General features: G+C 37.1%; 17 protein-coding genes, 1 non-coding gene and 6 pseudogenes across 29 annotated transcripts in view; 12 read left to right on the top strand and 12 right to left on the bottom strand.

Moving 5' to 3' along the window:
* LOC147569520 (uncharacterized) overlaps positions 1 to 7,287 on the bottom strand; it is a 16,413-nt gene extending 9,126 nt beyond the window's left edge. Inside the window, exons 1-8 of one of the 4 annotated variants that reach the window (XM_086656000.1) lie at positions 7,096 to 7,287; positions 5,936 to 6,562; positions 5,541 to 5,665; positions 5,326 to 5,423; positions 4,983 to 5,216; positions 4,392 to 4,482; positions 3,220 to 3,271; positions 1,215 to 1,280 (exon numbers count right to left, since the gene is read on the bottom strand). In XM_086656000.1, coding sequence (XP_086512126.1) covers positions 1,215 to 1,280; positions 3,220 to 3,271; positions 4,392 to 4,482; positions 4,983 to 5,216; positions 5,326 to 5,423; positions 5,541 to 5,665; positions 5,936 to 6,489 — 1,220 coding nt within the window. In that variant the 5' untranslated portion in view covers positions 6,490 to 6,562; positions 7,096 to 7,287. Of the gene's footprint in view, positions 1 to 1,214; positions 1,281 to 3,219; positions 3,272 to 4,391; positions 4,483 to 4,982; positions 5,217 to 5,325; positions 5,424 to 5,540; positions 5,666 to 5,935; positions 6,563 to 6,751 lie in introns of all 4 variants that reach the window. The other 3 variants (XM_086656001.1, XM_086656002.1, XM_086656003.1) reach the window with 3 other exon arrangements.
* Positions 7,288 to 9,526: 2,239 nt separating this feature from the next.
* Positions 9,527 to 14,508, top strand: LOC147569519 (dirigent protein 22 pseudogene; annotated as a pseudogene). Of its 2 annotated transcripts, none has more exons than XR_015231290.1 (4): positions 9,527 to 9,668; positions 9,788 to 10,373; positions 12,133 to 12,312; positions 14,097 to 14,508. The product of XR_015231290.1 is annotated as a dirigent protein 22 pseudogene, transcript variant X2 (transcript). The 2 variants fall into 2 exon arrangements; XR_015231289.1 differs by having other exon boundaries at positions 9,575 to 9,668; positions 10,772 to 12,312.
* A 7,258-nt stretch (positions 14,509 to 21,766) lies between these two features.
* Positions 21,767 to 22,631, top strand: LOC147569518 (dirigent protein 23 pseudogene; annotated as a pseudogene). Its single transcript, XR_015238753.1, has one exon. The product of XR_015238753.1 is annotated as a dirigent protein 23 pseudogene (transcript).
* A 3,516-nt stretch (positions 22,632 to 26,147) lies between these two features.
* LOC147569517 (dirigent protein 23 pseudogene) lies at positions 26,148 to 26,939 on the top strand (annotated as a pseudogene).
* A 3,725-nt stretch (positions 26,940 to 30,664) lies between these two features.
* LOC147569516 (uncharacterized) lies at positions 30,665 to 31,588 on the bottom strand. Its single transcript, XM_086662929.1, has one exon. It carries the CDS (start codon positions 31,586 to 31,588, stop codon positions 30,665 to 30,667), a length of 924 nt encoding a protein of 307 aa, XP_086519055.1.
* A 3,575-nt stretch (positions 31,589 to 35,163) lies between these two features.
* Positions 35,164 to 35,829, top strand: LOC147569515 (dirigent protein 23 pseudogene; annotated as a pseudogene).
* A 2,818-nt stretch (positions 35,830 to 38,647) lies between these two features.
* Positions 38,648 to 39,315, top strand: LOC147569514 (dirigent protein 21 pseudogene; annotated as a pseudogene).
* A 1,624-nt stretch (positions 39,316 to 40,939) lies between these two features.
* LOC147569513 (dirigent protein 23 pseudogene) lies at positions 40,940 to 41,651 on the top strand (annotated as a pseudogene).
* A 304-nt stretch (positions 41,652 to 41,955) lies between these two features.
* On the bottom strand, positions 41,956 to 43,457 carry LOC147569512 (thionin-like protein). 2 transcript variants are annotated; one of them, XM_086655998.1, is made up of 2 exons: positions 43,360 to 43,457; positions 41,956 to 42,515 (listed from the first exon to the last, which is right to left on the bottom strand). In XM_086655998.1, exon 2 carries the CDS (start codon positions 42,454 to 42,456, stop codon positions 42,076 to 42,078), a length of 381 nt encoding a protein of 126 aa, XP_086512124.1. In that variant the 5' UTR covers positions 42,457 to 42,515; positions 43,360 to 43,457; the 3' UTR covers positions 41,956 to 42,075. The 2 variants fall into 2 exon arrangements, with proteins under 2 accessions (XP_086512124.1, XP_086512125.1); XM_086655999.1 differs by having other exon boundaries at positions 41,956 to 42,458; positions 43,360 to 43,443.
* A 2,134-nt stretch (positions 43,458 to 45,591) lies between these two features.
* On the bottom strand, positions 45,592 to 49,208 carry CPB (Subunits of heterodimeric actin filament capping protein Capz superfamily). Its single transcript, XM_086655996.1, has 8 exons — positions 48,916 to 49,208; positions 48,166 to 48,236; positions 47,738 to 47,851; positions 47,532 to 47,614; positions 47,351 to 47,424; positions 47,073 to 47,192; positions 46,101 to 46,196; positions 45,592 to 45,938 (listed from the first exon to the last, which is right to left on the bottom strand). The coding sequence occupies exons 1-8, from the start codon at positions 49,042 to 49,044 to the stop codon at positions 45,852 to 45,854; spliced, it is 774 nt and encodes a 257-aa protein (XP_086512122.1). The 5' UTR covers positions 49,045 to 49,208; the 3' UTR covers positions 45,592 to 45,851.
* A 507-nt stretch (positions 49,209 to 49,715) lies between these two features.
* On the top strand, positions 49,716 to 52,035 carry LOC147569510 (WD repeat protein). Its single transcript, XM_086655981.1, has 2 exons — positions 49,716 to 50,188; positions 51,549 to 52,035. Exons 1-2 carry the CDS (start codon positions 49,811 to 49,813, stop codon positions 51,759 to 51,761), a joined length of 591 nt encoding a protein of 196 aa, XP_086512107.1. The 5' UTR covers positions 49,716 to 49,810; the 3' UTR covers positions 51,762 to 52,035.
* An 8,857-nt stretch (positions 52,036 to 60,892) lies between these two features.
* Positions 60,893 to 64,536, top strand: MGP1 (MALE GAMETOPHYTE DEFECTIVE 1). The gene is made up of 7 exons (XM_086655980.1): positions 60,893 to 61,077; positions 61,537 to 61,630; positions 62,005 to 62,149; positions 62,614 to 62,724; positions 62,988 to 63,134; positions 63,631 to 63,753; positions 64,270 to 64,536. The coding sequence occupies exons 1-7, from the start codon at positions 61,039 to 61,041 to the stop codon at positions 64,331 to 64,333; spliced, it is 723 nt and encodes a 240-aa protein (XP_086512106.1). The 5' UTR covers positions 60,893 to 61,038; the 3' UTR covers positions 64,334 to 64,536.
* Positions 64,537 to 72,011: 7,475 nt separating this feature from the next.
* Positions 72,012 to 76,917, bottom strand: LOC147569508 (polyadenylate-binding protein 3-like). Its single transcript, XM_086655979.1, has 7 exons — positions 76,273 to 76,917; positions 74,569 to 75,350; positions 74,370 to 74,447; positions 74,177 to 74,266; positions 73,501 to 73,815; positions 72,681 to 72,869; positions 72,012 to 72,514 (listed from the first exon to the last, which is right to left on the bottom strand). Exons 1-7 carry the CDS (start codon positions 76,517 to 76,519, stop codon positions 72,284 to 72,286), a joined length of 1,932 nt encoding a protein of 643 aa, XP_086512105.1. The 5' UTR covers positions 76,520 to 76,917; the 3' UTR covers positions 72,012 to 72,283.
* A 617-nt stretch (positions 76,918 to 77,534) lies between these two features.
* Positions 77,535 to 80,917, bottom strand: LOC147569507 (uncharacterized). 2 transcript variants are annotated; one of them, XM_086672096.1, is made up of 4 exons: positions 80,821 to 80,917; positions 80,426 to 80,741; positions 78,368 to 78,541; positions 77,535 to 78,008 (listed from the first exon to the last, which is right to left on the bottom strand). In XM_086672096.1, exons 1-4 carry the CDS (start codon positions 80,875 to 80,877, stop codon positions 77,746 to 77,748), a joined length of 810 nt encoding a protein of 269 aa, XP_086528222.1. In that variant the 5' UTR covers positions 80,878 to 80,917; the 3' UTR covers positions 77,535 to 77,745. The 2 variants fall into 2 exon arrangements, with proteins under 2 accessions (XP_086528222.1, XP_086528231.1); XM_086672105.1 differs by having other exon boundaries at positions 78,380 to 78,541; positions 80,821 to 80,915.
* Positions 80,918 to 81,507: 590 nt separating this feature from the next.
* Positions 81,508 to 86,129, bottom strand: LOC147569506 (uncharacterized). Its single transcript, XM_086655989.1, has 2 exons — positions 82,323 to 86,129; positions 81,508 to 82,004 (listed from the first exon to the last, which is right to left on the bottom strand). Exons 1-2 carry the CDS (start codon positions 85,201 to 85,203, stop codon positions 81,622 to 81,624), a joined length of 3,264 nt encoding a protein of 1,087 aa, XP_086512115.1. The 5' UTR covers positions 85,204 to 86,129; the 3' UTR covers positions 81,508 to 81,621.
* A 4,742-nt stretch (positions 86,130 to 90,871) lies between these two features.
* On the top strand, positions 90,872 to 95,331 carry LOC147569504 (uncharacterized). The gene is made up of 4 exons (XM_086655991.1): positions 90,872 to 91,903; positions 91,986 to 92,123; positions 93,386 to 93,625; positions 93,710 to 95,331. Exons 1-4 carry the CDS (start codon positions 91,013 to 91,015, stop codon positions 93,803 to 93,805), a joined length of 1,365 nt encoding a protein of 454 aa, XP_086512117.1. The 5' UTR covers positions 90,872 to 91,012; the 3' UTR covers positions 93,806 to 95,331.
* Positions 94,737 to 97,635, top strand: LOC147569503 (violaxanthin de-epoxidase-like protein). Its single transcript, XM_086655990.1, has 2 exons — positions 94,737 to 95,907; positions 96,007 to 97,635. The coding sequence occupies exons 1-2, from the start codon at positions 95,596 to 95,598 to the stop codon at positions 97,309 to 97,311; spliced, it is 1,617 nt and encodes a 538-aa protein (XP_086512116.1). The 5' UTR covers positions 94,737 to 95,595; the 3' UTR covers positions 97,312 to 97,635.
* Positions 94,780 to 95,331, top strand: NF-YC13 (nuclear factor Y, subunit C13). Its single transcript, XM_086655995.1, has one exon. It carries the CDS (start codon positions 94,780 to 94,782, stop codon positions 95,212 to 95,214), a length of 435 nt encoding a protein of 144 aa, XP_086512121.1. The 3' UTR covers positions 95,215 to 95,331.
* A 29-nt stretch (positions 97,636 to 97,664) lies between the features above and the next one.
* On the bottom strand, positions 97,665 to 102,024 carry CK1 (choline kinase 1). 4 transcript variants are annotated; one of them, XR_015231287.1, is made up of 8 exons: positions 101,618 to 101,813; positions 100,653 to 101,101; positions 99,861 to 99,982; positions 99,572 to 99,767; positions 99,349 to 99,466; positions 98,994 to 99,217; positions 97,995 to 98,309; positions 97,665 to 97,904 (listed from the first exon to the last, which is right to left on the bottom strand). XR_015231287.1 is itself a non-coding variant. In XM_086655992.1 (8 exons), exons 2-8 carry the CDS (start codon positions 100,998 to 101,000, stop codon positions 97,776 to 97,778), a joined length of 1,062 nt encoding a protein of 353 aa, XP_086512118.1. In that variant the 5' UTR covers positions 101,001 to 101,101; positions 101,618 to 102,024; the 3' UTR covers positions 97,665 to 97,775. The 4 variants fall into 4 exon arrangements, 2 of the variants coding, with proteins under 2 accessions (XP_086512118.1, XP_086512119.1); XR_015231288.1 differs by lacking the exon at positions 101,618 to 101,813 and adding an exon at positions 101,382 to 101,523; XM_086655992.1 differs by having other exon boundaries at positions 97,995 to 98,095; positions 99,170 to 99,217; positions 101,618 to 102,024.
* TRNAV-AAC (transfer RNA valine (anticodon AAC)) lies at positions 101,949 to 102,022 on the bottom strand. The gene has a single exon. It is a non-coding gene; the product is annotated as a tRNA-Val (tRNA).
* A 2,317-nt stretch (positions 102,025 to 104,341) lies between the features above and the next one.
* On the top strand, positions 104,342 to 106,576 carry LOC147569500 (small ribosomal subunit protein uS13z/uS13y/uS13x). The gene is made up of 4 exons (XM_086655994.1): positions 104,342 to 104,607; positions 104,712 to 104,872; positions 105,170 to 105,358; positions 106,241 to 106,576. Exons 1-4 carry the CDS (start codon positions 104,605 to 104,607, stop codon positions 106,344 to 106,346), a joined length of 459 nt encoding a protein of 152 aa, XP_086512120.1. The 5' UTR covers positions 104,342 to 104,604; the 3' UTR covers positions 106,347 to 106,576.
* An 11,505-nt stretch (positions 106,577 to 118,081) lies between these two features.
* Positions 118,082 to 122,202, bottom strand: LOC147569499 (systemin receptor SR160-like). The gene has a single exon (XM_086655988.1). The coding sequence runs from the start codon at positions 121,854 to 121,856 to the stop codon at positions 118,254 to 118,256; it is 3,603 nt and encodes a 1,200-aa protein (XP_086512114.1). The 5' UTR covers positions 121,857 to 122,202; the 3' UTR covers positions 118,082 to 118,253.
* Positions 122,203 to 128,604: 6,402 nt separating this feature from the next.
* LOC147569498 (replication protein A 14 kDa subunit B-like) lies at positions 128,605 to 130,249 on the bottom strand. Its single transcript, XM_086655978.1, has 3 exons — positions 130,157 to 130,249; positions 129,444 to 129,703; positions 128,605 to 128,964 (listed from the first exon to the last, which is right to left on the bottom strand). The coding sequence occupies exons 2-3, from the start codon at positions 129,700 to 129,702 to the stop codon at positions 128,900 to 128,902; spliced, it is 324 nt and encodes a 107-aa protein (XP_086512104.1). The 5' UTR covers position 129,703; positions 130,157 to 130,249; the 3' UTR covers positions 128,605 to 128,899.
* Positions 130,250 to 136,509: 6,260 nt separating this feature from the next.
* LOC147569497 (protein DOWN-REGULATED IN DIF1 11-like) lies at positions 136,510 to 136,920 on the bottom strand. The gene has a single exon (XM_086662896.1). The coding sequence runs from the start codon at positions 136,918 to 136,920 to the stop codon at positions 136,510 to 136,512; it is 411 nt and encodes a 136-aa protein (XP_086519022.1).
* Positions 136,921 to 139,965: the final 3,045 nt, after the last annotated feature.

Below are 139,965 nucleotides of genomic sequence, written 5' to 3'. Positions count from 1 at the left end.
CTAGAAACAACCCCAACATTAAATAACAGAACAGAAGCTGGGCCTGGCCAAACCTCTGATCCATCACTCTATATTTCTATTGGGAAAATAAAATTTATATTAGAATAAGAAAAGAGATAATGTCCGCGACCGAACTACAAAATGCAAAACATATTACGAAGGCGTGAATATTATATGCAGCAGAAAATCAATAACTACGTGAAGGGATAAATCTCTTTAATTTAATCCCCAGCTTCCCAACATCTTATCATGCATATACCCCATTGCTTATATTGAGAGGCTGCATTATGGTCTGAACTCTGAAGACTATTAGCCCGTAATGCTCTTATAATCCTGCAGCACAGACATTTTGATAGTACCAACTCACTGCAAATTCTAACTCCGACAAGAAATTCTGAGCTATTCTAACATGCAAACTCTTTTATTTTGTTTGGGGTCACTCAGTGAGCCTATAGCACAGATGTGCTGGTTCAATCAATCTTGTATGGTACATTATTTCATAATTATTGTCCCTACGCATTTACGCACTCTAATAGGAAGACTAGAAGAACGGAAGTCTGAAACTCACTGCAAGCAGAAAATTACAGATAGAATTCTGTCTCTGGTGGGACAATATACTTCTATTCTAAGTAGTACGACAGTTCTATTAAATGATCATACTATCATAAAGTGACTTGTGCATGACTATATGAGTATAAAGCACAGAGTTGACAAAGATGTGGCACAATTACTCTGAAGTATTCTGGTTAGCTATACAGCTGTAACAGCTCAATTTCAGAAACAATGTTCATACTAATGCTCTTAAAAAATTTTAAGATCTAGCCCAATAATATAATTTAGAACATAGAAGTTGACACTTTGCCGGAGAGGAAACTAACCAACCCGATGGGAATGAGAGTAGGTATACTACACATAACGCACAGTCAATGAGAAACCAAAACAACCAAGTGACCAACTTGAGAGCAGATGAAATTATGAAGTTGTTTATTTTAATGTTTTTATCCCTTTTGTAGATATACTGAAGACAAAACAGCTATCTAAGCCCTCCGAAGGTGAAAAACCTTAGTGGCTTGCACATAAAATAAACATTAATATTTAACACTATAATGCATTTCCAACTTCCAGGAATTGCCGAGAGTACAAATGACTCAATGAGTCAAACTCTGTAGCCAATAGTTACCATCTATATATATTGGGGAGACTTACCAACCCACCTGGAACGCATAATTGTATAAGCACTTGCTGGACCATCGGAAGTTGGAATTTTCCCAAAGACGATCCTGTGATGCAATATATGCCAACAATTAGGAGTCGGGTAAGTCAAAGTTGAAGGGAAGATGATTAATAGGGGTGTTGAAGAGAAAGAGACAACAGAAGGTATCCTAATTGAAGGCTGACACTTTTCATTTTCAGGAATGTGGTTTTAAGCGCAATCTCAGGGTAGAAACAAAAGAAATCTCCTACATGTTCAATATCTACGCATGAATGTTAAACCATTCTTAGCAATCAAAACGTCCACTTCATAGTTTCTGGTTTCTACGGATTTTTAAAATGGTTGAGCAGAAACCCAAACAACTAAATTCTAAAATAAATTTAAATATGATAAGTAAGAAAATAGATACATCAAAAGATTCAATACTAATCAGAAAGAAATGTCCTAAACAAATATTATCTGGGAATGTAAGTGTCTATGAGTAGCATTAAGGCATTATTTAAACATGATTTCAAAAAAATAAATGAATCTATTAGAATCTTAGAGTTTAAAAGTAAAGTTTCCGAGTACAGATATAGATTATAGAGGCACACGAATATTAGCAAGAGACGAGGTCTTGTTAGTCTTCGAACTCCTAAAGACCCTGAAGTAATGATTTTGTAACTGATTGTTTTGTTTAACTTTCATTTTGTAATGATTTTGTAAGTGTTCCAAAAGCTGCTTCTAGAGGACATTATTTCTTATCCTACATTATGCCTACTAGCAAGAAATACCTTCTATACACTAAATAACTGAACTCCAGAGAACTTCATACAAAATCTTTCGCAACAAAAAGACTGAAGTGATCATACATATAAACTATAAAACCATAATTTTATAATTTATGGAATAAACTTCAACACAAGAAGTGAGCTTCAAATACATCTGAATCTCAACATCTGTAGTTCATTAACTTGATCAGTTAGGTATGATTCATGTTTCCAGAGCCTAGAAAACCCCGACGAATTAGGACAGTGATATACTTAACACACTTATAGCTCTATATTTAGGAATTTTTCCACAATCTGCAGATGTGAACTGCTCATTAGTCATTATATTACGAAGCTCTACTTTAAGTGGAAATAAAATGGAGTAATCAAGTTGATGACACACACTCTCTAAAGAGTCTAAACTATGAGAAAGAATCAACGCCCACAGTATCTCCCAAACAAAAAAAAGTGAGGCAGTCAAATCGGCTATGCCAATCAGAACAACTCGTCAAAGTCGCAGTGATTTAGCCAATAATGTCTACATGGCAGTCTGGGTAGACGATAAAAAGAAAAATTAATATTCTACAAGGATTAGAGAGACTAATTTAATACTTAGTGAAGAAAAATTGTACCACGCAGCCAAACACCAATTATAGCTTGTTGCTATAATTATGTTGTGGGATGTCCTTCAGGGATCCTTTATAAACGTTCCACATGAAATTCCGGGAGTTATTTACGAGGTCCAGAACTAAAACTATGATTTGGGAGGTCTTAATTGCAGTTATCTTTGTATGCAAAATTGAGTAGTGTCAACCATTGTTACTCCGTTGTGCAATAATACGTCGACATTCATGACCTAAGAGAACCGTTAATTTAACCCTTTTAGAGTTAAGGATGGGTCGGGGACTGATAATTAGATACGTAAGAGGTCAGGCTTGGTTCTAATATTACCTTCAATGTATTTGAGTGTCTATTGAAAATGCGAATGGTTTCTATCATGGGGAATCGACGATTGATGGGTAACTGCTAATAGGACTATAGGAGAGCAATAGATCAGGATTGGTTGTAACCTTCCCTACTGTGTATCTCAAATCCTCTGTCCAAGTCTTTTGCAACTTAACATAAAAGTTGCCTATCTCCTTCCCACTTGACCAATCTAATTTTGGCATAACCAAATTGTATTTACGCTACGTTGCAATGTAAGTGTAAAAAAAGAGTGAAGTTGTGTATCAGCCTAAGAGGGAGAAGATGACAAACCTGTCCTCAGATTCAACGGATGCAGAAGGCCCGACGTATATCACACGATCCCCTGAAATAAAATCAGGATAGTAACCACAATTTATGAAGTATTAGTAAGACTGAAAATTATAAGCAAACCCTCAAAACAAATTACAAATGCAAAACACTATAAAAAAAAACTAAGAGGGTTTATGTGAGTTTTGGTAAAGTTTCAAAGATATTATATCAATGGAATTAATAATGTTGGCTAGATTTGTTCAAGAGCACATATCTAATTTATATACAATAGGAGATTATCCAAACATGCCTACAGGACAAAAAGTTTACCTTAAAAGTGCACTGCACAAGTTTATTACTTTGATGAAAACTCTAGCTTCTTATATATTTATTTTATTACTACTCTTTTGATCAGGATAATTCAAAAGAAAGAGAACTAAACAAGCATATCAAATATCAAATCAACAGTATATGTTTGGGCCTAGAGTAGTGTTTTCATCATATTAGGGGAGTTTTAAGCTCTTAGCTATCAGAAGTTGTCGGTATGATAGTTGGCTCAATCATCCATTTATTCTTTGCCCAGCCTTCTTTATAAAGATTGTCATTTCCAAAAACTATATATCCTACGTAGTTGGTCTCGGCTCGGTCTCGGCCCTCTCCCGGTACAGAGACAGCATCTTTTAATTATTTGGAACTTCTTTTTTGGAAGCTTATAAATCCTAATTGTATGCTACTACTTATTACCTTCTTAACTACTTTCATATTACCAATCAATCTAAGATGAGTAACAATAATATTATATAGATATTTTAGGTCTTTTGCCTTATACAAACTTCGAAAATACTATAGAAACATTGAAAATTCTAGTAGATTAGGAATACAATTTTTTTATTATGATAAGACTTTGTTCATTATGAATGTTTGAAGTAACTTCATGTTTAAAGTCAAGAGAATTATGAGGTAATGAAGAATCAGGTAATTAAGCTTATTACTTAGTACTTATTAGCTATACATGTTGTCGCGGTCGAGGTTCTCGGTCCGTCTCGGTCTCAGTCTCACCCTTTGACCGGACCGAGATTGAGACAGAGACCAACTACATATAATATATCCAAGCGGACAGGCTACCCTAAAAACCAAACCGGAATTTCTGATAAATAAAAGGGTACTTAAGAGATTAAGTTAGTAAGCAGTACCTTTCTTATATGGTCGTGCAGATTGATCTTGCGACTGAACTGTATGTGGCTGCGCAGACCCTGATGTACTTTCAGGTTCTCCAGAGACTCTCTACCGATGGTGTCGCCCAAAATGTAAATAAACATAAGAGATCGCATAAATTTAACAATCTATACAGGGTGTGACAACTTATGCAGAAATAGAGAAAGACCAATCGTGGTGTAACATCCAACACATAACATGGTCGAAGAGGTAATTTCAGATATTCCAATGAAAACAATGAACTGTGTCAATTGACAATTCTTCTTAAAAAGACCGTGTCAACTTCATGGCTCGTGTGGTATATATGACCAAATGAAGATGACATCGAAATACATAAATAAACCATCTAAAAGATGAAATCATGGTCACAAAAGTTATTCAGGCTAAAAACTAGAACCTTGCAAGTCACATAGGCATCACAATTGACTTGAATTTTACATATCTAACAATCTAATGTGAGGTTTGAATTTCTTTACATGTGGAAATCATTTTGTATTTTTGTCATATTTAAGCAAATACAGTTAGATAGATCACTATCTAATTTCATTATGGCCCTGCATTTTCCTTACCTTCTCAAATTCATCCATAGCTTCTGGAAGAAGCTTTTTAAGAGCTTCAGCAGATGCTTGTAGATCAACTGTATCATCTTCACTGCCTGATTTTATCTCACTGCTACTTTCGCATTCTTCCTCAATGCTTGCATCATTTTCATCATCGACCTCAGAATCAGTAATATCTTCATCCTCCGACTCTGCATTGTCGTCCTCTGATTCACTTTCTGATGTGCATTGATCACTAAATTCCTGTTTAAGATAATATAAAAAAGCTTGTAGTGTTACAATTTGAAGTATGAAAAACATAAAAGAATATTTTGATTCAAGCAAACCAAGTCAAAGAACATCAAAAACATACAGAGTAAGTCGCAAGAATACTACTATCAAGCACCAACAGAGGGACTTTCATATCACGTGCAAGTGCTCTGATTAATCTTTCACGATAAAGCTCGGTTCCTGCAGAAAGCAGATGTTGTCCAACAACTTATTCCGATGACGGGAAGAGAAAAAAAAAAAAAGTAGATGGAAAATTTACGTGTCCAATAAGAACAAAGACAATGATGAGTAAAGAACCTGGAATGCTCTGAAGTAGTATTCTCCCACTTGAGGAGGCCAATCTAGCACCATAAGATGCAGTAACTTTCCTATGCTTCAAATGTGAAGTAGCAGATTCCACTAATAAGTTTTTTGTAAGTTCACTGAAACAAGAGAAAAAATATTAAGCACTTGAACGATACTCATGTTACTTTATATATAACTTATCAAATAAATCTTTTACTTGAAATTGGAAATGGTATACCACGGATACTTATGTTTTTTAGCAACTACACTGAACACTGTCGAAGGCGATATATGATAACAGACAGATGGAGTTTGTCAAGAAAAAAAGCTATAAACTTTTTCTACGACCACCAGTAAACATGACAGCATAATATAGAGAAAACCCAGAAGGAAAGAAAAGTAATTACTCAATGTGGTATGGAAATGTTTCCCATGAAACAGTAATCTTCTCCCATGGAACCACCTTCCGCAGGAACTCCTTTTTGAACCTTTCCCGCCTAGAAAGAAACAGATACTCCCTCTGCTTACTCTCGATAAACAATTTCTCATTGATTAACCATTCCTTCTGATCTTGTTCCCCAAGCCGAGCATGAGCATCACAATTTTTAACATTTTCTATTACTTTCTCTGTCTTCACATTCCCTTTATCAAAACTAGTCACATCCTTTACTACATGTTTATCCTCACTTGTATTCCTTCCACCGCCTTTAGAACTATAAAACCTTAATCCGTTATCCTTCCAACGAGTATCAAGCCGTCCAAAATTATGACCACTAATTGGTCGTGAAAGAACTCTTCTAATCAAACTAACATTTGCCAAACTATCTTCTTGAAAAACTCTCCGACAACAACTTCGAGAATGCGAAGATGTTTCAAACTGATTTAACCTAATCAAACATCTGTATGGTTGAATGACAGAATGCCATTGTTTACTTTTGAAGTTCAATTTCCTCGTGTACATTGCAACTATAGACTTCTGATAGAAAAAAAAATTGAGAACCCTATAAGAGCTTTCACTGGTTCATCCTAATTACCTGAAAATGAATATAAGTGTATCTAAAATTATCACATTGTTTATAAAGTAAGTAATTAGGGCTAAAACACAAACTCCTCTAAGCATTCAATACGAAAAAGATAAGATTGACATCAAAACAATACGATATAACAATGCAAATAACAGAAAGTTCAAAACTTTATCATAAATCTAGTTCAATCTGAAATACCTGGAAAAGTTATCATAAAGTTCAAAACTTTATCATAAATCTAGTTCAATTTGAAACAAAAACACAATGTATTGTGGATTGAATAATTAATCTCAAAAACAGAAGAATCTTCAGATTGAAATCCACGAACTAATCAATCAAACAACAGGAAAAAAAAAGGTTAGAAATTTAAGAGATTTTTATAATGAAAACACCAAAGGAGGATTTGAGATGTAGATTTAGAACATCAAAAGAGGGAGAAGTTCATGGATTTGAATCTTAATAAAGTGAATAACCAAAAACAGTAACAAGAAAATAGCGAAAGAAATTGACGGATTCGAAGCTAGAGAGAGAAAGTAACCGACCTTCTAGGGTTTGGAGAGGAGAGGGACTGTTTCCGGAGGTTTCTTTCTTTCTCTTGGGTGATGTTTCTCTTCACGGTTCAAAGGCTCGAGCAATACTAGATTTCCCGCAATTTTGCACGGGTTTTTTTGGCCCGCAACTTGAGGTTAGCAATCTCCCTCGTCGTTAGATCTTTGTCGCGAGACCATATCCTGTGGTGATTATAAGCCGCGGGCCTTAACATCATATAGTAGATCATGGTTCGGATAGTACTAGGTTTGTGGTTAGAAGTATGGTAGCCTCTAGAGGCGCCCCTCTTTTTTCACTGTTCGTCTCTTCCCCTGCCCTTAGAGCATCTCCAAAGCAAAACTCAAAAAATCTCTATTTAGTCAAGTTCCAGTTGAGATTTCCACTCTTAGAGCATCTCCAATGCAAAATTCAAAAAAATCTCTATTCGTCCTATTTATCGAGTTCCAAGTGAGATTCTCAGTCATAGGTGGCGAAAATAGAGATCCTCAATTCTTGTATGTCTCTAATGCAACACTCTAAACTTGTTTTTTTTTTCTGCTTATGTGGCATGGTTATTTTTGCAAAAAAATAATTAGTTATTTTGGAAATATACGTAGACTTGATTTCTATTGGTTGAAATTCAAATATCGATGAATTAGACAATTAGAGATATCTCAAAAGGACACTCTATTTCTAGAGTGTCCTCTTCAGATATCTCTATTCCACTCTTGACACATCATCTTTGATATCTTAGTTGAGTTTTGCATTGGAGATGATTTTTTAAGAAAAACTCAAAAACTCCTATGTGGCACTCCGAGTTTCTAAGATTGAGTTTTGCATCGGAGATGCTCTTAGAGCATCTCAAATGCAAGACTCGAGAAAAACTCTAAAAATCCTATGTGTCAAGTGTGAAAAATGGATCTCTAAATGGTCCCTTTCCTATTTGACCATTTAGAGAGACTCTATTTCAAAACCATCTCCAATGCAACACTCAGGAGAAACTTGAATCTTGACACATCACTTTAGAGATTCATGTTGAGTTTTGCATTGGAGATGGATTTTAGAGAAAAACTCAAAAAAATCCTATATTGCACTCTAAGATTTAGAGTTTAAGTGTTGCATTGGAGATCTAATGCAAAACTCAAAAGAAACTCTAAAAACCATATGTGTCGAGTGTTGCATTGGAGATCTAAGAGCATCTCCAATGCAACACTCAATCTTAAAAACTCCGAGTGCCACTTAGGATTTTTAGAGTTTTTTCTTAAAAATCATCTCCAATGCAACACTCTATTTGGATCTCTGCGATGATGTGTCGAGAGTGGAATAGAGATATCTCAAGAGGACACTCTAAAAATAGAGTGTCCTCTTGAGATATCTCTAATTGTCCAACACATCAATATTTGATTTTCAACCAATAGTAATCGAGTATTCTATATTTTCTAAAATAACTAATTATTCATTTACAAAAATAACTATGCCACATAAGTAAATAAGATAAGTTTAGAGTTTTGCATTGGCGACACACAAAAATTGAGGATCTCTATTAACGCCACCTAGGAGTGAGAATCTCAATTAGAACTTGACACATAAGATGAATAGAGCTTTTTTTGAGTTTTGCATTGGAGATGCTCTAATGCAAAACTCAAAAGAAACTCTAAAAATCCTATGTGTCGAGATTCAAATATCAATCTCTAATTTTTTCCTTTCTTATTTGTCAAGATTGAGATCCTCTATTCGAAGGACTTCTCCAATGCAACACTCTAAAACTCCAAAAATTGCTAATGTGACATTTTTTTTCATTAAAATATATGAAAATATTGAGTTGGCACTAAGAGATATCTCAAGAGGACACTCTACAGATGAAGCGTCCTCTTGAGATATCTCCATTCCACCCTCGACACGTCATTTTAGAGATTTGAATTGAGTTTTGCAGTGGAGATGAATTTTAAGATAAAAACTTTAAAAGTCCTGCGTGGCACTCCGAGTTTCTAATATTGAGATTTGCATTGGAGATGCTCTTAGGTGGAGAAAATAGATATCTTCATTTTTTTTGTGTCTCCAATACAAAACTCTAAACTTATCTTATTTTTGTAAATAAAATAATGAATTATTCAGAAAATATAGAAGACTCGATTTTTAAAATAATTCACTTGATTGTTTTTGTGGTGGAGAGAGATGTGTGGTGGAGAGGGAAATGAGGTGGAATTAATATTTTATTTTTATTTTTAATTTTGAAAAAAGATTTAAAGGAAGGGTAGTTAGGACAATTACGTCAAAAAAGGGGGCCATATTTGAATTTACAGAATTTTGGGGGCCATATTTGAAGCTGGTCACAAAGTAGGGGGCCATATAGGAATTAACTTTTTTTTTTTTTTTTTTTTTTTTTCTGTTGAAACGAGGTAGCTGGTTACTTATAAACTAGAATGTATAAAAAATGGCGCCATTAGAGATCATGTTATTATCTCTTTGTATACCGAGAAAAGTAGAGAAAGAGAAGAACCTGGTTTCACTCCTCAGTGCTTAAGGGTGTTTTGTTGCAGCAAATGGCTCAACCTACTCTTGCCCTAGGGTTAAGTTATTCCTCCTGGTCAGTATCTCAATTTTCAACCTTGTAGTTTAATCAGGATATTCACTCTCTATGTTCCTTTTTTTTTCTCATTTTACTTCAATCTGAATTTTATTGCATACTAATTATTGCTTTTCTAGGGCATTTGGGGAGGGCATTTGCTCATTAGCTTATGAATTCCAAGGTCTTTATAAAGATGAATTCAACTTATCACATTCCGTCTGAAAGATCCAATTGTATATAGAAAATTTCTCATGGGACGAATGGCTCCTCTTTTCCTTAGCTGATCCTCAGCTTTCCTAAAAGTGCTGCTCAGATATTGAAGCTGATTCTGGATGGGATGCCCTTTCTCCACAAAAAGCTTGTATTTTCTCGAATTATCGTTTTCTCCTTTTGTATACTTGAGATAACATTGCTTGACTGAGAGAGGTTCTTCAATACTGTAATAGTCCCACATCGCTCGCAAGAGTGTCCAGAGACTGAGCTATAGGTGTACGCTCAAGCTTAGTAAGTACTAAGGCCGTTTGGGTGGGCTTGTGGTGCCTTCGCCAAGAACAAAACCCCTTACCTGTGTGAGGTGGTTAAAGCGGGGACAATATGGGCAATTGCTATGGCTTGGGGCATTACAAATACCCTCACTCCACTTGTAAACATCATCATCGTTAGATTTTGCTACCTGATACAACATATGAAGCAGACCCGTGATATCTTCCGACCTCTTCTAAGGTTTAGATTCTAGCTTATGCTTCCTAACTGTTGTTTTACTTTTTATATACAATTCGACCCACATAGACGTTTTGGTGCACACATAATGTCACACGTAGACTATCTTGGAACTAAGTTTCGTGACTGTTTTATTTATAAACTTCTTCGACAGACATAGTTTGTAAGCGTCAACTCTAATGCTAAGGGAATACACTTATTTTATAGGATGTGCTAATAATTTTATATGGATTTCAGTTTATTTATTTGATTTGATGCTTTTATGAAATAACAAAGCAACTCTAGGCAAGGCAGCATTATTGGTAGGGGGAAAGTGTTAATACCAAAGTCAAACCTCACCAAACAAGTAATTTAAGAATATCCTATCCTACAGATTTATTAATTAATTTATCCATGCTCAGATGACGACCTGGAATTGGTGTATTATTGTCTCGACATCTATAAGTACTATCTTCTCTCTCAATAACAAGCACTACCTATACCCGAAATCTTTTAGAGAGGGAGAAAGAGATTTAAAGAGCAAAAAGAAAGATGGGTATCACTAGAGTTACAGCTCATTTTGTGTTAGTGAAATTCTTGGTTGTTCTAATGGTACAAGCACAAGCCCATCCAGATTGGGCAAGTGAGACATTAACATATAAAAGGGCAGGCCACGAGAAGGAAACAAAGCTACACTTTTACCTCCATGATACTGTTAGTGGCAAGAATGCAACGTCTATTAGGGTGGCTGAAGCACCCAGCACAAACAAATCTCGAACTTTCTTCGGGGCAGTGGTTGTAATGGATGCCCCACTGACAGCAGGACCTGACCCGAACTCTGAACTTTTAGGTCGAGCGCAAGGTCTATATGGGTTCTCAGGACAGGAAGAAATATCCTTGATCATGGGAATCAGCCTTGTTTTCACTAGTGAATGCAGGTTGAATGGGAGCACTCTTAGTGTTCTGACCCGTAACCCGGTTAGCCACACAGTTCGGGAGTTTTCCATCGTTGGAGGAACTGGGTATTTCAAGTTAGCCCGTGGATTTATAAAGGCTAAGACCTATTTGCTCAACCTAACTACCGGAGGTACAATAGTGGAGTATACTTGTACCGTTATTCACTACTAGTTGAAAAGAACTTCGCCAGTGTGTGAGCATGTTATAAGTGTTTCTATATTCTTGTAGAGATGATTTTTTTGTAATCAGATCGATAATTGGATTGCTTGAATAAAATGTTTCCTCTTTTGGTCATGTGGAGTTGATTTGATCTGTTACTTATAACATTTAGGCTGATTTTGTTGTCCTGGTGAATTTGTTATGCATTTTGTCGTAACTAAGGTCATGGAGATGGATCGATGTGCTCTTTGGAGCTATTTAAACATTGATGCAGAGAGTCCACAAATCTCATTTTGAAACTCAGTTTTTTACATCTAGGAACAGTAGAATTTTCTTAAGATAGTTGCAGTTTTGTTTTCTGTTTTTTGGTTTGATTATGCAACTCTGAGAATGCTACACTTCGAATTCGATAGCTGTGGACCATACCTTCTTCATATACTCATATTGATCAATCCCTGCGTTTTAGTTTCATAAAGAAGTCCTTGATTTCATCTTGATTTCATCTTGATTTGCGTCTATACTAGGTTACAGATTTTGGGATTACAGAGAAAAATCTTAATTTTTTTTTTTATCTTCTTCTGTTATATTTTGATTTGTCAAAAATGTTATCTAATTGACTAATTACGAAGGTTACATGTGACTAAAGAAATGGGTACTTTTGCCTCAGTTGTAGAATACTGGTATAAGCTGGAATTTTATCAGATTTTGCCGCCATTAGCCCCCATTACCGTGTACAGTTTCCTTACCAGAAAAGGAAGAGAAGAACTTTATGTCACTCCTTAAGTGTGATTTGCTGCATCAAACTGGCTCAAGCTACTGTCACGGTGTCACCTGCAGGTTATTCTTGGTTAGTATCTCAACTTTTAGTTTAATCAAGCCGAGTTCCATTATTTAGACCCTCAAAACGATAGTTTTATGATTGTTAGATTTCGATAGTTTCATGTTATCTAGAGATTCTACAATTTCTTTTTGTTTAGACCCTTCTTTAGGATTAAGGAACCTCTGATACTATATAAGGGTTCTTCTAGGAATTATTCATTTAATTCAGGTAATAACATCATCAAATTCTCTAGATTTGAAAGTTTATCAGTGTTTGTAAGTTTAAGGTGTTATCAACTTTTTTGGAGTTCTCCGCTGCCTCAATATTATCCTGATTTGGCGTCCGACGAGCTAAAACTATTTATTTGACTTGATATTAATGAACTAATAATGCAATCGCCAACAGTATTGTTAGTGGGCATATATTTAATTACATTTTTACCTCCATGATATTATTAGTGGAAATAATCCAACGGCTATTATTGTTGCTGAACCACCCAGTTCAAGAAAATCTCCAACTCTTTTTGGGGCATTGGCCATAGAGGATGATCCATTAACTGCAGGACCCGACCCGAGCTCTGAACTTCTGGGTCGAGCCCAAGGTTTATATGGATCTTCAGGACAAAAAAAATGGGACCTTAATCATGGGAATCAGTCTTGTCTTCATAAGTGAATGCAGCTTCAAAGGAAGTACTCTTAATGTTCTGACCCATAACCCGGTTGCCCACCCGGTTCGTGAGTTCTCGATCGTTGGAGGAACCGGGTATTTCAAGTTAGCCCGTGGGTTTATAAATGCGAAGACCTATTGGCTCAATACTACCACCGGAGATGCCATAGTCGAGTACACTTGTACCGTTATTCACTATTAATCAAAAGATCCGTGCAGCTTATTAAGCACCAAAGTAAGGCTGTTATGTTAATCAGTGATTGGTCAACCCAATTACCCAAACTCCAAGTGCTTGAAAATATTGTGGATGAGCCATTTTTTAGTTACATCAATAACTGGATTGCTTGAAGGAATTGTTTTTTTTTTCTTTTTTAATTATTTAATAAGAGTGGATTGATATTTTATTTGTTCAACAATGGATGATTGAGATTTAGAATGGGATTTTCTTCTAAACTACCTAATACTACAATCTAGTTCGATTATGCAGTCAATGAAGCATTTAGAATTATGAATTATTTGCTCATTACACAGACCGTAGTTGACATTTCATGTTTAAAATTTAAAATATATCTAGTATATATAGGTATATATATATTCATATTTCGGACCCTGAGCCTATAAGTATGACTCGTTAACATGTATAACTCTCGTCTGCTTTTAGAGTTGGAAAGTATATAAATAGTTTCCAAAATTTCAGATTCTTAAATGTTTGTTGCAAAACTTAGTCATTTGGCCATAATTTAGTCATTCTTCGAGAAGAAACTTGTTTGTCATGTGATTTTGCTTGTTTAGTCTTGTGAAAACAGTGAGTGATAAGTCATGCTTTCGAACATAATCTTTGGCTTACATCGGAATTTCTCCTGTCCCGCTTCCATTGTTTCTGAACTGTGGTAGTACCGAATGGCGTTCATGCTATCACTGAGCCACTAACTCTCTTTAAAATCTTCATATATTTGATTGTGGAAGGACTAGAAAAAATTAAGTTGCCCTTGTAAAAAAGTAGCATTCGGTGACACTTCTTTGTTTCGTGACCATTTTTCTGAATGAGCTCCACTTTTCCTTCATCTATTTGAATTGAAACTTTTATTATATATCTCTAAAGTTAGATATTCTTACTCACATTACCTTGTCTCACTTTGGTACAGGTAACTTCAATCACTTGCTCGTGCCGTAGTTCTTTCTGAAACGCCCTGAAAGAGGCGGTTGAAGATCAGCTATACCTGAGCCTTTTGATTGGTATAGCACCATTTTTAGCTTCAATGCAGGATACCAAAACCTTCATCCAAATGACTTTGATCAGAGAGTATTTCATCGAGTTGGAAGAAATATATAGGCATCAATTTTCCGAGGATCCAAAAGGCCTTGTAAGAATAATTAACTTTGCCGTTTTATGTGATTCAGTGTGAGCTTATGGAAGCAGAGAAACAACAAAATTCATGTTCTGTCAAACTAGTATATTCTCATATGGGTATTTAGACTGATATTAGTTGCTTGGGAGAATTTCCTGGGGAAGACTTAAAAGGGAGATTTTACAAGGCAATGCACAAAGTTGTTAAAGACAATCTTGTTAGAAAATTAAATTCTAATATGCGGAAGTTACATACCTTCAGCCATTGTTGATTAAGTGATAAACTGGAATCCAAAGATAATCACAGAATACTGAAGTTCTTCTAACCCCAATCCTCTCCGTAAGTTTGTTGTTGTGTTTTTGATGGAGAGACACAAGCATTAATATAGGAGGGGTTAGGGACCTTCAGTTATGGTAACTATTCCCACTTCTTTTCCATCGAAGAAGGGGGTAGTGGGTTGGTTATTGTAACCAACTTTATCTCCCAATTATTCTTAATACCCACGTAAGCAAGCATTTACTGAATTCAAATCAGTAAATTGGTCAAAGCCAAAATAGAGGGAAATAAGGAATGTGGGCCACCCTTAGTCTCTAAGAAGAGACGTGTCCAACATTCTCCCACTTGGCCCACATGCTATATTTCATAAGTACATGGGTGATGGACTGTATGGCCAAACAAACACTTAGATTGGGATATCACTCATTCTTAATTAAAGAACATATCACACGAATCATAGCGGTCACATTCCGATAAGTGAATGCTTCCTTCCATGTATTACAATGCATTATGCTCTCTAACTAAGCACTTGATGAGCATAACTTCCGAATGAGTAATTTCTGACAAAATTACTCAGGTCCTCCTTTAATATCACAATGGATATAAGATGGTTATTCTTTATGTGCACGAATAAAACTATTTATTCAAAATAACCAAACACCTTAAATAGTCAAAGAAAGTACATGTCAAGCATTACATAAGTTAACAAAGACCCATACGCTCCACATGATCTAAGAACACTTGTGCCGGCAACGCCTTAGTCATGGGATCCGCAATCATTAACTTAGTACTGATATGCTCAATGACCACAACATGTTCCTTAACTTTATCTCTGACAAGAAGGTATTTTATGTCGATATGCTTACTTCTGCTTCCACTCTTATTGTTTTTAGAGAAGAAAACCGCAGCAGAATTATCACAAAGGATCTTTAATGGTCTCTCTATAGTATCGACAATTTTGAGACCCGAAACAAAGTTTCTCAACCATATTGCTTGTGTCGTTGCTTCATAGCATGCAATGAACTCTGTTTCCATAGTAGATGTTGCGAGGATGGTCTGTTTGGTACTTCTCCAAGATATAGCTCCTCCAGCAAGAAGAAAGATATATCCCGAAGTAGATTTTCTTGAATCCACACATCCCGCAAAATCTGAATCCGAATATCCAACCAGCTCCAGATGGTCAGTATATCCGTAGGTCAGTCTGTAGTCCTTAGTTCCTTGCAGATATCTCATAACTCTTTTCACAGCCTTCCAATGTTCTTTCCCGGGATTGCTTTGGTATCTTCCTAGCAGTCCCACCACGAAAGCAAGATCAGGTCTTGTGCAGACCTGTGCATATAAAAGGCTGCCTACTGCTGATGCATATGGAATGTCTTTCATCTCCCCCTGTTCCAATGCATTCTGTGGACATTGACTTAAAGTCAATTTTTCCCCTTTAGCGATTGGCGCTACAAGTGATGCACAGTTATGCATCCTGAATCTTTCCAAAATTCTTTCGATGTAGGCTTTCTGAGATAATCCTAAGGATCTTTTAGATCTATCTCTGTGAATCTCTATGCCTATGACATAAGAGGCTTCACCTAAATCCTTCATCTCAAAATTCTGAGAAAGAAATTCCTTAGTCTCATGTAGCAATCCCAAATCACTAGTTGCAAGTAAAATATCATCTACATATAGGACTAGAAATATGTATTTGCTCCCACTGACCTTAAGGTATATACATTGATCGACAATGTTTTCTGTAAAACCAAAAGAGGTTATAACATTGTGAAACTTTAAATACCATTGGCGGGATGCCTGTTTTAGTCCATATGTGAAAATGACTTAAACTCGGTTTCCATCCGTTCCATAATTCAAATGGTGTCTTAGGAACGGCCTTAGATGGAACTCTGTTTAAGATGTACACTGCGGTTTTCAAGGCTTCACTCCATAAGGATAAAGGAAGATTAGTGTTACTAATCATGCTCCTCACCATGTCCATAAGAGTTCGGTTCCTCCTTTCGGCTACACCATTTTGTTGTGGTGTGCCAGGCATTGTATATTGAGCAACAATGCCTTCTTCCTCAAGGAACTTAGCAAATGGACCAGGCATCTGACCATTTTCTGTGTACCTTCCATAGTACTCCCCACCTCTATCAGACCTTACAATCTTTATTTTCATGTCCTTTTGTTTCTCTACTTCTGCTTTGAAGCTTTTGAAAGCATCAAAAGCTTCAGCTTTATCAAACAGAAGATAAAGGTACATGAATCTTGTATGGTCGTCAATGAAGGAGATAAAATATCTCTGACCGTTGAGACATGGGGTAGGAAAAGGTCCACATATGTCAGTGTGTATGATCTCGAGGATCTGAGAACTCCTTTTGGCACCCTTAGAGGTCTTGTTTGTCTGCTTTCCCTTTATGCAGTCCACACAAGTACCAAAATCAGTAAAATCAAGAGTTTTTAAAACTCCATCTTTCACTAATCTCTTTACACGCTCAATGGAGATATGACCTAATCTCCTGTGCCATAAAGTAGAGGAGTTCTCATCGATCCTATTACGTTTAATACCAACATCTGCATGCATATTTAAGTAATTATGCTCGAAAGTGGGGTCTAGATCAATTTTTTTTACAAACCATCAATTAAAGTTCCACCACCAACAGAAAAAATTATTTTTCAAAATACGAAAACATGGTTTCTTAAATAAAAATTCATAATCAACATCCGCAAGTTTTGAAACAGAAATCAAGTTTCTAGAAAAAGATGGAACATAGAAAACATTGTTTAAATCTAACACAAAGCCGGTTTTCAAAATTAATCTAAAAGTCCCCACAGCTTCGACTTGAGACCGCATCCGGTTTCCGGAATAGATGCCAACCTCATTTCCTTTTGGCTTCCTTAGGTCCAGAAAGCCCTGCATGGTATTAACAATATGAATCGTAGAACCAGAGTCAATCCACCAAGTATTAGTTGGGGCATCAACAAAAAACGATTCATGACATACACAAGATATGAGATTACCTTTCTTTTCGAGCCAGTTCATATACTTGAGGCAATCTTTCTTTTCGTGTCCAGCCTTTCTGCAGAAGAAACATTTCACCCGTTTGCCATGATGCTTTAATGGCATAGTTTCTTTGTTCTGCACATTCTTGACACGTTTGCCCTCCTTGGTACTTCCTTTAGCATGAGAAACAAAATGGGCACTTTCAAGTTTCTCATGTTTCATCCTCTCTTCCTCTTGAACACACATGGTTAGAAGTTCATTGATTGACCAATTTTCCTTATGTGTGTTGTAGGAGATTTTGAAAGGCCCATATTCCTTAGGAAGAGAGTTAAGTACCAAATGAACTAAAAATGACTCAGGAATCTCAACTTTAAGGGGTTTCAGCTGAGCAGCAATGTCCCTCATCCCCATAATGTGCTCACGCACTCCTTTAGAATAGTCAAAAGTTTTGTCTGAAAGTCTCTTCATTAGGGTGCTGGCTTGTGCCTTATCTGAGCGAACAAATTGTTCCTCAACCGCTTTGAGAAAGTCTTTTGCGTGAGGGCAATCAGGTATTGAACCCCGAATACTCTTATTCACGCGGGACTTAATGAGCATCAAACTTAGGCGATTAGATCGCTCCCACCGCTCATAGTCCAACCTTTCTTGAGGCGTACTTGATTCCGTGGGGACGGGTGGTGCATCCACACGAAGCGCCAAATCCAAGTCCATACACCCCAAAGTGAAGAGAACACTGTCTTTCCAATCCGAGAAATTATCACCACATAAAATAGGAATACGGGAAGTATCATTCATAAAAGCAGTAGAAATAGCTGCAAAAGAAACATTCAAGCTATGAAATATGTAACTTTATTCTAAATCAACCAATGTCAATTTAGTAGTAAATTCTAACCTTCCTGTGGGCAGAGGTTACAACCGCATAAGAATTTACTATACTTTATTAATAAGACTAGTATAAACAAAATATCAAACCCGTAAAATTTTCATACCTGTGGGCATAGAAAATTCACATTTAATATTTTATTATACTATCCTATTCCAATATAATTTTATAAAATAATTATCTCCCAGTGGGGCAAAATAATTATTTATCAAAAATTACATTGCAATTGGAATGTCATTTTAACTTGATGCGATAAAATAAAAACATTTTATTATCGCACATCTACATATTTCTAGATGCTATGGCTACTCTAAAAATATGTAATGTCCAAATAAATGACAATATATCCATTTCATGAACTACTCCTCATGTCCATGGTGTAGGTTGTATTAAATATGCATGTATGAACTAATTGACTTCATACCCAATTCCAAAGGCATATAAGTTAATCAAATACAACTAGTAATAAATGTGTCTAATCCTCATGATCTCTTACATAATATATTTCAAGCACGTTTATCTTTTGTCAAGAAGAAATGTTAAATAATAGAAGCAAAAATTAATGCTTCAACAAATCTCATCATAACAAGATCACAGTAGTCAGATCAATCTATGTTAGACCCATTCACTTTGCATGATATCCAAACAGAAACTTAATTTAATAGTTTTGATACACCAAAACAATTCAGGATAAACATGAAATCAAGGTTTGTCAAAAAGGGATTATCCCAAGGAGAAAGTGTCCTACTTTATTCTCTTTGTAATTATTTAAAGATGACTAACCAACAGAGAAAAGTTCTTCACCTAGTCTATACAGGGAAGAAAATAACAAGAGGTAAGTGGGAACTAATAACTCTTAATCAATTTTATCAAATATATCCTTTAAGTTAAGGTAATGGATTTGACCGAGAATCCCAAAAACAAGTTTTTTTTTTTTTTTGATGAAGGCCCAAAAACAAGTTATTATCTCATATAAGTATAGTTTCCACGTGAAGAATAATTCCTGCCAAAATTAACTACTCCTACAATATCTCCTTCAAACGTGCAAACCATTAAAAAATTTATTTTGAAATCAATTACTGAAATCAGTTTCAGTTTTTCACGAATTCAGAAACTAATATATATTCATCTTTTTATTTAGTCAAAATATATTACTAAAATCTCAATCAAAATTTGTTTCCTAATATTTTAGTCAAAGATATTTCTAACAATAAAGAGATATAATATAAGGGAAATGATAGAGTGCCCAGCAATTTTGCCCATTAAAATGCCCAACTTTCCTTATTTAGAAATAAAAGCGGTCCCCACCGTAGTCAAACTTTGAAAAACCCTTGTCTTTTAGTGATTCCACATCAGCTGGGCAATTTAATGGGCTAAAAACTGGGCACTCTAGCATCTCCCATAATATAAAACAATCTATTCAATATACAGGGATCAAAGAAAAAATTCAAAATCCCAACCGAATTCATGTCAAGTTTATATACGGTGAAACAAATTTAATCAATCCCAATTTAACTCTCAACAAGAATACATATCTCAAATGGAAAGATTTGTTTCACATAAAATATCAACTACTATTTATACCTAAACTTTCTGAAGATGAGATTAAACCACATAGTTTAGATATCTTAACAAATAATTGATCATCCTTAAATACTAATCAACAAAGCCAAAGGAAGGCTCTGATACCAAATGATAGAAAATTAAATTCTAATATGCGGAAGTTACATACCTTCAGCCATTGTTGATTAAGTGATAAACTGGAATCCAAAGATAATCACAGAATACTGAAGTTCTTCTAACCCCAATCCTCTCCGTAAGTTTGTTGTTGTGTTTTTGATGGAGAGACACAAGCATTAATATAGGAGGGGTTAGGGACCTTCAGTTATGGTAACTATTCCCACTTCTTTTCCATCGAAGAAGGGGGTAGTGGGTTGGTTATTGTAACCAACTTTATCTCCCAATTATTCTTAATACCCACGTAAGCAAGCATTTACTGAATTCAAATCAGTAAATTGGTCAAAGCCAAAATAGAGGGAAATAAGGAATGTGGGCCACCCTTAGTCTCTAAGAAGAGACGTGTCCAACAAATCTCACTAAAGGCAATCCCTAGCTTTGTTAAAGGCAATGCGTGTTTAGTTAGGAGGCACTGGCTCAGCCGTTGTTTGACGTAACAACGACAATTATTGTTAGGCCGTTGCCGCCTGGCTCCAGCAAGCGACCTTAAACTAATTTTTTTCTCTCCCTTCGCCAGCCGTGATTGTCTAGAGCTGGGGAGGACCATTTTTGGTAGCAAAAGTATATATTGAGAGAGAGAAGAGAAAGGAAGTTTTTTTTAATTAAGGTCGCTAGGCGGATATTTTTGATCGGCGGCTTTTTGCTAGGGGATGAGAATAACCCTCAAAGTAGCATTGTCTTTAATCAAACTAAGTTATAAGAAATTGACCGAGTTAAACTTTCAAAATGCATTGTCTTTAACAATAAAAGACATTAACTATAAAATATACCACTGACTTAAATTAATTTGTAGCTCAAATTATGGGTAAGAAAACCTTTATTTAAAACCCCCATTTACTTAGCACGTCTTCTCCCCATATAATATTATTTGTCAGGTAGAGGTACTTAAGGTAGGTATACTTGACAGTTGACAGTAGGATGGTTACATTTCTTTGTGAGGAACAAATTCAGGTTCAATAAAAATAAAACTAAGAAAATGCCCTAATTATGGGGATGGACAGCTTAAGTTTGGAACTTCAAGTTCATTGACTGCAGAAGGTATGTGACAACTGCAACCACATCAATCATCTTAATAATCAGGAAGACAACATAAATTGGCAATCGAAGAACTACTTAGAACAAATCAAATCATTCTATGGGAACTTCGTGCAACTCCAATTCCACTACGGCCCGAGAACGATCAATACACAAGCAGATCACTTGGCCAAATGGGGACGGAAAGCTACGGAAAGCTACGGAAAGGCGAACCTGGAACTCCATAGAGACGATGATGACGGATCTGAGTTTGTGATTATTTGAGTTTGGTTTTTTGTTCTTGTTATTCTGTCAGCAAAAAAAAAAAAAAGTTCATTGACTTATTTATTCATTTAGGTTCTAATATTGATAATTTGATAGTGGGAAGTGTTTAATATTTGAAATAATTTCCAAGTCATGTTACTAAAAAGTTTTTTAAGAAATACCCAAAGTCCTTCATTAAAGTAAGGAATAAATATCTTTTATGCCTTGACATTGAGGCAATTTCTATTTTTATATTCTTTGGTTCATATCTATAAATTAGTAATCCCATCTCTGTCAATGTGAAGAACACCAAAATTTTCCCATCCTCAAAGAGAAGTCTTGTAGAGAGAGAGAGATAGAGAGAGAGAGAGAGAGAGAGAAAAGATATCTAGTGAGAGAAACAAAGATGGGTATTAGCAGAGTTCAAGCTCAATTTATACTTATGCAAATCTTGCTTGTTGTAATAGCCAAAACACAAGCCTATGATGCTTATCCAAATTGGGCTGGTCAGACATTACCACACAAAAGTGCAGGTCAAGAGAAGGTAACCAAACTACACTTTTACCTCCATGATACTATTAGTGGCAACAATCCAACTGCTATTAAGGTTGCTGAAGCACCCAGTACAAAAAATTCCCCAACTCTTTTTGGAAGGGTATATGTCATTGATGACCCATTAACAGTAGGACCCGACCCGAATTCTGAACTTGTGGGTCGAGCCCAAGGTCTATATCAGTTTTCAGGACAGAAAGAACCATCATTAACCATGGGAATCAGTCTTGTCTTCACAAAAGAGTGCAGGTTCAAAGGGAGTACTCTTAGTGTTCTCAGCCTCAACCCCGTTACCCACCCGGTTCGTGAGTTTTCGATCGTTGGAGGAACCGGGTATTTTAAGTTAGCCCGCGGGTTTATAAATGCAAAGACCTATTGGATTAATGCTACCGCTGGAGATGCTATCGTCGAATACACTTGCACCGTGCTTCATTACTAACTAAAAGGAATACGTGCAGGTTGTAGAGATGAATCAATTTTAATGAGATTGATACCTAGAGTGTGTGGATAAAGTGTTTTCTCTTTTGGTTAATGGGTGTTCTTTCAATTTGTTTTTGTTTTTTTTTTGTTGAAACTTTTCAATTTGTTATCAAATAAAATTTATGCGGTTTTTTCTTTCTAACCTACGTGTATGACACAATGTCTTTTAGTTATAATGATAATAACTATATATGATAGTTCAGGTCGTCGATTCAGGCCATAAATAATGATACAAAATAAATGAGACTATCAACAAAGTATGCTCTTACATGACATAGAACACTAGGGTTCGAAAGGAGAAAACAATTCGGCACACTTCACAGGACCAACGACAAAGTATGCTCCATCAATTACAATTTTCGCCAGACTTAGAGCATCTCCAATGGGACACTCTAACAAACACTCTAAAAGTCCTAGTTGTCAAGGGCCAATAGAGATTCTCTTTCCAAAATGTCAATATAGAGACACTCTAATTTTTGTTGGTCTCCAATGGAGATCTCTAAAGTGTCTATACTTAATACACATGTCCTTCTTCAATTCAATTGATAAAAAGTAGTTGAAAAGCAAGATTTTTTATTGGTTGAAATTTAAAAATAACACTTAGAGTGTCTCAAGTAGACACTCTCATTTTAGAGTTTCTCTCTCTAGACACTCTATAATAAATGTGTCCACCTCATATTAGAGTGTCTAACAAAGTGTTCCATTGGAGATAGATTTTTAACAAAAACTCCAAAAAGTCATGTGTGACACTCTAAGTGTTAGAGATTGAGTGTCCCATTGGAGATGCTCTTAGTTCTTTGTGGGGGAAGTGGAACTCTGACAATAGTACAAGCGAATTCCTTTGACTAAGTCTTAAGCAATTTACTAGGCGATTGTTGTTCCCATACTAATCTATCACAGTAATGAAGTCAAAACATCTCATCAAACGAGCAGATCATTTATATGAGACGTGCAATCCAATAATCCATGTTCTTTTAAACTAATAGAATACTTTGTTAATATTAACTTTTTTATTTCAAGTTGATTTGTTTAGGCAATGACATTAGGGTTGTATGGCCCAAATTTAGTTGTCAAATGACTTTTATTGTTACGCTTATCTGAATGACAAATATGTATTTCTACAATTATTTTACTTTTTACTCACGACTTACATCAACGTCTGAAGCACATTTATAGAAACTTCTCAAGAATAATTTTAGTGAATGACATTCATAAATTAAACCCATTGTTCAAATATTTAGTAAATATAACTCTTTAAAAGTAATCTATTTCTATTATAAATAAAAAAAGACTCAATAAAACTTCTTACCAAAGAGTACCCTAAATACCTAACTGGTCGTTTGTTTAAGTTTTGGATTTTAATAAATTAATTAATTAATTTGTTTGTGTGAATTCATAGATTTATATAGGTAGTTGAACAAGTTTTTGAATACTTACATCCACAGTCAAATCACAAATAGAAAAGAACACCCAAAATCCTCTACTTCATAAATAGAAAAGAATACCCAAATAGAACAAGTTTTAAATACTTACATCCATTGCCAATACTTCATTTCTTTTTCTACTCTTCCCAAACTTGTTTAATTTTCTCATTTCGGAGTCACAAGATAAGACACAACAACAAGAATTAAACCCTAGAAAAACCTTCATAGAAACACAGTTGGTGCTGCTTAAGCTGAAATTAGCACAAACCCTAATACTAACCCTAGTTCCAATGTAATTATTAGAATTAGTGAATAAATCCTTGTGAATGCTATTAACTGATGAAAACCCTTGATGAGTTTGTTTAGCGTGTACAATTAAATCCATGTTTCAAAACAAAACCCAGAACCTTTAACTTAAAACAATGACAAATACAAAGATGTTTGGAGGAAACAAAAAAAAGTTTGTTTCCACCCAAAACTTATTGTCCCGGAAACTTTGCTTATTTCCCCAAAACACTGGCCAAAAAAATTCCCCAACATTTTTTGGATCAGTGTTTGTATGACCCATAAACAGTAGGATCCGACCCGAATTCTGAACTTTTGGGTCGAGCTCAAGGTCTATACTAGTCTTCATCACAGGAAGAAGGGACCTTAGTCATGGGGATCAGTCTCGTCTTCACAAGTGAGTGAAGGTTCAAAAGGAGTATTCTTAGCGCTTTGACCCGTAACCCGATTACCCACCCGGAACGCGAGTTTTCGATTGTTGGAGGAACTGGGTATTTCAAGTTGGCCCGCGGGTTTATCAACGCCAAGACCTATTGGCTTAATGCTACTGCTAGAGACGCTATCGTGGAATATACTTGTACCATTATTCAGTGTATTAGTTCAAAAGAAATACCCTGAATGTATGTGCTTATAGAACTATAGACACATCATACATCTTATGACATGTATTAAAACTATTATGATCTTGTGACTCAGATTGGTAACTAGACTATTCGAATAAATTGGTTTCTGATTATATGAACTCCATTCAATATTTTTTTCATAAGCAAACCCATTCAATTTGATATCTAAAGTATATGATGATTGTTTTCGCTGTACATGTACGACAAAGTTCTATTTTATTCCAGATCCTAATTACTTAATTCATTGCTCAAGAAGATATTACATAGGTAGTTAGGTATTTCATTTCGCATAGAATTATCATTCTTATTAGGCACGCTATTGAAATCCATGAAGTTATGTTAAGTACATACGCCATTCTTATCGCATCTCAGCACAAAATTATCGAACCATATGCGAATGTTACATCAACAAAGACAAAACAACCACATAAATATATACTTCTAGAGTTGGGGATTCTCAGTTTTCCTCCTCTTTCTATTCGTTTTTTGCTCTAATAATCTTCAAGGAGGTGTTTTCTTTCTCATTGTCTTTTTTTTTTCATATGAAATATTGAAATTTCCCGATGATTGATGTAACGACTTTATTCTATGTCATTTATGCTTTTCTCCAAATTTAGCTCATTTATCACAACTCTGACAACAGTACAAGTATTATGTCATTTGACTAAGTGGTAACACCTTAACTAGTCAAAACACCCATCAACGTGTAGATCATTCATAAGAACGTAGTATATGTTTTTGTGCGAGAACGTGCAATCCATGTTCTATTAAATTATTACAATATTTTGGTTATACCAACTTATTTTAATTCAAATTCATTTGTTGAGGCAATGATATTGTTTAGCATAAATTTAGTTGTCAAATGACTTTTATTGCTATGCTTATTGGAATGGCAAATTGTTCTTCCATAGTCGATATAATTTTAGTTAAACTAAAAAAAAAAATATAATTTTACTTTCACTTGCGACCTACACCAATGTCTGGTGCACGTTTATAGTAACTTCATTACAAGTAAAAAAAAACTCAATAAAACTACGTGCAAAAGAGTATATTGATCTGGTCCATTTCTTAAACTTTGGATTTCAAAAATTTGTTCGTTTGTTTGATCTATTTGTTATGATATTATTAGTAGTTGAAAAAGTTTGATAAATACTTAAATCCCAAGTCAAATCACAAATAGAAAAGAAACCCCAACTAACAAATAAGTTAATATCTCATGCTTTGTTAAAGATATAATTTATCTTTCAATAGTCATTTTCCCACATTTATAGACTATAAAGTACTGCCCTCTCTCTCAATTAGAAGAACAACTACATTTTCACTGCAAAGGAGAAGCCTTTTAGATAGAGAGTAGTGAGAGAAAGAAAGATGGGTATCACCATTGTTAAGGCACAAGTTATACTAGTGCAATTCTTGCTTGTTTTAGTGGTACAAACACAATCCTATCAAGATTGGGCTGGTCAGACATTACCTTACAAAAGTGCAGATCAAGAGAAGGTAACAAAGCTACACTTTTACCTCCATGATACTATTAGTGGCAATAATCCAACTGCTATTAAGGTTGCTGAAGCACCCAGCACAAAAAATTCCCCAACTTTTTTTGGGTCAGTGGTTGTGATTGATGACCCATTAACAGTAGGACCCGATCCAAATTCTGAACTTTTGGGTCGAGCTCAAGGTCTATACTGGTCTTCATCAAAGGAAGAAGGGGCCTTAGTCATGGGTATCAGTCTTGTCTTCACAAGTGAGTGCAAGTTCAAAGGGAGTACTCTTAGCGTTTTGACCCGTAACCCAGTTACCCACAAGGAACGTGAGTTTTCGATTGTTGGAGGAACCGGGCATTTCAAGTTGGCCCGTGGGTTTATCAACGCCAAGACCTATTGGTTTAATCCCACTAATGGAGATGCCATCGTCGAATATAATTGTACCATTGTTCACTATTAGTTAAAAAAATACCCTCAATGTGTGCTTCTATAACTATTGATACATCATACATCTTATGACATGGTACTAAAATTATTCTAATCTTGTGATTGAGATTGGTAATTGGATTGTTCGAACAAATTGGTTTCTCTTTTGATTATTTGGAGCCCATTTAATATTTTTTCTTTCTGTTATATAAACCCATTCAGTTTGATATCTATTAAAATATATAAAGATGAGTTTTTCCGTGTACATGTATAACAAAGTTTTATTTTATTCTTAATCCTAACTTAATTCTTTGCTTAAGAAGATATTTGTAGAATTGTAAATCAATCTTAAGTAAGTATAAAACCGAGAGAGATCGAGTAAAGAAGATAGAGTCAGAGAGTTTGAAATACTCGGTTAGTTTTGTATTGATATCATATGTGTTTATATAGAGATTACATTTAGGGTTACATGGGAGATACATGAAATATAAACAAACTCTATCTAAGATCTTAACTAATTGTGTACATGAAATCATAGATTTAGTTGGCCGGGTGTGTTTGTTTGTGTTGGCCGAGTGTGGCTGTTGCCGAGTCCATGAAGTCTCGGTGGGTGCCCTTAATACTCCCCCTCAAGTTGGAGCGGAGATGGAGACGAGGCCCAACTTGCCAATTGTCTTCTTGAAGGCTTCGACACCGAGAGGTTTTGTAAATATGTCTGCAAGTTGATCAGCTGTCGGTGTGAAGTGTGGAGAAATTGTGTTGTCTTTGATCTTCTCACGAACGAAATGGCAATCAATTTCAATATGTTTCGTTCGTTCATGAAAAACAGGGTTGTCGGCAATATGTAGTGCCGCACGATTGTCACAATAGACGGACATTGGGGAGGAATGATTAATGCCCAGATCGTTAAGGAGAGATTTGATCCATTGTAATTCACAAGTGAGGTTAGCAAGGGATCGATATTCAGCCTCAGCCGAAGACTTAGCAACGGTGGGTTGTTTCTTGGATTTCCAGGATAAAGGACTGGACCCAAGCATAGTGAAATATCCAGTAGTGGATCTTCTAGTTGTTGGGCAACCAGCCCAGTCAGAATCACAGTAGCCCGAGACATGGAGCTTACTGTTGGCCGAAAGGAATAGACCATAATTGAGTGAACCTTTGAGGTAGCGAAGGATACGATGGGCCGCATCAAGATGAATGTTAGTCGGATGTTGTAGAAACTGACTAAGGTTATTAACCGCATAACTAATATCCGGACGAGTGACAGTGAGATAGAGAAGTCGACCGATGAGACGACGATACGGAGAAGGGTCAGGAAGAGGAGTACCATCCGTGGGACCCAAACGAAGCTTTTGTTCCATTGGGAAACCGGAAGGACGCGAAGCTGTTAAACCAGAATCGTTAATAATATCAAGAGTATATTTTCTTTGACATAGAAAAATACCTTTAGAAGACCGAGAGACTTCAATACCTAGAAAATATTGAAGTCGACCGAGGTCTTTGAGTGAAAATGTTGTATCGAGAAATTTCTTGAGTTCCAAGATGGCCGAATTATTATTTCCAGTAATAATAATATCGTCCACATAAACCAGAACATAAATTGAAGTGGTAGAAGTGTGATAGGAAAAGAGTGAGTAATCGGAAAGAGATTGGGTGAAACCCTTTTTAATGAGGACAGACGAAAATTTCGAAAACCACTGACGAGAGGCTTGTTTAAGTCCATAAAGAGATTTTCGTAATCGACAAACTTTGGACTCCCCCTGTTTTGAAAAACCAGGAGGAAGTTTCATGTATACTTCTTCATGGAGATCTCCTTGAAGAAAAGCATTGTTGACATCGAGTTGATGAAGTGTCCAACCTTTGACGGCTGCAATAGATAGAAGGATACGGACCGTAACTAATTTGGCAACTGGGGCGAAGGTGTCATGGTAATCCAGACCTTCTATCTGAGTGTATCCCTTGGCTACGAGTCGAGCCTTGTAGCGATCAATAGTACCATCTGGTCGAAATTTAATTTTATAGACCCATTTACAACCAATGGGCCTCTTTCCGGAAGGTAAATCTACAACTGACCAAGTCCCATTAGATTCTAAAGCTGAAATCTCTTTAGCCATGGCATCACGCCAGTGGGTTGACTTCATGGCTTGAGTAAAAGAAGAAGGTTCATCCGTTGAAAGAACGGATGTAAGAAAGATTTTATGAGCGGTGGTAAAAGCATCAAGAGAAAAATAATTAACCAGGGGATATGGAATGTCTTTGATGGGAGGTGATAATAAAGATGTATTACATAAATAATCAGAGAGATGTGGAGGGGGTCGTCGAGTACGTTGTACCCGAGAGACATGCTCAGGTGGCTGTGGGACGAGTGGGTGCCCAGTGGAAGGTTCCTGTGTGGGCTCGGTAGCCGAGTGGGTGCCTGTAGTGGAATTATTCCCAGACAAAGCCGGGGGTGTGCGCAGAGAAGAAGAAGGCCCAGAAGGGAGAGGAACACCGAGTGTGTGTGTAGTCGGGTGGGTGCCTGTAGCTGAATTCGTTATGTCAATACAGGGAGCAGATGAAGACGGTTCTGCCGGAAAATTGAAAGAGCCATCATCGTTGATGGAGATGTATGGCCGCGGTGGAGGAGGAGAAGGAGATGATACGGCAGCCATCGGAAATCGATCCTCGTGAAATAAGACATCACGAGAAGTTATAATTTTTCGAGTGGTCAAGTCATAAATACGAAAACCCTTTTGTCGATGTGGATACCCGACAAAAATTCCCGGAGAGGCGCGAGGTTCCAATTTATTCTTAACTATAGGGTTTCGAAAGAAACATAAACATCCAAACACTCTAAGATGTTTCAATGTGGGAGGTGTACCTAACAATTTTTCATGTGGAGACTTGCCATGAAGAATTGGGGTTGGTAACTTGTTTATTAGATAGACCGCCGTAAGTACACACTCTCCCCAAAAGGAGAGAGGGAGATTGGATTGAAGTCGGAGGGAACGAGCCACCTCTAAGATGTGTCTATGCTTACGCTCTACCACCCCATTTTGTTGAGGGGTGTGCGTACAAGAAGTTTGATGATGAATACCTTGATTGAGAAACCAAGATTGTAAAGTGTGGTTGAGAAATTCCGAACCGTTATCGGAACGAACAATTTGAATTTTAGGAATCAAAATGGAACTATTACCCGAACTTATATGTGAGATATTAGTGTTGAATTGAGTGGAAACAAATTTCGTAAAATTAATAATAAATTTTGATGTATCCGATTTATTTGGAAGGAGAAATAACCAAGTACACCTAGAGTAGTCATCAACAATCGTTAAAAAATAACGGCAACCGGAGTGTGATAAAACGGAAAATGGACCCCATAGGTCGACGTGGATTAGTTCGAATGGACGTGTAGTAACTGAAATACTATTCGGAAATGGTAATCTTGTTTGCTTAGATAAAGGACAAATGTCGCACGGTTTATTCTCATTAATAGAAATAGATTTCATACAAGGTAGATGTGAACGTAAATACTTAAAACGAGAAAGCGACGGATGTCCCAATCGCCAATGCCAAACATTAAAAGAAACATGACTACTACTACTAGAAAAACGGGAAATGGAACAAATTCTAGGGTCCGTGCGAAGAAAGTAGAGTCCTTCCGATCGATCACCAAGTCCAATCGTCAATCCCGTCGCTGGGTCCTGAAAGACACACGAGGTAGAGTTAAAAAACACTTCACATGTTAAAGAAGTAGTTATTTCGGATACTGAAATCAAATTGATTTTGAAATCCGGAATATGTAAAACATCATTAAGAATAAATGATTTTGAGAATGAAATTGATCCAATGTGAAGAACACGAATTCGTGTTCCATTGGGAAGTCTTACAAAATAATTAGGAGGTGCATCAACATAATTTGTAAAACGTGACAAAGAAGAACAGATGTGCTTAGCCGCTCCGGAGTCGAACAGGAGCAGCTAACATATTCTGCTGTGGGCGCCCCCTTGGTCGAGCTGCTGGACTTGATCTCGGTGGGTAACCATTCAATTGATAGCAAGTCGATTTCACATGTCCATGCATATGACAGTAATCGCAATAGGGACGTTGTCGTTTGGGACGAGTTTGATCATTCCGATCCGAACGACCACCATTACTAACAGCCAAGGTAGCGGCTTCGGAACCATGAGAGTTGGAATTCACGATATTTTGTTGTACCTCCTCTTGTTTAACAAGGGAGTGTATACGCAAAATAGACGGAAATGGATCCATGAGCAGAATCTGACTGCGTATGGCCGAGAATCTATCATGGAGTCCTTGAAGGAACTCCATGGCTCGTTCTTGGTTGACGCGATCAATGATGGACTTTCCATGAGTACAAATGCATGGTTCGACAGTCATGAGAGATTGAAGTTCATCCTGTAAGGATTTGAGTTGAGTGAAATACGTCGAAACATCCAAACCCTCTTGTTTCAAAGAGGAAATAGCTCTCTTGAGTTGAAATATCTTTGGAGCGTTAGTTTGAAAAAAACGTTCATAAAGATTCTTCCAAGTTTCAGCCGCGGACTCATCATATAAAATGGAAGATTGAATGTCCGGTGAAACGGAGTTGAGAATCCAACTCGCAACCAAGTCGTTGCAACGAGACCATGAATGTAGCTCCGTAGGAGACGTGGGTTTGACAATGGTGCCATCAACAAAGCCAAGTTTATCCTTGGCTCGAAGGGCCTTTGTCATAGCACGAGACCAGGAGGCATAGTTATCTCCTGAGAGCAATGGGGTGATTAAAACGGTGGTGGGTGAATCGGAGTGGTGGACATCAAAAACTTGTGTGGTTTGGGCAGCGGAAGAGATAACACCATCACTGGAAGACATAGTTGCAAAGGAGGATCGAAAAAAAATATGTGTATAGGCTCTGATACCATGTAGAATTGTAAATCAATCTTAAGTAAGTATAAAACCGAGAGAGATCGAGTAAAGAAGATAGAGTCAGAGAGTTTGAAATACTCGGTTAGTTTTGTATTGATATCATATGTGTTTATATAGAGATTACATTTAGGGTTACATGGGAGATACATGAAATATAAACAAACTCTATCTAAGATCTTAACTAATTGTGTACATGAAATCATAGATTTAGTTGGCCGGGTGTGTTTGTTTGTGTTGGCCGAGTGTGGCTGTTGCCGAGTCCATGAAGTCTCGGTGGGTGCCCTTAATAATATTACACCATTAGGTATTTCTTATGCCATCTTGCACAAGATGATCATTCATAGTAAGCACACTAATGAAATTTATGAAACTATATTAAATAAATACGTAACTTTTATGGCACCTCTCGCAGAATTATCGAACGATATGTCAATATTACACCAACAACGACATAACAACAACATACATGTACACTTCAGGGGTTTGGGAGATTATCAGTATTTTTTCCACTTTCAATTTGTTTTTTGCTCAAATAATCTTCAAATAGGTGTTTTCTTTCTCTTTGTCTATTTCTCTTTTCGGATTACTAGTAAATTAAGATATAGTTTTCTGCCTCTATATTAGAGTAACATGTAAATGAATTGACCAAAGTTTATACATATTTTTTAGGTAGTTAGTAGTTGGATTCCTTCAATTTATTGCCTTTATAATTTGTCTAGGTATACATATCTTTTTTATAATTAGTTGATCAATCCTTGAAGTGTTTTAGTGTAAATGAATGAAAAACCCAAAATTTGGATAGGAAAAAAAGGCCATCGAAAAATAATAACATAAAAAAAAATCATTTTTTAACACTTTTTTAGCCCATGAATGATCTAACCCCAACCCCCTTAAAGGGATTGACTTAGGCCGATCAGCCTTCAAAGTTCAAACTAGGCATATATAAAATGAGATACATATTTACTCATACAATATATGAAAAATAAAAAGTTGACTCTGGATGGATGTGTTTCCCCTATCCATGTCCACTAGTCACTCTGGCAGACTAGGCAATCCGACGGATGCTAAGGTTGTTGAAGTACATGGCACAAAAGTCCCCAACTTTTTATAGGTTAGTGTTAGTGACAGATGACCCGACCCAAACCCTGAATTTTTGGGGCTGGAGCGAGCGGATAGTCTATATTTGTTTTCATAGCAGAAAGAAGGGACTTTGGTGTCTCTTTTGATTATTTTTGAATTTATTGTCCATGTATACGTGTGACATTGGACTTCAAAAAAAGAAAAGAAAAAGAAGAAATTGTGACTTTGGAATTCTAAGCAGAAGATGTTCTTCATCAAAATTAAAAAAAAAAAGAGCAGAAGATGTCACATTATGAGCCTCAACATTAATTTTGATCATAAAAGACACAAAAGAAAGTACACTGATCTAGATAGTCATAGTCATGCTCTTATATGAAATGAAATGCTAATTACTAGTGAAGCATCAGTATCGACAAAGATATTGGCTCACCATAGAGAACTAGGGACAATACTTCCATTTTCGCTAAAACTTCAATGATTTAGTTGAAATGTCCATTCTTTGGAAATTTTCTTATTATTTTTATAAGAGTAAATAAAGCCAAAAGATAAATTTATATTTTCATGCCATCAATTGAAGTCCATTCCCATCAAATATAAAAATACAAAAATGTGGACAACATGTACTTTTAAAGTAATAGTACAATATTTTGCTAAGATCATGACTTAATGATTTTTGTAACAAAAGAAAAACTTATATGATTTCAAATTGATTTATTTTAGATAATAATATATCTGTTATGATATTTCAAATTTAGCGATTTGGATTATTCATTTCTTAATTTTAGTCTTCATGCTTGACTTACACTAACGACCACTAGACGTGGATAGAAATGCCTTGAGACTGATTCGTTACACAAATGACAATGGACTGCCTACCATATCGATTAAAGTTACTCATATTTTAATAAATAATTTATTTAAATACTGAAAATGCTTCCAAGTGACTAATAAAAATACGTGCTTATATAGAAGTCTCACTATTGAATTTTAGTTTACTTATTTGATTTGATGTGACTAGATTTTCTTTTATTGAAAGTGTGATTGAAGTTGGTTTTTATTATAGGGAATGCCTATTTTACCGTCTACTCTCCAATTTTTACTACATGCTCCGTATAGCTACTTTGCAAAAAGTATTTGTGTCTACTGGAAAAAATTCCTATGACTTTGACAAACTCCTAATGGAAAAAATAAGATGGGATAACCTTTATATATTTTAGGTTATTTCTGATTCACTTCTTAAAGTATGACCAACTTCCCTTGTCATTCCATGAGTTTACTGTTTACACAAATGCCAAGATGACCCTCCTTCGTATTTTTTTAGAGAGATGCTAGAATCACAAAAGATTTTGACAAAAAAAGTTCTCAGCTGATGTGGCGGTTGTGATTTTCATCTCTCAACGGCCTAGATTTGGTCAAAGTTTGAAACCACACCCGCCACATCAGCTGGAAACCTTTTTTTGTCAAAATATTTTGTAACTTTATCATTTCACATTTTTTATACCTTCATTCATCTCTTATTTCTTAGGGGGTCAACTCTGACATTTATGCAACTTAAGGAGCCAAGCCAAAAGTTGATCATAATTTAAAGCCAGCGCTTTGGGGAAAGCTAAATAGTTTTCGGGGTGTGAAATTTTAAAGGGAATATGTAGAATTTTAGAAATTTTCCGGGGAAATAAATTTTAAGGGGAAATAAAAAAAACACTCCACCTCACCTCACTCTATCTCCACCTCACCTCACTCTCTCTCCACCTCACCTCTTTGTCTTCTTCGATTAGGTCGCGGGCGGAAAATTTTCCGGCCGGCGACCATGAAAAAAAAAATTTCACTCTCTCTCTCTCTCTCTAGAAACTCCGGCGAAGGGGTTTCCCTTCGCCGGAGTTCCGGTCTATTGAAGAACAGATCTGGTCTATTCTTCAACAGACCAGATCGGTCTGTTGAAGAACAGACCGGAACTCCGGCGAAGGGAAACCCCTTCGCCGGAGTTTCTAGAGAGAGAGAGCGAGTGAATTTTTTTTTTTTTTTTTTTTATGGTCGCCGTCCGGAAAATTTTCTGGCCCGCGACCTAATCGGAGAAGATAGAGGTGAGGTGGAGAGAGAGTGAGGTGAGGTGGAGAGAGAGAGCTGAGGTGGAGAAGTATTTTGCTTTCCCCCTAAATAAAATTGTCAAACAAAATTGACTAATTTTTTACCAAGTCTTCACACCCCGAAAACTATTTAGCTTTCCCCAAAGCGCTGGCCTAATTTAAGGGTCAATGAAGGAAATAACCCATATATTTTGCAAGTCAAATATTATGTTAAAAAAACCTAAATTATCTACTAAGTAGTCAAATTTTTCTACACAATAATAAGTACTCCATTCTCTTTCAATTGGAAGCACATCCTTACCTCCTAAAGTAAGTCTATTAGAGAGAGATACAGAGAGAGAGAGAGATGGGTATCACCAAAGTGAAAGGTCAGCTTGTACTGGTACAATTCATGCTTGTTTTGATGGCAGGAACACAAGCTTATAAAGATTGGGCAGGTGAGACATTACCATATCAAAGTGCAAATCAAGAGAAGATAACAAAGCTCCATTTTTATCTCCATGATACTTTTAGTGGCAACAATCCAACGGTTATTAAGGTTGCTGAAGCCCCCACTACAACAAAATCTCCAACTTCTTTTGGGTCAGTATATGTGATTGATGACCCATTTACAGCAGGACCCGACCCGAATTCTAAAACTCTAGGTCAAGCACAAGGTCTGTACTGGTCTTCAGGACAGAAAGAACTGACTTTGGTCATGGGAGTCAGTTTAGTCTTCACAAGCGAATCCAAGTTCAAAGGGAGTACTCTCAGTGTTTTGACCCGTAATCCGATCACCCACTCGGTTCGTGAATTTCCAATCACGGGAGGAACCGGGTATTTCAAGTTAGCCCATGGGTTTATAAATGCTAAGACATATTGGGTTAATGCTACTGCCAAAGATGCCATCGTGGAGTACACTTGTACCATTATTCACTACTAGATGGAAAAAGTACTCGTATGTTTATTCATGTATATATGATTTCGTCTTAAATGTGATCAAATAATTGGATTGTCCAAATAAATTGTTTCGTTTTGTGTTTATTTGGAGTTCATTGAGTTTGTTATTTGATCAAATTCTGGTTAATCATTTTCTCCTGGCATGTATCAGTATGACTAGTCACTAGTGTATTTTAGTTATAAAGATCATGCCTACCTTGCAACAAAAAAAAAAGATCATGCCTACACATCATGGCAATGGTTAGGTGGGTAAAGATAGAAAAGATAGGAGACTGAGTACTCCAAAAAAAACGTATAATGAAGGAAAAATAAAATAAACCAATTTTTTTAAATACCTTCCAGTCGGAACAATGGAGTTTATATAATGGCCCTTATTTATCGGTATTGTTATAACAGGAGATTGGGCCCAAGACCCAATTTTTAAATATTTATTAGTTAAAAACCAAGTTACATTTTTTTTAGTCAAAAACCCAAAATTTATATTTATTTTTTTGTTAAAACCCCTAACTATTTGTATTTTGTTTGGTTAAAAACTCAATATTTTTTGCAAAGCTGTTGTAAAGTTGTTGCAAGTTGTTGTAAAGTTGTTGCAAAGGTATCGCAAGGTGTTGCAAAGTTGTCGCAAAGTGCTGCAAAGTTTTTGCAAATTAAAAATATACTTAGGAAACTGAAGACTAAAAAAAATTTAGTGGTCTTTTTTCACCAAAACAAAAAATTTGTAGGGAGTTTTGACTAAATCTCTCTTGTTATATTAAAGATTGATTCTGTTATTAACTGAAGGTGCTAAATAGCACAATTGCTAAATATCTTAGATCAAAATGAAGATGTGATTGCATATGCGAGTGAAATACTTCTCATCTACTGTATTTAACCTTTAAATTTAGACACAACTCCGATATTTATTGGTTGTCTAGTTACTCTTTCTCCTGTCCCTCCATATCCTTTTCCTCTCTTCATTTTCTCTCTCTTTGTCACCACCATTATTATCATCATCTTACTGTATCGTCATCAACTACACAGAAAATGTACGGTTTAGATCCGAGTGTCTACGTCTCCACAAATATACTCACATTAGCATTCGGTTTTTGCGCATTCACATTATTTTTCTGGTAACAAAGACTTTGGTCAATTAGATTTGATCTAAGGGTAACTTCATTTTAAATCTGAAACTTAATTTTTTTTCTCATAATCTTCGTCTCCCACTTCCGACCATTTAGAATATCTTTCGTCTTTTTTTCCTCTCTATTTCTCTCAGTTTTCTTGCAAAGGAAAGAATTTCCTTCATCAAAACCCCTCTCATTTGAGAGAAAGGGGACCTCGATGACGGTTTCGAATCCTCGTCGAGGTTTCTGTGCAACTGGGTCGAGGGTTTCGTGACCGGCATACCACAAAATGGTTCGCGCTCGACCGATCACTTACATCTCGTTGTCGCTCGACCACGAGAGAGATAGAGATATAGAGAGAGAGAGAGAGAGAGAGAGAGAGAGAGAGAGAGAGAGAGAGAGAGAACAAGAGAGATGATGAGCACGAGAAGAGAAAGAGAAAATATGTGACCGATAGTCGGAAGTTGTGGTGGTGGTCAGAGGTGAAGATGAAGATTAGATAATTTACAACCAACTAAATTTTCACTCCAGAAATAAAGATGACTTCTTAGTCAATTTTCATTTGATGTAGTTTGGCAACAAAAAGTATAAGTACTTTTACTTGTAGTAAAAGTTCTTTTGCTACAAAAAGTAAGAAATTGTCATTAGTATGTTTTGCAAAAATATTGCTTATGAGTACAAAAATCAAAAAGTTAGTTTGGTAATGTAATTTACTTTTCTATTTTCTTTTTCTCATAAAGATACTTGATTTCAATAAAATTTATTTATGATTTTTTATGATTACTCTTTGGAAGAGGTGATTGTGGTGGAGGTACGGTGGTAGGGATATAGTGGTGGAGGTATGAAGGTGGTGGTGGCAGTGGTGGTGGTGGTGGTGGAGGTATGATTGTGGTGATAGTAGAGGTATGGGATGGCGGTAGTGGAGGTCTGATGGTGGTGATATTGGAGGTTTAGGATGGTGCTGGTGGATGTATAGGGATGGTGTTGATGGAGGTGGAGGTACGACGGTGGTGGAAGTATGGTCGTGGTGGTGGAGGTACAATGGAAGTAGGGGATAGTGGTGGTGGTGGAGGTACGATAGTGGCGGAGGTGTGGTGGTGGTTGAGATACAATGGTGGTGGAAGTTTGAGGTGTGGTGGTGGTGGTTGGTGGAGGTATATAGTGGTACAACGGTGTGGAAGTAGTTTAGTTGTGGTGGTGGAGCGGAAATAAACAAAGAGAATATTTTGGTAAAGTAAAATTCGTGTATATGTTGAAGCTAAGTTACTTAACTTTGAACTTAAACGCTAAAAATACGAACTTTAAAAGAAACTCAGTTTTAACTTAAGTGAAATCGAAATTTTTTACGTTACCAAACTAACTTTTTTTATTTCTACTTAAATAAGCAAAAAAGATAACTCACTTTAGTGTTGTCAAACGACACCTAAGTCTTATTCGCGGAGACTTTTATATAAGCGCCCCAACCGCTTGATATGTAAATCCCCCGTGTTTTCATATTATATTGGGAAGGTAGCATTTCCTTATTGGACTGAAATCATCAAATCGTTTCCAATCTAATTGATAATATACATTCTTGCTATTATTGTTACTAAACTATATATTTTAGATGGAAATGATAAGCTACTATTGTTATTATTTGTGTTAGAATTGGTGTTACTAGTATTGTTTATGTATTTGTTAATCTATAAGTACTCCCTTATTATCTCTCACTTACAATAAGCATAACAATATTTTCCCTGCAAAAGGTCTCCTAGATAGAGAGGAGAGAGAGAGAGAGAGAGAGAGAAAAAGAAAGAAAGATGGGTATCATTAGAGTTAAAGCCCAACTTGTGCTAGTGCAATTCTTAGTTGTTGTAATAGTACAAACACAAGCCTATTCCAATTGGGCAAGTGAAACATTACCTTATAAGAGTGTAGCTCAAGAGAAGATTACCAAACTACATTTTTACTTCCATGATAGGGCTAGTGGCGACAATCCGACGACTATTATGGTCGCTCAGGCACCCGGTGCAAACAACTCTCCAACTGTCTTCGGTTCACTCGCTGTGATGGATGACCCATTAACAGTAGGACCCGATCCGAATTCGAAACCTCTGGGTCAAGCCCAAGGTCTAAATGTCTTCTCAGGAATGAACGAAACGTCCTTGGTCATGGCAGCCAGCCTTGTCTTCACAAGTGATGATTGTAGGTTCAAAGGGAGTACTCTTACTGTTCTGTCCCGTAACCCGATTCTCAAACCTGTCCGTGAGTTTTCGATTGTAGGTGGAACTGGATATTTCAAATTAGCCCGTGGCTTTATATATGCTAAGACTTATTCGGTCAACGTTACTGCCAAAAATGCCATCGTTGAGTATTGGTGTACTGTTATTCACTATTAAGTTGACACCTCGTAATTATCTGGTTTTTTACTTGGATTGTTTGAATAAATCGCTCGTCAATATCTTAAATTATTTGTTTTGTCCTTCCTTCAGCTTGTTATTTAATAAGTAAACGGTACCTACTAACATACTAGAGCAAATGTTACTAATTAACGAGATTGATATTCCAAAACCTTTTTCGCATCATATAGTTAAAAAGCATCAGTAATATCAATATTGTGAGGAAAAAAACATTTTGGGTACTTCCAAAAACTTTATATCAACTTAGTAATGAACCCTATGGAACGTGGGCTGCATACTTATAAAAAAAAAACCTAGAAAACTTCTAGTACATTTTCTTTTTGAAACCTCTAGTACATGGCCTTTCAATCTTTTAAACTAATACACAATATTTTGTTAATACAAACTTAGGTGATATAATCAGACCACGATACTACCTCAAATTTAGTTGGCAGATCATATCTAGCGACGTGCTTCCTTGATTACCTAACCCATACTTTTGTATGCAATGTGAATTTATGTTTACGCTATATTTACCTCAACATTTGGTGCACTCAGATAGCAAACATATCAAGACTAATCAGTAAAGCAAGTGATGAATGACAATTAATTATTAATAATGTTGATTGTAATGGCCAAAAATAGTACGTTGGTCTAGTGCAAGCAAAATAGCATTGGGCATTCCTTATGTGTACATCCTCGCACAACATGAGAGGTGTGCCTTCAGTAGCTTTGCTGGCCTAACAAGGAAGCCCTTCACCTAGCAAGTCCAACACGCCTCGTAGGCCCAGAAAGCCTAGTGTGCTTGCTCAAGCCCACGCTTCTGTCATGTCAGACCTGGTCTACCATGTGATCCCACTCGCGTTCCAGCTAGTTGCACGCCCAGGTGGCTAGATCGTTAGAGATTGAGTTAGCCCAATCCTAGCATTTCATTACAAGTTGGAATCAACCGAGTCTTGCGCTACTTTAAAGTAGTAGTAGACCACTTTTATTGGCAACGGGCATACTAAGGTGGCAAGCATCGTTGGGTTGAGATGCCCTCTCGAGAGATCAACAACTACGAACGCACTGTAGTGCGGTCCTACCATTGCGGATCTAACAAACCTACGCTCCAAGAGTAGTTACTCTCCTCTAAACTCTATAAATAGAGGAAGCCTCACTCTTGCAAAGGATGAGACTCTCTCGCTCGAAATCACTCACACTTCCTCTCTACTTAACACTCCAGAAGTCATCTACTCTGATTACCTCCTATCTAGTTACTTCCACCAGAAAGCTCCAGCTAGTAGTTACCTACTCCGACAATACCTTATCTGAATAGCCTAAGGAGGAGGTTCCGGCTAGATTTGTCTACTCTATCTCACCAGATCTTGCTAGAGGTTCCCTGTTTTCCTTATAACTTTCAAACTACGATTTACTAATTTACATATTCATTTGATATGACTTTTATATCAGTATTAGTAGTGGAATAAGTGCTAATTCAAAGTCAAATCATACATTAATATTAAAATCCAATTAACACATCATACTTTATTATATAGATTAGCATCATTTTCAAGCCATTTTTCTTCCTTAAACCCAATAACTACTCCCTTTCTCCCTCACTCCAAGCACAGCTATATCTTTTCTGCAAAAGGATACTCTTAGAGAGAGATACCCTAGAGAGAGAGAGAGAGAGAGAGAGAGAGAGAGAGAGATACCTTAGAGAGAGATACCTTAGAGAGAGATGGATATCATCCAAGTTAAAGCTCAAACTGTGCTAGTGCAAATCCTGATTGTTGTTGTGACGGTACAAACACAAGCATATCAAGATTGGGCAGGTCAGACATTACCCTATAAAAGTGCAGGTCAAGAGAAGGTAACGAAACTACACTTTTACCTCCATGATTTTATTAGTGGCACCAATCCGACCGCTATTAGGGTTGCTGGAGCACCCAGCTCAGAAAAATCCCCAACTCCTTTCGGGTCAGTGTTTGTGATCGATGACCCATTAACAGCAGGACCGGACCCGAACTCGGAACTTTTGGGTTGGGCCCAAGGTCTATATGGGTCTTCAGGGCAGAAAGAACTTGCCTTGTTTATGGGAATCAGCCTTGTCTTCACAAGTGAATGCAGGTTCAAAGGAAGTACTCTTAGTGTTCTGACACATAACCCGATTACCCACCCGAATCGTGAGCTTTCAATCGTTGGAGGAACTGGGTATTTCAAGTTAGCCCGTGGGTTTATAACAGTTAAGACCTACTGGTTCAATGCTACTTCCGGAGATGCTATCATCGAGTATACCTGTACTATTATTCACTATTAATAAATATTTCGTGTAATACATGTGTTTATGCTATTTGGATTGTTTGAATAATTCGTTTACTCGTTTTGATTGTTTGGAGTTCATTTAGTTTCTATCGAATAAATTTTTCGCGAATGTTTTTACAATATCTAACCCTGTTATTGGCTATAAGGATAACGATAGTAGATCATTACCGTTCTGTTCTACAGCTAATTAAACATTAATTCCAGTTTAAACATTACAAAAGCGAGTTATTTCCACAGAAAATATGCACATCTGAATTTGAAGTTCCAAGTGTTTCGTTTCTAGGAATCAAAGAAGTAAATATAGATCTCACTCTTAGGGTTTTTAATTGGTCAGAAACTTGATCTAAAGAACAGATGTGACTTGTGAGAGAGAAATAACTCTACCACAACAAGCAAAGAATACCTAAAACAGAATTAGGAACTCATTTTAAACCAACCCAATGACATTTAGAGGAGATGAAGTATTACATAATTCAAAATTGGCCAGGACTAAACCAAAATGTTGATGTTTACAAGATACCGTTTAATTAATTTTAAAAGCATTAAGAACGATAAGAAGAACTGAGTTTAAGGCACTCACTTTGACATCTTCGAAGACAAATATCGTTCCAGTTAGGAACTTGATGTTGATTTACGCAAACAGTTCGAGCACAGGCATCAGAGCAAGCATCAAGTTCAGATACACCACAGACAGTAACACAAGTATCGGGAGTTGGGTCCTTTGAGAATGCACCTACTTTCTTCAACATTCTCTTCGATGTACATACTCTCTCACAGACGAAGATTTCATCCGAGCTTTTCTCTCTACCACGAGCACTTTGAACCCTCTGTTCTTCAGCTCGCCGTCTCTTCATTCTTAAAGCTTGACCTGCAACAATGGCTGGAATAGTAGCACCTAGCAGAGACCACCATACATCCACCATATCTGCTATCCAATGTCACAGCTTTTTCTATCAACAATTCTTCTTTCTTTCACCTTTTGCTAGAAGAAAAAAATGCAAATCTTATACAATGAATACTAGACTAAGTTAACAACAAATTGACCACTGATGGGCAATTTTGACTTCATAAACCACGGATTCTGCAAATAGAGAAGGAACATTTCTTGGGTGTGGGAATACTTGGACAATAGCAACCAATTAAGTTCAATACTGTTTTAGAAATCTATATAGTAAGGATTTTCTTTTAAGAAGGTAATGGCATTTGTTGAACTATCGACGTTATTCAACTTTCCATCTCAAGTTTCACCATTAAACCTGCATCAAAACGTTCCTACACTAATGGGAAGGTTGTCTTTTGTTATATAGTAGAAAACGATATCAATACCTTTTTTATATTTTTCTATTTTGTTTGGCTTTAGATCAAAGGTACCCATGTCAATCCAACATGATAAGATAAATTATGTTCTATCGAAATAAACATGAATCAGAAGAATACAAGTCTTCAACTTGGAAATGCATTTCGAAGTTCGTCAGAACAATTTCAGTACTACTACATTATACAAGCTTCTGATAAACTATAATGATAAAGAAGTGAAACTTAGAAAAGAAACCCAATATTTATCGCTCTAAGTTACCCAATATATCAATCACGTCTCAAATGAAACTATGGCTAAGAATGAGAAACAGTTTGGGTTTCAATCGTCTAGAAGATGAGAAAACAAGAACATTAAATCTCAAGAATATAAAGATTATCCATTTCGCAAAACAAAATTACTTCGACTTTAGCCAAATTAGAAACCCTAACCAACTTTCCCAACCTCAGTAAGATGAAGAGAGATAAAGTTTTACAAAGAGAGAGAGAGAGAATAATGAAAGTTCTAATACCTGGAAGGATTTCGAGACAGAAGAAGAAGAAGAAAGAAAAGAGTCCAAATTGGAAGCTCGAAGGTTTGTTTCTGCTATTCCCCTCTCCTCATCAAGTTCAGTTCCAGAGTATGAGGGTAAATAATTGGGTTTAGGGAAATTTTATAAGGCCTCCCCAATTTTGTTAAAAGGCCTCCCCATGAACCATTTTACTTGCTAAATTATCACTGAGGGGAGGCCTTTTAACAAAAATGAGGGGGCCCTATAAAATCTCCCTTGGGTTTATTTAGGGGGAGATTCTAAAGGCGGGCGACATTATTGCTGTAGGCGCCTCACTTACGACTGAGTACCTCGAGAATGATTCAGTGATTTCGGTTTTATTATGTATCGCTGTATACAGTACTATTGGGCTGGTTTGTGTTGTGAGGTCGATCTAGCGCCAGTAGGTTATGACCTGTTTTACGCATAACACAATCTTTCCCTTGATTTTGGTGAAGTTATATTAACCCTGCTTGACGCCTAGTGTGGCCGCCGCTTTGTCAAGTCTAGTTGATATTGTTGGTGGCCCATACCTTTTCGTATGTTCATATACATTGTAATATGTCATGTACAGATATTTAGGTTGCCTCCGTCACATGGGCCTAAATGTTATTGTCTTGAACAAGCATACATGCTAGAAAAGGATGATGTTATCCTTCCAATAAATTTTTCTTCAAAATAGTGGGCAACCGAAGAATCATTGAATTTCTTAGCCTTGTAGCTTTTATTATTTGCATATACTTATTGCAATAGTAGCTTATAGTCAATATAATTTCAATTTTCTTATGGTTTGTCTTTTTAGCTATTGTATTGTTTGACATATTACTTTTGCAGGCTAATTCGGACGGAGAGTGTGCACAAATGTCAAACGCACTAACGAGAAATGAAGGCCGTCACACTAAAGACTTTCTACCATTCCTCTAAATGTTTGTAGCATTATGTCAAAAGACGAGGTATGCTACGATCGACATATGGGTGATTTTCGGAAAATTCGTTACGTTCTCGCTTTTACTGTCAATAACTAGGTCTGATTTTATCTTGAAGTGGTTTTTCCTTCTGATATCATCACATCATAGATATATTTTGGCATTGCTGAAATTTAAAAAGCAGAATGTTACGCCTCGAGTAAAACGATCAATATTGTATGGGTTATATCTCCGGGTTTCACGGTCGTTATCCTCAAGTAAAACGTTCAATATTGTATGGGTTATATCTCCGGGTTTCACGGTAGCGGATAACGACGATGGTGGTGGATGGGGACGATTTCCAGAGAGAGATCAGACATTGATGTCTACCTTAACATCTCAAGGATCTTTTAAATGCATATACAAATTAAAGTTAACATTGTAAGAAAAGATACTAATTCTAACCGAGTTCTAACCAAAAAAAAATACAAAAAAGGGGTTTATTTCAATGTTTCCTTAAAGATAGAGATTAGACTGGAATTCGGTCATAAATTAGGAGCCATCTGAAAAATAACACCAAAATAAAAGACTAAGAAACTTAGTACAATATAAAGAAACTTTCCTAATTAATATACTTGCAACTTAATGAACTTTTAAGTAAACTCAATTTCCTGCCGATCTTAAAAGAAGTCTTAATAACCCATAATAATTTCAATAAAAAAGTAAAACAGAAAGTAACATAAAACTACTTTCCTTGTCTTGGGAGAAAAGAGCCACAACTAAAACTCAGAAACAAATAAGGAGATGTTAGAATTAGAACTTCAATACCTATTTTTTTAAGTAGACAGACACACCATGACAATGAATCAAAGAGAAATTAAACGTAAGAGTAATTGGATTTACGTACCAGTTGGTAGAAGAGGAGGATATTTAAGGACGAAGAAGAAGCTAAAAGAAACCAACAACAACAATAAAACGAGCCAACGAAACTGGTCGCCGTTCATGGATGGAATTCAAGTTCAAATACCACCATTGATGATGATGAGTTATTATCCTGGAGCAAAATCATATGTAGAAACAAGAATGGAGAGAGAACCCATTTTAGAAGAAATTGATACTTACATAACTGAAGTTTTGCATGGTCCTGTACGAACACGCCGGTTACCTGTTTTCGAAGATCTTTGTCCCTGAAATTTACTTCATCTCATCAAGAAATTATGTTTATTTAGTACCTCATATATGATATATATATATATATATATATAGAGAGAGAGAGAGAGAGAGAGAGAGAGAGAGAGAGAAAGAATTCTTTTGGTATGATCAAGCATATTGATGTCATAAACAAAATCAATGTTCATTATCCTGTTTAAAGATTATCAAATCAGAAAAGTTAAGAACCCAAACTACACAAAGGTGCTGATATATCATCCTCTAATCTACTACAATAACAAAGAAAACAACACTAGGTATCTTAAAACAAACTTATGTTCGTTAGTTAGATTTATCAAGTCGAACAACACACAAACCATATTATGTTTCAGAAAAAAAAACACTTTTAACGCGCTATTGCTATTTATTCTCCGGTATTCTCAGTTGCACGACCTCTGACGGTGGTCGTAAAGTACAAACCATCTCCCTTGTCTTTCCAAAGTATACCTGTAAATTTCAGTGGCTCGTTAAATAAATATCTAACAGTTGCTTTTACAAAAATAAAAAAACGAGACTGGCCACACACACATATTTATGTGTGCGGTGTGTGTGTGTGTCTGAGCGGGTGTGTGTTGTGTGTGTGTCTAGAGATGTCAGAATGGAATTTACCTGGTCCAACGAGTTCCTGAGCTTACTCTCCATTTCTTCTATCATTTTTCCCATGTTACAAAGGTGACCATCTTCAACAGAGATGTCCATATTCATCTGCAGAAGTAATTATGTTTAAATAAGTTAGTTATCTGGTTAACAAAACCATTAACACGAAAGTGATCAATCAATCACTGCCGCTTTATTAGAGATCTCTTCTAGTTGTTCCAGATGCCGGACAGAAGCGACGGGCACCGTCATTTTCATCAAGATACTTTTATTTTGAGCCAACCTACTGAACGGTGAGCAGCCCTTTCCACAAAAACTCTTTTCGCATATAGCCTCAAAAAATTCGGGAGGAGAAAAATAAATGGGGGGAGTACAAATTTAAGATAGACACAGATGTTACTAAATTCATGAACTATTAAATAAATTAGAACTTCTTAAAGCGAGACTGCCCTTGTAGTGGCCACCTAGAAAAGGGAGTCATTGAGGATAATTAGATAGAAGTGGTTTTATGGAGTACGGACGCCTGCTTTCCAAGCTTAGACATCAAAATCAACATCAATGAATTTGGATGCAAAAATAAACAGTCACACTGAGGACGAACTCATCTTTCACAACTCAGCTATAATAAATTAACAGTTTTCAATTAAAGCTTGAATATTTATACTTCAGGTTTTGTGCTATCTTATTATGGAAGTAACTTGTATTTGCAAACTATAATAAACAAATAGAGGGAAGACTAAGCCTAAGCAAAACCCGACTCATAGGATAAGAAATAATGATTGCTTTAAAATCCCAAACTGATCAGGAAGTGCACAATCTATGTCACTAGGGACACATAGTGCCTTATATTGTGAAGTCATGTAAATCGCAAAAAACTTATGTCTAAAATATAATCTAGGTTATCAAAAGAATCATGTACCAAGTTCATTTATTGCATAATTCAAGTGCTTAAAACACACAAAACTAGTGGAGAAAAAGCATTACCTGTCTTCTAATTGATCCTGACAAGTTGAAATTGCCCGACGACTCGTGATTTGTTGTTAATGATAGCATGACTGTACTGGTCAGGCAATAATGAGCTATTCCTTCATCCTCCAGCCCAACCTAATAAGAAAAATTAAAATCAGTAAGATTTCTGTGCAACAACCATAAATAAGAGATTACATAAATGACAAAAAAAGAGCATAATCAAATTCTGATGCCAAATAACATCTCTATAACTTCAATTTCTACTACTTCAGCAATCGCGCACATGTACTGACCTCGATTACATGAATAGCATCCCATCCACCTTCTTGCAAATAACCCCTTCGGCCTTGCCCTGTCTTTGACCCATCTGCATCCTCAACAAACTGTTTGTCGTTATTTCTGAAACAAAAGTTGGTGGCAGAAAAGGATGTCTTAATCTCGAGCAAGAGGTTGGAGGGTACCAGAAGACCCTACCTTTCTTTATCAAAAAGCAGGCAACGAAACCTCCATTATCATCCTCCCAGATGTATACTGATGAAACACCTCCTTCATAATACCTATAAATGATTTGTGCAAAAAGAATGTTACTTGTCCAGAATAACAGAAGTTGTTTTTAAGCTCTTCATGCTGGCATGAGATGCTCGGCAGAAGAGATAAATAATGCAAGTAAAGGGCCTTACTGGTCACGGTAAATTGCGAACACATCATTTGCTTCAATCTCCATTTGTCTTAGAGCTGCAGATGGCTGCTGCCCATCCTCCAGTGGTGGATGATATTTATTTGACCAAGGAGACCTACACCAATAAAAACATACGAGATTTAAGAAACGAAACAATTATTGAAGAACAGAAAAAGTAGGGTTGTCTTAGTCGAGTGAAAAACAAAATTAACAAATGCATGCGCCTATCTCTATCAGCCCCAGCTGTTTTTGGAATTTTGGTCATTCATCCTCCGTAGCTCTAACCAGTTAAATGCCTTCACTGTCAAGTGTTAAAGCTCAATGGCTCAATATAGAAACAGTACGTGGTTCGAGGATGAATAAAACGCAATTACGCTATAAACCACAACTTTTCATGAATAACATAAGAGCACTTGGAGGGTATTTCACCTGTAGGAGTCAGCATCTCTGTTGTATTCACACAAAATGAACTCTTTCCCAGACTCCAGATCGCACAATACCTGCTCTCTTGATCCATAAAAGATTTAATTGTCGAAATAACACTAGAGTTGTAGAGAACAAGTTTCAATCACAAAACTAAATTTCCAGAATCATCAAAGGACCCGAATAAGTTTTTCAAAATCTAATCACAACAATTATACTTCAAATATCACAAGGCAAAATGGGATGACGAGGGATCAGCATATTGGATGAAGTAGGTGTTTCCGAACATAAACCGGAAGAATCTGAAAACTACGAAAAGAGAAACAAGCTTTCGAGCTTGATGTTTCCAGAAATAAAAAGGGAACTGGAATAGTATATGACAGTTGCAAATGGCAATGCGCAAAATTTCCACCACCCCCATTAACATATTCAGTAGCAAATGACAGAGACAATTTGATGGAGGAAACGATTAAACCTACAGGCTACGGCTAGCAATTAGAATGAACAGGTAATTTCTTGTTGAACATAACAAAAGTTCAAAACCCTAAAACGCTAAAACTGCATTGAAGAATAGAAATGGGAATTGAGGTAAAATTAATATTAACCATAACCAAGGCAACATATAACCCTAATAATTGGGAATTGGGGATTCATACTTAAATGAAAAGAAACAAGAAAAATATCTCGATCAAGTAATAAAAAAATTGACAAAAAAAAAACAAAAATTAAGAAAAATATCTCGAGAAAGAAACAAACCTGGAGAGGTTGATCGACTTGAGAGAGGAGATCGGAGGAGTGGTCAGGCAATAGAGAGAGAAGAGCAGATAAAGCCGTTTCTGAATGCTTTGGATGGATCCTTCGCATTAACCCCATCGCTGCTTCCATTTCTCTATCTCACTCAGTCGGAGTTGCGCTGGTCAATTCCGCCGGAGAAGACGACGGTGAGGCGTGAAGAAGCAGCTAGATTCCAACTACACAGGCACAGGATGATAAGAAAGAGAAAGTTTAGAGAGAGAAAGAACGACGGGAACGTTGATGGATCCGATTTTTGATCGCGGGAAAAGGGCTTATTATATATCCACTGAGTTCTGTAAGCAATTTAACTAACCTGCTTCGGGACTCTCTCTACCGTCAGATGCGCCCTATTATCCATATTAAAGGATCAGATATAGGGGTGGGATTTTGACCCGAAAACCCGCAACCCGCCCACGACCGTCCGACTCTGAAGGGACAGTTATCGGTCCGTACTCGCCCGACCAAAAATTTCTTTATTTGTTCATTAGTGACCGGACCGATCAAATACCCGGTTTGTCCGACTATCAAAATGGTTACCGGCGGACACTTTGTTGGAGAAAAATCTGAAACGTCCACACGTTTTGTCTGAGTTCCGAGTGGACACTTAGGACTTGGGCCTTCCATCAGGACCGGTTGAGTTTTTTTTTTTTTTTCGTTGAACCAGGACCGGTTGAGTTAGTGTTCGTTTCACGTCCGTCCGCAGCCATTCCCACCCCTAATCAGCCGCAACTATTTAGCGGGCCAAAAAGGTCGGTGTCGGCGGGTCGAGTTGACTATTTGGTAGGTGTTGGGTTTGCGGGCACTTAACGAATAGAAGAAGCATTTCGTTCTGAACCTGAACTGAAAGAATAAAAAAATGGAGAAAGAAAGAGACGAAATCGAGGAGAAGATCACCGAAGAAGAACAACAACAAACTCCTCTTCTTAACCCTAATTCTAACAATAAATCTGGTGTAGAAGAAACTAGAACTGTGAAGGTAAAAGTTCCAGAGGTGGAAATCCATCTATTTCGAAAAGGAAAAGGTCCAATTCAGATTTTCAAATCCAGTTTAGGAGGTTATGAGCAAGATCAGTTAGAAATTCATGATATCCTTGAAAAATATGGGTTCAAATCTATCTTTGCTTTCAATCCTGGGTCTGGAAGAGGTGTTCCAATTCGTTTTAACCCTAAAAATGGTAGATCTATACTTCCTTATAAAGATGGATCTGTGATTTACATTGATGGAGAGCCAAAGGTTAGTACTTTCTCTTTTGATTAGTTAATTTCAACTATTTTTAGATGAGGGTTAAGATTCAATTTGTGTTTAATTTTTGCGAATGATAAGTTTGATTATTAGGTTTAAACGTTAGAACGATTGTAACACTAGTGTTGTTCAACTTCCGATATACATAACATTAGATCAAATCATAATTTTGTTAGTTCAAATAGAATTTAGGGGTGGAGTAGGATTCAGATTAGTAATTCTTTATAGATGAACAAAAGGAACTCAATTAATGAAATACTCTGTTAATAGAAGGATATTAAATTAAGAATAAAACCTGAGCAGTTACAAATGAACATAGAAGGATAGTGGAATCCCATCAAAAGTCTATAAACTCAGATTTATTCGCCATTATCGCTTTGGAGACGGTGTTCCCATGCCCAAATCAAGTCACCTTCCCGATATTTATCCATTTTTCGACTTTTCCCCGGAGTTAAGAGCAAGGAGGAAGGAGTAAGAAGGCAATTCTGCAGCTACTTTGTCAGATCACCAAGTAATTCAGTTGAAAGTACACTTCTTCACAGTGATTGTGAATACTATTTCTTGCTCCATGATCGAAACTGAAGGTATTGGAACCCGGGTTTAGAGTTTTACTTGATGGTTCTATGAGGTGTAGAAACCGACGCGAGGACTATCCTCGCAGGTAGACCAGCAAGAGCACAAAAAGGATTGTCTTATCGCGACTCTTCAAGTGGAAGATTAGCATCAAAACAAAATATTCTGGGGGTTGAAAACTTGAAACTAATGAATTGTGAAATTCGGTAGAGTGATAAACCTATGCTATTGTAGGTAGTTAGAGGGCATGTTCACAATCTCGTATTGGCCTATTACTCCATATATTTGATCATGAACTCTCATTACTCGATGCTTGCAGGATGACAATTTATCTGCTCATAATGGGTGCTTTCTCCGCCACTTAGTGGTGCTTTCTTTATATATATACTGGTCTTCCCTGTAGTTGTAATTGGGCAATAATCCTACTTAAAAAAACTATTTAAAATATGGGAAATGAATGCTTTCGAATATGTTCAGCAATAAACTAGTTAGGCTTAAGAAAGAAAAAGCTTAAGGTACATACCACAACTCTAGTTTGCTAAGCTTTAGAATACCTAATTCTAGGCGCATCCTTTTTTACTTGAAGTTCACCGAAGCAGGTCTTAGTTTTAATGGTAGATCTGATGTTAACTTGTTATGAACAAGGTGATTATAAATGATGATCTTTCTCTTACTAAAAGTTTTCTGATGTTTCTTCTCATCATTTTTAAGCTCAATCTTTTCATCTTTTATTAATCTACTTATAATACTTTCTGATGTATGATCTATATGGTTGCAGGACTCGATGGTAAAGCCTATAACAAAGATCTTATTTGGTGTAGCAGTAATAACTTTCCTAGTAACATTAGTTATGCAAGAACGTCCGGATTGGATCATGAAATTGAACGTCTTTGGTAGCAGTTTTCCTCCGTGGATTATTGCTTGTGTCGTTATAGTTTTTACTCGTCTCAGGAAAAGAACAAAGGATGTTTTGAAGAAGTATGGTTGGTGAGTTAGTTGTTTCTCTGCATATAACATAACCACTTATGATTCTTGGTTACCAGCTGTGTCCAATTTCAATTCAATTGCTGTAATGAGTTGAATTTTTCCTGTAATTGATTTTTTTTAAATGTTTAGTGGAGCTGAAACTATATCGAACTTATGGAAGAGTTGCAGAGAGGAATGAGATAGAAACATATGCTTTTGTAATTGGAATAATCCAAATGTTACTTCATTTTTAATTCTGTAACTTGTTTTAATTAGTGAGTAGAACCATTTTATTTCAATCTGTCTGAATCCTAAAAGTACAACTTTATGAACAATTTTTTGTCGATTGGAACCCTACAAGCGTGAGGACACAATTACCGGCAGTTATCGATATTGTTCCAGCTTCTGCCACCTAGGTTCAGCTGGTTCTGAGATCAACAAGTACATGGTTTTGTTACTGGTGAAACCCCTTTTTTTTTGAGAAGGCCATCAAAATGATTCGTCAGTGCAATGCCAATAAATGGTCTAACATTTGTAACATGGATTTCTACCCAACTTAGTCTAATTGAAGATCTGGTGCTTGACAAACAACATTTTTTCTATTGTTAGGGCAAGTCAAATGTGGGGCTTGAAGGATTTATCCGTTCGGTCTGAAGGAGATGTCCTTCCGAAGGAGTGTCCTTCGACCAAGGTGGCAATGCGATCAATTTGTCAGTTAGGATAACGATGACCACACGTAAAGATCATCCAGTCCGGTCCAATTAGGGGTCGTAATGCTTTGCTAGAAGCCAACTACGATCGTCGGATCAAGGAGTTGATTCGCGGCTAACATAGACCGGATCCTACAACGGGTTACACATAAGAGTGGTAACTTGATCGGAGAGATTTGACTAGACGGGAACTGGCTAAAGTTGGATGGGATTCAACTGGAAAGGCCGAAAGGGTCCGAATGGAGATTCGGGACAAGATAGAAGGAAGGCTCTTTGGGCCGGCCATGAGATGGCCGACCAGAGTAAGTGGGCCGGCCACATAAGGCCCATGGTGGGCTGCCCTGGCCGGCCACACTTAAGGGGATTATCAAATACCCCAAAAAGGGTATTTTGGTAATTATCTTTTCTGTGACCCAGAAAATAGAAAACCTAATCTGAATGAGATTCTAATTAGGGTTTGTCTATATATTGGGTCAGTTGAGAACAGAAAAGGTGTGGATTTTTCTCTAAGGAAAAATATACAGCTCTCTCTCTCTCTGAATATACAGCTATTGGAGAGAGAGGAATATAGAGAAAAAGTTCCCATTCTATCAATCTAGTCAAGAAGAAGAGTTCTTCTCAACCTTCTAGTAAGTCCTAGCAGTCTGAAAGGAAGGGAGATCAAGTCTATTCACTCGGTGTCTCAAGTAGAGGAGCTACAGTTGGAGCTCTCGATCTTTGCATGCGATTGGAATGGTTCGAGGGAAAAACGCGTTAAGGTATTTATCCCTCTCTAGTTCATTGATTAGTTTATGCATGACGATCATGGGCAATCTAGTGTTAAACATGAGATGTTTGAGATTCCGCTTACAACACTAGTTAGTGTATATGATACACAAAACCCTACAGTGGCATCACGAGCCGGTTGCATGAAACTATCTCTGACTAGTCGAATTAGATTCGAGCTTGATTGATTAGATGATTTTATGTTTAAATAGGGATTTAGACATGAAATTGATTAGTTTAAATTAGATTTAGACTTAATCGAATAGAAAATTGAAAGAGTTTCAATGGGAAGACTTTAAAATTTGGTGTTTTTGAAAAGAGTTTTCAAAATAAAATTTTAAAGTGGATGGTTTTTTGAAAAGAGTTTTCAAATTGCTGAGTTTTGGATGAAGATTCATCAAAACAGCAGCAAAAAGTTGGAATTTTTTGAAAATTGGAAGAAAACAAGGTGCTGTCCAGGAGACCGGACTGACCAGGACGCGTCCCAGGACGCGTCTGGCCAGTCGCGGACGCTCAGGACGCGTCCCAGTCCTTCCCGGACTGGGAATCCGAGAGCGTCTCGGATTAGGACGCGTCCGAGTTTCTCGGACAGGAAGACGCGTCCGAGAGCGTCTCGGACTGGGAGTTCGAGAGCGTCTCGGACAGGGATCCCGAAGGATCCGCGTCTGGCACCTGAGGTCGCGTCTTCCAGACGCGACCACAGAGAGAAGTCCGGACGCGTCTCAGATTGAGAATCCGGACGCGACCAGGACTGGACCTTCCGGAACGCGTCTGGGACGCGTCTGGTGAGACCAGAAGCTGTCTCGGACTGGGAGTCCGAGAAGCACAGACTTGGGCAGAGCGTCTAGGACGCGTCTGCGGGGTCAGGAAGCGTCTGGCCTAGGGCCAGGACGCGACCACCCGAGGGACTTGGCACGGTCTGGAACGTGCCAATCCGGGTCCGACCTTGGTTCGGACCTTCACTGAGACTTGACTGGGTCTAGTCAAAGGGTCCCTTGACCAAGTTTGACTTAAGTCTTTGGAGTTAGACTCGGGTCTTTTGGGCCTTGACTTAAGTGGGAGGTTCTCAATTTTCTTCTTCCGACTTTGACCATATTTTTTCCGAAAGTGACCCGGGCCCACCAAAGCCCGAATCGGAGTTTTTCCAAAACGATTTCAAAATCTTTTAGGATAAAACCAGAACGAGCCATTAGTCAGAATTATGAGATAATTAGACTTAAGGCACGTTAGACATAGAGATGTCGGTAGTATCTCCCGGAAAGCTATCTAGAACATAGCAAACCCTAGATTCGACCTAAGTAAGCGAATCTCATACATACTTGGGTGTTTTATGAATATCATATTATTGTGTATGTATGGATGTGAATGCGGGTTCTAGTATGGCCATAGAATCGTTCTATCTTGTTTTTAAGCACGGATGGGTGCCCGATGTAATTAATTTAATTTCAAGTTTTATACGATCTGCGAATCGTTGAGTCTTGTAATTAGAGTTTAAGGGTACAATTGAGTCCATTGAAGAGCCAAAGGATGAGATCGTGGTTCGAGTGGGAGAATTCAATGGATGTTCGAGGATGGAGATCCAGGCGAACGGAGGCTAAACAAGCAAAGAACCTAAGAAGATTAGATCTTTTAGGTTAGGGGCCATACTAGGATCATATCTGCTTGATTTATTTTCTCGCGCGCATTTACTTATTTACGTTTTGTGTGGTGTATGATTATGTTAGAGTTCACAGTAATGCATGCAAACAAAAACGTAAGAGTCCCCAAAAAGAATTTTGAGTAATGCCTACCCAGATTAAGACACCTGTTGCGCCCTTGTTCATCGATGGTGGGTCATGCCAAAGCAGGGTGCCATCTTTTACCTCGGGACAATACGGGTAGACCTATGAAGAGGTCTACATGTCTAAATGGTTATTCTCAACGAGTCAGCAAAAGAGTTTTGGATTTCGAGGCAAAAGGATGAATTGAACACATAAGTGTTATTCATCAACCAAGAGTCATATGAGATATGATCAGTAAGGAGTTACTCACCCAGGAAGGTGAAGTTAAGGGCAGTGCCAAAGTACGCTTAACTTCACAGGAATGGGATCTTGGAATCGTATTATTCAAAGGGGGACGGTTTTCATTGAATAATATGGCAAAAAGTGTTTTTGCAATGATAATAAGTTTTAGGATTTTGTTTTATTTTCTTTTAAAAAGTAGAGAATATATGACTATTAGAAAAGAGTTTTCCAACCTTCGTTCATTCCTTCAGAAGGAATTAAACGAAAATTATTTTCATGATTGGAAAGGAATCCGAGAAGCGTTCTCGAATTCGAAATAAAGAAAACGTCCGAGAATATATCATTCCTAATGTTCATTGTTTCTTCAGACGACTGAGGATATGATTATCCAAAGTCTTTTGTGAGCATCCATAAAATTCTTCTCTCATGTAGAGATTAATGATATGGATGCATACACAACCATTCGACAACTAAAGGAAGAGTTCCACTAAAAGTCGTGAATGGAGAGGATGGTGCCTCTAAGAAAGTCGTCTTGAAAAGAACATTGAGGAAAAGTGAATCTAAGAAACGTTCTTAAGATTCAGTTACCGAAAGAATATAAGAAGAGTTCTTATGATTCAAAAGGTTAAAAGGGTCGATGTAAAAGTTTGGCTAGGCCATTCAAGGAAACTACCCTGAGTACCTGGAAGAGAAAAGAAAAGGAATTATGAATTCCGATTCTTGTATCTTTGTTGACTAAGTTAATCTAGCAAGTTTTGTAGATTTCCTTCGTGGAAATAACATACTTGACTAAAAGAAGTGAGGATCCAAGAGGGAGCAGAAGCAAGAGTTGCTAAGGATGCTGAAAGGGATCAAAGTCTTCTTTTAGACACTAATCTAGGTAGAACTTAATAAGAGTTATTATGTTCTTCTAGAAACATCAGATGTTTTAAAATAGTGTTAAATTAACGAAAGGTTCTTAGAGAACCAAGAGCATTAACAATGATACGATAGGCTATAATCAAAGGATTCGGAGAGGTAAACTCATGTTTTGTCATTGGTCAAATTGACATAAAACACATGAAGAAGATCCAATGGTATGGATTTCTAAGTCTAATGATTTTGAATCATACGACACATGTGAATTTTGTTCAACGTGGCCATTTGACAAAGTCACCTTTTAGAAAGGGAGAAAGGACTAGTAAACTAATAGTTTTTGTACATACAGATGTATGTAAAACTATTGGTACACTAACTAGAGTCAACCTGAATCCACTTGACGAAAATATAAGTCATTCGATTGGATCGAGATGATGAATATTTGAATCAGAAATTTGATGACCATCAAAAGAAGTTGAGAAATAGTTTCTCACCTTGCTCCACAAACACATCATATGGATGATGAGTCTAGTGGGAGTAATCGAACATGTGAGACATGAGTCGATTAATGATGAAAAGCCAATCTTCTGAACACTTTCTGGGATATATTCTCAAAACGGTCGTTCATCCTAGCTAACCATATTCCGTCAAAAGCTGAAAAGACACCATAAGAGTATGGGTTTGGAAGGGTTCCAAAAGTGGTCTTTTCTGAAGGTCTATAGATATGAAACGTAAATGGTTTCCGAGAACCAAGTTTGCATATCAAGAAAGAATATTTATTTATGGGATAAATAAATATTGGGGATTCTTCCACAAGCAATCAGAGAACAAGGTGGTTGTTGCTCGTGGTGGTGTCTTCCTTGAAATAAGAGTTATTTCAAGAAGACAAGTGGGAGAAATATTAGATATCGAAGAAATTCGATCTGAGCAACAAACTGACACCGTTGTACCGATGTCAGAAGTCGCGATTCCTAACTATTCTGAGCCGATAGAAAAGGAAAGAGAGGAAGAGATGGTAGATCTCGGAGATCCTCCCGCGCAGAGCGAATGTGATTCGCAGGAGAACTCTCAAGGAGTTGAGAGCGTCTCAAAGTTGTTCAAACCCCTTATAGACCTTGAAAGCTCATACATCTGTCTCAGAGGATGGGGATCCGGCTGAAGAAGAAAATGAGCTAACTGTGACGGAATCGCTCCGAAACATGGCTTGAAGCCATATGATCAGAATGGTATCCATGTCTGAAATCAAGTTTGGAACTTGGTCTATTTTGCTTAAAGGAAGGGTTCCTGTTAAGATCAAATAGGTTTTTCAAAGTGAAAAACGGACAAGGAGGGAACATTGGTGTTTCCCAGAGCATGACCATAATGATCTATTACTAGCAAAGGAATGTGTACATGACTCATTCAGGAGGAAGATTAACTCTTCTAAAGCTAGTGAGAATGCAAGCTTCAAAATCCATAAAGGGATTAAAGCGAGCAAGTGGGAGTTGAAATCTTCGATTCAGCAAAGAATACAAGAGTTGTTTTCTTTGGAATGAAGAGAAATCTTGAATTTAAGAAGTTCAAGAAGGTTAGTGGGAGTGACCCAGTTTTCTTTGGTCCGGTATGTAGACGACATACTAGAGATTGAGAACAACATTCTGATGTTAAAAACAGTTTAGAACTGACTCAATAAAAGGACCACATAAAGGTGAAATGCTTTTGGGCACCAAAGATCTATGGAGATAGATCGAGAAGGTGATAAGACTTGTTCAAGAAAAGGTCTTGAAAAGTCCAATGTGAAACACTCAAACGGAGTATTTCTACCCAAGTCTCATGGCACACAGCTTAGCAAGATTTAGAATCTGAAGGATTCTGATGAGCAAGCACGCATGAGAAAGATGGTTATGCAAAAGGCATAAGATCGGTCATGTGGGACATGATTAGCATTCGCCTCGACGTCACAAAATACTTGGAGTATTTATGGTCGTCACCAATCAAATCCAGATAAGCTGATCTGGATCACACAATGTACTTGAGAAGAACTTGTGTGATCTCGGTATGAAAATAAAAGGTTGAAAAGTCATATGTTGCAAACTTCCAGAATAAGATGACAATCTTGACTTGGAAGAACAGTAAGCTGGAAGGGTTCCAGGCAGAGTCTGTTGCAAACTTTACAAATAAAAGAAAGTAGTTAAAACTTGGGAAGTTTTAATTCGGTATGGCGATACTGAAGATTATCATCGGATGATAACAAGCAAAATCCATATAGATTTGATCTATTAACTAAACTGTCACCTTGACTAAGTATGGTGGTAATACTAAGGTCATGGGCATTAAGCTTTCCTGAAAAGCTTAGACTAGTAAACTTGGGGGTGTAAGGAGTTACACGGGAAGGCTCAAGATTTACAAACTCTTATTATCAGAAATAAGTTAATTATTTCGTCGTTAAATCATGGTTTAGTGTTTAATGACAGTCCAAAAATAATGAGGAATTCCAGGTAGGTTTATCAGATACGTGATCTGGTAAATGGAACCCTACTAAATGAACATGGAATAGATTCATTATTGAGTCCCTAATCCAGGTCATTGCATGGACAACAATGACTTAAGAAGACTAGCATGGGAATTGACTGATAGCGCAGTTCCATGGGCTATAGGAATATAGTATTTAAGTCAATTACATGGGTGTAGATTGGGGAATCTACACTGGATAACCCAAAGATGAGAGTTTTTTCAAGGAGTTGAAAAAGGCGTCACAAACTCTCATAGGCAAGATTGGAGAGATTCCGTAAACATGAGTGCTCCACTCATCTTATGAAAGGAATGTCGAATTTTGGTACTGTCAAACGCCGCGCCGTAAAAGAAGGTTATATAGGCAGCATACTGGGGGAGACATGATAGACATGAAGTTAAGTGGGAGTACAAGACTGGATAATGTCCTCCTATTAAGTTAGGAATAAGTATCTCCGGGCCACTTGAGGAGAAGCAACTGGAAAATGTGTGGCCACACTCAAATGGATTAAGAGTTAATCATTTGAATTGACAGTTGTTCTCTGGATCAAGAAAGTCTGAACGGTGTGACGTATCAGATGAGATACTAAGCGACATGGGAATCGAGCATTGCACTTGTTCTAAGTACAAGTGGGAGACTGAAGGATTTATCCGTTCGGTCTGAAGGAGATGTCCTTCCGAAGGAGTGTCCTTCGACCAAGGTGGCAATGCGATCAATTTGTCAGTTAGGATAACGATGACCACACGTAAAGATCATCCAGTCCGGTCCAATTAGGGGTCGTAATGCTTTGCTAGAAGCCAACTACGATCGTCGGATCAAGGAGTTGATTCGCGGCTAACATAGACCGGATCCTACAACGGGTTACACATAAGAGTGGTAACTTGATCGGAGAGATTTGACTAGACGGGAACTGGCTAAAGTTGGATGGGATTCAACTGGAAAGGCCGAAAGGGTCCGAATGGAGATTCGGGACAAGATAGAAGGAAGGTTCTTTGGGCCGGCCATGAGATGGCCGACCAGAGTAAGTGGGCCGGCCACATAAGGCCCATGGTGGGCTGCCCTGGCCGGCCACACTTAAGGGGATTATCAAATACCCCAAAAAGGGTATTTTGGTAATTATCTTTTCTGTGACCCAGAAAATAGAAAACCTAATCTGAATGAGATTCTAATTAGGGTTTGTCTATATATTGGGTCAGTTGAGAACAGAAAAGGAGTGGATTTTTCTCTAAGGAAAAATATACAGCTCTCTCTCTCTCTGAATATACAGCTATTGGAGAGAGAGGAATATAGAGAAAAAGTTCCCATTCTATCAATCTAGTCAAGAAGAAGAGTTCTTCTCAACCTTCTAATAAGTCCTAGCAGTCTGAAAGGAAGGGAGATCAAGTCTATTCACTCGGTGTCTCAAGTAGAGGAGCTACAGTTGGAGCTCTCGATCTTTGCATGCGATTGGAATGGTTCGAGGGAAAAACGCGTTAAGGTATTTATCCCTCTCTAGTTCATTGATTAGTTTATGCATGACGATCCTGGGCAATCTAGTGTTAAACATGAGATGTTTGAGATTCCGCTTATAACACTAGTTAGTGTATATGATACACAAAACCCTACAGGGCTCGGGCTCCCAATTTTAGGAGCCCCTAAATTTTAGGAGTCTGGGGCTTTTCTCTATTCCAACGTGGGGATTCCAACCGGGGCTCCCAAATCAAAATAATATACGTGTGCGAAATTTTGATTTTAAATTTCGACTATGAATTAAAATGTGATATTATTCGAGAGAGATAATTTTAAAAAGATAAACACAAAAAAACAAAAAAATACTTAAAAAAGAAGTATTTAAAATAATAACAAGATTAAAAAAAAATCGTTTAAAAAAAATTTTTAAATGAAAAAAAATAAATAAAATATGGTCGCTGGAACTCCCAACGACCATATTTGGGGGGGGGGGGGGAGCCCCCAGCCCGGGCTCCCAAATTTGAATTGGGAACCCCATCCCCCACCACATTAGAGTCGCCCTTAAATTGAACTTGTCCATTGTTTCTCTTTTCTTTTGTATTCTCACCATCTTCATCATCCAAGATTACCATTTTGATCAAAGTTTCTATAAAATGTTGTTATTTTTATTTTCGTTATTTATTGAAGAACAAACACAATATGGAGAGAGAAACATATAAGGTAATCTAATAAAAACGATTATCGTATAAGGTCTCTCAAACTATTTTAGGGGTATTTTGGGCATACTTGAAGAAACATAACGGCCCGTTACCGATTCTGGTTAGTCCAAGGAAGTAAACGCAATAATCAATCAATTGGGGAGTAAACTCAATTGCCGATTGGGCTAAGGGGTAATGTAAAAAAATATTCTCCCTGGTAATTCTCCTTCCTAATCCTAGGGCACAATTCGCAGACAAATAGATCCCAGAAAAGAAAACCTCAATCGGAATTGTGAAACTCATTGGTGGTACATTTGCAATCAGGACCATGGCGTTCACTTCTCGTTTACTATCTAAATCCAAACAGGTCTTTTTCTCATCTCTAAATCGATTTTGATTCTTCTATTCAATCTTACTTGGGGAAGTACATTACCTGGTTAAATGATGATATTGTTTTATTAGATCCTTCGTAAGAATCCAAAATTTGAGCTTTCATTATCTTTTAAATTGATTAGTTGAGCTTCGAAAATGGGTTTGATCACTACTTCATATCTGTTGAATCCTATGTTTATCTGGATTCCGAGACTCTCTTAAACTTTTCTTCAACTTTTATGAACTAATATATGAGAATCTTCGTGAATTTGCTAGATATTTAACCAGTTGATTGGATTTTGGACAATGGGTATATCATAATATTAGCTAATTTTTACAGACTTGATAGTCTTGATGCTATTCGAAAATCTGTACTATACCCTTTTTCGATTATATTGAGTTGTAGTTTTTGTATTCTATTCAAAGGCTCATCTGTGACCCATTTGTTTTTCAGTTGTATGCTGGTCAGATCATCTCACAACAAGAACGTAATGTTCGAGTTCGTTTCTTTGCTAAAGAAGCTGCACCCGCAGTTCTGAAGGGAGATGGTGAGTGGATTTATTCTTCATTCAGTTTGCTTCGATATTTAACATAGTAGGAATCTGCTGAGAGTTCAGTCATGTACCTTTCAATTTTGACCTTCAAATTGAAGATAGTATAGAAGCATATATTTTGCATCAAATTCTAATCCTTAGTCGAATGCTTCGGTTCTTCAACCTTTCATTTGTTAATAACGTGTTACCGCTTGAATGTTATCATAGTTGTGGCATGCGAAAGTTAAACTTTGGCATTAGCTACAACGATTTTGTAAGTTATGATAAAAAAAGGCTGGTAAATTACATTTGTCAATGTATACTATACGTGTTGTTATATATTGCCTCTTTGACATATAACGCTGATCGCTGTCAATTGCACATTGAAGAAATGCTGAAGAACATCTTTTTGGAGGTTAAGAACAAATTCGAAACTGCCATGGGTGTACTTCGCAAGGAGAAGATCACTTTAGATCCAGAGGATCCAGCTGCAGTATCACAGTATGCGAAAGTCATGAAGACTGTAAGAGAAAAGTAAGTATTTCCACTATCCGGTGTTCCTTTAAGACTTTTATCAAGTCTTTAATCATTCACTCGATTACATCTTTCTTGGAGTCTAAAGTCTAAATACAGATCTCTCCATCCCGTTATAGAAAAAACAGATTGGTTCACAACTCTTTAAGATTAATTGTTCAATGTTGGAAAAATTGCTTATATCATCTCATACTCCGCATGATATAACACAAACAACTGATGGGAAATTTACGTAGTGCGGTATTTGCTGAGACCTGAGAGGATGTATGAAGTGGCTAAAGAAATTACAAGCCTTTTCTCCTCTTGGGTGCATTGGGTTCTGCGAGAGCTTAGCACGTAACAGGACAGACCAAATATGTCTCATTTCATCAACCACATTCTCTAGTAGCCTTGGATGAAATATTATGGAAATGTAAATTGTGAGTGGAGTTTGTTATCATTTCATTACGTACAACAACTTGCAGGGCAGACCTATTCTCAGAATCACAAAGGATCAAGTACACAATTCAAACCAAAACTCAAGATATTCCAGATGCACGATCCTATCTGTTGACATTAAAGGAGATCCGGATCAAGTATGTATCGCCTTCTTTGTTTGCTTTCTTCTGGATTATTTTACTTTACAATTTCCTATCCTCTATTGTAGATTTGGTGTTTCCAATGGCGTGACTGCACATACAATTTTATAGGACATGTTTAAGCTGAAAGCTTGAACGTTTTGCTTTCATGAGTGATGTCTACTAACCCTAAGAATATGCAAGCAAATGGAAAAGAACAATATAGCTTAAGAAAAAAGTTCTTGTCTCTGGATATACTCACCTTACTTTTTCTTTTGTAGGAGAGGGCTCACGGATGAGCTTGGTGCTGAGGCTATGATGATGGATGCTTTGGAGAAAGTTGAGAAAGAGCTTAAAAAACCACTCATGAGGAATGATAAGAAGGGAATGGCTCTTCTTCTAGCAGAGTTTGACAAAGTTAACAAGAAGTAAGTAATGCCCCAAAATAATATCTAACCTGTTCATTTGACCTTTCCAGTTTTCTTGCCAATCTAACATGGACACGAGGATGGGTACTCCTCTCCGATTTTTTTGTTCTCTTCTCAGATAGACAGCTAGCTACCTTACCTTCTTTCATACTGAACACTGGGGTTTCCAAGTACATCTAGGTCTTGATCTGACTTTTAACCCAGCACCAAGATCTGTATTTGGTCTTCGTGATCTGTATCAGACCATTATACGGTGTTGATTCATTATACAGTTATTGTCCCTAGTTTCCTAAGCACCAAATAAAGCCGATGTTCTATGTAAGCCAGGGGCTTAAACTTTGGACGGCCTTTTTGTGACCTTAGATAACTGTTCTTAATCGATACCTGCTGCTCTCAACTTTTAGTTTACTGTGAAGATAAATTTATTTTATACTACGTATAAAGTATGAACTGAAATGTGGATAGCTAACTGTATACTGTTGGGATTTAAAATTAGGCTTGGCATTCAAAAACAAGATCTCCCGAAGTATGAAGAACAGTTGGAGCTTAAAATTGCAAAGGCCCAATTGGAAGAGCTGAAGAAAGATGCTCTTGAAGCAATGGAAACTCAGAAGAAACGGTATGTCATTGGCACTTTTACATCTCTCGTTTCTTCAGTTCTTTATTGAAATATATGGAATTTTCACGTAATTGCGGAGTCGTATTGCAAGAGATTCACCTTCTTTATTTGAACCCTAACTAGGGTTTTCTACTAGGGTTTTGTACTAGAGATTCAACTAGTATAGATAGTGTCATGGTTTCCTAGGTCAATGTCATTGTGGATATTGACAAATTTGTTTTATGCATACGCATCAGCTTTCCTTTGTGAACAATGTTCAAGCCTACTTTTGCAGTTATCTCTCTCATTCTTTCTTTTAAACTGATAAGTGTGTGCATCTTTGCTGACGATAAGCCCTTGATAAGTTGAGGAGAGAAATAACAATTATACCATGTTTGTGTTGTTCACTTATGATTGAAAGTATGGTTTACTCGAAAAAAAAGCCCTTGATGAGTGGAAAGTGAAGCTATATTGTGGTAATTTAGACCTTTACGAAGTCTAATTGACGGTATCGGGTATCTTTTATTTCCGTTTCAGGGAGGAGTTCAAGGACGAGGCGATGGTGGATGTGAAGTCATTAGACATCAGGAACTTCATATGAGATAATTGTAGGTGGTCTTTTCGATTTTTTGCTTACCTTCTTTCTTGGTGAAAAGAATCCTAAGTTCAGTACCTCAGTATAATCATCACCCATTTGTGGAGATTTTTTTTTTCCTTGGCCAATGTTTAAAATAAATACCAATCAACAAAACAATGACAAATAAATAGATACAACTGCAGAAGTGCAACCAAGTTCGTTTTTTTTTCGATGGTGCTCCTTTCTTTCTTTTGGTTTTTCTTCTCTCTTGCCTGTTCAAATTGAGTGGTTGTTTTTTAGTTAGTGATAAAGCTTGTTGTCGATGGGTGCCACCACCTTCATCTCTCTCTCTCTCCCTTAATCTTCTCTTCCTCCTATTTTCCCTTTCTTTCTCTAAAGCATATTCCTTCAACTCAGATCTGAGTTGAAGAAGATGATGAAGGGGAAATCCCTTCATCTCTTCCATTAATGGAGAACGAAGGGGGTTCCCCTTTGTCATTGCTGCAGTAGGGGAGCAGATTTGCTAGAGTTTTCACCAAACCTTCAAACTATAAGTTCGAAATTAAAGAAAAAGAAACTCATTTCGGTACGTTTACATTTTCTTCCTTTTGATTCTTCAAAATTCGATCTCTCAAATGCACATTTCCATGTTTCTGCTCATGGGTATTTGCTTTTAAGAAATTATACTCGGGCACAATGAAAATTATTATAGCAGAAATCCTATTTTAAAGGAATGCCTAATTTAAGTTGATAGTTCGAACCTTAATCTTTTATTTGTTCCTTCAAAACAATCTTCTTTTACTTTTGTTAATGCAATTGAGGTTATTTCTGCACCTAAAGATGCAATTGCTAGTATTGGAAGGTAAGTTAGTAGGAGCCTCGGTGGATTAACTGGGGTTCATTGGAAACTACTTAATGTTGGAGGTCATAAAGTTACTCCTTTTAATGATATTGTTTGGAGAGCTTGAATACTGATAATGGGGTTCTTGAAAGGGTTATTTCCCTAATGGCCCCCTACTTTGTGACCAGCTTCCCGCCTGGCCCCCTACTTTACAAGAAATACCCATATGGCCCCCTAAAACCGTTAACTTTAACTTTCCGTCACTCTCTCTCCTCCATCTCTTTTTCTCTCTCTGCCATGTCACGCCACCTCATCTATTAGGCCACCTCATCACCTTCTCCGGCAGAAGTCGCCGGCCGGAAATTTGGCCGGCCGGCGACTTCTGCCGGAGAAGGTGATGAGGTGGCCTAATAGATGAGGTGGTGTGACATGGCAGAGAAATTTGGCCGGCCGGAAATTTGAAGGTCGCCGGCCGGAAATTTGGCCGGCCGGCGACTTCTGCCGGAGAAGGTGATGAGGTGGCCTAATAGATGAGGTGGTGTGACATGGCAGAGAGAGAAAAAGAGATGGAGGAGAGAGAGTGACGGAAAGTTAAAGTTAACGGTTTTAGGAGGACATATGGGTATTTCTTGTAAAGTAGGGGGCCAGGCGGGAAGCTGGTCACAAAGTAGGGGGCCATTAGGGAAATAACCCTTCTTGAAATTAGGAACTACTTCAAAAGCAATCTTCTTCACTGGTCATATTAAGTACAAGAATGGTGGAGCAAAGTCTTTCCTCATAATGTTATACTTTATAACTCTTCTAGAATCATGAGTAATCCAAACATTTTGATGCCAAACTTCAATATAACATGGGTTTTCTCTGTGATTTTGGGTTATAGATACCTTCGTCCTCCATCAGTGGAAGAAAGGAGAAAAGATAAGGAAGAGAGAACAAGAAGGGGGAGAAAAAGATAAAGAAAGTGAGAGATGAAGGTGGTGGCAGGAGTCTGTGGCGGGATGAGATTTGAGGAAGATGAAGATTAGGAGGCATGAGACAAGTTCGTTAATTTTTTAATCAAAAAATAAAAATGTCCCCTAAATCAATCATAATTGACTAAGACTATTCCTTTAAGGATTTTTCTTTATTCTCCAAAATCGCGACCAATTTAAATTAGGGGGCATGAGACAAGTTTCGTAGTATTTGTTTTGTTTGAGTTAGTGATGTTTAACTCTTTCGAATTACTAAATTAAATATAGTGTTTTTTTATGAAAGTAGACTGAATGGTCTATATTTTAATCAATAATAATTTGAGGAATATACTCAATTTCACTGAGATACAACTTGGGGGGTTGTGGTCTTTGCCAAGCATTGTTGGACTTATTTCTAAAAGCAAACCTCGCTAAAGTGTGAGCTACAGAAGACAATGTTCGAAGGAAATTGGGCGAATCAGGTCACTAAAGTGGTGTATCTCCTCAATAATGGGTCTGATTCTCCAAGGAGGAATATCCTTCCTATCCGAGCAAGCCTTAATAATTGTAGAAGCATCTCCTTCTATATAAATTTTTTGGTGTTGAAAGCCTTGTGCCAACTCTATTGCTAGTAATGCTGCCCTAGCCTTATATTCCTTGCAGATGTAGCCTGTATAAATTTTGATTTGGCCGAGGAAAAACACCTTCATGGTCCCTACAAACTGCCGCTATTGCTGCCTTGCCATCCTTAAATGAGCCATCAAAATTAATTTTTAAAGAACCTGATAATGGCGGTTCCCACACTCTTGATGGAGCTGCCTCTTCTTTTTGTAAGCCTTCAAGATTATTTTGTTCCCCACCATGGAAGTCTCCATTCATGGTTAACGCTTCTGCAATAATACTTATACTCTTCGGTTGTGTACCTAAAAAATAAGCTTGTTTCGAGCTTTACACATGAACAAAGCAATATATATAGTTAGTTGAACCTCCTCACTGTCAGGCCTGTTGTTTATCCACTCACAAACCATCTCAATAAAGCACACATTTTCATCTAACTTCAACCCTAACGGCGACCTGAACCAAGTTTCTTATGCAAGCCTGCACCCCTTGAAAATATATTCAATATCTTCTTCCTGTTCTTGACATGTTGAGCACACTTTTGACAAGTGGTTATTGAACCGTAAAGTTCGACTCTTCGTAGGTACCAAACCTTGAAGTAAACGCCAGTTGAAAAATTTAACCTCTGGGGAACAACCACATTTTTCCAGAAGTTATGTCAATTGATACTACCATTTACTTCATCTATTAATGATGTTGATGATGTTGATGATGCACTAAGTTTCAGATATCGATAAATTGATTTAGTCGTGAAGTTTCCCTTTGTTGTATGTACCCATATATATTTATCTTTGTAAGCCCTTTTGGAGATGGGTATTTGTAAGATTGTTGTCGCTGGCACGCTATCAAAAATAGTATTAATTAGAGGACGGTTCCATTTACCATCATTTTTTATAAGGTACCTAGCTCACCATCGGTTCCTTTGGGACTTCATCCTTCTTGTCTGGCTTAAATGTTCTAATATTGGGGACCCAAGGGTCTTCCCAAATTTGGATATCCCGACCATTGTCCACCAAGTATTCGTAATTCCAACTTTGATCTTATGTGTCCAAAAATTATCATTTTTCAAGTATTTAACTCGTAATAATTGTACCCATAAACTATTTGGTTTCGTCTAAATCCTCCATACTAGTTTCCCCACCAAGGCTCTGTTCACTAATCCCATGTTACGAATCCCTAACCTTCCTTGTTTATGATTTTTTTAAAGCTTTTTCCTACTAATGTAATGCACTTTTGTTATATCTATTAATCTATATCATGTCCCCACCTAGGGGTGGGAATCGGGCGGGCTCGGGCTACCAAGTGCCGGGTTCGGGCGGATCGGGCTCGGATAAGCCGAGCCCGAGGTAGTGAGCCGGGCGGATCGGGTCGGGCGAATCAAAGACTTGAAGTGCCCGTAGCCCGTCCGAGCCTGACTACCTGAACGGGTTTCAACGGGCTCGGGTCGGGCGGGCTCGGGTATATTCAATCATGTTAGAGCTTGGGTTCTTAGCTTCAGTCATTCTCTTTATCATCTGTCTCATTTACATTAAGTTTTCTTCATCTTCGACGAGTATTATACCTACATCTTACCCATTTATTGGTTCTTATATAGCTGTTATATTGAATCGAAATCGGCATAATCAATGGGCAGAAGAGATTCTTAAGTACTGCCCCACTGGAACTTATACTCTTAAAGGTCCTTTTGGTGCTTGTCAAGTCTCAACTGCAAATCCTGAAAATGTAAAACACATACTCAAGACTCAATTCCATCTCTACCCAAAAGGTGATATTTTTACTACTACACTTTCTGATTTCCTTGGCACTGGCATATTTAACACTGATGGTGATAATTGAAAGTTTCAGAGACAAATATCTAGTCATGAATTTAACACTAAATCTCTTCGAAAGTTCGTTGAAGATGTTGTTAACACTGAGCTTTATGATAGATTAATACCCATTCTCTCAATGACAATGGATAAGAAATCGGTTTTTGATCTTCAAGATACCCTTCAAAGGTTTGCTTTTGAATGTGAGATGAAGACTAAAATTGCTACTCGGATCTGTTGGATGATGAAGGTGAGATGAAGACTAAAATTGCTACTAGGGTTACTGGTAGAGAGAGAGGATGGTGAGATGAAGACTAAATGGCTTTAGGTTTCGGCTGTGAGGGTTAGGGTTCGGCTGATGGTGGTAGGAGAGAGAGAGAGGCGAAGAGGGAGAGAGAGGCGGAGAAGGAGAGAGGAGTTAGGGTTCGGCTGAGGGTTTTTATAGACGCTTCGTCTTAATCCAACGGCTGAGATGTGATTTGAAGGGGCGCCCTATCTCAGCCGTTGGATTTAAAATGACACGCGGATACTCACGGGTACATTGTCGGGCTATCTTTCGGGCTTCGTAGTCGGGCTCTGTCGTCGGGCTTGTAGTCGGGCTATGCATCGGGCCGGGACTCGGACGGGCTTAACGTGCCGGGACTCGGAATTGAGAACCTGTCCGAGGCCCGGCCCTATTAGCCCGTTATATCGGGCCGGGCTAGCCCGGCTCGGGGCTGCTTCGGTCATCGGTCTCTCACAGTTCGGGCCGAACGGGCCGGATCGCGGGTTTCTGGACCGTTTTTCCAGCCCTATCCCCACCAGAAATTTCTTTAGTGTCGTTCAATGCCTGCCACTACACTGCTGGGAACTATATTAGCTGATAGAAAGTAGAGAGGGAATAGAAGCTAACTCACTTTTGAATAAGACCATCCGTCCTTCATGGGAAAGGGTGTTTCTTTTCTAACCCGTTAATTTCTTTGCTATCTTTTGTTTAACGAACTCATAAGATGATTTTGTTATGTTTTGCTTTAAGTAAGTAATTTCCCAAATACGCATCATCTAACTGCATTTTTTTAACACCTAATATATTCATCACCAACGTTTTTTTTATCATCTCTACACTTGGCATTAAAGTGAATAGAAGATTTGTTTTAGTTTATTTGTTGGCTTGAACAACCCGCATACACATCAAGAAGACTCTTCAATCGGAGTATTTAACTCAGAAGCATTACCGAAGAAAAACAAAATCATCGGCGAACATAAGGTGACTCACACTAGGTGCACCTCTATTCACTTACATCCCACTATAAATCTCATTTCTCTCGACTTGTACCACCAACTTTGTCAGAACTTCAGAGCTAAATACGAATAGGTACGGACTTAGAAGACAACCTTCTTTAAGCCCTCTTTCACTATAAAAGAATCTCCTTGGTCTGCCATTAATCAATATTGAGAAAGATGTCGTAGAAATGCAATTCATAACAAGAGAAGGCGATTTATAAATAATACCAAACCTATTCATCACCTCATCTAGAAATTTTCAATCTACTCGGTCACAGGCATTTGCAATGTCAACTTTCAAAGCAAATGCCCCTTCCTTCACTGTAATTGATTTGGGAGAATGCATAATTTCTTGTGCTACTATAACATTGTCACATATTTGTCTTCCCGGCACAAAGACATTTTGAACTTGAGATATTAATATGAATGTAGTATAATCTATTAAGTTAGACGATCTATACCTACTCGGCTACTCGGACATCCTGGTTAGATGCATAAAGACTTAAGTCAATTAAATTTGACCAGATTGACTGAAACCTCATTCTCAAACTCCTTTTTTTTTTTACAAATCGACTACGATCTTCATTAGTCGTTACAAGGCATTAATACATCATGGCGGTGTGATAAGTACAATAACCGCCTAATTAAAGGAGGCCTAAAGTCCGAAAAATTTATTATATTATTTATATCTTTAATAATCCAAGTTCAATAAGTAATAAATTTCACCTCTCTGCAATCAAATTTGATCACTTGGGCAAGCAAGTGTTCACCTCATTCTTAAACTCTTAAATTAATTTTTCTATCCTTTATTTCTTCATCTTCATTTCAGTCTAGCCCAATTGAGTCTCACGTTTCCAGTTGACGATGGTCGACTGAATAGATGACTCATTGTTTTAAAATTCTTGAGCAACGGTTGTTTTTTCCTTAAAGAAACCTATTGTTTCTTAAAATTTAAAATATTTCTAATTCCATACGAAGAAGACTGAAAAAAATTTTGAATCTTCTAATAAATTAGAACAAGCTAAGTTTTTATATTGATTTCAAATACAAGAATCAAAACCAGACATACAATCTATTTTATTAAAACAACTCGGTCGGTTATCCAGGGAATAATTCTGGCCGTCCATTTTATTTTAGAGATTTGGTTGGAGCCTGACCCAACGGATGATAATTCATGAATAAAAACCGTTCAAACGCATTTTTGTAATTACATAAATATTTTTGGGGTAATTAAGTAAAAGTACCCCACCTTTAGAATAGAGAGAAAAAGTGGAGGTTGTGCCCTCAAGTCTCTCCACTAATCCTCAGTTATTGTTAAATTGGTTTTGAAAATCGGTTGCTAAAACTCCCTATATTTATGTCAAAATTTATTTCAAAGATTCTAATACTCAAAAATTGTTCACAAAGAAACTACTTTTCCAAAAAAACTTTCACCATTAATTTAATTTGGATTGTTTCTGTAGGGTTGAAGAAAATAAGAAATATACTATCTAACGGCGTTAGCCAAGAGGGATCTTCCCCGTCCGTAGGACGGGGAGGAAACCTAGTTATTCAAAAATCAAGACATCAAATTTGAAAAATAACACAATTATGCTAAATTAATTACTCGCCCTAACCTTCGTAAGGGGTCTGGCTCAACCTTGACTCAGACTTGGCTTTGCCCAGCCTGGACCGAGCCCAATTGCTTAGCTCTGCCACCCCTCTCTCCTTCCTCTTGCTGACATTTGGGGTTCAAAATCTGAAACCCTCTGACCAAAGGGTTCAACTTTGTTGAGTGCCTCATACAAGAGAGGACACAGCCTGAGAGGAAAAAGAGGCAATGGTTGTGATAATCCAAGGGAGGGGTGGTGGTCAGAGGAGAAAGAGGCAATGGTTGTGATAATTGAAGGCAGGGGTGGTCGTCAGAGGTGTTTTTGGTCACATTAAATTGACCCCAAGTCTTCTTGCCCTCAACCAAAAGTAGCGTATCTGCTCCATTTTGTCTACAAAATGGGAGGCATCCACCTTTCTCTCGGGCCCTATAACGCAACAGCTACTTTCGTATCTGTTCTAATTTGTCTACAAATGTAAGGCATTCACATTTCTCTAGAGGCCTATGACCACCAAGAAGCATACGCCTTCTATGCAAAATAAAGAACCATACAGCTTCTATGCAAAAAGCTGTTATGAGATATCGAGATGAACATAGATGATGATTATTCAAAAAATCTAGAAAAAAAAAATTAACGGTCAAAACCACAATTGTATAACAAATCTCACCTCAAGTAACAACCATTCTTATCAAGTTAAAACTAAAAAAACCAAAAAAATCTTAAATGAAGTGCTAGTAGTGTGTACCCAATCCCACCAATATCTTGATAATTTAAAAATAAATGAGACCCTAGAAACAACTATGGCCAATCAAGCCAAGTAACTCAAAATTGAGGGCCCCTAATTAAATTAAATAGAAAGAAGGCATTTACCTAGTAAGGTTAGGGACCTCAGTGTGTCAAAATCAGTTATTGAGTGATAAATTTCCCAATTGGTCTGCTGCAGCATCCGAACCGGGGGGAGAAGATAATCGAAGAACGTCTAAAGCCTCTGACACCTTCTTCTTCAGAGCATCAGGTGATTCTATGAGATGGAGGACCTCCGTTTGATCCATCTCTAATAACATTCCTGTGATTTTACCAGCAAGTTCATGTTCAAGTCGTTCGACTAGAGGAAACAGTTGTTCTCCCAGCATCTGCAAGTTTTTCCACACAGAAATGAAATCTTAGAAATCCTCCATCAGAAGGATTTAACGAGTAAATGAAATTGATCACAATCGATACAGTTTCCAAAATGGGTCAGATGTGATAATAAGCGAAACTAGGTGATTAAAGAAATAATAAAAAGGTGAGTGAATGTACCATGCGTTGATTTTCAGGGCTTGCAGAAGCCAAAGCGGAAGCAAGTGTGACCATTTGCGCTGACCCTGGTCTATGTGCATCAACTGGTGCAACCTGACCCATGTAACCTCGAGGTACCATAGAAGGGTCTACTCCATTTTGTCCATTTGGTAAGTACCGGAAGCCAGGATGAATATTCCGCTGCATCAACTATTCCATAAATCGAAAAAAGAAAAAACATAAGAGGTCATAATTTAGTAATATATTATGTTATTATGCATACATAATATCACTCATTATACACAATGAGTGATATAGCTATCCCAGACTCAAGGTAGGGGAAAAGTACAATTTGCACCAAGGTCCAGAAATGTGGGTAAGACCGACCATAAAGCCACGGGTTTCCGATGGACGAGCATACACCAATAACAAGTCTTAAAGACCTGCTTTTATCGTGAGAGGTGTGTTTAAAAGCCTACTCCAAATGATCACTTAGTCCACTTATAAGAGTTTATTTTTACTTTTCCACCACTAGTACGTCCATTCTCAGTAAATCTCATCCAAATAACGGCCAGTTACCACTCACACTTGTCATTGCTTTTCAGCAATGCAAAGAGTTTCAAGATTAAGTCTAGTGACTGTTGATATATCACGGGTAGATATTGTGACAGAATAACAGTGTATAAGAAGCTTGGATGATATTCCGCGCACCACATGAGCGGGGGGAGAGGAAGCTATATAATACACTGGATAAGTACTAATGAGAACATTTTGTTAAAAAGGGAAGCACCTTTTGATCCTCCAAGTATGAATTAAATTAATAGATTAATGACCAATGTACCTGCTGCTGTTGCTGCTGTCGTTGCATCTGTTGTGGGGCTCCTCCTCTCCTAGCACCCATCCTCTGTCCTGGCTCTCCTTGTCGCTGCAGTGGGTATGGCATCATAAAGCTTGGACCAACACCGGGCCGCATCCCAGGTAACAGTTGTTGCTGGAAGCCATAGGGAAGAGACTGAGGTGGAACGCGGCCTGGAACGCCTTGACTGAAATACAGCTGTTGGGGGTGGGCAAGCCTAGGTCCACCAGGATGAAATGCCGCCATACCCGCTGGAAAAGGTGCCATTCCAGCAGGAACTCGAATTTGAGCAAATTGTGCCTTCACAACAATAATAAGAACAAATTAATATACTTTTCGCAAAAAAACATAAATATTGTATAATATATTACCATTACCATAAATTCATAAAAGAGGATAACATTAAGTGTGACATAGGCATAGAGGTCCAATTTTACCCCGCTAAAGTCCTAAGATAAGGATATCACAAGAATGTTGATGCCTTCCAATAGCATACACATGGCAAGCTCTAAACAACCTACTCCACATCATAGATTATCTTTCCAAGCAAGGAATTTCAACTCGTAATATTTCGACCGACAAATTTCCCTTTTGATGCCTACCAAAATTTCAGACGAAACCGATAGATAAGAAAGAATTAGTGTAGTTTCGAGTAAAGCACCTGAAGCTTTGCTTTCCTTTCTTCCTTGCGCTGAGCAATAGCAACATACAGAGGTTTTTGACCAACGATCTTCCCATTCATTTCATTAAGCTAAACCAAGAAAAAAAAACACAAATATCATTCTCTTCACACATGGTAAATGATTATAAAAACGAGTAGATGGCATGCAGATGAGAGTAGGATGGCAATTTACAGCTCTAGTAGCTTCCTCTGGAGTTGAAAATGCAACAAACCCAGAACCCCTGCTTCGACCTTGTGGATCAAGCATAATCTGGAGCAACACAGAAAAATATTTAATAGAATAAATTTTATAACGAACACAGTCATACATGAATACTTCTGAAGTAACCCAAGAAAACATCAAGATACCGTACATATTACTGTAAACATACCTTGCAGGATGTTACAGTTCCAAATTCAGAAAACAGTTCCTTAAGTTTTTCATCATTGATACTGTCATCAAGATTCTTAAGATAAAGATTTGCTCCTTGTAGCTTTTCCAATTTATCCCTTCTTTCCTGTTCATATTTGGCTTTCAGCTCCGCTTCTCGCTCATCTTTTCTCTGAGCTCTACCCACATACCAGACTTTTTCATCATCATTGAAAGTAGTTCCGTTCAGTTTCTCAACTGCAGATGCAGCATCATCTGGGTTTTTAAAGTTGACAAACCCAAAACCTTTGGAATTTCCATTAGCATCCCTCATTACTATTGCACTAGTGATTGATCCATACTGACCAAAAACCTTGTTAAGATCATCATCAGTGATTGTTTCAGACAAATTCTTCACGTATACATTGGTAAATTTTGGTGATCCATTTGCGAGATCTCTTTCATTTTTTCGAACAAAAAATCCAACATAAACTTGTTTGTCATTCATCAACATCCCATTGAGACGATTAATTGCATCTTGTGCTGATTCCTCCTTCTCAAATTGTACAAAACCATATCCTTTTGACTGACCATTGTTATCAGTGACAACCTTGCACGAAAGTACAGTACCAAAGGCAGCAAAAGTATCATGCAAAGCCTTATTATCTATTGATGAATCCAAATTCTTGATGAACACATTGGCCTGTCCACTTTTTCGAATGCTGGGGTCACGGTGTGAGAACATAATCCTGATAGGCTTGCCATTCAGAGGGGTAAAGTTCAGATGTTTCTGGGCGTTGGCAGCTGTGGTTTACAATTCAAACAATCAAGTCAGAAAAGTTAAAATAAAGTTTACATATACAATATCTCCATTAATCGTATAAAAGATAAATAAGGCGGTTTTGTACGTCAAACTAAGAAATTATACAAACCAAATAGTTGAAACAACACAAAAAAGTAAATTCTTATATTGTAGAAGAGATAAAGGAAAAGAATCTTGATTCCTGACATTTAAAACACTTCCATCAGTCATCATAATCAAACACGTGCAAACATATAAGGTTATTTCCTAACTAGATACCAGAGAAGTGCTTAGAGCAATCTGCATTATGATTTGACTAAGACTACCACTGGTATCTAGGGCATTTGTGCAAATATTCACATGCCATGTACGCCTTCATGAGTGCAATCCAATCAATCATTTCTAAATTAGCGCATATCTTCGTATCAAAATGGGATGTGAAAACAATGTAGGTTAACAGCCATTTTCACAAGTACTTAAGGAAACAACATCAAGGCAGAAATGGGATGCAAAATTTGTCAATAATTCCATGGATAACAAGCAGATCTTAAGATTAAGAAATAGTATGGAACTATAGTGGATGAAATTATTCACTTCTAAAAACCTAAAAAACACAAATCAATCAAAAGAGAAAACACAAATGTAACAAGATATTCTCTTTCATACATTAATCAAAAAATGATAATTTCGAAGAACATCACAGGGAAAAACAAAAATTTACTAAACCCTAATATTATGAGACCAAAAGAGGACAAACTCTTAACTAAACCCTAATATCATAAACAGAACAAAAATCAAATCAACGATTAAACCCTCAGATATGAAAACATGCAACAAAGATAAAACGCAAAAAAAAACAAAACAAACCGAACACAAACATCAGATGATCATAAACAAAATAATAAGAATAAGTTTTTTTTTTACCATCTTCGTAGTTATTGAAATTAACATAACCATAACCAAGAGAGACACCCCTGATCTGATCCCTACAAACCCTAGCAGAAGCAACACGAGACGGATTGAATAACTCAATAAGTTGATTTTCATCAACCGATAAGTCAAGATCTCCGACGTAAAGAGAACAGTTAACGACAGATCCTCCTGGTCCTTGAACTTGAGGAGTTTGTTGTTGGATTGGTTGAGTAGCAGCAGGTTGTTGAGTGTTCTCCATTACGATCCAAAATCAAAATCACAAACAAAAATCAAATCAAATCAATTAAAGAACGAAGAAGATGATCGGAAATTTTTCTTCAAGGGAGAGGGGAAGTTTTTATAGAGAGAGAGAACGAAGAGAAGAAACCCTTTCTCTAGAGAGAGACAGCGTTTCGTTGTTAAGTGTGATTTTATAGTATAGGTACACGTGTGGTAAAGCAGACGTGGATGTCTTTTTCCCCACGTAGACATACACTTTTATTCTTTTGTTGCTGACTAGGAGTATAGTATTGGATTACTAAAGTACCCTTAACTTTTGTGTGGAGATGTTCATATTTTCAGGGATGTTTTTGTCTATTTGATTTTTTGTGAGTAATAACATGAGTTGGGATTGTTTGAATCTAAGTGATTCGACTTAGATTTTAAATTTGGTTAGACAAATCTAAATGAATGAAACCACTTCTCTTATCATGATACTTAAGTGGGCATAAACTAGAAGTCAAAGACTATGAATACTTTCTAACCATTTTCTTTTCGAAAAACAAAGGATAAAAGGTCACTCCGTAACAGTACAACGATCAAACAGTTCTCCAGTGGACAACCATATGTTAAAGTTGTGATAACCGCACACTTTGGCAACGTTTCCTCTTCTCGAGGCGGCCTAGAAAAAAATTATGTGTGTCGACTCTCATCGGCTATTCCTGTGAGTAATCAAAACAATAATCCAAGCAATTAAGCGCACAAAAAAAGCAACGAGAAAACCTACTGACAAGAAATTTGTGGATAAGTAGATGAATTTTAACGAACAGATCAGTTAGGGTATACACAAATTTACAATTGGGTAAAAACTCTCTTAGGGATAATCGCCCACAATCCTTAGTTGGAGCGGTCAAGGGTTCGAGGCACGCCGATAATTAAAAAAACTCTCTTAGGGTTAATCCACTTAAAGGTTAGAGCTCCTTAGCTCCTATGGAGGTAAAATGTGTTTGAAGCACAAGATAACTAAAAAAAACACCCAAACCTGTTTAATCAATGACATAAAAATGGATTTGACTAGAATTAATAGTGATAACATTTCATGTCATACCTTTGAACAAGAGATTGAATTTCCCCCACAATATATGATCATGAATTCTTATTAACAAAACATATATCTGTCAAATCATATGGACTCCATATTTTCATAACATTTTCTTGGTTCTCTCAATCATATTAGAGAAACGAAAATTAAGGAGACCTGAAACATCAAATGAAGTCTGGATATATATCTTCTTCTACCCTTTGATCATTGAACTGCACTTCCATGGCGCTTTTATTCCACTGCTGTAAAGGACCAGGCAATTTTTCACGTTCATTGAAAAACATATCATCATCTTCGTCCTTCGTCAAGTACTCACTCCATTTCGATGCTCCTTGTGTTGTTTCTCTTTGAGATTCATTCATCTGCTTATAGTTCTCCAAGAATAATTCCTTATAAGCTAGTTTGTTGATGCATTGTTTCTTTGTACCTAAAAGATATTGCATCACTAAGATAAATCTGATTTGCAAAATAAAACCGTAAACTAAGAACTCCAACATTTTTCAGAAGAAGCAATTTTACATCTCAGTTGATTTCTAGATACTATGTTAGATAAATATCATTAGAAGTTAAAACTTGCCAAGATAGCTGTTGTGACATGTACACGTTAGATATCACATGATAATGTGGTCAGCGAGGTGGTATTGTTCTAGTGTTACCCGTGTTTTAAAACATATCACAAAGAAGTGAGTTTTCTTGTTCTTTGACAATGTTTTATACGGTATAACTCTCAAACAAAGCAAGAAATTCACTGTTTTAATATGTAAAAAGAGAATGAGAAGATCTTACTAGTTCCTTCACATTGGGTGACAAGAGGTGTGCTTATACGTGCCTTGGATAAGATGGGACTCACAAACTTGCTTCCTTCGGGTTTCTTCAGTTTAGCAGAGTCATTCTTCAGTTTTGGTTTCTTAAACATCTCTTTTGGTAACTCAGTCACAATTTCGGGCTCAAACTCTCGTCCTGTGTGAATAACAAAAGAACTTACAAATACTGTCTCAAAAGTAAATCGAAAATAAACAGGCAAACCCCATATAGTTGAGAAATACCCGAAGACGTTTTCTTATCTTTCATAGCATTGACACGACTTCATATACATTTTGGTGTTACATTATAACATGTAAAAGCAAATTTTTACAATATGAAACAATCACTCAGTACCGAAGATATGTAATACATCTAATTGGAGCACTTGGCTCACTTAACCATTAATCTTTAAGCAGATTATTGGGAGAACCAGATCTTAACACCAAATATCAGCACGACATCTTCCTCTCCAGGCCATATATAGCGATTTTTATGAGTAAATTCTTGGATTTACATATGAATGTTCTTTCACACACAGCCAATCACTCTATTGCCCATCCAGCCGATTATCAGTAAACAACTCCAATGGCTATACCCTATCATATAATTTCTCTCACAAACTAATAGAGGAAAAAGGTTAGCCCATACGTCTCCACCTCTTTTCGGCACATTATAAGTCAGCTATCGATGAGTTAATATTTATCTGTTACTCGAGAAGGTAAAAGAAAAATTATATGGATCTAAACAGTGGACTTCTGATGGTGCAAAGAGTTACATTCTTACTAAAAGATAATAGTTCCAACCAACATAAAAAAGGGAAAGATGGTCGTATTCCGATTTGTGAAGGTTTAGACCACCACTTGGTGTCTACAGATTAACTCAGTTAAATGATAGAGTGTTAGCCAACAATTGACACTATGACAGACAAACTCCTCGATTAAGAATCTTGGGTCCAAAGTCTGTACGTTAAAAGTTAAAACACTAAACTAAAAGCTAAAACTTGCAAAGCAAGCTGGTCTTCCTGTGTAAAATTAGGTCCGGATGTATCATATTTGAATGTTCGTAAACTAAAAGTTTTGGCATGTATTATCTGAAGTTCTGAACATTACATTATCGAAAATCTATGATAGATCTGACTGGAGCACTTGGCTCACTTTAACATTAATTTTTCGGTGGGTTATTGATAGAATCAGACCTCAACACCAAAAATTAGCACGATCTCTTCCTTTCCACGCCATATCTAGTGATTTGTATGAGTAAACTGGCTGGCATACACATTTTTGTAGCACACAAAACCGATAGCTATATTGCTCATAAAGCTGATTATTGGTGTGTAGGTCCAACGAGTCAACGACTGTGTCCTGCCACATAAATTCTCTCACAAGCTCATACAGGAACAATTCACTCCTCTGTCTCCAGCTCTCTTTCGCATGAGTTAATCTCGATATCTTGCAAGAGAAGCTGAATGTTTTATGAATCTAAAGTATAGATTCCTAGGTAGTGCAAAGAGCTGGCATGATTTCTATAAAAAATGGTTCCGACCTAAAGAAAAGATGGAATTGTTAGGATGGAACTTTTAGACCATCACTTGGTGTCTACACGAAAAAAGTTACGTTTGAATATGGAGTCTTAGACGACAACCGACATTCACGATCGAAGACAAACTCCTAGATAAAGAATGTTGGGTCCAAAGTCTGGTTGTCAAGTTAGTAAAATACAGGGTAACAATCACAAAGTTAGCTGTTTTTTTGGGTGTAAAATTAGGTTAAGATGTACCATTTTCAAACGTTCATGTGTTACTGGACTTGCTTCAACTTGAAGAGTGTGTTGACATGTAATATTTGAGCATTATACACAAGCTAAAAGCATCTCTATGGAAACGTCAAAATTTGACCTAATTTCTCATTGTAAACAATTGTGCTGGTTTTCTACTGCCAGATCTATGGAAACGTCAAAATTTGACCAAAGAATAACCTAAATTAGAAATCTATATCAATGCCAAACATCGATTGAAAATTTAAAGATTGAACGTTTACTGACCTCTTTGTTGATGATCTGCTCCTCCTTCAGGATCATTTTCATTGTCTAGATCCAAATACTCACTCCAATCATTTCTTCTCTTTCTGTGATATCCGTTTTCTTCCTGAGTAGTATGATCTACGATACCTTCTCCAAGTGATGAAATTAGGGTTTCTTTACCGTTTTCGTCAGCAAACTTCCTAGACATGTTGAAATTCTGAACAAATTTACGAACGTCTTTAGCAAGAAATCCTTCAAAGAAAACCTTACAGATTGATTGTTTTTCATTGCAAACAACACAATTCCATTTGTTACTGCTCTTCTTCTTTTGCTTCACCTGAATCATCCACCATTAACAACATCATTCACAACACTACACAAGTTAGAGAGAGAAAGACAAAGAGAGAGAGAGTTGCCTGCATCGTCGAGCATTGAAAACATTGAACAGCGATGAAGATCGTCGTCGTCGGCATTTCTGGATTTTTGTGGAATTCGAAATTCTTTCTACTAAATCTGTACGATTTTTATACTCGATTCTTCAAATTTGGCGCCAAGTTTTCGCAAATGGGCCTCTAGCTGGAAACTCAAAATCGGTTCTAAGGGCACTTCCATTTATATCAAGGATGATATACTACGCCTATAGGGACCCCTACTTGGTATAAAGGGACAGCAGAAATATTTTATCTTCTTTATTTTGATGTCAAAAGGAGGGATACAGACATGAAGAAACAAAGATAACATTCATAATTTAACCGGTTTTCTCCATTTTGTGTCTTCGACAGCTGACATCCTTCTCCGTAATAGTAAGTGGAAAATAGAGGTTTTCCAAAGACGATCATATAACAAAAAAAAAAACCATAACCAACGACGCTCAACCATCTCCCAACAAAAAGGCCAGATTAGGACCCCTTGTATAAAGCTATGAAACATATAAATCTTGCAAGCTGAAGATTCAAGCAAAGGGAGTTTTAAAAGATACTAACACGTGTTAAAAGATGCTTTTTTTTTCGTGCTCTCTCTAAACTTTGTCTTTGGGGAAGCCCCTTCGACACTCAAGGAAGGCGATTTAAACACTTTCCTTCAAGTAATGTGACACACAATTATAATTGAAATAAACTTGTAAGAATAAGAAGAAAAAAATGTTTACAAAGGCTTCCATTACTATAAAATCCCTCACTAAGAGATACTCATATAATCAACAAAGAAAACATATATGTTTAGCTCTGGTTTCTTGATTCTTTTACCAAAGGTTGAGAAGCTTTCTCCCATTCCTCAGGTACCTTCTTCACTTCCATCAACAATGCTACAACTTCTTTCATAGTCGGCCGTTCTAATGGCGACGAATTAACACAAAACATAGCTATACCAAGTGTTTGAAGCATTTCTTGAACCATTTGATCGGGTAATCCTCTAAGTTTTGAATCTAAAACATTTATAGAAGGTTCAAAACTTCCCATTTTCTTCTTAACCCACTCAACTATGTGTAACCCGTCACTTATTTGAGGCTCTACTGCACTTCGACCGCTAAGAATCGACAGCAAAACGACTCCGTAACTGTAAACGTCGCTCTTTTCTGTTATGTTCATTGTATATCCATACTCTGTCAATATACTTCACATTAGTATATGCATAAACAAGAAAGAAACCTGATTCTAGTACCAATTTCATGGAAAAAGTAACTGAAATAGCTTATGTTTTGATAGACAACCAATCTATTGTGCCAGAGCCTAGTTACCACCTGGCCGCAAGTAACTAGTACGTGATGTGGCTCGGGTCGCAATTTAAGCGTACCTGAGCCGAGAATCAACATATCGAGGTCACTTCACATGCTCGGGCCAGGTCATGTTGGGCTGAGACACAATAGAGTTATTGCTTGATGAAGAAAAAACTGCAGAACAAGATATGTAGGTATACAAACCTGGAGCAATATAACCATATGATCCTGCAACTTTGGACATTGCTTGATGATAATTTGAAGAGTTCATTAGCTTCGCTATCCCGAAATCTGCAATATAAGGCTCGAACTTGGAATCTACTAGTATATTATTACACTTCACATCTCGGTGAAGAATCGTTGGAACACAGTCGTGATGAAGATAGGCAAGCCCTTGTGCTGATCCAATAGCGATTTTGTACCTGGTTTCCCAATCCAAGTTCTTGTTTCTTTCCAATACCTGTTGCAGATTTCCATTTGAAATGTAGTTATAGAGTAGAAGCTTAATGGACTTATTCGAACAATACCCAAGTAGTTTGACAATATTTCGATGGCGAATGTGGCCAAGAATTTGAACTTCGGTAGAAAAAGCGTCAACTAGTTCCTCTCCCTTCGTCGTTTTCCAAAGTTTCTTGACTGCAATTACGTCTCCGTTTGGCATCTCAGCTTTGTAAACGACTCCTGAAAACCCTTTCCCGATCACGTTCTCGTCTTTTAAGCAATCTAATATGTTGTCTATCGAGAAATTTAGCTTCTGGAATGGGATAAATGTCCATGGGTATGAGAAATCTTCAGTACTTGATGAAAATGCTGATGAACCAGAGGATTTTTCAGCCATGTATCTTCTATTCCTGTTAATAATAATCCAATAAGCAAAAACTGCCATCACAAATGAAGCAAGAATCAGAGAGATTAGACCCGCAGTTCTTGCAGATTTCCTTCCGCTTCTCTGATTGGAACTTGTAGAACAAGTAGACCCGTCGAGAGATACACATAGTTTTGAATTCTCTGCAAATGAGTTTGAAGATAGAGTCTTGAAAAATGGTGTTATGGGTATAGGACCTGAGAAGGAGTTGTACGATATGTTCAGAGTAGTGAGACTAGTAAGGAAGCCAAGAACTTCGATTCCTCCATGTAGATTATTACGAGAAAGATCAAGAGACTGTAAATTTGTCAACCCCGAAAAAGTTTGAGGAATTTCTCCTGTGAACCCATTAGAGCTTAAATCCAAACTAATAGTCAAACTTGTAATCGAACCCATTTCAGTGGGAATAGAACCAGATAAGTTATTCGAGCTTAAATCAAGTTGAGTTAGTTTCTGCAAGTTTCTAATCGATATCGGAATTGTTCCTGTCAGTAGGTTATTATTGAGTATGAGCTTATTCAAGTAACTTAAATTCCCAAAACTTGAAGGAATCTCACCAGTGAACCCATTTCTGCTAAGATCAAGCAACTCTAAATTTACTAACCTCCCCAACTGAGCTGGCATTTCTCCTGTTATATGATTATTGTGAACATCTAATAGCTCAAGAACTGAAATATTTGCAATCTCGGCAGGAAGATTATCGCTGAATTGATTCGTGTATAAATCAAGGAAGACTAAATTCTGCAATTCACCTATCTCTTTAGGAATCTGACCCGAAAGTTGGTTTTCGCCGAGTCTTAATCTCACTAAAGATTTGCATTTTGAAATGCTCTTAGGCAATGAACCTGATAATGAATTCCCAAGAAGCAAAAGCTTGTTTAGTTTCTGCAAACTGAAAATTTCATCCGGGATTGATCCGGTAAGTTTGTTTTTCGAAAGATCAAGAGCGTAAAGTTCAGTACAGTTCGAAAATGAAGCAGGTATGGTTCCAGAAATCGAATTACCCCACAAGAAAAGACTCTGAAGAAATTTTAAGTTTCCAATTTGAAATGGAATTGGTCCAGATAGCTTATTCATATCAAGCTGGAGAGCAGTTAAACTAGTACAGTTACTTAACTCCCATGGAATTGAACCCGTGATCGAATTATCAGATAAATGAAGTTGTTCAAGAAGAACTAGTTTCCCTAAATCACTAGGGATTTTGCCCGAAAGTTCATTTGTAGCAGCATCAAAAACTATTAGAGATGAACAATTCGAAATCTCGGACGGAATTGATCCAGTAAGCATATTTCCCCATAAAAGTAAGCTTGTAAGTTTCTGCAACTTACCCAACTGAGGTGGGATTGAACCAGTGATATTGTTCATATGCAAATATAAGTTTCTAAGCTCTAAACATAAACCCAATTCAGGTGGTATTGGACCAGATATGTAAGTATCATAAAGGGCCAAGGTCTGAAGATTAACCAAGTTTCCGAATGTCGCGGGTATTTCACCAGAAAGCCCGGTAGCCGCAGCCCCGAATGTGGTAAGATTGGTAAGTAAGCCCATTTGAAATGGAATCTCACCAGTCAAATAAGGGTTTCCTCCTATTCTAAACTCTTGGAGAGACACTAATGAACCTAATTGAAATGGGATTGACCCATTAAGGAGATTATCTTGGAGACACAAGACTTGAAGTGATGAAACATTTGCAAGTTGTGGAGGAATTCGACCCGAAAGTCGATTTGAATTCAAGAACAAGAACTGAAGTGAAGTAAGTGAACTGAGCTCAGTCGGAATCGAACCCGAAAGAGAATTAGACGATAAATCGAGTAGACGAAGATTGGGAAAGAGACCAAAAGATGGAGGAATTGAACCTGAAATGTTGGTGGAAGAGAGATTTAGAAGTTGGAGATAAGAGAGAGAAGAAAGTTGAGGTGGGATAGAAGAAAGATTGAGAAATGTATCTGGTAAAGAGAGTGAAATAACTCTGTTTTGGGGAGAACAAGTAATGCCTTTCCATGAACAAGGTGTTTGGTGAGATGGGTTCCATGATGATAGAACAGAGGAAGAAGATGATGATGTATTAGAAGATGAATCAACAGCAGCAAGAAGAGAGAGAAGAGTTTGACCATCATGAGAGAGAGAAGAAACCTGCAAACTTGTAAAGATTGAGAAGAAAAATAACAAGACAGAGAAGAAGAGAGAAGACTTCTTGGCTGTGAAAAATGTTTTCTCCATTTGGTGAGAACTTTATTTGTTAAAACTACTTGGGTTTAGGGTGATAATATGATTAATGGTGATTAGGGTCTACTCTACTAGAGACAAGATCATGTGATTAAGAGAGATAACTTAAAAGTGATGATGCTTAAAGTTCACACATTAAGTTTTACAAACAAGCATTTGAGATGGAGAGAGAGAGAGAAACTTAGCTTTAAGAACCCAACTTGTTCATCTTGACTTTAATGGTGATTTTACAGTGAAAACAGATTGGAACCCAAACTTCTTTGTTGTTACTCCATTCAAGAGCTGATTCTGGAAATGGGTTTGAATTTTCAGTTCACCAACAAGGTGAAAAGTTAAGTGTGGTAGGTGGAAATGGTAGTAGTGGTGGTGCTTAGAGGTATAGGTTTTAAAGAACTCTAATTGTTTCTTAGCTCCACCCTCTAGCTAGTTTAGAGAGAGAGAGAGAGAGAGAGAGAGAGAGAGAGAGAGAGAGAGAGAGAGAGAGAGAGAGAGAGTCTTAGTCTGTAGAGAGAGAAAGATTGAAGCTTTAACCATTAAAATACTCCCATACATACAATGTCTCTGAACTGAAAAAAATATGTTTTTATGCCCATGGCTAGTGATGGATCATAATACTTCACAAGTAATGTAAAATGTGGGTCAGATTCCGGGAAGTGGGTCAGATGAAATTAAGAAATCCAATTCAAAGTTTTCTTAATAAGATTCCAGGGAGCAGGCAAGGTGCCTAGGGAAGGGGAGTTTGTTTGATGATAATGGGAGCTAGGCAACTTAGGAGATTGTGAAAGTAAAAGGGTTGGAGTAAGCAACAACTTCAATGTCTTTATTAGTATTATAATATAATGTTTAGTGATTAATATAAACAAATCTATGTTCATATCTATCTGTTTCCTAATTAAGAAATTGAATTAGGGTTTGGGAAATGTGAAGTATGAAATCAATTTATAAAAAGAATTGCAATAAAAGGGGTTTCATACTCATCACTTATCCTGACTAATAAACCAACTACAAAGGCCGAATGAGACCAATAATTAGTTCTGGTGTTTTGTTGTTCGAATGCTATTACTTGTTCCAATTCTATTACTTGTTCCAATTCTTATACTAGAATAAGATAGAAATTAATTAGTTCTGGTGTTTTATTGTTCGAGTTGTATTACTTGTTCCAATTTTAATACTCGAATAAGATAAAAATTATAAGTGTAAGCACTAAGGGTAAACTAGTTTAAGGTATTGGGTTAATTTTGACCATAACTTGGGGCCAATATTAAAAACTCAGGGTAAACTAGTTTAAGGTCATTAGGTATTGGGTTTGATTCCTAAAATATATTAAGCATGCATTAATGCTTTAGAGTGAAGGTAAAATGGGTGAATTGCTTTATTTTTAGTTGTACTTGTGATTTTTTTTTTACTCTCCAAGAGTGGGTAAATTGTGGAGGTAATATTTTTAGGTTACCAATGAATGGATGGTGGGAATTTTTGGGACTGGGGGAAATAAATATTCATGTCACATGACATTGAGAGGGAAATCTATATTTAGGGCATAACTTACAATTAGGGTTTTGAATCAAAAGGTTAGGATGTTTCAGTCAAAAGACTCAAAAATCTGATGCCCTAGGATCCCTCCACCCTCTATCTACATCTACATTTGTTCACAATAAAACTTGCAAATAGTGTGTAATGTTTTCAAGTAAAATTTATCTTCTTCACTGAAATTCAAACTTAACTTGAAGTTTGAAGCTGACCCTAATCCCTAATGTTTATTTATAAGATAAACATATTGTTTGAGTTTGTGGGTCTCTAGGTCCATTTCTTAAACTAAGATTTGTTTTACTGTGTTCTTTTACATTCAAAATGTAAAAAATCATATTAATAATGGATTCGATTCGGCGAAATTTAACTATTCTAGTTGTACAGTATTGAGCATTAGGTTGATGCTCTCTTAAATACACAATTGTTGAATGTTCAAATACGAACAAACATCAATATCACCAACTATCAGCACCAACACTTCTTTGTCTGAAACCTTGACTAGTGACAAAGAGGGAGAGAGAAGACATCATGGTTGGCGGAGATGATGGTAGTGATGGTTCTGAGGGACCAAGAGTAAGGAGAGAGATGACATCAGTGGTGGTTGGTGAGGATGATGGTAGTGACGATGGTGATAAGTATGATAGAGAGAAACTAGACAATGTCACTCATGTCATTTTGGTCGATCACACCATATTCTTTTTTTCTTTTTTTATGTTAAAAGATTACTTATATTATTAAAAGGTAAGAATGCGATTACAATACATATTAGAAATAAATTTTGGAATGTGATTTTGGCACTGCCTTGAGTTTTCGTTGTCCATTTAGCTAGCCTATCAGCAGGAATATTCTGATTTCTAGTTATGTAGGAGAACTGAATATTGTTAAACTTAGGGTTGAGAGCTTTTACTTGCCGAATATGAGTTGCAGAATGCTAATATATCCTTTTCTTTACTTTTTTTTTTTTTTACATATTTGTGTGTACTAGTAATGTGTACGTGGGCTTATAAAAGTGTGAATTTGGATAGCGTGTCTTTATCCAATCCCAAGCACCACGTCAATCTTGTTGGCCTATAACACTTCATTTAGAATCCCCTTGTAACTTCCGTGGGCTTATTATATACACGGGCCAACCACACATAAGGGATTATAAGTGAGGGAGCAGCTAAGAGCACCCGTTAAAAATGTTGTTAGCTCCGGTGATGGAGATTGGCAAAGGTCTACTTGTTTTTACCACAAACATCTGTTGGCACCCGCAGAAATTTTTGTACGCGGATCGACCCGTACGAAAATCACGGACTAGGTACGGACTGGCCCGAGTCCGAACCTAGTCCGTGATTAGGGTTCTCCGGGGGTATTTTGAAATGTGGTTTTGAATCAAGATTCTTTTTCTCTCCAACTCCTCCTCACCATAGATTAAGGTTGCTTTGAAATCAGAGTTCTTCCCATAATGGTTTTACTTTCCTTTTCTCTCTAAAACAAAGTTTTTTATCTCTTTAAGGGCAACTCCAATGTGGGGCTCGGGCTCCCAATTTTGGGTGCCCCTGAATTTTGGGAGCCCCGGGGCTTAGAGCAACTCCAATGTTGGCCTCCCAAATCTAAATTTTGTACATGTGTGGTGTAAGTGTGTGAGGTTTGTGTTTTAATTTTCACCCATTACATTATTATAATTAAAATCATTAAAATTTTATAAATAATTAAAATTCATACATAATTGAAATTCATACATAATTAAAATTCGTACATAATTAAAAGGATCTAATTAGAATCACTAAAATGCACCCCCATTATTTTTTTGCCAATTTGAGATCAACATCCTATGAAGAGCAAGTTGTTCGGGAGTCATGTTCGAAGTATCTTTGCCCACCAAGTCTATCCCCATTTGCATCACTTTAGCGTTTAATTTTCTTTCTTCCATGACTAATTCTTTTTCTTTCATTTCTAATTGTTTGTTTTGAAGTAGTCGACTTTCTTTTTGCGAATCAATGGCGTCATTGATAAGTTTATCTCTACTATCTTGTTTCTCCATTTTCTCTTTCCAAAATTCAAGCACCGCGGAAATTTCACTACCTTTGGATTTATCTCTAGCCTCCTTGCTTGCTTTTCTTCCAAGTGGTCTTTGTTGGGTTATTGAGGGAGATCCTTCGTCTTGGTCAAAAGAATTTTTTCTTTTGTGTGACGAAGATTGAGATAAATTTAATGACCATTTGGGATGGTCTTTCAAAATTTTATAACAATGTTCGAACTTAAATTCTTTGTTGCCGTTTTGTTTAAACATCGCCTTTGAGGATTTTATCTACAAAAATAAAATTTTAAAATTTCAAATATGTGTCAAAAATAAATCATAATGTTGTCAAAATGTAAAATAAGAGTAATTACCCGATCATTATCATTTTCTCCGCTTTTTGGGTTCCTTTGCAACAATGCCAAATACCCACAAAACTTCGCGCATTGCTTGTTAATTTCGCCCCAACGACATTTAAGACCTTTTGGTACACGATTTTGATTTGTACGTTCGTTGAAGTGTTCAGCAATTTTGCTCCAAAAAGTACCCGCTCTTTGATCGTTACCAATAATCGCATCGGTGGTAATATGCAAATAAGCATGAACGAGCACAATATCATCATCATTAGTATAACGCTTACTAGAAACCGACGACATTGGCGTTTCATTACAATCAAGATTTTCTTCGACCCTTTCTTCGATCCCATCATTGGATAAATTAACTTCATCGACATAATTGAAATCGGAGTTCAACATTTCCATATAGCATAAATTATGCAAATTGGCATTTGGATCCATTGAAAAAAAAAATTAATGGAGGAGAAATTGATAGAGAGAGAGAGAGGAGATGAAATAGAGAGAGAGAGATAAAAGAGAGAGAGATAAAATAGAGAGATAAAATAGAGAGAGAGAAGGAGAGAGAATGAAATTTAAAAAAAAATTGGGGTGGATCCCCTTTAAAGGGGATCCACCCCAATATTCCCGTTGGGAGCTCCCAACTAGCCGTTGGGAGTTCCCAACTAGCCGTTGGGAGTTCCCAACGGGAATATTATTGGGGCTGGGAGCCCCCAGGAGCCCAGCCCCGGGGCTCCCAGGTTGGAGCTTGTGGGCTGGGGCTCCCAAATTTTGAATTTGGGAGCCCCAGTCCCCCCACATTGGACATGCTCTAACTCCTCATTCTTGATTGATGGAGATGATATTAGGAACAAAAAAAATTCATAATAAAGTTTTGATTATGATTCGAAGAAGAAAGAGAATAAGGAGAACAAGACGAAGAAGAAGAAGAGAGTGAGAGAGAGAACGGGGGGGGGGGGGGGTGGACGGGTGCCTCTGTAGTAGGCACCCAATCCGTACGGGGCTAACAACACTTTCAGCGGTGTTATTAGCCGCTCCCATAAGTAAAACGGTCTAAGCCCACGAGAAGGCGAGAAGGCCCCTATATCTAGGGGTGGGAAAAAGATCCGGAAGACCGCTATCCGACCCGTTCGACCGAGATAAAAAGTGTCCATGGACACCCGATGGTCATAACGGTCAGTGTCCGACCGGCCCGAAAGAATTGGCGGACGGTCACGGTCAAAATTCTATGTCGAAGGACCGACCGCTGACCGACCGGTACGAGTGACCGAATAGGTTGACCGACTAAACTGTCCTCATTTTCAGAAGTTGACCGTTGAATTTTATAGACATATGAATATATGATGATCGTTGGCTATAGTCATATAGTCCTTTGGGAGACCAAACATTAGTGCATGGCTTAATTATATCTTGTCAAATGATGATCCACTGTGTTTTTTCTTTTTTATATTTACTTTTGATTTCTTGGCTAAACATCTTCATTTGTAAGTAATTTTGTTTGTGGTAATAAAAATAAAGTTCTGAATTAAGTAAATTTATTGGAAAGTCCGGACCGAGACCGTCCGGTGTCCGACTGGACCGGTAAAATAAACGGTCTTGGACGGTCAATGGACAAAGAATTCTTGAGAGTGACCGTCCGAGTCCGCCCGAGTAAATAGGTGGTCACCAACAGTTTATGTCCGAGTCGACCGGTTCGATGAAGTTAGAGTCCGATACCGACCGGTCCGGACCGATTCCCACCCCTACCTATATCTGGGCTCTATCAAGTCATTTGCGGGTCACTTTAAGCGCATAATTAGTAAGATTCGGCCCATTCATATAATGCACACTAATCATGCTTACCAAGTAATTTATCACTTAATTATTCACTTAAGTGCATCACTGAAGAACTGGAAGTCTTTTCATCAGGCAATCAACAAAGATGAACTTTCTCTCTCATCAACCAATCTCTCTCTCATCTCTAACCCTCCTCCTAATTTTATCTCTCTACATTCCAATCACTCTCCAACTCCAAAATCATCAAAACCCATCACTAGAAGAAGATAATGAAGCTCGAATCACTCGTTTTCAGAACTACCTCAGAATCAATACAGCTCATCCAACTCCAGATTACCCATCAGCAGTTTCTTACCTAATATCACAAGCTGAATCAATTGGTCTTAAAACCCTAACCCTAGAATTTGTTCCATCAAAACCTGTACTTATTGTAACTTGGGTAGGTTCAAATCCATCTTTACCTTCAATTCTATTAAATTCTCATCTTGATAGTGTTCCAGCTGAACCTTCAAAATGGATTTACCCACCTTTCTCTGCAACTAAAACTTCTGATGGTAAAATTTATGCTAGAGGTTCTCAAGATGATAAATGTATTGGTATTCAATATCTTGAAGCAATTCGGAACTTGAAATTTCATCATAATTTTGTTCCTATTCGTACAATTCATATTTCTTATGTTCCTGATGAGGAAATTGGTGGGTTTAATGGAGCTAATAAACTTGCAGAATCAAAAGAGTTTAAAGATATGAACATAGGGTTTATGTTAGATGAAGGTCAAGCTTCAACTAATGAAAAATTTAGGGTTTTTTATGCTGATAGATTCCCATGGAGGGTGATTATTAAAGCTTTGGGTATGCCTGGACATGGGTCTAAGTTGTTTGATAATAGTGCTATGGAGAATTTGATGAAGAGTGTGGAAATTATGACAAAGTATAGAGAAAATCAATTTGATTTGGTTAAAGCTGGATTGGCTATGAATTCTGAAGTTATATCAGTGAATCCTGTTTATATGAAAGCTGGAACTCCTTCTCCTTCAGTGAGTTTTAACATTTTTCAGTTCTTATTTGGTTGATTGAATCTTTCTCTTCATGTGTTTTTAATGAATGGATAATAAACAGGGGTTTGTGATGAATATGCAACCTTCAGAAGCAGAAGCAGGTTTCGATGTTCGTCTTCCACCTACTGCTGATCAAGATCTATTGAAGAAGATAATTGCTAATGAATGGGCTCCAAAACACAGGAACATGACATATCAGGTGAGAATTATACTGTTGTTTAGTAAACCTTGTATCTTTTCTCAATTCAACCGGGTCGCTTTGATTGCTTTGAATTGAATAAAGGTAGTACTAGTAAGTTGCTTACCATCTAATAGTAATCAAAATAGACTCCCTTTCATTTCCATAACAAGGATTATATAGGAGGATATTGTTCTTCTTAGTTTATTAGTACTTCTGAGAAAATCACTCAAAACTTCACTAATCAATCTCTCGCGACCTCATCTCTCCCCAGTACACGAAGTGCAAAATGAGAAATGCATGTATATTTCATGATAATTAGCTATGTAGACAGATTTTTTTGTCTAGTACAACCATGATATGAACTTGGATATAACGGTGAGCTGAACATATTGATAGTGCCATTTTATGATCCACTTAAATCTTTCTTACCAGTATCCAGTTTAATATCTATTGTTTGCACCATACGTAAGTTTGCTTTCCCCATGTAAGGCCCAGTTCAACAGCTTGGTTTGGCCCCATTGTGGTTGCCATGCATTCGACTATTACAAGGGCCTGGTGCAATTCAATTATCTTTTTCGGAAAGACAACCTACAGTTTTATGCCCCCATGTTTGGTCACTGGTTGATACTTATTCCTTGGAAGGTCCATGCAAAAGTTGGACCCTAGACGTAATTGGGAATTGTGTGTCGCAGAGGTGGGGGTGGTATTGGATAATTTTCCTTGTACATGCAAAAGTTGGACCCTAGACGTAATTGGGAATTGTACTCGTGACTTCGCCTTGAGAGAAAACTACAATTTAAGCACGGACCTGTCTAACGATTCTTACCCTTGTAGGCGAGTAAAGGAGGGATATGTAAATGTTGCTTTTTGTGAGGATAATCCCACATTTGTCGTGGAAATGGCAGCTGGTCAGTTTATAAGTACAAGGGACAGCCTCGCCTCTTGAGCTTGCTTTTGGGTGAGAGAGGTCCAAGACCACCCAACAATGGTATCAAAGCATAGAAAACGTCAAGTCTTAGGCTCTATCGAAGTTAAAAACGGCCTGAGTTGGGAAATTGTTATGATAATATGACATAGACTGTGGGATGGGCAGGTTGTCAGTTGATAAGTGGGGAGCTCTTGAGCTAGCTTTCGAGATGAGGGAGGCCCGAGGCCGTGCAACGTTTTCTATACCGTGAACTAACTTTCTCGTAGTGGCCACAAAGCTTTCCTCCTTTATTGAGAATTTGATATCCAGTTGAAATGTTGCTTACATCGGATTTTGCACTTGATTATAACAGTTAATTGAGGCAGGACCCAGTAGAGACTACATGGGCCGACCTCTATCAACAGCAACAGACGATACCAACCCATGGTGGGAAGTTTTCAGTAAAGCTATAACTGCTGCTGGAGGAACCCTTTCTAAGCCTGAAATTTTAGCTTCAACTACTGATGCTCGATATATAAGACAATTGGGAATTCCAACTCTTGGATTCTCCCCAATGAAAAACACACCGATCTTGCTACACGAGCACAACGAGGTTTCATGATTTTTACCAAAACCTTTTTCATTTTTCCTACTTTCCACAGCATACGCTTATATCTGCATACTCAATTTTCTGCAGTTTCTGAAAGACACTGTGTACTTGGAGGGAATCAAGATATATGAATCTGTTATCAAGGGTTTGAGTTCTTTCGAAGGAGGGTATCAAGATATCTGACGTAAGTATAACCAAACAGCAGCTAATCGAATTTCAGGTGAATAACATATTTATTTTCATTGGCGGTAGTTATGTTGGTGTATCGGTCGACTCGAACTTATTGTTCTTAAAACTGTCATCACCATGGATTTGTTATTGCGTTCTGTATATTACTGTACTATCGTGAACTTTTAGTTTCAAGCGGGAATCATTATCAATTAAAATAAAAAACCGGGGAGCATTGTTCTAGCTTCTGATTTGAGATGATAGCAAAGCCGCAAAGACCATATTTGCTAATATAACCCAATGAAGGGAATGAATGGACAATCCTAGCCGGTGCTTCAGGCCCTGAAGATTTGAGTCTGAAATTCTTTTTGTCGACTGAGTTTTCCGATTCAAAGTTTAAACAAGTAATGAACGTAATTGGGACCTGTGTCTGAATAATGATAAAATGATAAGAAAAATAATAGAAGAGGCTACAAAAGTATACTTACTCTATACCTAAAGATGAATCACCAGTCCGTCAAGAGTGAACAATCCATCAAGAAAGAGAGAGAGCAGACTTGAAAATAGAGACCATTGGTTTTACGTAGGTTTAGTCCGTTTGGAGTAGGTTTTGACTTATAGCCTCTTCTAGCATTACTCAGACTATAATGCTAACATTATGGATTCGAGTTGTGAAACGAAAAAACAGTGATTATAACAGTATAGAGTGTCTATCATTTCAGTAATTTAAAACCCTAAACCCTAACAATTCCAACATCCAGTGGACGCTATTTTTAGTTATTGACCTACCACTTGAGACATGAACCATATAAATAAGTTGAGTTCTGTTGGTTCTATTTCCAAATCGGTTCTGATTTCGATATTTTGGCGGTAAAATTTTGCCAGAATGGCGGGAAAATCACAAACTTCCCCAATAAAACCCCAAAACGAGAAGAAAAAAAAAACTAGGTCTCCATTACTCCACCACAAGAGCTCGAGAAACAATAGAAATGGCGGAGGAAGAAGAAGAAGGAACCAGAGAAATAATAAGACCATCATTTCCACTGTCAAGAGTAAAGAAGATAATGAAGTTAGATCAAGATATCAAGAAAGTAACATCAGAATCTCTCTATCTTATTTCTCTCTCTACAGATCTATTTCTTCAATTTTTAGCTGAGAAATCAATGGAAGTAGCTATTCAAAAGAAGAAAAAGACAGTAAAACTTGAACACTTACGAATCGCCACCAAACAACATCAATCAATCAAAGACTTTCTCCTTGATTCTCTTCCTTTGCCTTCTTCAACAACAAAAGAATCAAATCCTTCATCTTCTTCTACTAAGAATCATCAATCTACTTCAACTACTGAGAAACCACTTCCGGTTGGTACTCGTCGTATTGATCATTTCTTTCACAAATCTGTAAATCAAGATAACGATTCTTGAATCTTTGTATGTCTTTTTATTTTTATCAATCGGTTCAGTTAGGGTTAGTAAATTAATATGTTCATGTACTCTTTCTTATCCAATTAATCAATGGAATACTATGTATGGATATTCTAATTTGTGAAGCCTTTTGAGAATTCATAATTTCAATCAACGAAACCCTAAATTGAAGTTCTTCTGATCTAGATGGTATCTTTAGTCAAAATACTCACGGGCCATGTCTAGCGGGTTTAATGTGGGTTCGGGTTGGACTGACGTGGGTCTCTCTCTCACCAAAAGAAAATCATCCTAAGATGATGCTTCTTGAACATCTCTCTGTTACACTTTCTTCTCTCTCTCTCTCTCTCTCTGTTTTACACTTTCTCTTTCTAGAATCAAGCAATGCATACAGGACCTGCACTTTCAAGAACCATTTATCTTCAAAACCACCACAACACCCAAATTCTGAAAACCCCTTTTCCTCCTCTACTTCAATTCCCCCTTTCCTACTCATTTTCCAACAAGAAAAGAGCTTTCATCCATGAAAATGGGTTGAAGAAGATTCAGGCAGTTTTGGGAAGTAAAGATACAGAGGACAGTACTGAAAGAGTTGTCATTCCTCCTCCTCCTCCTGTTAAAATCGTAGCTTTGGTCGGAGATGGAAGCGTTAGCCCGCTAAAAGGCGTCCCGTGGGTGGAGGTTATGCTTCACACTGTAAGTAAAGATTTAGTCAGTTCTTAATTTTCGAATAGTTTCTTTGGGTTTTATAGACTTCTTTATGTTTCTCTGATTATATCTGTACACATAATGTAGGCAAATAGACTGAAATGGGTTGATGAAGGATTCGAAATGGAAGTATTCGAAGATAAGATTTGTGAATCAGGTGGAAATGAATTGGAGAATCTGCAGCAGAAATTATCTCATTCAGATATTTTGGTAGTCGTAGCCATTACAAATCTGCAGTCTATTACTTGGATTAAAACCAATAGTGAGAAGATCCCAAATATCATTTGTTTTGATTCTTCTCCTGCTTTGGTAAACAAGTTAGGAGGTTCATTTATATACAAAGAAGAGAAAGAAGACCTAGTGAGCAAAATAAGCAAACTAGCAGAAGGAAAGAGTTCGAATGAATCGAAAGAAATAGTTAAAACGGTTTCTGAAGCATGGAATCGACATAATTCAGACGATATAAGATTTTGTGTATTAGTGATCATCAATACTTATATAAGACCTGTTCAAATTCTTCAAAACTTGAGATCAAAGGGTTTATCGACACTTAATTGTATGGCGAAGAACTGTGGAAAACAAATCATCGACTGTCTATTGGATCCTAAATGCAGAAAAGCTCTTCAATGCTTGAATAATTGTAGTCCAGTAGATCAAGTCTGCAACTATAGATGTATAGCTTCGTATGAGAGTCCGAGTCTAGAAGCATTTTCTCTTTGTGTTTTGCAGAAACATAATTGTCTCGAGTTGGATGCAAAAATACCTGAGAAACCATATGTTTCTCCAATGGTTAAGTTCCGAGGAAATGATTTGTGTCATGAAACTGCAGAAGATCTTTTTGTGGGTTGGTTAGGTAATAACGATTGGAGTTGGCGTGTAGTTGCGGGGCAAAACCCAGCTTATGATCAATTTCCATGTCAATATCAGTTATTCTATAGAGGAAAAGCAAGAGGGTCGTTTTGGTATGAACCTGTTTTTCAAGTTAAGACTTTAGAAGGAGAAATGGTTTGGAGAAGGCGAAGATATTGTGTTAAGAGAGATAAAATACCCGGAACGTTTTATTTCACTGTTTTAGATAATGGTGTAGTTTCGAAAGAATTTTGGACGATTGTCGATGTTTCTGATGACTTTAGTTGGGGTTTGTTTCATTATAGTGGGGCAGCTCAGGTGGCTGGACAATCATATACAGGTGCTGTTCTTGTAAGCCAAAATGGTGAGTACCCGAGTGAGAAGGAGAATGAAAAGTTGGTTTCTGCATTGGAAAAATGTGGGATTAAGGAATGGGAACTTTTTATGGTAGATAATTGTTCTTGTCTGAATCCTCCATTAGGAATCCCCGAAGGATCAAGTTTGCATTCTAAACTTGTAGTTAAAGATCAGAAACCAGAATGAAGAGTTGTTTTCTGTATAGAGTTGATGAACACAAATTTGCAGGGCTTTGTAGTTCAAAGCAGAGCTCTGAGTTAAAGCCGATAGAAGATGGTCCGCAATCGCGGGAAGAAGAACGGAGCTCACACCCATTCTCATCCATTTGAAGAGTTAGAGGCCTTCAACTTGTTTTTCAGGCAAGATTAAATTCTATATTTTTGGAGTGTTAATATTGTAATGATGAAAATGATATCACATGAGAAGAGTGCTTAATCTTATATTTAAGCACTCATGGGTTAAAAATGTTGGATTATCTAGCATTTTCGTATATTTTCTGGTTTACATTGAGATTATCGACCAGCTTATTATCATCTAAATACCAAAAGAAAACATAACTTCAATAAAAATGTCAAACTTGAAAGATTTTAATGAGAAAAGATCGAATGACAAGTATATAATATTACACATTGACCAATAAGTTCAGAAAACTATGTCTTTGAGATATCACCACGGGAAGCAGATGACGATCCCATTAGTAAAGACTTCCTCGACCAATATTGCTCCAACCTTTGCCTTGCATATTCCATGTAATTGTAATCGATTACATTTACATGTTCCTGAAATCACAACAGTAAGACAGAGAGTTCAACAAAAAACGCACACCCAAGAAAACGTATATGAGATTGAGAGGAAAATGTAGAACGCACCGAAATTATTCCCCATAAACCCCAAACAAGATGACTTGCAAGAGTAAACTTCTCGGCGTCTTCAGCAAGCTGAGCAACTTCATCTTTACTTGGCTCGTTTCCTACGAAATGATGGAAAATGTTAAATAATGAAATACACGAGGCATCGAAATTTCGCAATCTATTATGTCAGAATCTCTGCGACAGCTTCATGAAGAGAAGTTTCGACTTGAGTTGTCAATAGGGAAAAACACCAGTCTCCTAACGTCGAAGATGTTGTTAATTTGCACCGGCCTAAATACCTATGAAAAATTTCTTGTATTGGATCAAGCCTAACTACACTTGAGTAGGGGTGGCAACGGGTACCCATTTACCCGGAACCGAACCGGAACCGGAACTGTTTATGCCAGTTCTGGATCCTTATTTTGATATCCGATAAGAATTTAATACCCGACGGGTATTACCCGATTGGAACCGATAAGATTTCAATACTTATTGGGTATATCCGACGGGTACCCGATGGGTACCCGACACCCGACTTTAATACGTAATTAGTTGACTTTTTCACACATTTTAAGGTCCTAATTACCTATTACATGATAAATATTTTCTTATCTTGTCGTTGAGTTTCTCACTTAACATAACATTCTTAATTGGTAATCAAGTTATATTCAATAACAAATTTTATTGCAACTTATAATATACAATAATGGGATTTGTTATAAAATTTTAATAACTCATTCGTGTATCTTTTATTAAATAGGTTTTACAAAAAATATTTAAGTTTTTGAATGAAGTATAACCTTCCTAATTAGTGTTAAAAGTGATTAAATAAGAAGTCATAAAAAGAACCGATAAATATCTGATACCCGACGGATACCCGCAATTTTTATAGGTTCCGGTTCTGGATCCTTAAATTATGGAACCGGATCCGGAACCGCTAGGATCCGGAACTGTAATTTTTAATAGGTTCCGGTTCTGGGTAGTGAGATACCCGAACCGAAACCGACCCGTTGACACCCCTACACTTGAGGCTCTTGACAAGGCGACAAACTGGACTCCATTTGACTCGCTAGCTTCATGAAGGCCCACCTCCAAGACGGAGTCGACTTGGTTGCAACCCGCAAGTTGCAACCAATCCCTGCTCCATCTACCCAAATCCACCAAAGGAAACAAACAACTAAGAATTGTTTTACCTGAAGAACTCAGATATGCACTGACAAATCTTTGTCGTTCCTCCAAACCTGTGGCAAAGGCAGGAAATGAAAGAGAGCTTAATAAGACCTGAAACGCTAATTCTCATAATACGAGTGAAGCAACTGGCACCATTTCAGTTAAGAACAAAAGAGAAGAACAAACTCAAATAAAAAGTTACCCGGGTACTTATTGAAGTCCAAAATATGTGGTGTTTCAGAATGGTAATCAGCAGCCATTTCACAGAAGTGATTTGCAATATCATATGCAACAGGACTGTAACCAGCATACTCGTAATCCTAAGAAACAGAAAATATAAGCAGACATGACTAAAATGGTTTCGATAACTACATTAGACTATTAGATAAGAACTATTAAAAGAAATGACAAAATCTATAACTTACGATAATAGTTACTAGTCTGGTCTGTTCGTCCATCATGATATTCCCATATTGCAAATCATTATGAGAAAACCCAACCTTCATGTTTTCTCCTGAGAGCATCTTTTCCAGTTCAGATATTTCTACGTCAAGGGTATCCAACTTAAACGATTTAGCTTCTTCAGGAGAACATAATCGCTTTGCCTCAACAAGCCAGTTTCTGGATGGAGATGAGAAAAATAATTGACGGATACGTTAAATCTAGTTTTATGCCATTTAAAGAGGAAATCTACTATCCTGGAAAACTCTATACCTCAATCTGTTCCACAGGATCACATTCTTTGAACCAGGCATATCAAGATAATGGAACTCCCTCATTTTGGCTGCTATTAACACAGATATCTCTGGGTCACGCAAGTCGGGTGCCGATAATGTCTGCAGTTCACACAGAAAGAAAGAGATAATAAGTCTATTTAAGAAGGGTAATTTATGGCCCATAATTTATATTCAGTAACTGCTTGCATCTGCTGCATAAACCCAATTAGGATACGAGTTGAAGGTTTGCATAGGGGTGGGGTTCTAGTCCGTGAGTCCGCAACCGATCCGTTTGTCCAGGTCCATTGTGCGCCAGCCCCCGAAGGTCAATCAGAGTAGTGCCCACCCAGATCCGAATTTTAAACGGGTTGGGCTCGGCGTAAAAGTTCATCGAAGCACTCGGCGAGTTAAGCCCACACACTAAGTTTCTAGGGTTATACCATATAATGACTGTTTCAGTTATCTCGTACCCTTAATATAAGCCTAAATCATAATATCATAGGGACTCCGCCTCCAAGTATGCACTCCACCTCTAACACCTCTCCACAACTTCCGAGGAGGCTAGCTTCCATTCTCATTCGAACGAGCTTTTTGGCGCACATAGATGTCTACTAGTCTACATGAATATACTCAGTTTTTAAATTAAAAATGAAGATTCAACGTTTCCCAGTCCTCCTATAGACACAAATCTAAAAGGTTTCTTGTTCGCCCAATCAAACCACATGATATCTCAAAGCAAAACTATATGGTATTGAAGAAAAATCTCATTAAAAATGGTAGAATAACGTACCCTTGCATGAATGAACTCTTCAATCCGTCCAGTTTGAAACCTACCGAGAAGACGAGGCCCCTGGCCATTCTTTGACATACATTCAAATGTTCGAATTTCATCATTCCGGTCAAAGAAAACATCCACTCCTTCACCATAAATACGAACAAGAACCTTTCGAGGGTGATCTCCTTTTGCCTTTGGCCAATCTATCTGGTAAACCTCATTGGTCATTGCACCCTTTAGAGGGATCACTTGTAATTCATTAGAATCGGCAACATCGCTCCATTTAGATGCCAATGAATACAAAATCTTCTTGGCTTCACTTGGAAGACGACTTTCGCTGTTTCCATCATTCTTCACACCCATTACAAATTACTCGAACGATTTCTAAGTATTAATCGGACAAAACTTCTTATATTCTCTAAAGCTGCAAACCCAATCTAGCACTTAGTTTGATAACCCTTGAGCTGGAGGAAAACAAAAAAGTAAATAAGAGAACAAAAACATCCCATATTTTCAATCTCAAGTTTCCAAATTCAAAAGCAAAAAGTATTATGTCTTCAAATCACCTAAAACTACACCTCTATAGCTCATGAAATGAAGCTCTAAAGAATATATTTTGTATTCTCTCTCAAGAGATCAATAACCCAATTTGGAAAAGATCATGAAAATAACCTTCTCCCCTGAATTGAAACAAAATCTAAGAAAACCCAATTCTGATAATCACCCAATCAATGATAATTTTACCTAGAGGGATTAGCACAAAATGAGTAGTTAAGAAAGGAATGGATCTACCCAAGTCCCAAATCACCAACAAGATTAGGAATACAGAGTAAAAATAGCAAAATCTCCTCAACTCCAATCCCAACAAAACATCTAAGTTATTGAAATCTAATTGAAACAATCAAAAACGCCACAACATGCACAAGTAAATAGATATAAAAGTTGAAGATATCAAGAGAGAGAGAACATATGAACCGTACCAGTAAATCAAGAGGTAATTGAAACTTGTGAAATTATCCCCTTATTAGTAGATTAGATTATTGATAATAATTGAATCGGAGAAACTGATTTTTGGGGAATCTAAAGTCAGATTTCCAAGAAAGAAAAAAAGAGAGAGAGAGAGTGTGTGGGGAATCTGATGATTCGAAAACCAATTATTCTATTGTAATTGCTTTCGTTTGATTCTTTGCCAACCGTCAAATGAAAATACACCGCATGAAATTTTTTACCCAAATTTAGGTTTCTATCTTTACCAAGATATGACGTCAAAATTAAATCTTTGAGATTAAAATGACAAAAAGAAAAGGAGGATGGCTTCGCCCGGGTTCGAACCGGAGACCTTCAGTGTGTTAGACTGACGTGATAACCAACTACACCACGAAACCCTTGTTGTTCATCTTGTAAGACATATTTTATTCATTTCAAACTTTGCTCAGAAGCATGTTTGCTTTCAGACCATTTAACTTGGATAATGTTAAGGATTTTTGAGTCAACAGTCCAAAATCTGGGGGGTAAACCCAAAAAAAATCCACTCTTGCCCAAAAATTAGTTGCAGGTCCAAATGTCAGTTTTTTTTTTATTTCCCTCTTGCCCTTGGACGGGACATGCTGACGTTTTCCTGAAAAAAAAAATGTCTGGTAAATAAAATAATTTACCAGTACACGAAAAATTCAAAGTTTCAAAATTTTTTGAAAATTTGAAATTTTCAAACGAAATTTCAAATTCCCGCCCAGCAAACCATCTCTTCCCGGTAAATAAAATAATTTCCTGTACACAAAAAATTCCAATTTTCAAATTTTTTTGAAATTTTCAAACGAAATCTTTTTTCCTAAATTTTCGAAATTTTCAAACGAAATTTCAAATTCCCGGCCAAAATTTCAAATTTTTTTGAAAATTTTAAATTCCCGGGCAAATTTTGAAATTTTTTTGAAAATTTTAAATTCCCGCCCAGCAAAAGTGTCTAGTACAGAAAAAATTTCCAGTAAATAAAATAATTTCCCGGTCACAAATTTTTTTTTTCGAAGTTTTGAAATTTTCAAACGAAATTTCAAATTCCCGCCCAAATTTTCAAATTTTTTTACGAAATTTCAAATTCCCGCCCAGCAAAAATGTCTAGTACAGAAAAAAATTTCCAGTAAATAAAATAGTTTACCAAAAAAAATTGCGTTTCCCGGAAATTTTTCGGTGGCTGTTCCGTAATTTTCTGAACAGTACACATTTTGATGGACGGGTTGTCAGATTATTTTTCAGAAAAAAAATCGTTTCCCGAGAATTTTCGATGGCAATTTTGTAATTTTCGATGGCATGAACGGTAAATACTTTATTTTCTAAGGGCCCTTTACGTAATTTTGACCTCCAAACTGACACATTGGACCTCCTTTACATTTTTAGGCAACTTTGGGTGGGATTTTCATTTTAACCCCCTTTTTGGACCAATGGCCCAACCCCTCTAATGTTAAATACAATTTTTCAATGAAGTTTCAGTTAGTCGACTAAATAAAACGTCAAGCTTGAGACACAGTTTGTGTCCAAAAGCATAGCAATCAATTGAGTTATACAACTCACATTATGTGTCAGATCCTCTTGTATACACAGTATATCTTGTATACACACGTAAAATTACAAACCGGAAGCTAAAACTGACATCAATACATGACTAACAACTCTGGTTCTAAAATGAATCCCAAGAAGAGTGTAAACTCATCTTCTACAAATCCATACACCTCTATACAACTTATGTGATACATATATACATGATGTTGTTCTCAGTCAATAAAGTAGTATAACTTTAACTAAAAAACAAAAGCAAAAAAAAGTGATGAAAATTAATAACAAAGTGGCACTGTGCCACAACCTCCGCAGATCGCAATCCATCTGTTAATCCTACTAGTGCAGGTGAATACTACCTAGGAACCTGCATATTAAGAATTGGTAGGGAGGCTGTAACTCACCAACATCAGTTAAACTGGTAGAGGAGTCCAAAACAAAACGACGATAATTTTTTTTCACTAGTAAAACATGCGCACATATTAATGTATATCATCCTACACTAGCATATAATAGCAGACTAAGTTGTTCACTCATTGTTGACTCTCAAACGGCGGAGAGTTGTCCAGAGACGTAGATAACTCTACAGTACTTTGGCAAGTACATTCCTTACCAGCACTAACTAAGATACTAACATTTTATCGAGAAAGCGTCTTATCCCTAAGTAGGTAAGTCATTCTCCCACTAGACAACTCGGTAGTCATTGACAAGGTAACATAATGATAAATACATATCTAGTTTAACTAGATAAGTTTAAGCTCCACGATTTCAAATAGTCAAGTCGTCCTTCCAATATTCATGTTAGAACGAAATGCTCATTCATATCGGTATCCTAACAAACAACTACTTCGTGTGGTTTTGTCAAAAGTACTCATTATGTGAAAACTAGGGAAACTCATGTCTAGTAATATTTGGGCGGTTGGTTTAAGAAAACAGAAAGGAAAGTTTTATATAGGCTCTCCGTTTTTGTTGAAAGGGCCTTCCTTGTAAAATCGATACGAGTCCACCGAGTTTACAATATATCCGGTACGAACCCACCGAATTCGCAAGAGACCCGTCAGCACGCGTCTAGCGAAATTTACTCCAATAGTCTATTTTTGTGAATTCGGTGCACTGGTATTGGACTCATACTGAATTCACAAGAGGGACTCTTTTATCATGTATGGGAGGCCCCTGTAAAATTTCCCAAACAAAAATAGTCCACGAGCACATAACTGTCATATAAATTTATCTTGTGAGGGTAATTTGATTTTAAAAGCACCCTAAAAACCCTAAGATCCGGAAGGGCTCAAATAATAACTTTTAGCTTAACACCCGCGAAAACCCTAAAAAATTTCAGTCTTTGAGATCTCGGCGAGCTCTATCAGTTCAGGACTCAGCAGACGCCAAGAAGATCTAATTCAACCATCCGGCGAAAAACATGGTAAAATTCTTTTCTCATTTTATTGATTGATCTAATTTGATTTCTACTCCTCTGTTTTAGAGATGAAGCTGATTTCAATTTATACCTTTTTTGCTTTGTGATAGTCTCTGGTTGCAAACGAAGATTTTCAGCACATTTTGCGTGTTTTGAACACTAACGTTGATGGGAAACAGAAGATTATGTTTGCTTTGACCTCCATTAAAGGTATCGGAAGGAGATTTGCCAATATCGTTTGCAAGAAGGCCGATGTTGACATGAACAAAAGGTTAGGGTTTTCTTACTTTCTTGTGTGTTTAGCATAAATATGGGTACATAGTAGTCTGTTTTGGATCAAGGGTTTCTATTCAATTTTTTGGGGGATTATGTCATTGTTTATCTGGATTATTAGTTGGTTTGGTCTTCATCTTGAATGGATGTGTAATTAAGCAATTATTATTCAAATTAGTTATCTTTTCTTTTGTTTGATATTAAGATCACTAATTAAGTTAAATTAAACAATCATAATCCCAAGTTGTTTTAGTAGTTCACTTATTAATGTAGTGTTATACACTGGAATTGTTAGGGCTGGTGAATTATCTGCAGCAGAGCTAGAGAACCTCATGGTGATCGTTGCTAACCCCCGTCAATTCAAAATCCCAGACTGGTTCTTGAACAGGAAGAAGGATTACAAGGACGGTAGATATTCCCAAGTTGTTTCAAATGCTCTTGACATGAAATTGAGAGACGATTTGGAGCGATTGAAGAAAATCAGGTACTTTATTTACTTTTCTTTTCTTGTTTCAATTACAAAGCAAATATCAACTAGTCATTTGTTTTCGCCCCGATATTGTTTATCTATGCTTCTTCAACGAGTTATTTGGTATCTTCATCTTTGCTAATTCATTGGGGAACCTAGCTTGGTTAGTTGAAGTGTTCCTTTTCCTTCATCAGTTTGGGATTTACACTTCTCTCGTTGCCACATTCTCTGATAGGACATATGAAAGAGTTGTTGTTACAACATGACAAAAACTGAAATAGAGATTAATGTTGTGGTTACTATTAATCTATTATAGTCTAAAATCTGAATCTGATATGTATGATTAGTACGTAACAAATTCTTATTCGGAAAGACTCTCAATTAATTGATCAATTAATCTTAATACAACATTGAGGGGATTGCTAACTTAGTAACGGAGTGCACTGAAATCTATTAAGCAATTCATTTTTTTTTTGAAAGTTAGTGAGCAATTCATTGATCAGTTGCTAGCTTATATATTTATGGTGAATTATGTTGGATTTTCCCCCTAACCAAACCAATCCGTGATAAACGACAATAAATTACATACTTTTGTACTCGCTCTGTTTTGGCTTATATCAAACTAGTATCAAGTAAATTCAGTTTCTGCGAGCAATAAGTAAGCATTATTTCGAAAGGCTGATTTAGTTCATATCAATCTAAACTCAATAGAATCGGGGAGTTTGATTTTTGCGAAAATAAAATAACCACTGGTTCTAGTCCTCATAAGCTGTATGACAATGTATTAATCTGAGTTGTCTATTGATCATTTTCGGAAGGTTACCTTTTTTTATTTAGAAATCTGAGTGAACAAGCAGAACCATTCGCTTATAATGTGTTGGTTGTTGTCGTTTGCAGGAACCATCGTGGGTTGAGGCACTACTGGGGTCTTAGAGTTCGTGGACAACACACCAAGACCACTGGTCGTAGGGGTAAGACTGTTGGTGTGTCGAAGAAGCGTTAGGTATTTATTCTCCCTATTGAGAGAACGTTTTCCGATGAGGTTTGTTTTACTATTATGAGTTTCGAGCTCTAAAGACTATAATACAGTTTACTACTCTGCAGATCTTTTAATCAAATCTCTTTCCTTTGTTTTTCTTTTCTTCTTTTGCAATTGAGACAAATTAGTGAAATATGAGAATGATTTATTAGACTTGTCAGTGAAAGATTGCATTAAAAAGCTTGTTTTGAGTACTTGAATTATCTAGGAAGGATTGTAGAAAGCATATTTTTGTTTCGTTGGAGTTTTGAAATTCAAAGATTGTTAATCTCACTTTGATTGGGTGGTAACATGTGTATTTCCCTATCGGGACGATTAGGGTTCAAATGTTTACTGAATCCAAAGTGATCAAATGTGGGTTCTTTTCCTTTCAAGAAATGAACCAATGTCTTTTTAATCTCTTGGTATTTGTCCTAGAGGGGTTTTGGCAACACTAGTGAAAAGGCTCATATATGTGCTGATCTTCTCTCACCGACTATTACATCGACTGTCAAATTTCTCTTTTACCGTCCACGACCATTTAGTCTTTCACTATTATCATTTCATAGAGATGTGCCTGGCAAGTTAAAAAATGTTTCAAGTATGTAGGTGATTGTTGCATCGCCCCAAGTACATCTTCGATTGTTGTTTATACGAAAGTACTCTTCCTTTTGAATTTCCTTACTTCACATGTCACTAAATTGACTGTCATCTACTTTCTGTTAAATAATTGTACAGCCTTCTTCGTCATCGTCACCACCTGTGAAAAAATAAACTGTTCATCTCTGCCATTTTCTTGGATTCATATGTCTAAGTCAGATAGCCTCTGTACATATTTTGTGGTTGGTTTAGATTGAATGAAAACATTTTTCAGGGCCCACTGAGCCAAATTCAAAATCTAAACGGGCTTCAATAATAACGGGCCCATATCAATTAATTTGATCGAATCCCTAAGTCCGAAAAAGATAACCCAGGGTTTTGGGTCACCAACTGAATAAGTTCAGGGAACCTACTTGTATCCACAGTTCCACACATAAACATATACTGACTCTTATCTAGGTTACATAGACTCTTATCTATACATGTATAGGCTATGTTAGGTTTCTACACATAAAGTCGTTGACTCGACGAGTCCAGCTCAATGTCGAGCTCGTCAGGGTAACCCGAGTGCTCTCGAACCTACCCAATCCTAACCGGTTAGAAATATTGTAACTACCGTATTTTTAGTTAATGGAGTCGGTTGTAGTTCTTGAATAAGTTAGTTGGAGAAGGATAAATCCAACATTTATTTGACAATTTATGAGTAACAAGGTTAGACGTAGGTGCTGTTTGTTTTTTAAAATATTTCAGATCTGAAATCTGAATTGACCCCAATTCAGATTTCAAATGTTTGTTTTTGTTATTTAAGAAAATCTGAAATGTTGGCTGAAAGGAGTCCACATCTGAATAGGCTGAAAAGTAGGCCACTTTTTTCAGACTTCAAAATAAGTCTGAATACAAAAGCCCAAATCTGAAATGAGTCAAATGACACTAATAGCCCTACAAATTACAAATATTCTCATATGGTCAAACATTTTACCACCACCACCGGAACATACCACCACCACCACCACCACCACCACCGAAACATTAACAAATCGACACCGGGACCACCAACACCACCACCACCACCACCACCCTAACGACCACCAGAAAAAACCACGACCACCACAGGAATAAGCCACCGCTCATACAACCACCAGAATAAACCACCACCACTACCAAAGGAGCAAACACCAACACCACAGGAAGAAACCACCACCACTAACAGAATCCGATAGTCACCATAACCAAAAACCTAACAGACACTAAAGATCGGTGAGGGAGAGATGGAGAAGGTTTGACTCACCCATCTGGAAAGAGAGAGAGAGAGAGAGAGAAAGAGAGAGAGAGAGAGAGAGAGAGAGAGAAAGAGAGAAAGAGAGAGAGAGAAAGAGAGAGAGAGGAACTTCCATTGTTGGATCTCCATCGTCCGAGTTCCATTTGTTAGAGAGAGGGAGGCTGAAAGAGGGAGACTGAGAGAAAGGTAGAGAGATTAGGGTTTACTTTAGTTTAGGTTTTGGTTTCCATTTTAATGGAATGAGAGGGAGGCTGAGAGAGATAGGGACGGTAGAGAGAAATTAGGGTTTAGGTTGGTTTTGTTTTTTTTTTTTTTCTTTTTATTGCAACCAAAGGAGTGAGAAATTAGAGGTTAGGCTTTGTTTTGTTTAAAGTGCCAAACAAGGGTATATATGTAAAAGATTAATTTTCAGACTTAATAATTCAGATTGAAAAACAAACATGCTAACTTATAAAACCATTAAGTAAATTCAGATTCAGCCAATTCAATTCAGCAAATTCAGATTCAGCAAATTCAGATTCAGCAATTTCAGATTCAGACACAAATAAAAAAACAAACAACACCTTAGCCTATTTTCATATAAAAAACTACCGTTTTAGCCAAGCGTTAGCACAAGTTGGAGTAGGAAAAATTGGTTGTTTCTCTGTAATTTGATTGTAGTAGATCACAGTACTGATGACATATTCTTCTAAAATAACCCTAAGTAATTGAAAAGTCTCAAAATCCTTGTACTTAATAACCCATTCTTACAAATTCCCCCAACTTTCTATCGACGTTGATGTATGGTTCGAGAATTTTGAAGATCACAGTCTGACGACTTGTGTTCTGCTCGAAGTTTTCGATTCAGTCTCAAATGTGTTTTGAAAATATAGACAGACCACATTAATCGATCGACTATATTCAGTACAGGTTCCCGTGCCACAATTATTTTTATTTTTCTACATGCATAGATAAGAGGGAGAGATTACTTTGAGAACAAACTAAATTCTTTGTAAAATAGTTCTTTAACACAAACACACCTTCAACTGCGACCAAAAACTAGCACGTGAACTCTCGTGATACTCAAATTTCGATACCCTAATTTCAAGGACCATGAAATAATAATTAGTATAATATTGTTTGTTTCTCTATAAAATTCTAGAGCGTGGAGCTCCTTGTAGTTGGGTTCCAAAACAATTTTAAATTCACTAAGGACTATTTTTAATATTACAAAGTGTTAGGCAAGAGCAAAATATTACTGTATGAAAGGGGCTACGAAGTTAAGGTGCCCAATCGTATCTGCACCATTGCTCTTTTGTCATGTGGTGATGATGTAGGTCAATTGATGATCAGCTACCGATTCCTTACACGTGTCTAACTTTCTAGAAGGATCTTAGTAATAAATACTTATTTGTCAACCGTCTATTGATGTAGTGGTTGCACACTCCTTGAACAAACAATCAAAGATGTGGTAAAAAGGATTAGCTCAATTTAAACTGATGTGGTAAAAAGGATTAGCTCAATTTAAACTTTTTCAAGAACGGGTCTATAGTACAAGTAAATACTTTATTTGTACTAAAATAAAACAAAACTCTTAAAAATCAGATCTACCCCTCTTGAAATTGAGAGGAGTTGTAGTTGGTTTGAAGTCTAAACAAATGAAATGTTTATTGTGACCAACCAATAGAAGAGAATTTAGGTTAGTATATTGTTTTTCAACATTTCCATGCAGATCCAACTAATACAATAAAGTCAAGTGCAACTCTTATTTTTCAACAAAAAAAAAATGCAATTCTCAAGTGTTAGTTTATTCGTATTGACATGCAAGAATACCCAAATTATTGGGGCTCAAAGTAGTTCTAACTTAATATGAAATGAAATACAAGTTGACTCTGTCAATCAATAATGCTCGATAATCTAGTTTATAATTGATTATTTTGTGGCATTCCACTCATACAAGTTGGACACCCACGAACTTCATTTAGCATCTTTCAAGGTTGGTGCTTAAACAATGGCAGGCTACCAATTTTGCATGTAGATACAAGTATGTTTTGACTTGTCATTGGAGTTGTAGTGGTTTGCAACATCGTCGAATTTTAGATTTTTTTAAAGTATAAAATATTCAGTATAGTCTCAAAATCTAAGAATTAAGACATAGACATAAGAACTAACGAACAAGTCATTTGTCAAGGCTTTCAACAAAAAAAAAAAAGTCATTTGTCAAGGTAAGTGGCGATACGAAGTTAAATAAATGACACTTATGTGTGATAATAAACAACTTTTTTACCAAACCATAGTTTTTTCTTATAACGAAAAATACACATCAATAATGCGTCATTCGTAGTGTGTTTAAAGTTGGACAAAATATTTCAGAGTCAAATCGAGCTGTAAGACACTTATGGATCCAAAGAAGTGAATTGGTTCACAATTAGGGACCCTTGGGATCATACAATCTCAAAGAGATCTGTTGAAGTACATCGAAATTGCAATTTGGTACTTGATAGTGAAGTTTAACTGGGCCGACCGCATCACATGCTAGCATTCTTACGTACTCACCCACCAATCATGTGGGGCCCACTCAAACTACAATCGTAACCTCAATCACTAAAGGACAGCCCAATCGATCTCATCAACTCAAAGTTGACAGTCCAGAATTTTAGCGGCCAAGATTGGTCAAATAAAATTTAGTTAAGATTGATATTTAACGTGGGGTCCACTAATGGGTTAGCTTAAATATTTTTAAATTTGAAAGGTAAAGTCTTTATCGTTTTCTTAAATATCTTTTATAGTATGTGCACGCGCGGTTCATGCAGTAATACTCAAACCATGGAAGAGTGGGTCCTATATTTTTGTCATCATGTGTACCCAAGAAATGATAGGAAATCGGAAAACTATCCGAACATACATTTTATGTGGCTTTCCGTGATTCGTTCTTTAGTAGATTAGAACTATCAAAAACGCGAAACACAACAAGTCGCATAAAATGTATTCAGAGTTCATCTAAATTTTTTGTTCTCTAGCATTACTCACTATAATCATATCTTCGTAATTCAAAAAAAAAATATATTCATATGTTCTAATAATATTTTAAGAACATATGACCATGCAATATTTATTTTCGGTACATTAAGATTCTTTTTAAATGGTACGAAATCTCAATTTTTTTATATAGGAGGGTTATTTTTAGATTCGTGAAATACACTAGACATTAAATTTGGTGTTTGGTATTTCTTAATGAAATATGTAAGTCTTTTTGTCCACCAAAGAGGAACTACGTAAATTGTTTTAACTACTCATAACTTGAGCCATTTTACCAGTTGCACACAGGTACTGAGGTACGTCACAAAATCCTTACTTCCAAGTTTGATTTGTAACTCACCAACCATCACCACCACTAACTTTCTTGCCGTAGACTTGTCTACGTAACCAATCTAAATATGAAGGATGCTACTATATGCAACTTCAGTTTTGCTAAGGACAACTATTACACAAAAATAACTAATAAAACTAACTAAAATTGTGTCTTAAATTGCTAACCAACACCAACACCAAAAATCAAGTATAACCGAATCTCTCTTCCATTCTATACACAACTCTAAAAAAATTATTACACAAAATAACCAAATAAAATTAATTGAATTTTGTCTTAAATTGCTAAACCCGACACCAAAAGAAAAAAAAAATCAAATGTTTTCTCAAAATTCAAATTTCTATTACCATAATTAATTATTCATAAATAAAATTTATTCGAACATTAAACTAAAAAGTTAACCAAATATTAACAAATAACAAAAAAATATTATATTCCAATCAGAGCATTCCAAGCTATAATTTGAGGTAAAATCCAAAGAAAAAAAAACAAATATAACCGAATTTTTTCTCAAAAAATATTGGGTTGAAAGAGATAGAGATAGTATCTTTTATAATCCTAATAACTATGACTTTGTCAAGCTTAGTTTAAATTTTGGTTCCTCATCAACGGGTATATTTTCAACAAAAAATAGTCCCAACGGATATTCATTCATAAAATCATATATAAAATCACCAAGTATCTTCTATAACTCTAACTACTATGACTTAGTCAAGCTTAGTTTATACCTTAATAGTATATATTTCATTAAATCAAATCGTGTTTATAGATTAGAATTTTGGTTTATCAAGTCCAAAGGGTATTTATAGATTAGAATTTTGGTTTATCAAGTCCAACGGATATTGTTCAAACAAAAAAAAAATCTAACGGATATATTTTCAAAAAAGAAAAATCCCATGGGATATTCATAAAATCATACAGCATAAAATCACTATGTATATTTTTAAGCTTAGTTTAAACTTTAATAATGTATATTTCATAAAATCATACTACATAAAATCATACTACATTTAAATAATGTATATTTTTTTAAACCTATAACACGTTTAAGTATTTTTTTTAAATATTAGATAACACTAATACAACCAATTTTATTTTTGTTTGATAATTTAATAAAGAGGGGTGATTTAATGAGCTCGAGCTCATACCCTGATGTATGAGCTCGAGTTTGTAGCCGTGGATTTCGAGAGATCAGCGGTCATCGAAAAGATACAGCTGGCCTCCTCCTTAAGTTAAGGGAGAATGAAAACCAACAGAAATTGGGCCCTTTACTTATATATAATTACAAAATTACCATTGCTTCTCTCCACTGCCGTCTTTTTAATTGTCCAATTCCACAAAACCCAATCATCAGCTTTCCATTTCTATATCTTAGAAAGGATCCTCACAGTTGCTTCTCATATTTACCAAATCTTGCAACGGGCGTGTCTATAGGCGCCTCTTCAAAATGTTGTAGGGGCCTCCCGGGAGGGATTGACTATAGTCAATTTCGTGGTCAACCCCGACACCTATAGGCGCCTCTCTTGACATCTATTTGGAGGCGCCTACAGAAATTTAAAGAGGCGCCTCCTTCTTCTTCCGAAATTACAGTAATGAAGTGATTACTTGAACAAGCAATTGAGATTGCATATTGAATTGAGCAGCAGCAGCTGCTGCTTGCCCAGGCAAGATTGGAAGATGACCAGTAACTTGCCCAGTTTGCCCAATCAAAGCTGATCGAGATAAACCCCCATTACCCATCTGCTGTTGTTGTTGTTGTTGTTGTTGTTGTTGTTGTTGTTGTTGCTGCTGTTGAAGATTGTTAGCTCCAAAGTTCATTTGTGAGTAAATGCCTGCTTGTTGTAACATAGTACCAGTAGGCATACCGTACGTCTGTTGTTGTTGCATTTGATTCATCCTTGAAATTGATGATCGTTGTAATGTCTGTGGGATTTGCAAATTCCTTTGGGAAATCAAATTCTAATGTTGTTGTTGATGCTGCTGCTGCAATTGTTGTTGTTGTTGTTGTTGTTGAAGTTGAGATTGCTGAAATTGGGATTGATTTTGTTGTAATCCTACTAAGGTGGAGTTAGGGTCAATTTGTTGTTGAGATTGAATTAAAGGGGATTGAATTGAAGCAGAAGCAGAAATTGAAGGAGTTTGAGGGAGAGGAGGAAGTTGAGGAGAAGAGATTTGTTGTTGTTGTTGTTGTTGAGGAAGAAGATGATGATGATGATCCATGGAAGAAGGAGAAGGAGAGATGTTATTAGAAGAAGAAAGTGGAGGAGGTGAAGGAGAAGGAAGATGAGAATTAGGGTTTTGAGAGCGTGATAGAATTGATGAAGAAGAATCAATAGAATTTGTTGTCGTTGTTGATTGAATTGGTATTGGAATTTGTTTTTTACTAAAAAAAACTGCTGCCTATGATGCCCTAATAATGGTCAAGGAGAGGGGGGCGCTTAGAGGCGCCTAAAACAACAAACATGTCCGTATGGGGTGCGCCTATAGAGGGAGGTCCCTACAGCATTTTGAAGAGGCGCCTATAGACGCGCCCTCTTGCAACTCATCCCTCTCACTAACCCTCATCTTCCCTTCCATCTTTTATGTATCAAACCCTTTCTCTTCTCTGTCTCTCGGTTGACTACTCAACTTCTCCAAGATATCATTAATACATATTTCTTCAATTAGGTTCCTTAATCCTACTCAATCTAAAACCCAAAATTTCAGTAGATCAAAGATAAATCCCAATTTCTTTTTCTAATTAGAGGGTACATTTCTTCATACAAACAATTACTACTACCAGTAGTAGAATTACTAAACGATTATGAGAGAAATTTGATTATTAAACCTCAAAACCAAATATCTAGAAGGCTATGAGATTTATTAGGGCAAATTATAAATCCTCTCATAAACATCTGTCAATTGAATAAACCCCATCAAGTATACAAAATCTACCAAAATAAATCAAGAATTTATTTTCAAGGTAGAGAGAGAAAGAGAAAAATAAAAAGAGAGAAAACTCATTTAGGAAAATCGAAGGTTTTGGTAGAGTGAAGCAATGGCAATTTTGTAAATAAATGTAACTAAATGACTCAATTTCTGTTGTTTTTAATTTCTCCTTAACACAAGGAGGAAGACAGCTGTACTTTTTTGGATGAGAGAAATCAACGGCCACACAGCTAGAGCTCATACCGTGCGGTATGAGCTCAAGCTCATTAAATCACCCCTCTTTAATAAAAGAAAAAATTGTGTCTAGTAAATAATTTTGGGAAGTTAAAACATAGTTATATTTAGCAATCTAAGATTCAAAAAATTATTTGCTAGATAAAACCAATAAATCGATCTTTAGTGTTGTTTAGCAATTTAATAAAAAATAAATGGTTGTGTCTAGCAAATAGCTTTATGAAGCAATTATGCAGCTTCATTTAGCATAAGCCTGAACTACAATCAGATTTATCAATCTGGCCGATCTAACTATATACCGGTGACTCTTCATCAAAAAAAAAAAACTATATACCGGTGCCAATAGTAGCATGCTACCCGTAGTCATTCCTATACACTGACAAAGTGTAGTAGTAGTTAGGCATAACTACCAATAATAGCCAATGCGACAAATACATTTGTTTGTAGAGAGAGATTTTCTGAGAGAGAGTCAAAGAGACACTTACAAGAGATAGTTAGCGTAACTAGTAAACTATAGTCCCCTTTCCTAAGGGGTCCATTGTGTGAGCGGTTAAAGTTATGGTACTTTTTTGTCTTGGTTGAATCTGATCCGATGTACATTGTACAGTAAATACATGGCCAAGGTTCTTGCTCCATAATATTGTGATAGCCCCACATCGTTCAATCTGAACCTGGACTATAAATATACGCTAAAGCTTAATAAGTGTCGAGGCTCTTAGGGTGTTCGTGGAGCCTTCGTAAAAACAAAACCACGACTATATCTCCTATGCACTCATTTTTGATGATTTGGGGAGAACTCTCTCTATTGTGAGCCAAGTTTAGTTTGTTTAATATACAAAGAGAAAAACTAGAGTGCCCTTTAACTCATGTTTCACACATCTCATCTAGGTATTGTAAAAGGATGTTAGACAATTGGGTTACAGAATCATGTCTAGTATGATATGCCCTTAGTTCAATCTCCTCGAGAGAATAACAATGAGGTCGTTCGTTGATATTTTGGGTTGGAATCAGAAATACGATCATACCTTATTATGGAAGACGAGGATATATGGAATCAAAATCGACAATCCACGTCAAATAAAAGGCCCACTTGTCTATTATTAAATGTTGTTAGCCAACCGCGCGTGTTAATGAAAGGCATAGTTACGTGCGCCTCTACCACAAACTTGTTTTGTATACTGCACTATTATTATCAATTGGACCCACTTTATTAACTTCTTCTTAATCCCTTCTCCTACCACTAGATCATCATTATGATTGGTCTATCCTAGCCGTTGGATTTGTAAGATCTAGGCTTCTTACCCCATTGTCTGCCTAAAATGTAGCTAGTGGTAGGGGTAAAACGGAAGACCCCAAATACCGAAAGACCGGTGAAAATTGAATCACAACGACCACAAAAAACTGGACAAAAAAAAAAACGATCTATAACGATCAGTCACATTTTGATTGAAACGGTTGAGTCATTTTTCTCACAAGCTCGTGGCCCCGAGACCGACCGGATTAATGCTATATATGTATATTATCCATTCAATTGATGGTAAAACATAAATGAATAACTAATCATTTGATCTTATAATAGAATTGCTCTTGTTCTCGTTCTTGTTTCGATACACTATTGAGTGAATGAAAAATTAGGGAAATTGCTATATTTGTTGAATTATATTCAATTATTCTCCTGCCCACAACATTAACCTCAATATGATCTTTTGATTGGTGATACTTGGTTAAACAAAGTTTAAATTTGGTTTAAACCAAAAAACTGACCGAAATACCACTTTCTCAATGCGCGGTCTATTTTATTTTGTGCGGACTTCTGCTCGAGTTTAAATATATAAAAATCAGACCATTATTATAGACATTAGCTCAAAGATGTCAAAAAATCGATCCACCCGGATCGGTTTCACCCCTAGCTAGTGAATCAGTTTAGAACTGAATGTACTTCGATCTAATTTGGGTAGATACTGGTTATGATATATATATATTTCCTAAATATAAATTAAAGACAAACTCAATTATTCTCTTTACGTGCATTTTTCAAGTTATTAGAATACGAGACTACGCCGTGGTTTATGTTCAAAATAAGTTTATAAAAAAGAGGGATTTGATGCGTGATTTTTTTTTTTTTTTTGGAATCGGATTTGATGCGTGATTGATTCGATCTAAAACAAAGTAAATTTACAATTAAGAAATAATATAATAAATAAATGTACCAAAAAACAAGAGTATAGAAAAAGGAAACCTTTCAACAAAAAAAAGGAAACTATATGATCGGGTTAAGTTAAACAAATGAGACAAACAGAAATAAATGCAAAATGAAACTAATCTAAGTTGGATTTTCAAACTTTCCTGGCTAATGCATGCATGCATTATTAGTTTATTATTAGACATTATTAGTTGTAAAGAAATAATTATAATATACACGTAAATGTTAGATGAATTTTGTATCACACTAACAATTTGTTTGACCATAATTGATCCATCAATTGGAAATTTTATATTTGTTGTTGAGTTTCTTAGGAACCTTATTTTAAGAGCAGAATCCGTTTTTAGTGGCGTAAACAATATGATAAGGTTCCAATAAGAGTTTTTAGCGGTACAACAACCACAAAACAAAAACCCTAAAAACAAGAGTGAAGACCTATCACTGATAAGACATGTCACTTCATGCGTCAATGTTTAATTACATGAACAATAATCTCAAAATATGATTTGGAATTTTATGATATAGGAGCCTAATAAGGCTAAAAAGTTTAAGAATCATATTTTTTTTCTCACAACCATTTAAATGGGTCTCAATGATAGTAATAAAGTAAAGAAAGAGTAACTACTCCATAAACTCTCTTCAACAAAAAAAAAAAAAAAAAACTACTCCATAAACTCTCTTCATCAAAAAAAAAAAAAAAAAAAAACTACTCCATAAACTATAAAGTGAGAGGGAAATTATATGTCTCATAAGCATTGACATATAAATAGGATAGAAATATAGAGAAAGAAGTGAGAGGAAATCCATAAAGAAGAGGAACCAAAGGAGGAAGTTATAGATATAATAAAGGCCAAAATAGAACCCAAAATTAGTTAGTACAATATTTGATGTCAAAGATTGGTAAGAACCTATTTTAAGGATTTGTTAAGAGAAGAAATTAATTTTGTTAGGGATTTAAATCGTGGTGGGTGTCCATTTTTGAACTTAAGAGTAGGTCAGTAGGCTATATACGAAACAACCGTGATGCTATGTCCGACACCAGTCCTTCAGTCAGGCCAGGATGTGTATATATAGAGAGAGAGAGAGAGAGAGAGAGAGAGAAAGAACAACTTTTTAGTTGGACAAAATTAAGCAACTTTAACAACTTTTTATGTATGTATAAAATGATAGTAACATTTTTAGAGAGACAAAGTATTGTACATAGTACATACATACAATGATTGAAGAAAAGAACAGAGGAGTATCGAGTACCTGAACTCTCTTGTGATTATTCAAAATTTTGATCTTCTTCTTGTTTTTCTATTGGTTCTTGAATTCAGGTTCACCTTCTTTAATACTCATAACTTCAACCATTTCAATAGTACCAAAACTATCTTCAGGATCAACAGTATTAACAGAAGAATCAATACTAGAACCAGCTTGAATTTCTTTAAACATAGCCAGTACTTGAATCATAGTTGGTCTTCTTAATGGTCTATCATCTAAACAAGCACAAGCAACTTTCAAATGTTGAAGTAATTCAATCTCTAAATTTGGATCTTCTTTCATCAATTCCGTATCGAAAACATCACTTATTTTCAACTTAGCATGTTGTTTTACCCATCCAACTAAATTATTATCTCCAAAATCTGATGAATCTGTTGGTCTTCTACCAGTTAATAACTCAAGAAGAATTACCCCATAACTATAAACATCTCCTTTAGTTGAGCATCTGAAAAAATGGTAGTATTCAGGTGGAACATAACCTGGTGTACCAGCAAGAGTACTCACACTAAGATGGGTATCCATCGCATTCACTAATCTTGCCATTCCAAAATCTGAAACTCGAGCTTCTAGGTTTTCGTCAAGTAAGACATTACTTGATTTCATATCTCTGTGAATTATATGAGGAAGGCAATTACGATGAAGAAAAGCTAATCCTCTGGCAGCTCCAATGGCGATTTTTCTTCTCGCTGACCAATTTAGTTTGATTCCACACTTCTTTCTGTCGTGTAAAACATCTTCTAAACTTCCGAATTTCATATATTCGTAGACGAGTAATCTTTCGACTCCCACTTTACAGTAACCCAAAAGAGGGACTAGATTTCGGTGTTTGATTCTACCAATTGTTTCCATTTCAGCTGTGAATTCTCGATCTCCTTGTCCGCTGATTTGGATTAATTTCTTGACTGCAACTACGGTTCCGTCTTTAAGTTTAGCTCTGTATACATCTCCGAATCCACCTGAACCGATTAAACTGTCGTTGTGGAAACCATTAGTGGCTTGAAGAAGATCAGCAAAGGTAAGCTTTTGAAGAGGTTTATCGAATGTCGAGAGGTTAATACTTAACGCGTCTCGGACACTTGTTAGCTTCCAATCTGTATGTACAGTTCCAGAATGTGATCTACTATCAATGTAGATATCTAAAGCTGCTGCTGCATCTTTCTTCTTCTTTCTCTTTCTTTTCTCTAGAATTATAATAACGACCCCGAATATACAGAATAAAGAGAACAATAAACCCATAGCTGCACTTCCAGCTAGAGAAGCTTGTCTTCGACGAGATTTTGGGTGCTGAGATGGTGTCGCATTTGAACCTGGATCTCCACAAAGAGGTAATGGTAACCCACAAAGACCTTTGTTGTTTCGAAATCTAGAAGCAGCGAATGTTATTAAATGACCCGATTGAGGAATCATACCCGAAAGCATATTGTTCGAAAGATCAATCTCAGATAACAAAGAAAGACCAGATAATGAACCAGGAATAGGTCCTTCGAGATCATTATTAGAAAGATCAAGAATACCAACATTTTTCAAGTTTCCTAATTCTGTTGGTATTAAACCAGAGAGATTATTATGACCTAGATTCAGAATAGATAGATAATACATATCTCCTAATTCCTTTGGAATACTACCATCTAAGAGATTATAGGACAGATCAAGGAAAATAATTGAACCATTATTGTTGAATGTGTATTGAGTGTTACCCATGTAAATTCTTGTAAAGTTGCAGGAATGTCTCGTGGGTATTCTGTTCATACCTTCTGGTCTAATTCCGGCGAATTCGAGAAGATTTCCAGCTCCATGGCAACCAGTACTACCATCATTCTTCAAATAAACATACCTTTTCCCTGTAATCAAACCAACTGCAATATTTCCAGATTGTTTAGATAATGTAGGAGGAATATTACCAGTTAACTGATTGCTATTTAGATCCAACCATATTAAACTCCGAGAATCGCCAAGTTCCAACGGAATCGAACCCGAAAAAGAGTTATTCCCAAGTTTGAGAATTGCTAATTTACTTAGTTGCCCAATCCATCCAGGAATTTCTCCACTCAGTAAATTGCTTGATAATGAAATCCAATTCATATTAGTACAGTTGCTTAAACTTGATGGAATAGTTCCAACAAGTTCATTATTATCTAAAATCAAATTTTCAAGAGTACTAATAAACCCTAGCTCAGCCGGAATCTCGCCCGTTAAATGATTCAACCACATTATCAGATCCTTAAGCTGAGAGAGAGAACCCAAACTTGATGGAATAGATCCAGTAAGATAATTGAAGCTAAGATCCAAAGAAATCAGTTTAGAACAATTACTCAAACTTGCTGGGACAAATCCAGTAAACAAATTGTTTTGAAGGTAAAGTTCTTTCAAACTATTTTTAGGATCTTGACAAAGACCTGAAGGAATTGATCCAGAAAGATTGTTTGAACTTAGTTCAAGCAACTCCAAATTCGTCATATTTGATAATGAATCAGGTAACTTACCAACGAAATTATTGAAAGATAAAACCATCTTCTTCAAATTAGTCATCTGAAGAAGAGTATTAGTAGGAAACTCACCAGAGAAGTTATTAGTAGAGAGATTTATTTGTTCTAATGAAGAACAAACCCCTAAACTATCAGGTAAAGTTCCGGACAAGTGATTTGAAGAAAGATCAAGCTCCAATAAAGTAGTACAAGAATCTCCAAGTTGCAGAGGAATTTCTCCATGAAGATTATTTGAAGATAACAAAAGAAACTGCAAATTTTCACTTGGAATAGGAGGAATTTTGCCTGAAAACGAGTTACTTGAAAGATTCAAGAAACTCAAAGATTTGCATCTGATGAGTTCATCACTGATAACTCCAGTAAAATTATTTGAAGAAAGATCAAGATGATTCAAAGTAGCACAGTTTCCGAGGAAAGGAAAGTTTCCGGTGAACTTATTTGAAGAAAGATCAAGATGTTTTAAGCTCCGGCAACTTGATATTACTGGAATTTCACCGGAGATTTCAGTTCCTTTAATAAACAAGTACTCCAGTTCAGAACAACCACCGGATATTATCCAATGAAGTATAGTTTCGCCTGAAACTTGATTAAATGATAGATCAAGTGACTGTAAATCCATCTTTAAACCATCATCTCCAACTAAACCACCGAACGAATTGCTTGATAAGTTAAGAGACTTCAGATTTGAGCAAATCGATAAACTCGAAATCTCAGAAATCGAACCGTATAAACTATTTCCTGATAAATCCAAGTTCCTCAACAAATTACTACACTTATTAGAACTAGAAATCGAAGAGAAATTTCCAGTAATGTTAGTAAATCTCAAGGATAAACTTTCCAAGCTCTGTAAATTCATCAGTAAAGAAGAAACAAGATGAAAATCAACTCCTAAAGGTATAAAACTAAGATCAAGAGTTGAAACTTGAGATTGCTTACAAGAAATTCCAGTGAAGTAACAAGGATCATGATTTTGTTGCCAGTTTTGAAGAACACTTGGATTTAATAGTTTACTTTTGAAAGTAAGTAATTGTTGAACTTCTTCTCCATTATTAACTGATTGTGGTGAAACTTTTCTAATTAGGAAAGCAAAACAGAGCAGTGAATAAACAAAGAAGAACTTCTTCAGTAACTGATGATACAGAGGCTTCATTTTTCTTCAAGTATTAGAGAGAGAAAGAGAGATTTAGGGTTTCATTCCATTGAGAGAGTATAGAGAGAGAGAGAGTGAGTGAATTTTTTAAAGAAGGGAGAGAGGAAGAGAGAGAGGAGGTAGAAGTGTAAAAAAGAGGACAGTGGAAGAGAAGATTGGACGTATTTATAAGGGGAACAGAGAGGGAAGGGGGAGGGCGGGACACAGCTGTGTATTGCTCACATGCTTTGTGACCCACACACCCTAACACCCTCCCTTCTTCTATCTCTTTCTCTCTCTAAATTCTTATAACAGAAAAAGTCATTCCATTACCAATTTCATTTAATTTCACTACTCCTTGAGAAGTCTTGATGGAAAATTCATCACTATCCTCTCCTTCCTATATTGACCCCTACATGGTTTGTTAAATTCTGAGCCCAAGAATCATGGCCCAAGACCCATGATGTGGGTCCATTTTTTGTGATTAGCAAATTTCATCACACATAAAAAATTTATGTCTTTGAACAAGAAAAACTAAGCAGGTTCACGATGAAAACCATATGCGGTTGTCGTGATTCGTTTATACGGTGATTTTGATTCACTGAAGCGCGAACACACCAACCCATGTAAAGTTTCTGACTAGAGTTTGCCTGATTTTTCTTGTTCCCTACTATTTTTTCGGTAGAAAAGAGCGCATAAATAGTTTCGTTACAAGCAAGTCGATGACTTTCGTGGTGATGGCATGGACAGAAAGAGGAGAGAGAAAGAGGATTGGGGAGGGCAGTGTGTGAAAGAGAAAGAAAGAAAGGGGGTTGGTGGCCCTCACCAATGGATTTTCTTAAGATGATGTGGGGGAAAGAGAGAAGACGGAGGAAATGCAGTGGCCACTATGAATGGAAAAATCACTTAAATGAGTTATTATTAATCTTGGCAGCGCCTCCCCCCTCTTCAAGCGTAGACGAATTAGAGGCAATGGCGGTTATGAATGAGCTATCTTTCGTCATTGTTTTGTCAATTACTAGATATATCACGCTTGTAAAATTCCCTAGTTCTTTCCAAACCAACTTCGTGTAGCTTATGGTTAGAAATTAAACAGAAGAAAGATCAAAAAAATTTCAAAAAATCGCAAAATTTGAGTCAACATACTACTACTTCATTCATATTATAAAATTTCTACTAACAATAACGTTAACGGTAACACTAACTTATTTTTAAAATAAGTAGCCGCAACAAAATACTTTTTCAAGATTAAGGACAATATTCTTCAAAAAAAAAAAAAAAAAGATTAATGACAATATATATGAACAGAGGGTAGGAAAAAATTTAGCAAGAGATTATACATCTCATCAAAAAAAGCAAGAGATTATTCAAAACTTCATGAAATAATTAGTATGGCCTAATTGCATTATAAATGTATCTGACACCAAATGTTATAAGGGAAATTTTAAAAGGCCCCCCGTTTTTGTTAAAAGGCCTCCCCGCTAAAAGCGCCCCTCATTATAACCCATTTGGTTATAGGGCCCCCTCTACAAAAGAGCACCTCCTTCATCAATATTTGACCTAACGGCAAAGTTAACGCCGTTAGGTCAAACTTAACCCAATACCGGTGATGTTGACCACGCCACATCATCATCTTCTCCGGCATGGTCGCCGGCCGGCGACCTTCAAATTTTTTTTTTTTTTATTCTCTCTCTTCTCTCTCTCTCAAAACAAAAAAATTTTTTTTTTTTTTTAAACTCTCTCTCTCTCTCTACAGATCTAGAGAGAGAGAGAGAGAACAGATCTAATGGATCTGTTCGCAGACCCTTTGGAGGTCTGCGAACAGACCTTCAAAAGGTCTGTTCGCAGACCTCTAATGGGTCTGCAAACAGACCCTTTGAGGGTCTGTTCAGATCCATTGAAGGTCTGTTCGCAGACCTTCAATGGATCTGCTCTCTCTCTAGATCTAGAGAGAGAGAGAGAGTTTAAAAAAAAAAAAAAAAAAAAAAATTTGTTTTGAGAGAGAGAATAAAAAAAAAAAAAATTGAAGGTCGCCGGCCGGAAGTTTGGCCGGCCGGCGACCATGCCGGAGAAGATGATGATGTGGCAGAGAGAGAAAATGAGATGGAGGAGAGAAAATGTGGGTGAAATACACCTTTAAAGGGGGTTTTTTTTCACCCATTCAAAGAGGGGGGCCCTTTAACCAAGCTAAGTCAAAGGGTTTTTACTAAGTCAACGAAATCATGGGGAGGCCTTTTAACAAAAACGGGGAGGCCTTTTAAAATCTCCCATGTTATAATGGAGGTGGAGCCAACAAGCATATAAATAAAAACAGAAATCAAGCTCATCATGAAGAAACTCAAAATCCACCAATGATTACATGTATCATTAGATTAAGATGATTGAGGAGATAATTGAATCAAATGATTATAAATGTCAATCAAAATCAATTGCTAGTTTTTCTTCATAACAAAAACTAATTAAAAGTAAAGTTTATCTCATCATTCTCAAATCTTAAACAAGATAAACTGCCTTCAAGATTCGTTTAATTTTGCACATAAATATGAATGACTTCAGTGCTTCAATAATGATTGTATCTGATGGTACATTTTCTAAAATTTAATAAAATTTATGAAGTTAATATTTGGTATCGACTAAATTACAATAATTTTAATAATGAATTGACACAATTTTTCTAGTTGACCCTAAATTCAAACATGATCGTGCAAATATCTTCTTTGAAGGATACAATGACAAGAATAATAACCAATAGCGAGAATTGCAGTAGTTACCTCACAACAATACATTTTATTTGAGAACCAAAATTTAGGTAAATTATTTAGTGATAATTTTCGTGTTTTTATCAATGCTTGTGGTGATTTAGTAGCTAAATAAACAAGAATAACATGTATGGACCTGCAATAGTTTAACAAAAAAAAAAAATGTATGGACCTGCAAAGGCTGAAACTCTTCTCCATTATTTCTCTTCATAATGGGTGGTGCGTGGTGTTTACTGTTTGGGGAAGTAAAAAAGTAAGGAAGTTTTATAGGACCCTTATAACAAAAATGGGGGCCCTTATAAAATCTACACCCATAGTCCATAGATCAATCATGTGGGTCCCTCTAATTTTATTTACCCAATTGGCCCTTATAAAATCTACACCCATAGATCAATCATGTGGGTCCCTCTAATTTTATTTACCCAATTGGAAAATGATGGAATCAATCAAATTTTGCAGTCAAAATCTAGGAATCCCTAGATTTGGGGTATTGAGAACTAAGGGTAAACTCGACAATTGGGTTTCTTGATGCCCATCTTCAGAGCCGTGGCTGAGAATTTGAGGGCCCTGGGCGAAACTTGGTTGCGGCCCTTTCGTATATAAATAAATTACGAGCACAAAATTGAACAAAATGTAAGATGATGAATATCATTAAAGATTCACATGTGTATTTATGTATTATTAGTTTTTTTTTTTGTGGAAAAAACACCTAGCTTTCTATTTCTTAAAAAAATACTTCAAAATTAACAAAATACGCCTAAAATAACAAAATGGTTAAGAGAAAGTGTAGTGGAGCAAAAATAAAGATATAATTAGCAATTGTATTCTCACCAAAAATTTCTTCAAAATGTGGCCCTAAGGACTCGAACCCGCGTCAACTACATGGATAACCAGCACCCTTCCCACAGAGCTAAGATGATTAAGTTAGTATTGTAAGGTATATAACCTTAGCTGTGGGTCCTTTTATAGAAAATAGGCCTTTTTGAGGTGGGGGCCAGGGCGGACGCCCTGCCCCCCCCCCCCCCCCCCCCCCTCAAACACGGCTCTGCCCATCTTTTCATGTCCAAGGTAGGAACATACAAGCGTGGTTGTTAGGTTAAAAACTTAACCGTCACATTAAGTCGAAGGTTATTTTCGTCATTTATCTTACACCTTTTGTCGTTACAAAATAGGACAATGCAGAATGGGAAAGTAAAAATGACGCCACACATGATGTTCACATAATTAAGGTGGCTTTGTTTGGGGCATACAGTCAGTGTTTGGGGCATATAGAATTTGGGTCAAGTACTTTTATGTGGCAAAAATTAACCCGGTTGGGGCATATAGATTGCTTGTCCTCTTATCTTTTTATTTTCTCTCCAGAACACACAGAGACTGGTCATGTTCTTGAGAGTGAAGAGGGAGTAAAAATGAGGATGAGAGAGGAGAGAGAAAGAAGACAAAACTTGTTAACAGTGGTGGTCGAAGTGATTGTTGGTTAGTGGTTGTGAGAATGCAAATTAAAATGGTAAAAATAAACATGCCGATTTTTAGAACTTAACTTTAGGCCGAAGGTTCGAGGAAACAAGAAAAAAAATTTAGCGTATGTGTTACAGGAAAAATAGCATCATCTTCTTCCTCGTTTTCCCTTATTTCCGAGCACCAATTTTAATTACCATCGACTCCGAATATCACCACCATTTCTGTTTCTTCCTTCACCCGTTTCTCTCCTCCTCCTCATTCCCCTATCTCCCTCTTTCTATCTCTTTCAATAAAGAGGCTCTTTCACCGAAATGCCGACTAGTCTAGAGATAAATCCTCCAAAACCAATAGCAAGTATTCCCTCTTATAGCAAGTTGATGTTCAGATGAAAAAACCTTCCCCACTACCGTAACAGTAAGAAAGGTTGAGGAGGAAGAGGAGAAAGAGAAAGACGGAGGAAAGACAAAAGGCAAGAGAGTAACGACATTTTGTTCGGAACTTCTCCGGCATGAAGAAGAAAAGTAGTGATAAGCTTGGGAAAAAAATCTAACCAAAACTTTTTACTACGGAAAATTTTCTTCTTCAAATGGTGTGGTCTACCATTACATCGGCCTTCTGTCAATTGTCTAATTTGAGCGGCCCAACATCTTTATGCACCAAACAAAATTGTATGCCCCAGAACATCGGCGGTAATACAATGCCCTTACTGGATTACTTCATTTATTGAATAATTAAGAAGTGGGGCCATTTCTAGTATGATGACACGTGCAAATGTCTATCTGGATGACGAGGACAAACAGTAATCCGTTGGATGATAATATGATATTGTTTGACCGATCATTCTATAATTGAATCTATTTAGATCGTGCGGCTAGAGTAATCCAATAATCACCTAAACAACACCACTCGTGTACCTACACTTTTGAATAAGCTTTCAATTATTTGAGCAATTATTGGAGGGCCATATAGCCAGAAATTAAGATTTTTTCTTTTCTTTTCTTTTCTTTTCTGAAGTCAGATCTGAAGTTTAAATTGATCTGAATGATCTTAGAATAATTAGTTTTAGGGAGATTTTATAGGGCCCCCTCATTTTTGTTAAAAGGCCCCTCCTCAATGATAATTTACCAAGTAAAATGGTTCATGGGGAGGCCTTTTAACAAAATTGGAGAGGCCTTATAAAACTTCCCTTAGTTTTATAGGACTCGTCCCTGTATTTGATTTCAATTGATTTTACGTTTATTTGGGCCGCGACATTATAACACAACCCCAAAATAAGAAGAAAGGGAACGGACGATAAACAAGGACAGTGCGTAGAATAGGAAAGGGTTGGTTGCACTTGCGTTAGAGCAAGTCTAATGTAGGAGTTCAGACTCCTAATTTTTGGAGTTCCTGAATTTTCCCAACTCTAATGTCGGACTCCCAAATCCAAACTACGCACATGTGTGATATACGTGTGCGGGATCTGCGTTTCAATTTTCAACCCAAAATTCAAACGTATCTCGAGGTTTTGTAGGCATTTGAGTTTAAACATCTAATTCGTTTTCCAATCAATGAGATATCCGCTAAAAAAATTTTCATTTAAAAAAATTTAATTTAAAAGAAATAAGATTTAAGTTTAAAAAAGAAAAAAAGTAAAATGGGGTGGATCCCCCAAGGGGATGGGAGTCCCCAACAAGTTGCAAAATGGGGATGAGAGCCCGGGAGGATGGCGCCCCGAGTTGGAGAGCCCAAGGGGGCTCCCGAATTTGAATTTGGGAGCCCAGCCCATGCACCTTGGACTTGCTCTTAGAGAGGGTTGGTAGCTTAAGAGCTTAGACACTAGTGGACTACTAACTCTTGAACTGGACACGGTCACCAAATAAACAAAGTTTAGAACCTAGAAGCCCTAAATAAACGAAGTCGGACTCAAAATTATCATGAATAAAAAAATCCCACTACTTGGGAATTTTTGAAGTATTTCCCTTTCCTGTTTTTTCTTCTTATCCTATGATCCTCCAAGCGGCTCGCCGTGTGAGCGAAGTCTGAGCCGTGCTTTTCTTTCACATGGAAAACAGTTTTAGTGAAGAAATTTAATGTTAAGCAACAAACATAGCTGCTGAAACGTGAAAAAGCACCTTAAAGTCTAGTTGATATTATACAACAAGGGTCCACTCAAACTTATACTGTTCTAATTATCTCAAGGGTTTATTTTTCTGCTTAGATTCACTCCGACTATGTTAACTCTGGACTGGCTAGAGGGTGCACCTAACGCTTCAAGGGGCCAACCACGACTCGTCATGGAATAGCGTCAAATTGGTTGCTATTAGGGGTAGGAAAGGGACCGCACGGGCTGTCCACTGTCAAACCTGATTGGTCCGGACAGGCTTTAGATATGTGCTAATTTTGTCATGCATCCATTGGCCCAAAATGCTATAAATATATGAAGTTCAACCACTGGGTTTTTGTTAAGAATAGTGACCACAGGCTTAAATAAAACAAGATATATGGGCCTAACTGCTTTTGCGCTAAAGGCCCATAGATCTTGTTCATGAATGAAAAATCAAGAACCATTCAAAAACAATAAGAAAACTTGATACTTCGTTTGACAAACACTGATAGAGCTTTCAAGTTAACTACTATTTAGCTTTTCCACTCAGACTAACAAATGATATTGCTACCAAGATTCATAAATTTTTTCCCTTAATCTAAGAATGCTAGGTTTCCTCTACTTACATTCCCGAAATAGTATTTAGTTTCAGCTGTTACATACCTATCCATATACGTTATCACCTATCTTTACTAGTGAACCATCACCTGCATCCTTCCGACCAGATACCGTTACAAGCTAACCTTCCATAGAGCAAATTATATGAACAAACTCTTGTGTTCGCCATTCGCAAGTTGACACACCCGATTGTATGATGCGGTGTCTGTAGAAAAAGACAAACATCACTCAAAATATTATGAGATTGCCAATGGATGAAATATAAACCAACTTGTGAATTTGATAGAATCAACTAATGGAAGAATATGGAATTCTCGAACTCAATCTTGTATAATAATCATGGTTTGTCATGGACAATTTACGAGCAAAGCAGTTCGAAATAAGTTGGCGAGTGAGGGCACCCGCCTCATTATACGTTTTGTATGTTTTTATTACATATCATATTACATAAAATCAAAGAATCGAGACAAAGAAGAGGGGACATGGCCATTTTGACAATATTACAATATTCAAGATCTTTTCTTGAACTATAACATAAAATACCGATCGACTAGTCTAGTTAGTTAACCAGTTTCATTGGTCATGAAATAAACTCCGGAGTTCTAATCTCACCCGTTTCAAAAATACATATTTGAAAATCACGTTTAGCTAAATATGTTAGTGAGAGAAGGATATAGATTGTACCAAAATTATCGCCGAAGTTAGTAATTATTTCTGCTCTAATGGACTGGTTGCTGTCTGCAATACCAATAACCTCGATAAAAGTTGTCAATGGGGAGGTTGGTGAATATCCATTAATATTTAGCTGACGATCATCTGTTGATTTGCCCACAATCGATCCACCATCAATGCGTAAAACTTGAACAGCAGCCCTAACCTTTCTTCCTACAAACATTGGTAGTAATTCTGCATTTACAAGAACAGCTGGGTTTGATGTATCCATCCTGCAAATTAACAAGGTTCAGATCAATCAAAGGCTTCAAACCAATAATACAAGCCCCTAAATCAGTTCTTCTGATAAACCCTAATTCATTTTTTTCCAATTTTAAGGAACTCTGGAACATAAATTAGTGCTTTAACATATATATTGAAATCGACATAGTGAGGAAGATAATGAAATTACTAGTTTAACACAATTTAACAAACAAATGAAAGAAATTCCCAAGTTCGATTTCATTTCCGGAAATCAGTTATTTATTTGAGATTTTAGGGATTCAAAAGAAAACTATTACAGAGAACCCTAGATATCTTCCTATCTGAAAAAGAAATCTTAAAATTACTTCTTCAAAAGGTCTAAGTTATCTCAGATGTTTAGAAATCAAAGTTCTAATTTTAACTATCAGAATAAGTAAAAAGGAAAGAAAGTATCTGTGAGAGAGAAAATCAAAGAGAAGTACCCGTCGTTTCTAGTCTCAAGTTTCGCCGAAGAGTGAGAATGACAAAGAGGCAAGCTAGGGTTTATGGAGGAAGCGGGAGGGGTTTTGTGGCTTTTGGTCGGTTTTAGTTCCTGGTGCTTAAGTCAGTACTAACTCAACAGTTATCGTGCTTATCACATCGTAATATCGTATGATGTATCTATGCCGACCATTGTAATCAATATTCAAAAAAAGAACTCCTAATGAAGACCTACCCAAGACCTAAACAAAAATCAACCGGCCAAGGCTTTAACAGATATCGATCATTTATCCAGAGTAAAAGAATGCATCGTAAGCAAAAGTTGACTCGAAAATGAAAATGGTTGATTTCGTATAGATTTGGAAGACTGGAATAGATTTTGACTTATAACCTTTTTTAGCATTGCTCTATGGATTATGATGATATTTTTACCTAAAAATTCTTTATATAAACTAACAATTTGTCTCTACGACTGTGCATACAGATCTCTAAAGGCCGATGTTGTGACGACAAAAAAAAAAAAATCGGGTGCTTTTAAATTTTTTTGTCTCCCCCAACCTCTCACCACCATTTTTCTTCTTCACGTCGACAAAAGTCGCGCCGCAGACAGCCATCTACGACGACCCCTCAGAAAAAAATATCTAGATCTTATTCCTCTTCTTATCTACCACCGACCAAAACCACCTACTCTTACCACCACCATCATTTCCCTCCCTCCCTCCATCTCTCTCCACTCCTCTCTCTCTAGAGTTGTTCCCTCAAACCATAACACCATCTAGGTAGGGGGATCCCAAGTCAGATCGCGTGTTCCAACAAAGGATACCGTCCCTTTTACCGGGACAAAGAGATGGACGGAGAGAGAGGGAATAGGAGATATAGGTAATGAGGAGAGAGAATCATGATCGTGGTGGTCGGTGGTGGGAGGAGAAGGGGAAGAATATATTTAGATTTCTTTGAAGTTTCGTCGGTGATGGCAGTTTGAAGAGATCTATTAACGACGTGAAGAGGAGAATTGGTGGTGGGAGTTTGGGATAAACAAAAGGAAAGCAAAGTCTCTTCCACCTAAAATTTTGCCCTCTGAAGGAAAATTTTGTTTTCCCAAACGGCCGCCATCGTTTTAAACACAAGACGTTAGGACAAACTAATTATCAGTTGATGGGTAACCCTGGATTTGATTGGGTTGGCTACAAATATTATTTTTCACGTGAGAAGTATGCACATATATGTTACAAATTCACTTTTCCATATTTTATTACTATTTTTGTGAGAATTATCGTTCAGATAATTCGAGTATTAGTCGAATGATAGAAATATATTTCACAATAGTAAAGAAGTAAGAGAGGTAGAGATTAATATTTCTCTTGTGTATTAACAACAATGAGGGTTATAGGTATTTATAGACTAATGAAATACAATTAGGGTAAATCTAGGATAAAGATTACAAGTATATGATGTCTATTTAAATATAATACGCAGTCTTTTGGAACATAGAGACCGGTGGGACCGGTCTCTCTCTTGGTCGACGTGGTTGGTCGACCGGGTTATATGGATCGGGTGGCCGATCCATATACATAACCCTAATACTCCCCCTCAAGTTGGAGCAGGAATGTCAATGATGCCCAACTTGCTAATAATGGATTTGAAAGCTTCTGCACTTAGTGGCTTCGTAAGTATGTCAGCGAGTTGTTCCGAGGAGGGAGTAAATGTTGGAGCGATCAAGTTGTTTTTAATCTTCTCACAAACCAGATGGCAGTCGATCTCTATGTGTTTGGTTCGTTCATGGAAAACTGGATTCTCGGCAATGTGAATAGCCGCACGATTGTCACAGTGGACCGGCATGGAGGAAGAGTGATCAATCCCTAGATCGGAGAGAAGAGATTTGAGCCATTGAAGCTCACAAGTGAGAGTGGCCATGGCCCGATATTCAGCTTCTGCGGAAGATCGAGCAATAGTGTGTTGTTTCTTGGATTTCCAAGAAAGTGGGCTGGACCCAAGCATTGTGATATAGCCAGTGGTGGATCGTCTGGTTGTGGGACAGCCAACCCAGTCAGAATCACAGAAACCAGAAACCAGAAGACGACTAGAAGAAGAGAGTAAGATTCCTTTTCCAATGGAACCTTTGAGATATCGCAAGACTCGGTGTGCAGCATCCATGTGTGAGGAACGAGGATCTTGCATGAATTGACTAAGACTGTTGACTGTCCCGAGTCTTTGAGAATGTCAACAATATACTTGCGTTGACACAAAAATATGCCTTTAGAAGATCTGGATACCTCAATACCTAAGAAGTATTGAAGACGTCCAAGGTCTTTGAGAGAGAAGGCAGCTAAGGAAGGATTTGAGGGAGGATATGGCTGAATTGTTATTCCCCGTGATTATGATGTCATCAACATAAACCAAAACATATATTGATGTGGGACCTTTGCGATATGTAAAGAGAGAGTAATCGGAGAGGGATTGCACGAAACCTCATTTCAATAGTACGGAGGAAAACTTAGAAAACCACTGGCGAGATGCCTGTTTTAGGCCATAAAGAGATTTTTTAAGGCGGCAGACACGTGTCTCCCCCTGAGGTGAATTGCCAGGTGGTAATTTCATGAAAACTTCTTCGTCCAAATCTCCTTGGAGAAAGGTGTTGTTGACATCCAATTGGTGGAGAGACCAGCCCTTGACTGCTGCAATGGACAGAAGAACCCTGACTGTTACTAACTTTGCGACGGGGGCAAAGGTATCAGTGTAGTCAAGTCCTTCGACCTGAGTATAGCCTTTGGCAACGAGTCGTGCTTTGTAACGTTCGATTGAACCATTAGCATTGAATTTGATTTTGTAAACCCATTTGCACCCAATGGGTTTCTTTCCAGCTGGAAGATGAGTCAAGGTCCAAGTATTGTTTGATTCAAGGGCCTTGATTTCTGTGGACATGGCCTCCCTCCAATGAGGGGAAGTCATAGCTTCTTTGAAGGAAGTGGGTTCTTCATGTGAAAGGACCGATGTGAGGAATATCCTGTGGTATTTAGAAAAGGGTGCGACTGAGAGATAATCCGTGAGAGGATAAGGAGTATTGGACCGAGAATTAGAATATGGCAGGGAGATATTGTTACAATCGTAATCTGCCAGATGAGGTGGAGGGCGTCGATCACGTGTCGGACACTAATTAGGAGGAGGGGCGCCCATAGAGACCGATGAGGGCACTTCTGTCGAAGGAGGTGGGACGGTCTCGGGTTGGTGGTCGGTGAGATCAGCACCCTGTGGAAGGTCACCCGGAGAAGGGGGTGCAGATAGAGATTGGAGACGGGCTTGAGTAAGCGTGCCCGTAGAGAGGTGTGCCGGAAGAGGCCGAGGAGATCCCTGACCAAGCGTACCAGGGGGTGCCTGCAGAGGGCGAATCGAAGTTTGGTCAGGGGTTGTGGTAGTTGAACCCGAGGACGGTGGTGCCTGTATAGTAGGAGCAACAGGTTGACTAGAAGTTCGAGTCAATGAGTCTGACCGGGTTGCCGATAGAGAGGGAGTCGGCTAAAGCCGATTGGTGGGATCGTTTAGGCCCGTGTTCGGCTGAACAGTGGGTGCCTGTAAGTCAGAGAAGGCGGAAGGCGGAAAGGTGAATGTCCCGTCATCCAATATGGATAGAAACGGATGGGATGGCCGAGAGGGTTGTTGATCAAGCTTTTCGAACGGAAATCGATTTTCTTGAAAAGTAACATGACGAGATGTGTAAATCTTATGAGAATTGAGGTCATAGATTCTATAACCTTTTTGAGCGTAAGGATAACCAATGAATATGCCGGGAGAAGCGCGGGCATCCATTTTATGACGTATCTTGGTATTGTGAGCGTAACATAGACAACCAAAGACCCGAAGGTTGTCAAGAGAAGGGGGGAGCCCATGAGTATCTCATGTGGTGATTGCCCTTGTAGGACGGGTGTTGGAATTTTATTGATTAAGTATACCGCTGTTAGAACACATTCTCCCCAAAATTTAAGTGGAAGATTGGCTTGAAAGCGGAGTGCCCTAGCCACATCAAGGATGTGACGGTGTTTTCGTTCTACCACCTCGTTTTTTTGAGGGGTGTAGATACAACTTCTTTGATGAACAATACCTTTATTATTAAGAAAATTTTGAATTTCATTGGAAAGAAATTCGGAGCCGTTATCGGATCGTAACGTTTGTAAAGACGGGAATAGGAGATTGTTATTACCGGAACGCATGTTTGTAATGTTAGATTGAAATTGAGTAATGGTGTAATTCACAAATTTAGAAAGAAGTTTGAAAGTTTCTGATTTGGAATGCATAAGATAAAACCAAGTACACCGTGAAAAGTCGTCTACTAATGTGAGAAAGTAGCGACAACCGGATGTTGATGGTATATTGAATGGTCCCCATATATCGGCGTGTATTAATTCAAAAATACGAGAAGATTTAGATGTACTAGAAGGAAAAGAAAGACGTTGTTGTTTAGAGAGAGGACATATATCACACGGAACTTTATTGATTAAACCATTCTTAATACATGGATATTTAGAAGAAATAAAAGACAAACGTTCTAAAGACGGGTGGCCAAGTCGCCAATGCCATGAATCAAAACTATTAGAACTACTAGAAAGAAAAGATGAAAAAATCCTAGGTTCCGTGCGAAAGTGATAAAGACCGTCATGAAGATCACCAAGTCCAATCGTCCTTGTCGTTGTTGGGTCCTGAAAGACACAAGATGATTTGTTAAAATAAACACCACAATCAAGTGATTTAGTGGTTTCAGAAACCGAAATAAGATTAAACTTAAAAGTCGGTATATGTAAGACATTAAGAAGATGAAAATCTTTAGAAAATGGAACGGAACCAATGTGAATAACTTGTGAACGTGAACCATCCGGTAAACGGACGTAATAATTTGATGGTGCCTTTGTATAAGACGAAAAAGATGAAAGGGAGGCGCATATGTTTTTTGCGGCGCCCGAATCGATTATCCATGGAAGAATATATGAAGACTTACCCGTGAAGTTGACCGTTGGATCGGTGCCTAGATGGAGGGTGCTTGCAGCAGCTTGGTTATTCTCAAACAACCGAACCAAGTGCTGGTATTGGTCTTGAGTCATCGTGGTGGCTTAAGGCACCCCTAGCTGTGTCGGGTCAGAGACCGAACCGGTCAAGACAGAGCCTGCGGGCTGGGTTTGTCGGGTACGTGGAGGATAGCCATGCAATTTGTAGCATGTATCCTTCACGTGCCCATGTTGGTGGCAGTGTTCACAATAGGGTCGAGCCCGTTTCGGTCGTTGACGATCTTGTCGGTCAGTCCTATCAAAACGTCATCCCGACGGTTGTCCGGCGGCTAAGGCGGCGGCGTCGGTGGTGACCATATCCGAGTGGGTGAGATTTTGTTGGATCTCTTCCTGTTTAACCATACTGTGAATTTTAAGAACAGACGGAAAAGGATCCATAAGAAGTATCTGACTTCGGATGGGAGCGAAGCGATCATGGAGTCCTTGAAGAAACTCCATGGCCTGATCCTGATTAGATCGATCAATTAAAGCTTTACCGTGACCACATTGACATGGTTCGATAGCAAGGAGAGATTGAAGCTCATCTTGGTGAGACTTAAGATTAGTGAAGTAAGTAGAGACGTCTAATCCGTCTTGTTTCATTAAAGAGAAAGATCGAAATCGTTAAAAAAAACGAGTGGCTCTGATACTATGTGAGAATTATCGTTCAGATAATTCGAGTATTAGTCGAATGATAGAAATATATTTCACAATAGTAAAGAAGTAAGAGAGGTAGAGATTAATATTTCTCTTGTATATTAACAACAATGAGGGTTACATGTATTTATAGACTAATGAAATACAATTAGGGTAAATCTAGGATAAAGATTACAAGTATATGATGTTTATCTAAATATAATACGGAGTCTTCTGGAACATAGAGACCGGTGGGACCGGTCTCTCTCTTGGTCGACCGGGTTGGTCGACCGGGTTATATGGATCGGGTGGCCGATCCATATACATAACCCTAATAATTTTTTCCTAAGTTTTTCCCGAACTCAGATTCATTTGATATAAAACATAGTTTGTCATGTGAAAATTTTGATTTTTTTTTCTCATTAGAAAAAAATTCACTTTCACATCCAAATGATTTCACACAAATTTGTTTAGATGCCATTGAACTTTAAGAGATATTTAACTCCTTCAACATTTCTCATTGAAGTGCTAGTTGATTTATGAAATTTTGTTGTAGTTATTCAACATAAAATTTATGTCCTATATCAAAATTACCCTTGTCACATTGACTTAACATCTGATAAATCGATCAAAACCCAAATAACTCTCATATTTTTAATATTTCATCGTATAAAACATATGTTATTTCAAACTTTTGGTGCTACTAAATAGACACAATGATCCCAAAGCTCATCACCTTTAACAGGAATAATAGATGCATACTGTTTATAGTTATCCATTGAAGCAATGGTCTTAACTAATGCATTATGGCATTCCTTACCCATTTTGAAAACTATGTCATTGCAACAACTATTGCTTACTTCTTTCGCAGTGACCAGTGCATCAACTATCTCTGTCCCACATTCCTCAGGCACATTAGCAGTACAATTATCTAGGTAGTCATAAAATCCTGGTTGTGGTTCTGGTGGAAGTCCTTCATGTGGTCTTGTTGGCTCAGTTTCGACATCAATGGTATAAGGCGAGGGTGCTTCTGCTGCATCAGATGTGAACCCGAAGGCAACAATTAGTCCCACATAGACAAAGAACAATATATTCATTTTAGATCTGGCCATGATATTAGTATTTTAGTATATTTTTTTGTTTGGTTTGGGTTTGGTGAGAATATTGTTTGTGTTTTGTGGGTGTGAGAGCTATGAAAGATTTGATTCAAATATTTATAGATTAGTTTGAGATGAAAATTTTTCTTGTTTACAAATGAACTTATTGAATGATCTTTATAACTTTATTTATTTTATGTTTATGAGTTTATTAAAATTTAATGAAGAGATATAAACGGCTTCCATTAATTAGTAAATAATGAAGAACTTAGTTTTCTCTCTTTTTCCGGAAATGACACTATGCCCGTCATTAATTAATAAATACTGAAGCACGAGTCCGGCCGAATCCTGGCCCAACATGTCAGTCTGTCAAGATTGGGTCAGGACTCGTGCCAGGCATAGATAGCATCACACAGTTGTTCGCTCTCTCTTTTTTCTCCACGAGAGAAACTCCATTTTATACCTATAATTTACACCAACAGAAGAACCCTCTAGTGATGTCCTACAAAGACTTTCTTATTGGGTACAGAGGGAGTCGTTGGAGAGGGAAGCCACCGGATAAGAAGTGTCGACTACCCCGCTGGACAGCCCAAATCCAACCGTTCGAACCCGTGTAGAAGGCCTAACACAGACATGTGACATGTCCGGCCTAGTTGTGGCCATTAGTGGAGGTTTCTTATTCAGCAATTCGGTATATGATGTAGATTGTTGCGGAAGCGATAAAGTAATGGAATCAACCATTAGAATTACGATAAACTAAACTAATTTATGCCAAATTAACTAGAAAAAAGTTGCAGTCAAGGTATTTTTTATTCAATATTTAAAGATGTAAATTATAAGGACATACTAGCTTAGGGGTGGGAATCGGGCGGGCTCGGTCGGGCTCGGGCTACCAAGTGCCGGGCTCGGGCGGATCGGGCTCGGATAAGCCGAGCCCGAGGTAGTGAGCCGGGCGGATCGGGCCGGGCGTATCAAAGACTTGAAGTGCCCGTAGCCCGTCCGAGCCCGACTACCCGAACGGGTTTCAACGGGCTTGGGTTTTTGAGATTTTTTTTTTTTCCTTTCTTTTTTTTTGGGAAGATTTTTTTATTAATTAACCTAACTATTTCTGAAACCCTAGATTCCCACCCCTAGAAAAATGTATTATATTATTACCACTATCAAGCCATTTTTGAATACTAGATTGATCATAAGCAACTCCATTACATAGACTAACCGAAGATATCATCAGGTTCAACAACAAAAAAAAAAACAGAAGATATCATCACGCCTAAAGAGATCGGACATTTCAAGATACTCGGAAAGGTGATGAATAAGTCATTCCCCATCAATATCATCATCAGCTTCATCATCATCATCATCAGACCCATCCCCATCAAGAAGAAAACGAAGAAGAAGAAGAAGAAGATCTAACTCATCAACACCCACATCTTCACCTTCATAAACAAGAACAAGGGTTTCATGGATTTTATCAACTTCATCAACCAACATCACTAAATGGTGTTGAATAGATGAGAAGGGGAGAGAGAGTAGAGAGAGGAGGCGGCTAAGAGAGAGAGGCAGAAGAGAAAGTTAGGTTGATATTAGGGTTTCTTTGTTGAAGAGAGGAGGGTTTTTATAATAGATTTGGGCGGGTTGACGCGGGCGGGTTGACGCGGGCGGGTTCTCGCGGGCGGGTTCTCGCGGGCGGGTTCTCGCGGGCGGGTTTACGCGGGCGGGTTGATGCGGGCGGGTGGCGGACGGACCTAACGGGCCGGGACTCGGAATTGAGGGTATGTCCGAGTCCCGGCCCAATAAGCCCGAGCCATCGGGCCGGGTATGCCCGGCTCGGGTAGGACTCGGGCTGCGGGTCAAAACGGTCCGGGCCGAACGGGCCGGACCCCGGGTTCCCGGACCGTTTTCCCAGCCCTATACTAGCTGGACTCTATTTTTAGAATTTTAAACACTTCTAGATAACAAACACAAACTACGAAGGAAATAACTACTAAACTCTTGTTTCTTTGATTGCAACTAATCTTAATTTAGAAAGGAATAAAATACTCAAACTTGTAAACTTCTAAATAAATAAAACACCTAAACTTGAAAACTCGTAAACAACTAAAATACCTAATCTAAACATAGGTGACTTGGTTGTAAGGCCCGTGGCTGATGGTCTCCATCAGTATAACAGAGGCCTAACCATGCGATTCTAGGGCCTTGAGCCGACAAGAAGGGTCTTACCATACTATCAAGCCCGACAACAGAGGTCCGGGGTCTGACCTTACTTAAGTTTGACGAGAGGGGCCTAATCCCGCTATCTTGTGTCTTAGGCCCAGAGAGAAGTCAATGAGTGTCTAACCGTAGAATTTGCATGGAGCAAGAGCCAGGGTCCATGACCTATCAACCTATTTTGCTTACTATTAGCACACTCCGTTTCAATATATTGTTATTCATTATGCCAATGTACATGGAGTTTATAGGATAAAACATGTAACTGAAAATTTTTCCATGACATAGAAGTATCTAGAGATATCATGTTTATTACAACTAAACAACAATACTTCAACATTAAATGAAACTTAAAGTTTTTTATAGGTTATGTACCTTTCTCCATGTCGGACTTAGAGAATAGATGATAATCTTCTTCTTTGATCAAAGATGATCAAATATACTCTTTTTTCTTCTCTTCTTCGAGTTAATTAGAGATGGGATATACTTCAACTTAATGAGTAATAGCATATCTTCCATCTATATGACCTTGTATACAAGTACAAAAGACATTTCCCTTATTGTCATCTAAAATGTCCAATACAACAGGTTCATCGGATGACCTTGCAACAGAAAAAAGTTCATCAAACTACCAGGGACGGATCCAGGATTTTCACTTAGGGGGTGCGGATTTATATACCTAAATAAATTTTTTTTTGCAAACACAATAATTAATAAAATACTTATATTCATTAATTATGTTGATACATCAACGATTACAAACGTAATTGACCTCTACGAGAGTTCATATTTTGAAATGTTCTCATAATCGACTCATTGTCAATTTCACTAAAAACT

The sequence above is a fragment of the Eschscholzia californica genome, unplaced genomic scaffold, assembly GCF_041429995.1.
Source record: "Eschscholzia californica isolate CP2 unplaced genomic scaffold, dmEscCali1.0.p SCAF_1, whole genome shotgun sequence".
In the NCBI taxonomy this organism is placed as follows: Eukaryota; Viridiplantae; Streptophyta; class Magnoliopsida; order Ranunculales; family Papaveraceae; genus Eschscholzia; species Eschscholzia californica.
The sequence above is the reverse complement of the archived record's forward strand: the minus strand, read 5'-3'. Positions and strand labels throughout refer to the sequence as shown.

Coding starts and splice junctions, on each gene's coding strand:
- LOC147569499 (XM_086655988.1), bottom strand. CDS start 121,856: ATGAAGCCTCTGTATCATCAGTTACTGAAGAAGTTCTTCTTTGTTTAT.
- LOC147569500 (XM_086655994.1), top strand. Junction 104,873..105,169: donor GATGTTGACATGAACAAAAG/GTTAGGGTTTTC, acceptor TGGAATTGTTAG/GGCTGGTGAATTATCTGCAG. Junction 105,359..106,240: donor GAGCGATTGAAGAAAATCAG/GTACTTTATTTA, acceptor TGTCGTTTGCAG/GAACCATCGTGGGTTGAGGC.
- LOC147569503 (XM_086655990.1), top strand. CDS start 95,596: ATGCATACAGGACCTGCACTTTCAAGAACCATTTATCTTCAAAACCAC. Junction 95,908..96,006: donor TGGAGGTTATGCTTCACACT/GTAAGTAAAGAT, acceptor CACATAATGTAG/GCAAATAGACTGAAATGGGT.
- LOC147569497 (XM_086662896.1), bottom strand. CDS start 136,920: ATGAATATATTGTTCTTTGTCTATGTGGGACTAATTGTTGCCTTCGGG.
- LOC147569512 (XM_086655998.1), bottom strand. CDS start 42,456: ATGGTGGATGTATGGTGGTCTCTGCTAGGTGCTACTATTCCAGCCATT.
- LOC147569516 (XM_086662929.1), bottom strand. CDS start 31,588: ATGTCTTCCAGTGATGGTGTTATCTCTTCCGCTGCCCAAACCACACAA.
- LOC147569498 (XM_086655978.1), bottom strand. CDS start 129,702: ATGGATACATCAAACCCAGCTGTTCTTGTAAATGCAGAATTACTACCA. Junction 128,965..129,443: donor TAACTTCGGCGATAATTTTG/GTACAATCTATA, acceptor CTTTTTCTACAG/ACACCGCATCATACAATCGG.
- CPB (XM_086655996.1), bottom strand. CDS start 49,044: ATGGAAGCAGCGATGGGGTTAATGCGAAGGATCCATCCAAAGCATTCA. Junction 47,425..47,531: donor CTGCTTTTTGATAAAGAAAG/GTAGGGTCTTCT, acceptor TTGAGGATGCAG/ATGGGTCAAAGACAGGGCAA. Junction 45,939..46,100: donor TCAGGAACTCGTTGGACCAG/GTAAATTCCATT, acceptor TGAAATTTACAG/GTATACTTTGGAAAGACAAG.
- LOC147569504 (XM_086655991.1), top strand. CDS start 91,013: ATGAACTTTCTCTCTCATCAACCAATCTCTCTCTCATCTCTAACCCTC. Junction 91,904..91,985: donor CTGGAACTCCTTCTCCTTCA/GTGAGTTTTAAC, acceptor GATAATAAACAG/GGGTTTGTGATGAATATGCA. Junction 93,626..93,709: donor TGCTACACGAGCACAACGAG/GTTTCATGATTT, acceptor AATTTTCTGCAG/TTTCTGAAAGACACTGTGTA.
- LOC147569506 (XM_086655989.1), bottom strand. CDS start 85,203: ATGGAGAAAACATTTTTCACAGCCAAGAAGTCTTCTCTCTTCTTCTCT. Junction 82,005..82,322: donor ATATGGTTATATTGCTCCAG/GTTTGTATACCT, acceptor GTATATTGACAG/AGTATGGATATACAATGAAC.
- MGP1 (XM_086655980.1), top strand. CDS start 61,039: ATGGCGTTCACTTCTCGTTTACTATCTAAATCCAAACAG. Junction 61,631..62,004: donor CGCAGTTCTGAAGGGAGATG/GTGAGTGGATTT, acceptor TGCACATTGAAG/AAATGCTGAAGAACATCTTT. Junction 63,754..64,269: donor ATGGAAACTCAGAAGAAACG/GTATGTCATTGG, acceptor TTTCCGTTTCAG/GGAGGAGTTCAAGGACGAGG.
- NF-YC13 (XM_086655995.1), top strand. CDS start 94,780: ATGGCGGAGGAAGAAGAAGAAGGAACCAGAGAAATAATAAGACCATCA.
- LOC147569508 (XM_086655979.1), bottom strand. CDS start 76,519: ATGGAGAACACTCAACAACCTGCTGCTACTCAACCAATCCAACAACAA. Junction 74,448..74,568: donor GAACTGTAACATCCTGCAAG/GTATGTTTACAG, acceptor GTGTTGCTCCAG/ATTATGCTTGATCCACAAGG. Junction 72,515..72,680: donor GCCCTGAAAATCAACGCATG/GTACATTCACTC, acceptor AAAAACTTGCAG/ATGCTGGGAGAACAACTGTT.
- CK1 (XM_086655992.1), bottom strand. CDS start 101,000: ATGGGTGTGAAGAATGATGGAAACAGCGAAAGTCGTCTTCCAAGTGAA. Junction 99,768..99,860: donor ATCCTGTGGAACAGATTGAG/GTATAGAGTTTT, acceptor ATCTCCATCCAG/AAACTGGCTTGTTGAGGCAA. Junction 98,096..99,169: donor TGCATATCTGAGTTCTTCAG/GTAAAACAATTC, acceptor ATCATTTCGTAG/GAAACGAGCCAAGTAAAGAT.
- LOC147569510 (XM_086655981.1), top strand. CDS start 49,811: ATGGAGAAAGAAAGAGACGAAATCGAGGAGAAGATCACCGAAGAAGAA. Junction 50,189..51,548: donor ACATTGATGGAGAGCCAAAG/GTTAGTACTTTC, acceptor ATATGGTTGCAG/GACTCGATGGTAAAGCCTAT.
- LOC147569507 (XM_086672096.1), bottom strand. CDS start 80,877: ATGCCGACGACGACGATCTTCATCGCTGTTCAATGTTTTCAATGCTCG. Junction 78,542..80,425: donor AGCAGATCATCAACAAAGAG/GTCAGTAAACGT, acceptor TTATTCACACAG/GACGAGAGTTTGAGCCCGAA. Junction 78,009..78,367: donor CACCCAATGTGAAGGAACTA/GTAAGATCTTCT, acceptor AATATCTTTTAG/GTACAAAGAAACAATGCATC.